This window comes from Bidens hawaiensis, unplaced genomic scaffold (genome assembly GCF_021521415.1).
Source record: "Bidens hawaiensis isolate Kalapana, Puna unplaced genomic scaffold, B.hawaiensis_p1.1 tig00019559_1, whole genome shotgun sequence".
Lineage (NCBI taxonomy): Eukaryota > Viridiplantae > Streptophyta > Magnoliopsida > Asterales > Asteraceae > Bidens > Bidens hawaiensis.
The window spans coordinates 42,466-177,530 of record NW_027492972.1 but is presented as its reverse complement, the minus strand read 5'-3'; the positions used below and the strand labels follow the sequence as shown (position 1 = coordinate 177,530).

Below are 135,065 nucleotides of genomic sequence, written 5' to 3'. Positions count from 1 at the left end.
CTCTCTTTCTCGCCACCGACTCTCAAAACGGCCCTCGTTTCTTACCTGCTCTGATACCAAATGTTGGTTCAGGTCCCTCACTACACACTCAACACACACTCACAATTATGTATGTAATGTAAATGGACAGAAGGTTTGCAAGAATTGCTTCGAATGAGAAAAGGTTGTTAATATTATTCAATATACAATGGCTTTATATATAGCCTTACATGCACAACGTGGGAATTAAAAAGGAATAAAATTTATATTCTATCCTAAACAACCGGACACATCGTGACCCACTCTTCTACTCCATTTGCTTCCATAATAATAGGTCAAACACAACAACTATATATAACTAATTAACCTATAATAAAACGTGCATAATATGGATGTCTTCTGCAGCAATTTGTAGCCCCTTTGACCCATAAACGAACCCATGAACAAACCCGAGTAAACCCAACACAATGTACCACGATCTTTCCTTAAACAAACACGAAACCTACTGGTTTTGTTCGAGGAAGAATATGGAAACCCGTTAAACATTTCACTAGATGTCGTTTCAATCGACAAAGTTTGTGGACGCGTGACAGATTCACATCCTCCTAGGCTAAGTTTGTGGGCACACCTAAGACGCTTTTAGCTGATGCGCTATGTGAATACGAACAGACAGTCTAACTCATTTATACATAAAGAGGAAGTTATAAATGCAAAAAAAGCTATACAATTTACAAGACATACTCAAATTTATTTAATCTGATACATGTTCATTTTATTGTACATTGATAACAAGTACAGAAACAAAGTATCAAAGAGGTTGATATATTTCATCGCTTACGTATAAAAATGAATTTGCGCTTAAATATCATTCTATAAAACCGTTTAATTCGTGACTTTTTCTTGTATATGATCGTATAGCCCTCGTAATCAATTAAATCAATAGTGGTGGGTTATCCTTTTATTACCACCCCATCCTCCCCATATCTGTTTTCATGTCTTGTCGTAAGAAAGAGAATAACTACAACAACCTTATATTTCAGTTTATCTCTTATCGTATACCACTTGTTTGAAAGTCAAGGCTGAACACTAAAAGCCTTCGGGAATGCTTCAGCAACCCGAACTTCCCGTATGGAAGTGGGAGTTAATCACTATGGATTTCATTACTAAACTCCCGAAGACGACTCGACAACATAATGCTATATGAGTGATTGTGGATCGATTAACAAAATCCGCACACTTCATTCCTATAAATGAGTCGTACTCAATGAATAGATTAGCGCGTATTTATGTGAACAACATTGTTGCATTGCATGGAGTACCGTTGTCTATAATCTCTGATCGAGACAAGCTCTCGGTACAAAACTAAACCTTAGCACCGCCTATCATTCACAAACCGATGGGCAAAGCGAAAGGACAATTCAAACGTTGGAAGATATGCTCCGAGCTTGTGTGATAGACTTAGGTGGAAGTTGGGACGACCACTTACCCCTAATGGAATTTTCGTACAAAAATAGTTATCACTCAAGCATTCAAGCCGCACCATTTGAGGCGTTATATGGTCGAAAATGTAGGACGCTTGTGTGCTGGTTTGAAACTGGAGATAATCAATTATCTGGACCCGAGATATTCCAAGAAACCACCGACAAAGTTCGTCAAATCCGCGAACGACTTAAGACGGCACGTGACCGCCAAAAGAGTTACGCCGATGTCCGTCGTAAGCCGTTAGAATTTAATGTCGGTGACAAAGTTCTATTGAAAGTCTCGCCATGGCAGGGCGTAGTCCGCTTCGGCAAGAAAGGCAAACTAAGTCCTCGATTCGTTGGACCCTTCGAGATACTCGAACGAATTGGTACCGTCGCATAACGTTTGCGATTACCCGAGGAAATGCAAGGGATACACGATGTATTTTATGTTTCGAATCTACGTAAGTGCTTAACCGATGAATCTTTTTTAATGCCACTAAAAGATGTAGAAATTAACGAGAACTTAAAGTTCATTGAAAGACCAATACAAATAGAGGATTCGAAAACTGTCACACCCTCAAAATCCACTAACGGAGTTTTACCGTCAGAGGGTGTGAACTAACAGGATCGGAATCATTAGTTATAATCAAACCATAAATAAAGTTTTCAAAACACGAAAACATTTAAGTGTAAATAAGTGCGAAAGCGTAAAGCCATAAACCAAGTGTTGCGTCACGCAGGACGACTTAAAAACCCAATTAGTAATAACAGTTTAAAAAAAAACAAGTTTGCATAAAAGAAAGCGTTCAAAGTAATGTATGATCCTATACCGCGCGCCCGCCTCAGCTACCTGAGAATAACATACTAAAAGTGTCAACACGAGGTTGGTGAGTTCACAAGTTTATATAAAATAAAGCGTTTAGCGTTTAGCGTTTTGCGTTACCAGATAGTGTTAAATCAATTATATATCTATAGGTAGCTAGCCTATAAAGCAAGTATTACTAAGTGTTCGACACCGAAGCTGACTGTTTATCATGTGCCTTGCCACCAAGTCTATCCCGACCATGGTAATGTGTTAGCCAAAATTACACCCACTCGACCTCCAGTCGAGCTTAGCGTTGGGTGGGGTTTGTCAAACCTAGTAGTACTACTCAACAGTGACTCGCTATTATCCAATACTAAACGGTTCGATGTTATGAAGGACTTTTGTTGTTTCGTTTGCCACTTAGCCTTTACAAGTGATATATAACTAAATAACAAAATCTAAAGCGTTTTGGAGTATGTATTCTCCCCTAAGTAAAAGCGTTTAAAAGAGTAAAAGGGGAACGTGAAACTCACTGTTTGCGAAGAATTCCAAAAACAAGTGCCCCAAGTGATGCGCGTCACAGAAAACCCTCACTAGCGTTCTAAAACAACAAGGAGATTTTCTAAGTGCTGGAACTATTATCGAGTCTCTAGACTCGACACATAATTCCTATGCATAAAATACGTTTCGTGTTTCGTTTGTGAATTGTGTGTGTCTCAACAAGCACATTGATGATACGTTACATGTGTGAACTGTAACACCCCGACCGATGGCGGATTATACATCGGGGCGCCACGTATTGTTTCATTACTCGTGACACTATTTGGGTGTCAATATTTAATAAATACATTATCATTGCGCACGCGCAGAAACACAAATCGTAAAGTAACATAAATCATATCATAACTCAAAATATTCAAATAACATAATTTATCTTGTTACATTTTAATCTAGGTCCAAAGAAAAAGAAAACATCCTACGTGTCCTTGAGATTCCCAAAAGCAGCTACAGCAAACCTGAACATGTGTTAAAATAAAACGTCAACACTTGCGTGTCGGTGAGAAATCAAGTTTAATATATATAAATAGATAATAACAAACACTGCGCGCAACATGTGCTTAACTGGGGTTTAACATAGGGTGTAATCAGATTGTGATCAAGCCTAAATAGATCATAGCTCATAGTTCAATCCGTGCTCCCAATCGAGCACAAAAACAAATAATCATACGTGCATGTGTAAACAAAACAAGAAAACCGTAAACGATAGGTCTCCCGTGTTCATCTAATGGATCCATGAAAACTTCGGAATAGGCCGAACAAAGAGGTTAATGATTCACACATACAAATAAACAGCCAAGTAAACGTCCATAACACATGGGGTTTTGCGCACATAAATTTCATAAACAAGTTTAAGACTCAAGTTGTACGAACACATGAACATCCCAAAACGTTAAAAATAAAAGGGGATTAAGTACGAGATTACTCACATGTAAACGGTGCGTTGAAAGATAATGCAAGAATCCAATTTTTAAACAAGCACAAGTTAACCTATAAATAAGAGGTTATTGGTTTAACGATTGGTTTTTATGTCTTGAATATATGCAGTAAGTATCGATTTTTGTTAGTTAAACAAATTAAAACAAAATATATATATTTATATTTACCGAGAATCTGGGCAGAACAGAAGAGAAGACGGAGGCAAGGAGAGGAGTGGCGATGCTGAGGAGCTACGTCAGAGAGCAAAGGGAGAGAGATTTGGGGAGTGTTTAAGTGTAGTGTGTGTAGTGTTAAGAAATTAGCTTAATTTATAGGAAAACCCAAGGGAACACAATCCCTTGAAAAGGGGAAAAGATTTTATCAAATCAAGCAAAAGATATTAAAAAGCACAAGAAAACAAAAGCAAAAGATATTAAAAGATATGCCGGCAGCTGCAGGGGATGGGGAAAAGCTGACAGGTTACAGATCAAAGCATGGGAGGTGTCAGATAAAGCACTGTTCAAGACATGCAAAAGAAGATTTCAAAAGATTATGTCAGTCACTTTTTCTGTCAACCAATAGGATTGGTGCGCATGCTGCGCCGAAAGTGGCTTTTCGGACAGATGTTGGAACTGACCTACAGTGCTTATACAAAAGATAAGATATTTCAAAAGCATACAGGCTGACCTAAACTGAAGAAAACACTTAAGGTCTAGCGCGAGAAGACTCGAGCGCGCGCGAGGGCGAAGGCAGACAGAGAACGATCCTTAGCGCGCCGCGGGAAGAACTACAATCCTTAGCGCGTCGCGGGAAGAACTACAATTCTTAGCGCGCCGCGGGAAGAACTATAATCCTTAGCGCGCCGCGGGAAGAACTACAATCCTTAGCGCGTCGCGGGAAGAACTACAATTCTTAGCGCGCCGCGGGAAGAACTATAATCCTTCGCGCGCCGCGGGAAGAACTACCATTCTTAGCGCGCTGCGGGAACAGTTCGCCTCGCATATCGCAGGAACAGTTGGTCTTCGCGCAGGCTTCCTTGTAAGGAGTCTGGCGCGTGGAGCTGCGCAGACATCCTTAGGTGGGAAGAACCAAAGGACAAGCAAATAGTTAAGAGAAAGGGTTTCAATGCTTAAGGGTTAAGCAAAGGGGCGGGACGGAGACAAGAGAGAAAAAGGGGCGGGACGGCGACAAGAGAGGAAAAGGGGCGGGACGGCGACAAGAGAGGAAAAGGGGCGGGACGGCGACAAGAGAGGAAAAGGGAGGCGGAACGGCGGAGAGAAGGAAGAAAGGGACGGGTCGGCGGAAAAGAAATTATTATTATTAGTAAGTAATATAAAAATATACATATATATATATATGATTTATTTAATGTTGAATTTACAAAGATTAATAATCAAATTTTAAATTACAAAAAGAATCGGATTCGAAAACGGGTACCTGGGTCGGGTCGGATTGGGCAGTTGTCACATGAACAACTATTTACATATCATGTATTAATATTGTACATTACTAGTAATTATCCCCACAAGGGCAATTTGGTCATAAATGTAGCAATTATTTAACAACAAGCATGTTTCATGTATTTTCAAATAGTTCAGCAGCTAGTTTTATCAAGACAGAATCCTACTTGAAAGATTACTATATTCAATAGATCATAACATATCAAATAATTCACCAAAAATCGTCACAAAAACATACATGAGTTAGGTTTCCAAAACATATTTTATTGTATTTTTATTCCACATAGATTTCTCACAATGACCAAAACATTACAGCAAACTCACAGCAGTTAAAATCATGTGCAACAGAATGTTATTTGTTATTCCCGTTAAATGAAAAATCCAATTAATGCAAGACCAATTGGGTTAGGTTCTTAACTCAACAAGTTAACTTCCAGAAGTGGAACCAACCCATTTGGTCTTGTAGTTCATGAGATATGATAATTACAAAACAACCTAACAGCAGGTCTCACGCTTCAGATTTGCACTTCAGTTTTGTAAAATAATAAAAGTTAACTTTTACTCGTCCAAAAATTACAATTTTGGACTTCATAGAAACTAGACTCAACATAGTACCCTGTAGTGTTAACAACCTCGACCAATTTCCACATTAACATTTAGTTACAGTTATCTAAACATAACTTACAATCTGTCCAGTACCAGTTTAGACCTTTAATCACATTTAAATCGTTTGAACAACCAAAACACCTCCAAATTAGGCGTGGTTGTGTTTTCTAGAAACTAGACTCAGAGTACTACCTTTTAGACTCATAACTAGCTCAGTTTGCTTTTATATTTAACAAGTTACATGTCGTTCAAGTTTAACAATCTCTGCTGTCAAAACTCAGCAAGCACAAACAATCGTCTAACATGCATCCTAAGCATACGACATAACTCCAACATGCAATAAACATAATTAATCACAAAACTCAGTATTAACCCTCTAGGGTTTACAAACAATCAATGATTCAACAATCTTTCACCGTTCAAAATCACATATGATCATCAATATCAATAACCAACACATAATCAATCATCCTAAAATCAAAATCAAGCATATAAACACTTAATACATAATTTACAAAGTTAGGGTTTCATGTTTATACCTTAAAAACGCAGAAACAACCAAGAGAAACGTGAGAGATGCTTAGAAAAACGAGTGTGGGATGCTCCGATTATGAAGAACAAGATCAAAACGAAGGTGATATGGGTGTGGCGTGGCTGCCGATCACAAGGAGAGAGGGGAGGGGGGGGGGGGCTGCCGTCGAGTTTAGAGAGAGAGGGAGAGAGGGTTAGGGTTTATTAATATTATTTAATAATAATATGTTACACATAGGTCCCTCAACTTTTAAGTATTACTTTTCTAGCCTAAAATAACTTATTTGCATCTTGAGTTAGTGTTTTAAATGATATTATCACATAACACATAAGTCTAACACATAATTATCACATAATTATTGTTTGGTTGTTTTTCGTTTATTCACCAATGGTTTGCGTCAACTCGTTTGCGTTTCGGTGCAATCCCGAAATACTACACATGTAGTAATTGTCAAGCGTCATTTAAACCCTAGTTTAAATGTAATGAGATGTGCGTTATAGATCAAGTGATCTTAAGTTTGAATTGACAGAGTTTGAGTTAACGGAGTTAACCTGAAATTGACGAGTGTCGCATCATTCCCATGTTAAAAGAAAATTTTCGTCCCGAAAATTTGATTCAAGTTGTGGTGGGTGTCTGAAAAAGTAAGAAAAATTTTCAGTTTGTCATAAAAACTAAGAAACTTAAAAGGCGAACCTTGAAGATCGTAAAAGTGAAATGGGATTCCCGAAGAGGACCCGAGTACACATGGGAACTCGAGTCCGAAATGAAAAATAAATAACCCCACTTGTTCTCGTAAGCAATCTCGAGGACGAGATTTATTTCAAGGTGGGGAGGATGTAACATCACGTAATTCTTGGGCCAAAATGTAAATTTCTAAAGTCAAGGGACCAATTCTGCCAATTCCAAACTCCAGGGACTTAAATGTAAATTATGATTTTCCTGACTTATCGCGATACGCGATCGGTTCAGAGGAGACACCCATCGCGTACCGCGATGGGGTTGTTTGACACATGGGACACGTGTGCCACGTGGCACACGGTGGCAACATCTGCCGCCACGTGGCAACACGTCTGCCACGTGTCGCCACGTGGCAGGTCTACGCAGTGACTCAGCTAACCTATATCGCGATACGCGATAGGTTAGCCAAGGAGCCCATCGCGTAGCGCGATGAGATCCAAAATCGAGTCTATAAATAGCGGCCATGGGGTTGTTCATTTGGCACAGCAAAACCACAGCTCTCATCTCTATCTCTACAATACTCTCTCTCTCTAAAATTCCTCGTAAAACGTGCCACGATAAATATCGATCCCCGTACCCATTATCCCGATATACGTACCACTTTCCGACGACGTTCCAAGCAAAGAGAAGGTGCTGCCTCGACGTTCCGACGATCATCGAAGTGCGTGCCGAAAAGTGTTGGTGTTTCGAGAAACGTGTCGAAGTGAGAGTGTTGATCAAAGTGAGCATTGAAAAGCAAGCGACATCTAAGTGCTGCCAAGTGTCTAGGGTATTTCTAAGCCAAACAAGGTAGGCGTAATGCCCGAATAAAATAATAATAAAATATTATAAAGGCTTAATACCCCAAGTCGATATTATTCTCGATAAACAAAGAAAGATATAACAAAGAAAATAAAGAAAAGAAAGATAATATATATATGTATATATGAATATATATAAGTATATAAGATTATTCTTTGTTATGAAATATATTATTTAAGTGTAATGAGTATAATTAAATAATAACAACGAAAGAAAAAGTACGTTTCTTAATGAAGAAGAAACGTTGGGTTTTATAAATAAACTAAAGGTTTATTAATATTACTTTTTAACTAAAGGTTTTAAAGTAAAAAGAAATAATGAACTAAAGGTTCATCGAGATAAATAAGACTAAAGGTCTTAAGCCGGATCGTGTATCCGACTAACAAAAGGTTATACTCGTACTATAGGTGCGAGATAGCAAGAAAGACTCAATGGACGATTTTGGAAGCCGATCCCATTTGAAAGGTGAATACGCCCCACTTTTATAAACTTGTTTTCAAACAAACAAACGTGTTATGTGTAAGTGTTACCCAAGTGTAAGTGCTGCCCGAATAAAATAATAATAAAATATTATAAAGGCTTAATACCCCAAGTCGATATTATTCTCGATAAACAAAGAAAGATATAACAAAGAAAATAAAGAAAAGAAAGATAATATATATATATATATATATATATGAATATATATATATATAAGTATATAAGATTATTCTTTGTTATGAAATATATTATTTAAGTGTGATGAGTATACTTAAATAATAATAACGAAAGAAAAAGTATGTTTCTTAATGAAGAAGAAACGTCTAAAAACATTGTAAATAAGAGTATAAACCTAGCCCTCAGGCTGTGGTATACGTTTGTCTGGATCCTTACATATGTGGTATGCGGTGGGCACATCGCACAACGCCTGGTCACGACCTCCAGCCACGATGGGTCGGACCAAAGTATGTCCGAGTGAGAATGACCTTGTATATATTTATGGTACCTAAGTACATCGAAATGCTGCGGTGTTATGCTGAGGTGATCTAGCGTAGAGACTCGAGTTTATGATGATTGTTTAACTTGATTATTCCTAAGCCAAGATGGGCCGAGACTTACGTGGTCTCGAGGGGTAATTAAGTAAAGAAAATATTTTTAGCGTCAGCATATTCACCAGCATTCGTTGCTGACGCATTTTTATAACATTTTGCAGGTAATCAAGATTAGAGCTTGTGAAGACGAAGAAGCTCAAGAATCCGATGGCTCGGATATTTTTGTTTAAATATTAAAATATAATCTTTTTGTAAAACATATAAACAAGTAAATACTAAACGAGACTTTCGTCTCGTTCTTTTGTAATGTAAATATTTATAATATCGATCCTTATGTTTTATAAAGTCTTCCGCTAATAACTGCAACTCTGATTTATTTACCAATATGGTACCAACTATTGATCATACTCCTAGGCCTATAATGGGGGTGTGATAGGTATTATATTTCTCTTTTCTTTTGTATCTCAAAAACCATATTTTCATAGTGTTTTCTCCTTAATTTTACCATAATTGTTCGACGGACCACAATGTCCCATCACAAAATCAAATTACAACCTATTGCTATTCTTTTGCTTCACAGTAGCCTACACACGTATTTTCTAGTTGTCCTAGCTTATCACGCTATAAACGTTATATTTCACATATTCGCATACCATTTTTTTATCTTAAGCTAAAACCGACGACATATATTAAAATAAAATTGTCTATCATAGTTACCGATCTCCATTTAATAGCATTTCTTGGTGTAATTTTTCTATGTAAGTTTCACTTTTTAGCTTGTGTTGTTTGTTGACGCTAATGTCTTGCTAGTTTGTTGAATGAAAGCTGTCGTTCTAAAAAAAATAAAAAGAAGGAAAAACATGATAAATAAATCAAGTATTGATATGATAAAACAATATATATTTTGTAATATTAAAATTTGTTTCAAATTTGGGTAATGTAAAATGTAAAAGGCAAGTGCTAAATTTGTTTTTGCCAATATGCATCTCTTATTCCAAATTTTGCCACTAAAGTTTTGTGCATTTTGCATTCTATGACTCTTCTCATTATAGTTAATTTGTTTAAAATTTTGACACCAAAAATTTTACAATATGACAAACTCAAGCCTTCTTTAGTTATTTTCTTTAAATTTTTCCATATGTTAAGTTCATATCTAACTTCCAATATTTTATAACTATACAAAAACATTAGTATTGATATTGACACCATCAAATCGTTTACTGATATTTATTTTCATTTCTTCCGATCAATGTAGAACACATCGTGACTATACTTTTTTCGTCTTCTCTTCCCTCTCCCGTTGCTATACCGAGAGTCATTACCGTATCGATAAGGAACGAATTCCCCGTGGGGTAATATTAGTTGCTATGTTTAATTTGTTTAATAAGCAGCAATGAATTAACGAGTTAAAGTTGTGTTAAAATATCAGTAAAAATCGTTAGTGAATAATACAATCAATCCATCCAAACTCTGTGGTGCGTCTAGTCGCCATGGCTGCTCTCACCTTTGCTCACCATATCCTTCTCTCCAAACCTTCGTTCTTTCTTCACACATCCAAAACCCTAACCACTACAAATGGCTTCAACGCCTTCATTTCCGTCTCATCGCCTTTCATTCGCAGACACAAATCCACACAGACAGTAGCTTCTTCACTTCTAGAACTCGGTGGAGTTCAAATTTCCAAACAAGGTATTATTGTATTGCCATTTCTTCATCCCATCGCATTTTATTATTTGGGTATCTCTTATTTTCTGATTTGCTGCTGGATTTGATTGTGTAATTCACCACTTATTATTTTCCATTTTGTTTTGATTACTTATATACTTGTTGATTAAAGATTAGGGTTTCCCAAGGCAGTTAATTGATATGGTTATGAAAAGCATCCAGCTTTAACAAACACTTATAAAACCCTGAAATTGCACACCAAGTTTGAGTCTTTTCATCTGTTTTTTTTAATTGGTTAAAGATGACAAATATCGAGTTTTGAAAATGAATGATATCTAGTTTTTGTTTATTCTTTGGTGGTTCATTGGGGTGTGAACAAGCCGAGCTACTCGAGCTCGGATTGTTAAAAAGCTTGAAATGATCCCAGCCCACGCCTTAAATAAAGCCCCGTTTAGTTATTGAGCCTGAGCTCGCTTTTTGTATGGAAAGCTACTTTAAGCTTGTCAAGTCTTGTGTATTTTTAAGTTTTACCTCTTTTGGACTTTTATGTATTATATATTATTTTAACACTTCACAGCTGAAATCGAGCCGAGCTTTGGCTCATTTAAGGTGGTACTACACGGATCGAGCCAAGCTTAGGCTCATTTAAGGTTTTTCTCATAATTATATAAAAATAAATAAAAATGTATAAAGATTAATTAATAAATAATAAACAAACCAAGCTCGAGCTCTCGTAAGTCAAAACGAGCTGAGCTCAAGCTCTCGTAAGCACTGCTTCACATATGATGTAATGTGAACCGTGATGAAATGGCCTTACATCAATTCAAAGTTCAAAATTAGGTTTTTTGACTTTGAGTAGTCAAACAGGTTGTGATTGATCGTAATGCTAACTTTTGATAACATCTTGTTTATCAAGTCCACTGCGAGCTAGTATTTTGATTTGTAGTCCTGATATTTTCTATATTGGTAAATTTGTGGTACAGATGTTGTTAAGGATGAACCAACAAATAATGTACCGGATCTAATATTCACTAAACTTGGATTACAACTTCATAGGAGAGATAATCATCCCCTTGGGATTCTCAAGAATGCTATATATGAGTATTTTGACTCCAACTATAACAATCAGTTTCTTAAGTTTGATGATTTGTCCCCGATTGTTACTACTAAACAGGTATGCCCTTAAAGTTGCAACAAAGAAAATACGGAGTACCTTTTTAACATTATTGGACTGTGATCACTTAATTAGATGCTAATATTGGCCTTTTTAGTTGGCACTATGTGGGTGTCATTCGTGTCGGGTTGGTGGGTTGAAATGTTTAATTTGAACATGACCCAGTTCATGTAAGAAACATCAACCCTAATACGCGAACACTTAAAATTGTGTTATCCAAACATGACCCATTTGGCCCATTTATCTAAATGTTTTAAACGGATTGGCGGGTTGAAACGATTAACCCGGACACAGCCCATATTTTTATTTTTGTCTAAAACTCCAAAGTCCAACCCTAACACTAACACACTTAAAATCGTGTAACCCAAGCACAACCTGCTTAACCCATTTATATAAATGTGTCAAACGGGCTAATGGGTAATAATCAAGTTGATTGGAGTGTCAAAAGTGGGTTAAACAGGTTGGTTGGTCGATCTGTTTAATTAAACGGGTAAACTGGTCAACCTGAACAGGGCCCGCTTATTAAACAAGTTAAATATGACAACCCAAAACCTGATTATTTTGGTGTCCTGTTGGAAATTGCCACCCCTAGTTGATAGTCTACTGACGATTGAAAAGAAAATACTTTTGCATCCTTTGTCATGCGTTAGTAGTAATATCTATGTAAAAAAATTTAAATGACTTGTCATAACTATGATATAGATTTGTTTTATTGTTTATTTAAATTTTTTTATATCTTTTGATAACAGATTTAAATCCTTTGTTATTATTATTTATTTGAACATTTTTTTATCTTTTGATAAACAATTTTAGATCCTTTACGCATGCAGAACTTTGATGATGTCTTGGTACCTGCTGATCATGTGAGCAGGAGTTACAATGATACATACTACATTGATGCCGACACCGTGCTGAGGTGTCACACTAGTGCACATCAGGCTGAGTTACTAAGGGAAGGATATACAAATTTCCTTGTTACTGGTGATGTTTATCGAAGAGACTCCATTGATTCAACTCATTATCCTGTATTCCATCAGGTATCTGATTTTCTTTTTCTGAATCAACTATAATTCTATAATATTACAGTTAACTAAGGGATCTATGAGTAATAACGATCATGATTTTGATTAATCAAAATCGTGATTATCAACTTCATAGCACATGTCCAAACGCCCCTAAAGTTATGCAGGTTACAATACTTGTATGTGTGTGCAGATGGAAGGGGTTAGGGTGTTCAGTCCAAATGATTGGAATGGTTCTGGCATTGATGGAACTTCATATGCTGCAAATGATCTAAAAGCTTGTCTCGAAGGTTTGGCACGTCACCTTTTTGGTAAGAAATTGATTCATAACTTAATATAATATATGTTAAGCTGAGATGGAAGTAGCTAACCGAGTGAACTTTCACTTCATTGTGATGTTCAGGTGCTGTCGAAATGCGATGGGTTGACACTTACTTTCCATTTACAAATCCATCTTTTGAACTCGAGATATATTTCCAGGTAAAGATTTTTTTTTAATTAAATTTTAGTTCAAAACTCTTCTCACTGATGAGTATGTTAGATATTTAACTAATGAACTAGTGTGACGTATTATTTTAGTAAAAGTTACGTAATTATAATTGATGGTTCAGGAAAAGTGGTTGGAGGTTCTTGGTTGTGGTGTGATGGAACAAGAAATATTAAAACGGGGTGGGAAAACCGATAACGTGGCTTGGGCATTTGGACTTGGATTGGAACGTTTGGCAATGGTCCTGTTTGACATCCCAGATATTAGACTTTTTTGGTCAACAGATAAGCGGTTCACATCTCAGGTACTTTACTAATCCCAGTTGACCAATTAGTTTACGGGCCAAGACAGGTTGACGTAAAAGTCTAAAACATTCTTGTGATGCAGTTTACTAAAGGTCAACTTGGGATTAAATTCAAGCCATTTTCAAAGGTATGACTGTATAGTCTGTATGAGTTGGCATCATTGCACATACTATTGTTCTATAATATTCTGATGAATAATATTATATTCAGTATCCACCTTGTTATAAAGACATGAGTTTCTGGATCAATGATTCATTCACTGAAAACAATCTCTGTGAAATCGTCAGAGGCGTTGCTGGTGATCTTGCCGAGGAGGTGCTTAATTGTTTATATAAAAATATCTGCCTTTTCTCTTTAGTATGAAATAAAATAACACCCGTGTATATATTTAGGTACAACTGATTGACAATTTTACCAACAAGAAAGGAAAGACTAGTCATTGTTATAGGATCACATATCGCTCCATGGAGCGTTCTCTTACAGACGAGGAAATAAACGAGCTACAGGTACATTAACATCTTTTCATCAAACACGCTTCATTGTAATCCTCGTTTCTTAATGATAATAAACATTATGATTTGGTGGATGGATATTAATGCAGTGGAATGTTCGAGATCAGGTGCAAAGCCAGATGAATGTTGAACTAAGATGATTTTGTGTAGCATATTTTTGTTTTTTTTTTAATTCAACACGGCATTCATAAGTTGCATTGTTACTTCCAATTTCCAACATTTGTAACATTAGTCCTTTGTTTTTATACTTGTAATAATTATGATATGACTGCAAATTTTCTTTTGGTAAAGCTACTGCTCGGTAAAAACTTGCTTGTAATTCACTTGAGCGGATTTCGCTCGAGCTGCTTGGTTAGTATAATCATTAGAGCTGAGTTCGAGTCTAATACATTTTCTTTCATCCTTAGCTGTTACGTCGAAAATGGGTCGGTCGTATTTATTTGCGTGTTATTCATGCACTAAGTAGTACACTCTTATGAAATTTCACATGTAAGGAACAATGACAATCAAATCCAAATTAACCCCATGGGGTAACTGACATTGTCTTCTTTCAAGAGTTATAGTAGCTTTTTTATTATGTTAGTACCATGTTTACATCATCCAACATGGTACAAAACTGACACGCCAAACATGTTTGAAATAAGGCTATGTGTAGTGGAGGGGCTACAAATGGGGGCGAATTGTGACACGTGACGCCCAGTTAGCAAATGGGGCGAATTTGTTTTTGAAGTGTAATGGTGTACGGGTTTCAAGTTGGGCCAACAGTATCTTTTTTTATTATTTTCTTTTTATAATTAAACTAATCAAATAAAAACCAATTTTTTCAAATAATTAAATAAAAATGCATTAAAATTAAAAAGAAATACAAAAAAAATACATAACTAAAAAAATACATAACTAAAAATATAAAAAAACATATAGCTCGGTTGGCGTACATGTTTAGGTTCGGGTCGGGAAATTGAAACGGATAGCTCGGTTGGTTTAGGTTCATCGAGTTCCATTGTAAGTTCACATTCGGTTGGTTTTGCGAACCATGGTATTGACCGAAAGGAGAGAATGGGTGGTTCGATTGGTTCGGGTTGTTTCTATGATTCATTTTGCATATACATATACACACACACACACAACATATATACATATACATATAAATATATATATAGGTTTAAGTTCAAGAAAGAAATCAAATTATTGCAAGAAATGAGATAAATGAATATGAGCCACTAGTTTTATTTTAGGTTTTAAAATTTAAAAAATAAATAAAAAATATACAAATGCAACAATCAATGCACTCTCTCTCTCCAATTAATACAACTAATATAACCATAATAAATATCTCTAATTAATATATCTAACTAATTTAACTATAATAATTAAAAAGATAAAAACATTACTTTAGGTTTATTTTTTATTTACACATTCTTCATTTTATTCAGTATAAATACAATTTATTCATATAATACTATTTCTTTATATTAAAAAAATAATTTACACTCAATATATTAACATATATCAACATATTTAAGTTCAATAAATATACAACATACACAAAGTTATATAATCTACACTTGTTTTGAGCAATAAAAACGTACAACATATAAAAAACATATAACTTACATATGTAATTCGACATCAACAATTATATAAACTACACAAAGATACACATACTCTACACATGCGTAAGTCATATGTTTTTCGTATGTAAGCTATATGTTTTCTTATTCTTATAACAAGTGTAGGTTATATGTTTTTGTATAGGTTGTATATTTTTTATTGACATTTAATGCAACCATGTGTAAGATAGTTTTTTGTATTATTCATCACAATGTAACTACGTGTTGATGGATATTGATATGTTGAATTTGAAGAAATTGGTTTTGAAAAGAAATTAATGTATGAATAAATTGGATTTGTGTAAGATAAAATTTTCGTGTGTAGGTTATATGTTTTTTGTGTGTAAGTTATATGTTTTCGTGTGCGTGTGTATTTTATTGATGATGAATTTTGTGTGTAGGTTAAATATTTTTCGTGTGTAGGTTATATGCTGTCTTATTCTTAGAACAAGTGTAGATTATACATTTTTGTGTAGTTTGTATGTTTTTTGTTAATATCTAATCACACATGTAAAATTGTTTTTTGGTTATTCATCATAATGTAAGTATGTGTTGATGGATATTAATATATTGAGTTTGAAGAAATTAGTTTGGATATAAAGAAATTTTAATGTATGAATAAATTATACTTGTGTAGGATAAAAATTCAAGAAACAAAAAGTAAGTTATAAAAATAAATTAGTTCTTAATATTTTCTAATTCTAATAATTTAATTAGTTATATTAATTAAATAAATAATTATTATGGTTTATTAGTTATATTAATTGAAGAAAGAGAATAATTAATAGTTTCTTTATTTAACTTTAAGCATTTAAAACTTAAAACAAAACTAGTGGTCCATATTCATTTCTTACGTTTCTTGCAATAATATCATTTCTCTTTTTAATCATCCCCTATGTATAGGATTAGGTTCATTTCAGAAGTGTTTCTTATTGCGAGAAGTGCGAAAAATGAGTCTGATCAATCATATTTTTTCTTTTATTTTGTCATTTATTTAATAACAAGGGTGCTATAGTAAAATGTGCATCTTTTCATATTTGGTATGTCATAATGTATGGAGAAGTTACAATTAATTATTCTTTTTATTTTTTAAATATAGCCAAATCAACTTATATTAAATTCTTTTTTTTATTTCATCAAATTCAATTTTGTTGATTTATCAATATTATTTTTTTCCCTCGTAATTTGAATTTCATACATTTATCCAAATAATAGTTCTTATATTCAATAGCGTTGATAAATATAAATTACACAGTAGATAAATGAACATACGCATGAATTAAATTACACATACACAATTCGAAATATCACCTACATACTACATATACGAGCCTATACGTACATAGATGAACCTATACACAATAAAAATTATACATACATCATTGGAATACCACCTGTATAGTAATATATGAACCCACACAGTTTATAAATGAACCTACACACGATAAAATTTATACATACATCATTGAAAAATACCACATACACAGTAATATATGAACCTACACAGTTCATAAATGAACCTACACAAGATAAAATTTATACATACACCTTTGGAAATACCACATAAACAGTAATATATGAACCTACACATTTCATACATGAACCTACACACGATAAAAAAAATACACATACATAATTCAAATACTAGATACACAATACACATATGAATCTACAAAATAAATTATTTTTTTTATTTTTCATATTATACTACATATAATAAATAGCAAATCATGTTAATAGCCTATAATTGTAAAATTTTCACATACGCATTAGTGATTTTATCTTCACGATATACATGTGTTTATAATACATAAATTTGTGTAGGCAATATATAATATTTAACGCATTTGAAGAAATATGATTGAAGATATTATAGTATTTTATTAAAATTATATTTGTTTAACATTACTTTGATTAATAACATCAATTAAAAAATAACAATTAAAAAAATTTAAAGGTAACTTTTAATTAGATATTTTAATTAGATAGTAATAATAACAAATTAACGTTATTAATGACTAAAGTTTCGCTTTGAAAAGTCAAAAAAACAAATACTAAACTACCATTTTTAATTAAAATATTAGTATATTAATATCTTCATAATTAAAAGTTTGTCATAACTTTTCTAATCCATTGATTAAACATAATCAATGGTCCAGATTGATTTCTCGCACTTCTCGCTGTAACTTGACTTCTCGCAAGATCCATCCCCTATATATATATATATCACACACAACATATATACATATACATATATATACACACACAACACATATACATACATATATATATACACACACACACACACACACATATATATATATATATATATATATATATATATCACACACACAACACATATACATATATATACAATAGTAATATAATAATAATATATAATATAATAATAATAAACTTCTTCTTATTCCAGGCGACAAATAAAACCTGCCCCCACCCCAAATCGCCCAATTATCGCCTGGGGGGCGGTGTTTGCGCCCTTCCTCGCCCCATTTCGTCCCCAACCCACGCCCACTACACATGGCTTAAGGAAGGTGAGGGTGGGCTCGGGTAAATAGCCGTGGGTAGTCAGGTACCCCAGGTATTCGGGTGAAGAAACACTAAGTGACCCGGTGCAGATTATAGATAATCTGGGGGTTAAGTAATGTTTCCCACGAGAATGAGGTCCAACAGAGACAGTTGTTCTTCAGGGGACCTGCAAAACAAACACCGTAAGCTCGTCACTGAGAATGGGGGGGGGTTCCTCCTTGTGACCACCCTCCGGCGTGAGAATCAGACTAGATTGCTCTGAATATAAGTGTATATTAAGAGATTGCTAGATAACAGGATAGCAGATGATCTTACCATTCCAAGATGTTGGAGTATTTATAGTCGAATGTAGGTTTCCTAGAAGGTACAGCCGGCTGAATAGTATTCCTGTTCTACCAACAGTGGACTATGCACAGGCCATACTGGTTGGTGGGTAGGTTACGGCCAACAGTAACAAAGTCGGCTGCACTATTCCACCAACTGTAGATTATGCACGTCCCACCTACTGTGGATTGTACGCAGGCCATGCTGGTTGGTGAATAGGTTACGGCCAACAGTAACACTATTCCACCAACTGTAGGCTGCGCATGCCCCACAGTAAGGGTTGGTGAGTAGGCAGCGGCTAATAGTGACAAACAGTACTAGAGGGTGCTCCTCCTCGTACTGTTGTCGATGAGCTGTCACCCTGTGATTGGCTCATGGGCTGTTCTGGTCAGATTGTCTGTCCTATCCATACCTTGGTAGGTATAGTACAGAAGATCTTTCAGAATCATACGGACTGGCTCATTTTGGCGGGATTGTTCCCGCCTTGCTCATTCCTTCATGTGACTACTGAAGTATCTATTGTCTTGTGCGTGTAGCCCTGCTGTCTGCGGGTAGCCTTCCCTGATGGCTTGTATCCGCAACTGCGGGAACAGGCGGGGTACTTCACCATTGGGGGGCTTTCCCTGCGTGTACAGCTTGCGTACTGCGCATAAGGTTCTCTGAGCATGGTGGGTCCTGCGGGAGCAGATGGCCTTTGCGCAGACGTCCCTGTTCAAGGTGAGTCTTGTGGGACCAACTGGGCTCTGCTGGGACCTACCTCTTCAAGTCCCCCCAGTCCAATGTTCTTCTCATGAATGTTTAATAAGGTGAGGTGAACTTTTGGACTTTAAGCAAGGGGTTTTGAAAAGGGGTTTTTAGGTTTAAGGTTCTCCGTGGGGATTCTTCCCGCGGGTTTCCTAATGTCACTTGTAAAAATTCCCGATTTTTTTGCTTGATCTTTGGGTATGATGCGGGTAGGTATGTAACCTTCTCGCAAGTCAGGAGCGTTGAGCCTCACTTGTATATATTCTCCATGGGGTTCTGATGGTTTTCAACATAGTGATCAATTATGTTAAGACCACCAATTCCATCACGGAGTTTCAAACAATATAATTCTCGACGTTCCCGTTATGCGGGGATGTTATTCCTCTATCCGCAAGCATTGCTCAGAAGATCCTTCTTGGTTTCAATTCTCTGCGGGGCGCAAGGTATGTGAAGGGTTTTGCCTTAACACTACCCGCGCTCGTCTTACGGTTAATTTACTTCCAAGGTACTGGGGTCCATTCCCTGCGGGTGCTAGGTATGTGAAGGCTTTTGCCTTAACACTGTACCCGCACCTGTCTTATAGTTACTTTGTTGCCCAGGTATTCTTGACTTCAATTCCCTGCGGGTGCTAGGTATGTGAAGGGTTTTGCCTTAACACTGTACCCGCACCCGGCTTATGGTTACTTGTTTGCCAAGGTAAGGGGTATTTTCCCGCTTACTTTTTTGAATCTTTTTGAATTTTTTGAAATTCGAAGGGTTGGTGGAAAGATAAGAACAGTCCAAACTTCTGAAACGTCGTGCGACGGTTTCTTCTGACTGTGTCAGGACGTGCAGGAAGTTATGGTGACGTGACAGTACATGGTCATTCCAGACGCTTTTTCAGGCGCGTGGGCGCGATTTTTCGGGCGCGTGGCCGCAAAATTACTGGCACGCGTCCTTTTGACAGCTGTTGCCAGCTTGCTTTTTGCCACGCGTCATAGTTTCATTGCACCTTCGATTTCTCTCTCCTCCGCATTAAATTCACCGCATTAATTGCGATTAGTATATAAAGGGGGTGGAGGATCCTTTCCAATTCACACTTTCACATTTTCTCTTCATCTTTACAGCGATTTCCGGTGAATACTCTATTCAGTCGAGCATTCCCTTGAAATCGTTTTCTTCTTCCTTCTGCAAGATGTCTTCACATGATTTCGAGTCTACGACCGATGATAGGAGTACTGCTGGCGAGTGCCAGTGTGCTCTGCCCGGCGATCAGTACCGGTATGTTGTTAGGAAGTTCATGCTCGATCCTCTTGAGCCTGAGTTTCCTGAACCCCATCAGACAGTGTACGATGCCCCCAGAGGCAAGATCGGGGTTTATGCAGCATTCTTTGTCTATGGGAATCTTAGGTTCCCATTGACAAAGTTTGTTTACCGTGTCCTTGAGAGGCACGGTGTTCATTTGACCGAGCTGCACCCTATGGCGGTCGCCAAGATTCGCCACTTCGAGTGGGTGTGCCGGATTTTGGGCATCGAGCCCCATGTGGACCGCCTGATGACCTTCTATACTTGGAGGTGCATCCAGGGGTGGTACACCCTGACAACCCGTATTAAGGGTTTAAAGATTTGCGCGACCGAGCGCAGTCTCCGATCGTGGAAGCGGGAGTTCTTCTACATATCCGCCCGCGCCGTCCCCCTTGCCATGAAGTTTATAAATGGCCAAGCAATTCCGAGCCTTCACGCCCCCAACTACCAGGAGGCGGAATGGTTCTCGAAGATATCCCTGGTCCAATCTCCGGTTTACCGGTTTGCGGAGTCCGGGATGGTGATGTTGGGGATGAGCCGGGTGTGGAAGGAGGCGTCTCAGGTTCCCATCCTTCTCGAATACGGTTTGAACTCTATTCCTTATGGTATGTCTTGTCTTTTTTACTGATACGAGTTTGTCTTCTAACTGTTTCTTTTCTTTCAGAGGGGAACGATTTGGAGTCGCTCCTGTACCCGCGGGAAGCTGACGGTCCCGCGCGGATGGGTACTCGTGCTCTAGACGAGGGCGAGTTGCCATCCTGGAACAAACGGCGGATCGGTTTGTGGAGGTCTATCCGCTGGGCCACGAGATCCTGAGCCACCGGCGGCCAGGTAAGGCGATATTCTACCCTCAATCCCTCAATGCTGTACCTGCTGCCGGAATTCATGACATCCCTTCTTCTGAGGAATCCGCAGATGGTCCTTCGCTGGTGCGGAAGAGGAAAGCTGCCGGCGGAAAGGGAAAGGAGAAGGTGGCCTCCACAGCCGATCCAGTGCTCCTATCTGACACTGAGTCAGATAGTGAAGAGGTGGCGGGGAACCCCGGTGGTGAGAAGACCACTGCTCCGGAGGCTACGACTGTTGCCTCCGGAGAACCAACGACGACGACGGTGACCGGCATCAAGAGACCGGCTCCATCGGGCTCGTCCCCGCCTGTCCGTACGTTCAGGCTCAAGAAAACCCGTAAGTACAAACGTCCTTTGTAGATTTATCACTATAAATTTATTGAAACTCATCTTCTTGTGCAGGCGTGGATGTTGACGCATTCCAGGGTGGAGCGCAGGGGAGTACCTCTCCGCCAATGACGGTAGGCTCGGTCAGCCTACCTGAGGTGTCGACCCAGGCGCCTGCGCCTGCATCCGCTGGTCCAGTTGCTCACTCCTTTGAGCCGACTGTTCCAGCCGAGATGACGTCATCGCCGGCCGTGAGTGCGATTTTTACAGCATCCTTTACGGAGCCGGCGGTTACTGTTGCTGCTGCCTCCACGGCGGCGACCGCGGCGGATACCATGCCTCCGCCATCTACTGCGGCGGAAACCGTGGCGCCTCCGCCTTCGGCCTCGACGGCCGAACCTTCAGGTACGCGCGAGGCTTCTCGCCAATCTTTGTTACCTTCCCAACTGCCTGACCTTTTGGATGGATTTCCCTTAGGTTCAGGTGATGGGTTCGGTGGCTATCGGCCTGTGATCGACCCTACAGGTGCGTAGGGTTCTTTTGGCCTTTATACATTTTTTTTTTTATCATCTTTTCCTAACTGCTTTGTTTCTTTTGCAGTGTCGGATTCCAATGAAGTGTATGTTCCAAGATGGAACATTCGCCGAGGAACAACCCTTCGCACACCTGTGGAGTGCGTGGACTGGGCTCGCCACGCTGCTCCCCATGGTGCGTTGGGGGAAGCCATAGTTAGCTACCAGGAGGGTAGGCTAACCAACGAGTTTCGGGTTCTCCTGGCCCGGATGCAGCCACGCGTCGAGCTGCTTTGTCGTGAAAACAACAAGTTGAAAGCAGCTCGCGTTAAAGAAGTATCTCAGGCGCGTGCTCTCCGGGAGGAGAACCAAAAACTAACCGCAGTGGCTGCGGAGAAGGATAAGGCCTTCAAGGCCCTCGAGGTTGAGGTTCAAGCGCGACTCGAGGCCCGCTCTAAGGCTGCCCAAGCTGTTAATGAACAGCTTCGGCTAGCTAAGGAGACTGCGAGGAACGCGACCGAGAGGGCCACCAAGGCTGAAGCTGTTGCTGAGCCTCTCCGCCTGGAGAATGAAGAACTTAAAGCCAAATTAGAGGCTCTTCAACAGGCTCATGATGCCTTGGCTATGGAGGATGCAAAGAAGCTTCAAGAGATCCTGGACCAAAGGGCGTGCTTGCGCACACCGAGCGGAAGCTTAAGGGCGTTGAAGAGGCCGCTGCAAAGGATGTGCTTCTTGCCAATCTTAATAAGAGTGAAGCCGAACGCGCCTGCACCCAAGCTCAAGCCGCCCTTCAAGAAGCTCTGGTTGCCAAGGAATGGCTTCTTCGAGAAGCGTTGCCTCAGGTATTTTAGCTTTGTCTTCACGCTTTCCTTTGCGACAGAAGTTTCTTACACTTGTACATTTTCTTTGTAGGTTGTGCATCGGGTCTTTTCAGAGACATCTTACGACGATGCTATGAGCGCAGCCCTCAACGCTTCTCATGAGGATGGAGAGCGGACCGGCTTCCTGCTTGGTCTAGGGTTTGCTGAGAAAGGCGTCCCGCCTTCCAACTTCCCTTTGTATAATGCGGATACTGAAACTATTTACGACCAAGCAGTGAACCAGTATGCTGCCTTCCCGCATCCGGTGGTGGAGAAGGTGAATGAAATTGCTGCTGCTGATGATGGGCTTGCTGTCCTTAGAGCTTTCCTTGAACCGTCACACTCTGCTGATGGTGCGGGTCCAAGTGGAAGTGGTCCTGAAGCATGATCCATAAGATCCCTTTCCACCACTAGCGTAGATATTTGCTTTTGTATTTCTTTTGTATGCGGGTATACACCCAGCAATGTTTGTAATATTCGAGTTTTGATGAAATAAAGAATGTGTTTGTCCTTTTCTTTGTATTTTTTTTTTGCATGTTTACACTTAGCAATTTCTTAGATAAGTTTAACTTTTTGACGTGGTAAATTATAAGTTTATTTTGCTTCCTCTTTCATGATTGTGCGGGTAGGACCGTCACTTGCACTTAGTAGGATGGCTAAACTTACATTTAACCTGCGTGGAAGTTTTCCTCATCTTTTCCTTTGAAATTTTCTAAGTGTTCAGAATAAGTTAACCTTTGAACGTGGTAGATGATAGGTTGAAGTTTTGCTTCCTTGTTCGTGATTGTGCGGGTAAGACCGTCACTTGCACTTACAAGGATGGCTAAACTTTACTTACATCTGACCTGCGTGTAGGTTTTCCTTAACTTTTTAACATTTTTAGCGTTGTGTTTATGCGGGTTTTGCCGCCTTCCACACGCAACTACTTACTTCTTCACACATTGATGCGGTGAATACCGGCACATGGGAAGTTCATAAGTTAAAGGTAAGGCTATCAACACATTGTGAAAGGAGAATCATTTCCATTAGAAGTGGCTCTTAGGCCTTTTCTTTACAAGTTTGGAATTGATCTACATATAATATTTGCGTAATTGAGCTCCATTCCATGTTCTTTGGATGGGAGTGCCATCGAGCCTTTCGAGCCGGTATGCGCCCTTTCCCAGAACTTGTTTGATAACGTATGGCCCTTCCCAGACCGGGGCCAGCTTTCCTGGGCGTTCTTGGTTCGAAGCCTCGTTGTTACGCAGTATGTAGTCTCCCTCCTTGAAGTTGCAGAGTTTTACCCGCGTGTTGTAGTACTTTTGCATTTGTCGTTTGTAATTCTCTTCACGCACTGCGGCTAAGTCTCTGCGTTCCTCGGTTAGCATAAGGTCTAACCGTCTTTCCGCATCATTGTCTTCTGGCTGGATCAAGACCCTTGGTGAGGGTAAACCAATTTCGACCGGGACCATGGCTTCAGTGCCATAAGTGAGACTGAACGGGGTTTCTCCCGTACTGGTCTTCTTCAGCGTTCTGATTGCCCAAAGGACGTGCGGAAGCTCGTCCACCCAGCCGGATCTGTGTTTCAAGAGTCTTTTCTTTATGCCTTCGACGATGCTTTTATTTGCTCTTTCCACCTCACCATTACCTTGCGGGTGTGCCACTGAGGTAAAGGTGTGGGTGATTTGAAGTTCTTTCAGCCACTGCTGTAGCTTCTTGTCAGCAAAGTTGGTGCCATTATCGCTCACCAAATTCTGTGGAAGTCCAAAACGACAAATAATAAATTCCCAAATAAATTTTTTGATATGTTTTGCGGTTGTTTGGGCTAAAGGTTTTGCTTCTATCCACTTGGTGAAGTAGTCGATGGCTACCACTAGGAACTGAACATTTCCTGCTGCTGTGGGAAATGGGCCTGTCACATCGATGGCCCACTTCTGAAATGGCCACGAAGAAGTGACTGGAACAAGTTCATTTTTCGGGCGATGCGTGTTGGGTGCGTAAAGCTGGCAAGACCTGCATTTTCTGATGTATGCCAGTGCATCCATATGCATCCCCGGCCAAAAGTATCCCGCATTGTTCAGCTTAGCCACAACAGCGCGGGGACCTGCGTGAACTCCACAGATGCCTTCATGTACTTCCCTTAGGAGGTAGTCAGCATCTTGGTTGTCCACGCATCTTAAGAGTGGGCCAAGAAAGTTTCGTCTGTAAAGGGTGTCATCGATGAGTTGATAATTCAGTGCTTTACAGCGTAGTTTTCTTGCCTGTGTTTTTGACTCTGGTAGTGTTCCTGCTGCAAGGTAATTTATTATCGGTGTCATCCACGTTTCTGTACCAGTTTGGATGACACAAATTTCCTTGTGCGGGACTGATGGTGCTTCGAGGAGTTCAATGCGGATGTCCTTTCCCAAGTGGGTGAAGGCTAGTGATGCAAGCTTGCTTAACGCATCCGCAGATTTGTTTTCGCTGCGCTTGACGTGTATGACTTTACAATCATTAAAATCACGCATAAGGGTTTTTGCCTGGGCGAGGTACAGGGCCATTGTGTCGTTCACAGCCGTGTACGTCCCATTTATTTGGTTGGCCACCTGCATGGAATCCACGTGGGCTTCCAAATTTTTCACTCCCATCTTACGTTCAATTCTCAATCCGGCCAAGAATGCTTCATATTCGGCTTCGTTATTCGTACTTGGAAAATCCAACCGAATAGCGTAAGTATATTCTTGGCCTGCTGGGTTGGATAATTTTAACCCTGCGCCTGAACCCTCGCTACTGGCTGCCCCATCAGTGTAGAGTCGCTAGACATCATTGATGTCCTGTGCTGGGGAGGGTTGAGCCTCCTCCTGGCACTCTTTCTCCCGCGAAGCGGGGACTTCTGCAATAAAATCGGCCAGGACCTGGCCTTTTATGGCTGGTCTTGGCTAGTACTTAATTGCATATTCTCCCAATTCAATTGCCCATTTGGCTAGACGTCCCGATAATTCGGGTTTGCCTAGAACGTTTGAGAGTTTGAAGTTGGTGAGAATGGTGATTGGGTGGCCCTGGAAATATCGTCTTAACCTGCGTGAAGCGTGTATAAGTGCTAAGACTAATTTTTCGAGGGTAGAGTACCGGGTTTCTACGTCTGTTAGTACACGGCTAACATAATAGATTGGCATCTGGATGCCTTTTCGTTCTACTAGCAGGACTGCCCCGGTTGCTCTATCTGTTGCGGAAAGGTATAGGATTAACTCCTCTCCCGCTTGTGGTGCTGTAAGTGTTGGGAGTTCGATCAGGCGTGACCGAATCTCCTGAAAAGCTGCTTCCGCTTCTGGTGTCCAGCGGAAGTGCATTTTCTTTAAGCAGTTTCTCAATGTTGACACGAAAGGAAACGACTTATCCGCATGGTTTGCCAAAAAGCGATTAAGTGCGACTAGTCGTCCATTCAGTGTCTGAGCCTGTTTAATGGTGGTAGGTGATTCCATTTTAACAATGGCTTCGACCTTTTCAGGGTTCGCTCTGAAGCCATCTTTAGTAACAATGACTCCCAAGAACTTCCCTTCTTCCATCCCAAATGAACACTTGCTCGGGTTGAGCTTCATGTTTATCTTTCTGAGCGTGTTGAAAGTTTCTTCAATGTCTTTCAACATCGCTTCTGGCTCGGGGCTTTTGATGACCAAATCATCCATATAGACTTCCAAGTTTCTCCCGATTTGGGCATGAAACTCTTTGTCCATCAGTCGTTGGTACGTGGACCCTGCATTCTTAAGTCCGAATGGCATCATTTTATAACAAAATGTACCATCGGGCGTCCGAAATGCGGTTTTGTCCTGGTCATCTACGGCCATGTGGATTTGATGGTACCCCTTATACGCATCCAAGAAGCATTTAAGGCGAAATGGTGCCAACGAATCCACCTTAAGATCAATTTCTGGTAACGGATAACAATCTTTGGGGCATGCTTTGTTCAAATCTTTGAAATCTATGAACATGCGCCATTGTTTGTCATTCTTCGGTACCATTACGGGATTTGCAACCCATGTTTGATATCTACTAACGCGTACGATGCCTGCGTCAAGGAGTTCCTTGACTTGGGTTCTACACGCGTTAGTTTGTTCAGGCCCCATTACTCTGCGCTTTTGTACGACTGGCGTAACAGCCGGATCGCACTTGAGCTTATGCTCCGCCTTACTTCGGGGTACACCAGTCATGTCAGCTGGTGCCCACGCAAAGATGTCAGCGTTTTTCTACAGTAAGCGTTTGAGTAAGGTGCGGGTGGGATCAACGATTGTTGGTCCAATGGTAACGGCCTGGTCGGGGTATTTGCCATTGAAGGCCCATTTTTCCGGTTCGGTGATGGTTGGTTTAGCCATTTTCGGTTTGGGTTTAGATGAGACATATGCGATGCATACCTGGGGAATGCCAGTGATCATCGCTACACCCTCAGCTGTTGGCCATCCCATCATGCCGTGGACTGAAGATACCACGGCGTTGAATCTTGCCATCCCGTCTCTTCCGAATAGGATGTCGTACGTGTGGTGTGGCTTTCTCATCACGACAAAATCCACGTCTTCTGTGCATGAGTGATTCCCATCGGTAAGAGTAACGGGGAAAGATAGGATACCCAGGGGGGTTTCTGTACTGCCATCAAACCCTTCCATTGAAGCGTAGACCGTTTCCAAGCGTTCTTTGTCTTCATCATCCAGCTTGTCAAAGAACTGCCTGTACATCACTGTCGACGAAGCGCCGTTGTCAGCAAGAGTGCGGGAAGTGATGTAATGCCCCAGCTGGCTTTTGATGACGATGGGGCCTTCTTTGCTGGGGCCTCCTGGCACTCGCGGGAAGCGCACCTCAGCTTCCTTCCACGCGCATGGTTCTGTCACTCGTCTTTTTCTTCCTCTGACCTTGCCATGAACCATGTTGATGCTGATGTCGACGGGCTTTCGTCCGTTACCTCTGTACCGGTTGTCATTCCTTCCTCCCTTCTTGATTGATGCCACGAGATGTGCAAGTCTTCCATCCTTGACAAATGTCTCAACAATATCCTTCAGGGTTGTGCACTCTTCAGTACCATGACCCTTTGTCCCGTGGAAATCACAGGATTTGCTTTGATCCGCATTAGGTTTCTGCCGGATCAATGGGGCTTTTGGCCATGGCAATTTTTCCGTGGCAAATATCTCCGTGACGCTCTTGGTGAGTGGCGTCCACCGGTGTTTTCGGTTTGAAGGGTGTGTGTTGTCCCTTCCGCCAACAAGAGGGCGGGAGCTGGATGAGGTGTCAAAGTTTACCCTTGACTGCCAAATACCTAGCCGCCTCTTTTTGTTCTGCCGGGCGATCCTTACGTTGTTCTCCCTTGTCCTCTGCGTGTAGAGGTGTGTACTCTGGGGAAGATCTCTTCCCAGCTGCTTCTCCGTCTCGGCAAAGCGCTTGGCTGCCGTCATGATGGCATCCCATGTGGATGGCATGCCGTCCTTACCCGTCAATGTGCGGATAAGCTCTGGGTACTCGGCGCCCTGGATGAAAGCGGCGCGAACAAGATCTTCACTTATGTTACCCAGACTCAGCTTCTTGGAGTTGAAGCGGGTGATGAAGTCTAGTAAAGATTCATCCTCCTCTCTAACGCAGTTTAGGATCGTCCACTGCTCTTCAGTATACTTCCTCTGCTGGCTGAAGTGCTGGCTGAACTTGCTCTGAAAGTCCGCCCAATCATATATGTGGTGGACCGGTAAACGATCGAACCATGCCCTGGCTGCTCCGACCAGAGTCATCTGGAACATGTAACACCACGTGGGTTCCGTCCAGTTGCTGACGGTAGCCCCCGCAATGAACCTGTTCAAATGGTCGTCTGGGTCTGATAGACCATCATAAGTGCCAATGTTGGACATTTGTTTGGCACTTCTCGGGGCGATTGCTTCCGCAATATCCCTTGCAAATTTTGACTTTCCTGCATTCGTAGCAGTTGGTCTAAAGGTTTTGGAGAAGTCACGCGGGTTTCTCTCCGCATTTGTTGGCTTAAAGGCTTCCCCAAAATTCCTTTTTGGCTGGGAGTCCGTTTCCTTACGCTTCCCTTTCGCCTTATGGCGAGGGTTTGCGTCGGTATCGGACTCCTCCCTCTCGTCGTCTGAGTACTCGCCCTCGCTGTTCATAATGAGGTGTTGGCGAGTACTGCCGAATTCGTCAGCCTGTTGAACTGAGCGCAAGCGTTCGTCCAATTCAGCTTGGAACTCTTTTTGACGTGCTTCGGCCCACGCCTTCACTTGATCTAGTGTTTGGCGAGGGACCCTCGTTCGTTTTTTCAGCTGGGTATCGGTGAACCCCAGTGGAATATTTACTGCACTTGCCCCGGCCTGGGTAGTCGGGGTAGTGTTCGTAAGGATTGTATAACCGCCGGTGTTCCCCCCAGTTGCTGGGGTTGTTACCGGGGTTTCTTGGTCGGTTACTGGCCTTTGGACCGGAGTAACGTTAACCATTTCTTTAGAAAATTTGAAAAAACTAAATTAGTTCTAGCTTTTATGCACGGATGGCGCCAATGAAGAAACACTAAGTGACCCGGTGCAGATTATAGATAATCTGGGGGTTAAGTAATGTTTCCCACGAGAATGAGGTCCAACAGAGACAGTTGTTCTTCAGGGGACCTGCAAAACAAACACCGTAAGCTCGTCACTGAGAAGGGGGGGGGTTCCTCCTTGTGACCACCCTCCGGCGTGAGAATCAGACTAGATTGCTCTGAATATAAGTGTATATTAAGAGATTGCTAGATAACAGGATAGCAGATGATCTTACCATTCCAAGATGTTGGAGTATTTATAGCCGAAGGTAGGTTTCCTAGAAGGTACAGCCGGCTGAATAGTATTCCTGTTCTACCAACAGTGGACTATGCATAGGCCATACTGGTTGGTGGGTAGGTTACGGCCAACAGTAACAAAGTCGGCTGCACTATTCCACCAACTGTAGATTATGCACGTCCCACCTACTGTGGATTGTACGCAGGCCATGCTGGTTGGTGAATAGGTTACGGCCAACAGTAACACTATTCCACCAACTGTAGGCTGCACATGCCCCACAGTAAGGGTTGGTGAGTAGGCAGCGGCTAATAGTGACAAACAGTACTAGAGGGTGCTCCTCCTCGTACTGTTGTCGATGAGCTGTCACCCTGTGATTGGCTCATGGGCTGTTCTGGTCAGATTGTCTGTCCTATCCATACCTTGGTAGGTATAGTACAGAAGATCTTTCAGAATCATACGGACTGGCTCATTTTGGCGGGATTGTTCCCGCCTTGCTCATTCCTTCATGTGACTACTGAAGTATCTATTGTCTTGTGCGTGTAGCCCTGCTGTCTGCGGGTAGCCTTCCCTGATGGCTTGTATCCGCAACTGCGGGAACAGGCGGGGTACTTCACCATTGGGGGGCTTTCCCTGCGTGTACAGCTTGCGTACTGCGCGTAAGGTTCTCTGAGCATGGTGGGTCCTGCGGGAGCAGATGGCCTTTGCGCAGATGTCCCTGTTCAAGGTGAGTCTTGCGGGACCAACTGGGCTCTGCTGGGACCTACCTCTTCATCGGGGAAACCCCCCCCCCCCCCACCCCAACTCATTTTCCTTTTTCGGATACAAGAAATGGGTTATAGAACAGATAAATTGAAGATCAATAATAGTTTGCTCAACAGCTATATGCCATTTTTCGATTTTTCCATTTACAGAATTAGATGTGTTTTTTATTTTTATTGTTGTTGTTGGCGGCGGCATAATGCGAGGAGGAGGTACATGAAAAGAATTAGGTAGGATATTTTTTTATGTAATTATACATATTTGGATCGCATAATTATATATTTATTTAATTTAATGTTTGTTTTAACATATAATAACTTTTTTCTTTAAACATAAAAGAAGAAAAATGTATAATTAACTAAACGTATAATTAAATTCTCAAAGTATCCCAATTTTTAGAGAGATTCAAAATATGAACCTTTAAAATTCAAATTCTTCATGTATTTCTTTACTAACTCGTCTTCGTCTCTATGTCAGAAAATCAAGACGACAATTTTTAGGGGTTGCTAGGCTCGCACATCCTTGCTGAAGGAAAACTCGTACACAAGTCTTGAATAGGAGTTCACCATCAGGAAGAAACACACCATATATGAGAAAACTCTCTAGTCCAACCTAAAACTCTTATATTTTTTTATCACGGGTGATACTTGAACTTAAAACCTATCATTTCTTAACTAGAGTTTCATAGACGGCCCTTGTGTAGTTGTGTATGTTCATAATATCCATTTTAAAATGAACCCAAAACTGTTTAATTTATACATTATATGTACGCATATTCTGATATTCTCAATAATATCATCAACTACATAAATTTTGGCAAATTATAATTTTATAAGTAAACTTCTATGTAAATTGTAAATCATTAGTTGATAGTGATTAAAATGTTACCCCTTTCCGTCACATAATTATAATTTCTGTCTTTATGTCACATGTTGGCCACTAGTATTATGTGATGGCCACGAATATATTTATTCCAGCTTGTAAAGAAAAAATCTAAGCTATTGCACATCAAGTACTGTTCCATTCCCAACTAGCAAAATAACATCATTTTAACGTTACACTACTTTTACACATTGACCCAAATGGCCAAATGGCATGTGGGTGGCGTCTACTAGGCTCACCGGCATATGGTACATGCACCAATATGTAGGTGGTTGGTGTTCTTTGCTACGCTAGCCCCCGCACTGCAAAGGCAAATACCATACCTAGTGAGCATATGATACGCAAGGGCGTGTTTTTTGAGCGGTTATTTCACATGTGAAACTTGGTTGGATTGATCTAATTGTTGGAAGTAATTTCGGACTCCAAGTCACAAGTTGGTGAACTTGAATGACCAATATTGACAAGTAGGTCATAGTTGTCATGTTTCATAATTATAGCATGTTTCCTAATTGCATTGTAATTATAATAGGTAATGCCTTACATAACAAGTTAGGTTAGGGGCTGTTTGGTTCATTCAGATCTGAATGAGTCAGATCTGAATGAACCTCTGTCCCATTCAGTAACAGCAGTAAGTCTGAATGACTCAAACCTAATTTTAACCATTCAGATGTTTTTCTGTTTGAAATCAAACAGTTTGAAGTCTTAATGAATCAGATGTTTACATCTGAATGGTTCCATGATGTAAACAAACAGCCCCTTAGTCTATATAAACCAAGTCATGGTTAGACTTTATAGAAAGTGGTGTGAGTTGCAACCGAGTTAGGGTTCATCAAGAGTCGAACCGAGTTAGGGTTTGAGAGATTGTAATAAGTTTTTAGAGTGAGATTTTCTGATTAATATAAACTAGAGATTCGTTTAATTCGTGTTTGATTATCGATCCGGGACTTGACTAATAGTATGTGTTCACAAAGCTAATGCTAATATGTATGTTTTATATGCTTTCAGGTATAAGGATGATAACCGAAGGCCATACGTACGTGATCAAGAAAAAAAAATTGTAGATCGAACACTCTTTAGTAAATGATGAATCTTTTGCATAGGTTAGAAAAGGTTTATACTACCCGTTATAAACTATATGTTGGGGGTTTGAATGGGATGCATGGTTGTTAGTTGTAAACAAGTAATGTTTTCTGTTAGAAAAAAAAACACCATTATGCCAGTGAGTTTGCTTTTGTGGTGGCACGACTGTCAAGTAGTAGTCGACGGTATGATTTCCCGGGAGAACGCTTAACTCAAACTATGAAGCCAATGCGGGCTAGGTTAAGATTACACAGTCTAGCTAGAGTGATGCAACAGAGCTTTTTAAAATTTAAGTAGTTTGGTGGCCTAAAAAAACTAAATTTCGTATTTTATCTTTATAATTGAAGTGTACAAGTTTTGGGTGTGATAATGTTTAATGGCTCCATAAACTTTTTCAATTTTATCAATATATAAATCAAGAAAATAAGAAAAAATATTAGCAAAGACAATGTAATAGTGGTGATAGTAATGATTGATGCACTATTAATTAATTTAATAAACCACTATTATCACAACAATCTTCCCTCATCATTCATACTAAATCACTACTAATTAATTTACTATATATACCAAAATTGTTACAAGTTGGGCACTTTTTAAATGAATCTCATATATTTATAACAAATTTAATAAAATGTAACTTGATTTTATAATATTTTACATATCCAAGAGATTAATTACAGCTCTTTCTTTAGAACTTTAAAAATTCATCAATAATTGTAGCACTCCATAAGCTATTAAACGTGAACTCAAGTGTGGTTCGTTAATTATTGAATTATAAAATTAAAAATTAAAAATTAAAAAAAAAAGATAAAAATGTGAATATTTCTCAAGTCTCACCTCTCTTGTATATATTTTTTTTCTATCCTTCTTTCTTTCTTCTCTTCCCTAAAAGTTCTAAATGACATTTTCATCTAAACTGTTAAATGTGTAACGTCGACTTATCTAAAGTAACCCAAGCATACAAACATAGTATCTATACATGTGCATATGTTGATGTAAAAGTATGCTAATTTACGAACACTTTTTTTAGAAAATATATATCAATCAATCAATCAATCAATCATACCCAGTAAAATCCCACCGACAGCAGAGCTATAGGTAGGGTCTGGGGAGGGTGGGATGTAGGCACACCGTACCTCTATCCAAAGGAATAAAGAGGTGGCTTCCAGAGAGACCCTCGGCTCTAAGAACATGTGTATGAAGCAAAAAAAAGGAAATCAAAGTTTAACAGTTATATAAAAAACTACTACTGATTATAATAATATTAATAAAAAGGTCACAGTTTAACCGCAATATAAAAGCTAATAATAATAATAATAAAGTATGTAAGGGAAATACCATTATGGTATGTGACCTAAATAAGTTAAGTCTAAGCCCTAAGGTATTCAATTCTCTCTAAAAATCCTTAACTTTAATTCTACTTCTCCACGAATTCCTATCCTCAACCATGTCCTCAGAGAGGTTTAGGTCTATCAAATCATGCCTAATCCTCTCATCCCAAGTTACTATTTTTTTAGAAAATAGTAACTATTAAATACGGTATATATGAATTAGTATGCGAACTAATGCAAATGCGAATGAAACAATTTGAACTTATAATCAAGTAAAATTGTAGCTCAAAAGAATACATCATATTCAGTTATTCACGATGCAATGGCGGGCTCGTCTTGAACCATAGGGTTTCACCACCCTAGTGTTTTGTTACGCAGTGATATATAAAGTCAAATCGATGCACGACAACGAAATGGATAGAGAATGACTATGACATGGTGGCGGTCCGTCTTGAAACCCTAGGGCCCACCACTCAATCGTCCCTAAGGTCCATTGTATAATCTACAATTGGCAGATGTCTTGTAGAGAATATCAATGTGCAACAAAGGTAGGTAAATAGGTAATTGCTCGGTAGTTTAAGATGGCTATGTTTTACTCTTTATATTTCGTATTGCAAACATTGGTCGAGTGTAGAGGAAAAAAAAATAAAGAGATGGCAATAATTTGGAGAGACTTAGGGCGGGTAGAATGGAAAAGAGAGTGGGTTTTAGTGAAATACAAACCATTCTTACACTTCTTTTCATAAGAAATAGGGAAAAAACAATATATATACGTGTTTATACGGTTTGAAATGATATTTATATCTTGATTTACAATTCTTTCGTTTAAAGTCGTGTTTAGTTAAGTGAATAGTGAAAAACAACTCCATCATACCTTCATTCAGTCATACAATCTCATACATAACTTAAGTAGTTTACGCTTAATTTTAGAAATTCCTACCAAACAATGAATTATTTGTGTAAGTAACAAAAGCACATATAAGTTTTATTTATTTTCTCAAATATATACATCTTGTTGACTACATTTATTTACAACCTAACTCAACTCAATCTTTAATACAAAAAAAAACTAATTTCTCTCTATTCAAGTTACACAACTCAATCTAACCTAACTTTTCACTCTCATTCACAAACCAACTTAAACCAATTTTTATTACAAATATATGATTTAGGTTTGAATATAATCTATAAAATTTATTCTAAACAATAAAAAACTTTATTTATTTAAACAATTTAATTTAAATATTAAAAAGTTTCTAAAAATATTTACGTTTGTGAAACATACTTAATATTAGATGGTTTATTACAAGTCTTTATTTAAAAATAAATTTACGAAGCCATATTAAAATTACATATTTTTAAAAGCACTCCGTTTTTAATAAAATGCATATCGAGATATTCATAAAAAAACTAAACAAGATGCTAAAATTATATATGAAATGAATTGCTAAAAAAGAAAAAGAAAAACAAATATTTACCAATAGAAAGATGACACATTCACAAGTTTTGGATTGTGACCTAGTAGCCATCGACCGGGTCGTGACTTTATATTGCTTTTTCCTTTTCTTTTTTATTTCAATGGGTCACAACCTCTGTTGCTGATAAACATAGTCAAGTGATTTAAGTTTCGATTCGTGTCAAGAGGTGAATATTAGTCAAACTGGGGTAATTCATATCTTGAACCATTGATTTTTTTTTATTATTTGTTTATTTATACTTGTTGCCGTTGGCTAATAAAGTCAAGGGACCCAACTACTAACCCCATGAAGTGACAACACCCTTTGATGCTTTACGCAAATATAATATAGGATTTTCAACATGTGTTTATTCCATAATAGGTTTTGAACGGGTCTTGGGTTTCTCTCAATCGGGAAATCATTTTTTCAAACTCTTATTATTATACATTGCCCATTGGATCCTTTTTAGTTTTAGCTTCGGATTTTTGAGGTAATAATAACTACGAAAATGGTAATACACCATTTTTTATTAGCTAAACTAGTTTTTATCCTTCTTTATTACGGGGTTGTTTTATATTATTCGTTTTTAATATTTATATATTTTTTTAGTTTTTAATTTTATTTATTGTAAGGAAATTAATAATATACTTAAGATTTGATGATGAAAGGGTTCACAAATAAATGAGATGTTATAACTCGGTTTAAAAGCTATCTGGGTTGGTAAAACTCATGGTCCGCTTATTTTTTTTACTATAAAATTGTTTCTTAATTATAAATAATATTTTCTTTAAAAAAACCAGATATTAAATTTTAATATATTCTTATTTTATAGGATTTTCATATAAAGTATTTGGTGAGATTAATTTTTAATTTATTTAGATGTTATAACCCGTTTAAGGGCTATATGGGTTTGGTGAGACCCATACCCGTGAATTCAGGTCAAATACATGAGAAACCTCAATTTACAGATAAAACAATCTGATGGCTTGAGAGAATGTAGAGAGCAACCAGAGACTTTTAAAGGATTCATTTATATATATTTAAGATTTAATGATTAAAAAAATTGTTTTGTAAATGAGAGCATATTAGAGTTTTTTATTTACAATCTTCAACAATATACATAATATAATATGTTGATGATAATATTTAAAATTATATTTCTTTCTGTCTTTAACAAACACGGTTTGTTATTGATTTTTGGATTTCACCAAGTAGTGAAATATATTCTACCAACGTATATTAGTATAATATATAAATATTTATTTTTATAAAAATGTATAGATATAATATAAATAGAGTTTAAAGGAAAATGAATAATTTAATCATGTTATTGAGATAATATAAATGAAGTGTAAAAGAAAAGTAAATAATTATTGATTTATTACATATTTACATATATTAGTTTTGTAGGGAAAACAATTGTGCGACATGTGTCATCAATTATTTTACTTTATTAAAATATGTAGATATAAAATTCTAAATTTACTAAAACCATTGATTTCATATTATACATTTTAATTCTTAACCACCTTATCACCCAACCAAAGTCTAAACCATTTAGAAAAATATTTAATTGAATGCGATATTCTTTTTTTGTTTTTGAAATGCAACATGTGTAGATAGATCGTTTCTTAAATAGTCTAAAAGTCTTGTTATTCATGGTAGATATACTACTACAAAACCATACACACAACGAACAAAAATTAATATAAAACTTACATTTTAATATGATCGAATTGCTCGAACAATTGTCTTTAGCGAGAATATCAACAATATCTTCGATAGCAAAATGAGCAAAATAGTCATTGATAGTTGTGGATGGGAATTCATATTCAACACGACTCCCTTAAAATAAATACCGAGTCTCCCATTGAAGAACCCGTATGACTCCTATGATACAACAGTCTAAGTACCATCTACTGTCAGAGATGCCTCAAGCACTCGGGATTACACCAAGTTAGTGATTTTCTTCAAAACCCCATACAATACATTCTATCTCCTCGAGTGTATTGTCTTATCTATTATAACTTATCTATATTGATCTCTCAACATTCATTTAAAGTGTTAACCAATGTACTATTTCGTAGTTACAGCAAAGCAACCATCGTATCTCGATTTATCAGGATAAGTTAACTTTTTAATTAAAAAGGGTCCTGATAATTCGCCCGTTTATTCCCTCAAAATAATTGAGCCGACCCTATCAACTACAACAAGCAATTTAGTTCTTGTTTGCAACCACTATTATTGTCATTCTAGTTTTGCCAAAATAAATTTAACAATTAGGTGTTATGTAACCCATTTAAAAGGGTTAAATGCTCTGTTTAGTCACTCAATTAAAAAAAGTACACAATTATTTTTATTCACCTCTTACTACATACAACCATATATCAACCATTAATAGCTTAATGGAAAAACTAAAGATCTAAACCATGATCGGGTCAGACCAAAACATAACATCTACTATACTAACACTAGATCAGCATTCATTGATCAAAAACCGCGCGCTCATTAAGATATCTTTCCGCAATTGCAGCATGAGTTGCCGCCCCGATAGGAAGCACGTCTTCATCGATCATAAAATAAGGGGAATGACCCGTGTGAGTCGAGCCCAATGTCTCGTTCATTATCCCGATATAAAAGAACGCTGCAGGGATCGCCTCTGAGTAAAACGAGAAGTCCTCGGCACCCATCATTGGTGGCACCACTGTGAACCCCGTTGGACCAACAAGCTCAGTCGCGACCTTCCTCACGTGTTCATACATTTTCTCATTGTTAACCGTTGGTGGATATATAGTCGATTGTTTCTCGAAAAAATCCACCGTTGCTGAGCATTTGAAAACACTTGCTTGTTGTACGATCACCTGTCACGTTGTCGCCCCGTTCATATAGTTAGTTTCAACTCGTAAAATATTTTTTGACCCATTACATGACCCGTTTTAGGGGTCTCAGTCATCTCGGGTTGAATGGTGGGACCCGACCACAAGAAAGAATTCAACCTACCCGGATATACATGACAAAGAATTAAACAAGTCAACCAAACACGACCTATTTAACCCAAATCTCAATTTTTCATCCGATTTTTAGATTTTTTTTTTTTCATAACTAGTTCATCTTCTTTATTTAGATGTGTCAAAAATTGGGTTCCAATATGTAGAAACATAGATATTACATCAATATAGCAGGTAGGCGGGCAACAAGCTGCGCCGCCACCCCTTTCTGAATTGCAAACCCTAACCTGCTAAAGACATACCCCTGCCCTTTTGGAGTCGACACATTGCTATGCACAACCTGTTGGACCCTGGTTAGAAAACGGATAGCTTCCGGGTTTAATGATAATTTCTAGATTAATGATAATTTCATTTTTATCAAAGGAAACAAATTAAAACTACAAGGGTGCTACTGCTAGCTTATTTAATATTATTAAGAATAAAGTTTCTCCATTTAAATGAATTGAAAAGCTTTATTTTTTACTTGATTTGATTTATTACTAAAGGTTTCTTTTATTTTAGCCAAAATTGACTACAAAAACTCTAGAGAGGAAATAATAAAAGTTTTGGAAGTAAATAATTTTTGAAGTTAACCCAAACACAACTCGTTTATTAAACAGATCAACCTAAACATGGCCCACTTTTTAAATAGGCTATACTAGCCAACCCAAGGCCTGAATATTTTCATGCCGTGTTCGGGTTGTGTTAGAAATTGCCGTTTGTTATACAAATAAATGATTAAAAGATCGATGATAAAATACCTGGTAAAAATTGGTGTTTGAAAACGCTCTCAGGGTTCCTTTCAGGACAACCGAATCGGGCATCAGATTGAGATCATCACCGCCAGTAAACGTGGTAACGGAAACCACCTGCGAGTCAAGCGGATTTGATTCTTTGGACACGATCCCTTGCAAGCTTATGACAGCAGCAGAGGCAGCCAGAACTGGATCTCCAGTTCCTCCCTGGATAACAGCTTTAAAGAACCCGCAGCCCGCGAGAAGCGGGCCGGGTCTCGACCCGATCACACCTGTGGGAAGCTGGTGTGATACATGGGCCGCAAAAATCGCCTCTACGTCCTCAAGAGCCCCGTCTCCCATCATCCTTTTGGCACCATTTCCAGCTTCCTCTGCTGGTTGAAAGATCAGTATAACCGTCCCCTGTAATAAAACAGGATTTATCGGTCCGTTAAAATTCAAACACGATACAAAAATAATCAGGTTTTACGCCTGTAAAAATTATAAAAACCTATAAAACTGTAAAAGGATTGACATGTCTTAACTAGGGTTATCATTTTTACCCGAAACCCAACCCGAGAAAACCTGTATCCGAACCCGAAAAACCCGAATAAACTTTAAATTTCAACTTTGCGTTGTATTTGAGTTTATTGGTATCTTCACTCAATTTATAGGTGAGTTGTCCATTGATTGTGTGATTTTGGCCTATAACTTTTGTTTTTTGTTTACCTGATTGATTTATGGATTCCGTTGCTTATGTATTAAGAGTGTACGATATGAACATATAAACGATTATATATAACATTTGCATCACATATTCTATTTTTCTAATCATCAAAATAAGGTGTAAATTTCACAAAATGTAATTAAACATGTATAATCGTAAAATTTGTTAATTTGGAGTTGATTCATAGAGAAAGTGACTGTTTTCTTAAGCTCAAATCTATTTGGTGTCAAATGGGTAATTTGATAATGAAAAATATAATGTGCGTGTTCAATATCTTCAAACGGGTTATGTAGTTAAATTAAAAAAACCGAAAAGCAAACTACCTAAACTCTTACATGATAAGAAGTCAAGGCAATTTTTCACAAGTTAATTACGACTTATAACATATTCGAAAAAAATAAGCATGGGAAGAAATGAGATATGAGAGAAAATGTGAGATGCAGTGTAGAAAAAATGAAGCTCAAAAGGGTACAACAAACTTGAATCTTGTAGAAAATTGGGGAAGATGCTATAAGATATGACATCTTTTTGGTACATTTTTTTAAAGGCCAATTTCTTTTACTTCTTATAGCTTGAATTTAGAATATTTAGGTGTTTAAGAGACTTTTTCTCTACCACAAGACTACCAACCCTAAGCCAAAATTTTATATTTTAATAGAGCAATACATACTTTAAATATCATGCTTAATAAAGCAAGGCATGTTGATTTTAACTTTTGAGTGAGAGAATGATTTTTAATTCACAGTACTTTCTTGACTAGCTAAACCTGCTTTTAAACAAAATTAATTTCAATTCTTATTCTAGTAAATTAAAAAAAACAAAGGGGGCTAAGATCCTTTGACATTTGACCAAGTAATAAAAAGCAAAATTTCTCCGGTATGGTTTATAATCCCCTTTTAAGGTTATTCATATTCATTGGTGGACATTATAAAGGCATACTAGGTAACTCTATGAGCTAATTCATATGTATCCTTTTTCTTTTAACGACTCAATTTTTATGTTTTATAAAGATTGAATTTTTGACCTCCAATTTTACATTCTAATTATCTTACCACCCTATCAAATTAAGAATGACTAATTGATACGTATCTAAATGAAAAATCTTCATGGTGGAATATTGAAATTATTATTTTTTAATGACTCATAAACTGCACCACCTATTAAATCAACCGAATACCCTATTATGGAGATTGAACCTCTATCCCTTAGGATAGAGGGAACATTAATACTGCTAAGCCAAAGCACTTTGGTATTGAATTATTATCCAAAGTATTCATATTGATTATAAGCACTTACCAAAACTTTAATTAAGTTTATTATTAGCCTATCATCTATGGTGGGGGGCATCAAAACCCCTCTACAGTACCACATCAACGTCACGTAAGCACCGAGGGGCATCGAAGCCTCAACCAATAATGTCCCGCGGTGATTTAAAGCCTATTGACGCCCCTATTATATATATATATATAGTTATATATATGTATGTATGTGTGTGTGTGTGAGAGAGAGAGAGAGATGGAGCCCATTGGCACCCATCGTTGTGAAGCCCCCGTTCTCCGTGCCCCCTCCCGGGAGTGTTTCGCACCAATGGGTTCCAATTGGCTCCATCTCTCACACACACACACACACATACATACACACACCTTCCGCTCCCCCTCTCGGGAGTGTTTCGCGCCCTCGACGCCCCAAGGCAGCCCTCAAGGGCGCCCATAGGCGCGTCTTAGGTGTTATATTCTAACAAGCCGACAATCTAGTAAGAGTTCTTCAAATTGATTACATCAAATCCATAAAACAAAATTTTTAAAACGAATTTTATTAACTTAATATGTATTATCAAATTCTTCAAAATATTCCACTTTTTACATTATAAAAGACAAAATAATAGATGCCTTTAAAGCAATTATAAAAGAGAAATTATATATGATATTATTGCATATAAAGCCAAATCGAGTTCGCACGAATACGATGCACCAATCACCCACCATGCGTAGGGGGGGAGGGGTGGTGAGTGTGGTGTGATCACTCATCACACACCCCACCCAATTATATTGTGTCACATCATCAACCCAAATTTCATCACATGTGATGGTCTTTTACTAGGGGTGGTGGTGTGGTGTGATGGTGTGTGATAGAATTTTTTATTATTTTTTTTGTAACTTTAAAAATTAAAAACAATATTTAATAGAACTTTAAAAATAAAAATAATTGTTTAATAGAACATAATTCAACTTAAAATTTAGAAATAAAAAATAAAAGTTACAACGAACGTCTACTCCTCGTCTGAATCCGGAAATTCCAAACCTAAAGAACCTATATGCGCAACAAGATCCCATCTCAACCAACGATGAATATCTTCATCCCGCAAGTCTAATTGGACATCATCGGGAACGGGAACATAAGTCGGAGGATCCGGTACCCAATCTGGAGAAATTGCATTTCCATATTCTTTTATTAACATATTGTGTAATATGATGCATGCATACACGTAGCTATAGATCGTGGGTTTTTTCATTGCACGAACTGGTCGACTGAGTATGCACCATCTACCCTTTAAAACACCGAAAGCTCTCTCGACATCTTTTCTTGCCGATTCTTGCAACTTCTTGAACGCCTTTTCATTGGTCTCGACAGGAAACGAAAAGGCTTTCACAAAACAGACCATTGCGGGTAGATACTGTCGACAAGATAGTAGCCACGTCTGTAATATCTCTCGTTGACAAAGTACGGAAAGAAAGGTGTGGTGTCATCTGTTACGCTCTGAAACAACGGTGGTGTGTACAGAACAGTGATGTCGTTGTTTGAGCCGGGAACACCAAAATAAGAATGCCAAATCCATAAATCATTTGACGCAACCGCTTCTAGTGAGATGGTCGGTCGTTTGATATCACCCCTAACATACGCCCCTCGCAACTCCCGTGGACAATTTCTCCATTCGATATGTGTACAATCGATGCTACCGAGCATCACTGGAAAATGCCATCTAGCCTCGTGTGCGGCGTAAAGACGTGTAATGTTGTGTCTTGTTGGTTTTCGTAGAAACTCTTTGGCATACAATTTTATAATCGCGTTACAAAAGAATTGTAGACATTCACGTGAAGTTCTCTCAGACATTTGTAAGTATTCATCGAATTGGTCGGGTGGGTTACATGTCGCTAGTTGACGAATAACGGATGTGCATTTTTGATGCGGCGTAAAACTTCGTTTGCATCTCGCGTCGTAAGATTCTTGAAACCATTCTTCGTTTACTTCGACGTCGGCTACAATCTTTAAGAATAAAGATTTCGGCAAACGAAAGCGTTCCCTAAACGTCTCGTCGTTGTACTTCGGCTCCTCCACAAAATAGTCATTCATTAGCACGTCGTGGGCATGTATACGATCACGCTCCACCACCTTTTTCTTTGGACGGCTCGGGCCTTCAAGTTCTTTGTATAGCAACGGGAACCATTCGAGAATGTCATTGTCCGAAGACGAAGAGCTGTTGGTGTCTAAGGTAGAGGTGTTCAAAAAAACCGGTTACGGAACCGGTTTGGGCGGTTAACCGGAAAACCGGTTTTTTAAAAACCGGTTTTTTTAAAAACCGGTTTGACCGGTTTACGTAACCGGTTTACGTATCGGTTATACTTTTTGGAGCCAAAACCGGTTTTATAACCGGTTATAAAAAAAACCGGTTTTTTTTAATAACCGGTTATTAAAAAACCGGTTAACCGGTTTTTAAAATAACCGGTTTATAGCCGTTATAAAAAAAACCGGTTAACCGGTTTTTTAATAACCGGTTAACCGGTTAAACCGGTTTTCGAACGTTACCAAACGGCTTTATAGCCGTTTTTTTTTTTTTTGCCCGTTTTTTTAGCCGTTTTTTTGGTTTTTTTACCCCCACAAACATCTATATATAGTTTAGGTTGGGTATTGGTTAGATCACACTTGATTATACAACTCCAAAAGCTCTAAACGTTTATTTCATACGCGATTATAACTCCAAACGCTCTTCTTTCGTAGTCGTTTATTTCATACTCGAGTATACCACTCTTAATTCGTAGTCGATTATCATGGCCTCCCAAAGTGCTGCTTCATCGGTCAACATGGGTGCCTCGAACACGGGAGAAACCGTCGTTCGGGTCATCCCCACGAAACGAAACCAAGATATTTGGCAACATTTCGACCTATGCGAAATGTCTAACGGAACCCAAAAAGCTAGATGCAAACATTGTTTGAAGTTTTATAACAAAGAAGCAAACTCCAGTTTAAGAGCTCATGTAGAAAGGCCCTCTTGCAAGGTCTTGAAGGACGAATCCGGAAGTAGTTCGCAGCCGGAGATGACGAATCAAGGAACGGTGTTTACGTACGACCTTGAAGCGGTACGTCAACAGTTTGGCAACTTTGTGATTCAACAATCACTTCCTTTCAACCACTTCGACAACCCTCAATTCACGGAGATGATGCAAAAGTATGTTCAACCACGCTACCAACACGTAAGTCGTTCGACCCTTAGAAGAGATATGCTTAAAGCATGGAAAAACGCTAAATCCGAACTAATTTCATACTTTTCAAACTTACAAACTGGTGTGAACTTAACAACGGATGTGTGGTCGGTACCTAATGGTTCGCCCGACTCATACATTTGTGTGACGGCTCATTGGGTTGACCCCCGGTCGTGGCAAATGATGAAACGAACCGTTGCGTTTCAATTGTTTGATTACCCGCACACGGGTAGAAATATTTTTAAACTCTTGGATAAAGTCATTCGACAATACAAGATTGAAGATAAAATCTTTTCAATATCGTTTGATAACGCGTCCAACAATACGGCCGCGGTTGGCCATTTAAAATTAAAGTATAAACCTATTTGTGATGGAGCGTTTTTTCATAGCCGATGCATTGCACATATTATCAACTTGGCCGTGCAAGATGGGTTAAACGTGATCGAAACGCAAAGAAACAATTTTAAAAGAATGTTACGAGATGTTTTTAGCAACAATAAAACATTTTCAAGATACAAAAAATTTTGTGATGAAGCTAATTGTCAATGGTTGGGGCCCAATTGGGATTGTCCAACAAGATGGAACTCGACTTGTGATATGTTTGAGAAAGCCATCCAACAAAAAGAATCACTAGTTGCGTTTCATCAAATAATGTCAAGTAGGGGTAAATGTGCACCGTACGATCCTAGAAACTGGTTATTGATTGAGATCGTTACGGAGGTTCTTCAAATTTTTAAATCTTGCACAACTAGTTTATCCGGGGTTTACTATCCAACAAGCCCCATTGCTTTACCAAAAATTGCTGTCATGTGCACAAAGTTGACTGAAATTCATTGTAGGGGTGCACCTTATTTTGATATGGGTGCAAAAATGAAAGAAAAATTTATAAAATATTTTCAACAACTACCCGCTGTTTTGACCTGTGCGGCTGCGTTAAACCCTTGCATCAATGTTGGTGGTGTTGAAGCTTTAATAGAAAAAATTTGTGATGAGCTAGGGTTAAACGACGATCAAAACCCCTATTATAGCCAAACTTTAAAGAATGATTTCAACACCACATTGGCAAACATGTATGATGTTTACCTTACAAAACACGGGTCGTCTTCCCAAATTCATGACTCGTTAAGAGCTGTTGCCCAATCCCAATCCCAAACCGACCTTGAAATGGGGATGTACTACATGATTTGGGAAGACGCCGGTAAACGTCAAAGGGTAAACACCCCAAGCAGTGAACTTGGAAGGTATGGTGGTACCAACTTTGTGAAACACATGACTCCGGATGAATTTAGAAGTCTTGATTTGCTGGCTTGGTGGAGAGGTAAGGAGGATGAGTTTCCGATCCTCGCCGCCATGGCCAAAGATTTACTAACGGTCCAAGCTTCCACGGTAGCTTCGGAGTCTGCTTTTTCTGTTTCTGGCAGGGTTATATCGATTAGGAGGACTCGACTCACTCCAGCAGCTGTAGAGATGTCGATTTGCTACAAGGATTACTTGGACTCTTTAGACAGGGCACAACATCAACGCTCACTCGAGGGGGAAATGGACTATGAGGCGGCCTTGTATGAAGACGAGGTCAATCAAGGACACATTCAACCAATGACCGATGAAGAAGCCGCGTACGACGATTACCTAAGGAATAGCTCGGGATCGGGTAGCGAAGAAAATGAGTAACAAACATCAACTTGTTAATGTAATCGTGTCTAAGCATTCTTTAATGTTTGTATTTTTGAGTTACGAATATGCGATAACGATTTAATGTTTGTATTTTTAATGTAAAAGCTATAAATGAAAGTTATGTGTTTTTAATCTTCCAAGCAAAGAATGCTAACAACGAAACCCTAAACCCTAAACCCTAAAGAAAAAAAAAAAAAAAAAAAAAAAAAAAAAAAAAAAAAAAAAACCGGTTAACCGGTTAGACCGGTTATTAAAAACCGGTTATAAAAAACCGGTTTAATAACCGGTTCTAACCGGTTTTTAAACCGGTCCAAACCGGTTTGGCCGGTTTGAGTTTTCAGCAATAAAAACCGGTTAATAACCGGTCCGGTTATTAACCGAACCGGTTTTTTTCTGGATAAAAAAAACCGGTCCGGTTAATAACCGAACCGGTTTTTTCAAAAAAACCGATTTGTGCACCTCTAGTCTAAGGGCATCGAGTGTTTCGGAAATTCCATATTTTTTTGTTGTGAATGAAGGGGAAGTTTGAGAGTGTTTTTGAGTTGGATTTGGTTTTGATTTGGATTTGGTTATGTTTTTGTTTTGGTTTTATATTGTTTTTTTTTATTTTTTATTTAACCCCCCCCCCCCCCAACGGCTACATTCCTTCTTGGAAATCACCCCCACCAAGCGTGATGGCCATCACGCAAAATACCCATTTTCGCGTAACCATAGGACCGGTGGCGGTGTGGCTTTTCTCATCACGCGTGACGGGGAGGCCACCACGCACCGCCCCGTCCGCCCTTATTTATGAAGCATGACTATGCCTTCTTCCGTAAGCTTGTTTTGAATGACGAGTGAAAAAGTACCAAGTTAAAAAGTACATATCAATGTGGTAGTTAAAAGTACTCATTGGTTAAAACTTAAAAGTTAAAAACATATTATCAATAATAACATAAAACAAGCATTTCAATTCTTATTTTGAACTCCTAATAAATTATACCCTATGATAAAATTTCAACATTCATTCTTATTTAAAAAAAAGGTTAGGGTTTATACATTTAGTCTCACTCGAACATTATACTTTTAGTCGCTAATACAGATGGACTTTAAAAAGTATTTAAATTATTATAAAGTTACAAATTTTCCCTATAAAATCTATAGGGAAGTGTAATTATTATGGATTATGTTGGCCGGTTTGTGGTATTGTGGAAATTCAAAGTAGCAATATGAGTATGTGTATAAGTTGGATGTGGCTCAATGGTAGAGCATTCACTTTATTAGTGAGAGGTAGGGGGTTCAAACCTCACTATCACCAACTTATATGGGAGATATGAGGGATGATTCTGGCTTGCCAGGGTTCGAGTCCTGATCTCACCCGGTTTTACCGGCTCCTCGCTGTCGTGCCATTAGGCGGGTGTGGGGGTCGGGTTTTATCCGGTGAATCCCTCAATATGGTGGATCGCTAGGGGCTTCGTCCGTCCGAAATAGTGGCCGGCTCGGGCTACCTTTGGCCAATGGGGGCCGCGTACGAAGTACCCGGCGTTACTTAGTTGGTCGTTCAAAAAGAAAAAATATGAGTATGTGTCATAGTTGACCCGAATGTGGTTTTGTGGTAATCTATGATCAATAAATGCTTATGTATTATATTTACCGTTTGTAGTAAGTTAAGGGAGCCTTATGAAGATATGATATGGTCTGACCCGTTTGTGGCAAGCTAAAGTGCTCTAAGATATGTATAGTTGATATATTTTATAGAATTATAGTAGATTAAGTATTTTGGTAGGTAAGTCATGTTTTTGAACCATTGATGATATTTAATAATGCAAATCTAAGCGACATGAGTTAATATTAAATCACAAGATTGAACTTGTATTCGAGTTGTATAATTGAAAATATACTAGTATTTAAGGAAATGTAAATTCTAAGTTGCAAAATTGAATAATAAATTTTAACTAAGTTATACTAATTGAAGAGGTATTAGTTAGATTATGTGTTTATCTTCATTTCTTGTGATATGTTGAGTAAAACAAAGTACGTGATGTCTGAAATTGAATAGGTGAACAATTTCAACAAAATCTTTCGATATCTTATGATCTTAATATCTTTTAGCTATTCCAGCACTGACCCTAACATGCCCTACGCCTGGCATGAATTCCTTACTCTAAAGGCAATTTATACTATGCTGACCCTTTCATTGCGGTGTACGCTGGTTTGGTTAAATTTTGGGATTTTTTATGTTTGGGAGTGGAAACTTGTATGCAACATGTATCTATGATCTTAGGCACTAATGATACTCATAGATTGTGGTGTATTGCTTTAGGTAAAGCCCAAATATGAGCTATTGATTGTGATGAAGCGTTCAGGACAGAGCATAAATAAATATCACAAAGTCGGATTTTGTACGTGTGTGTGCGTGCGCATGTAAAAGGGAGTAATATGGTTATTCAGTGATTTTCATATTTGAAGTCCAAACCAAGTTGCGGTGTTGATAAATAAAAAGAATTTTATAAAATAAAGAAAAGTTTGCTTTCGCATTTAAAACGTGGTATCAGGTGTATCAACTTTAGAGTGTTACAATATTATTGCGACTTTGGTAACAAGGAACCCTATAAAATTTAGTTATGTGTTAGCAACAGTAATGGATTTTGCATATGGAACAGTTATGCTTGTTGGTGGTGGTAATATGGAGTCCGTAGTGTTGCAACATGGAGCTTGAGAACAAGTTGCAAAGAGGACACATCGAACGTAGAAGAAAAGGGAGTGGGTGTACACACCTAAGGTCTATGATCATGCAAAAACATGGTGTTGTTAACCTGTCGAGAAGATCAAAAAGTCGCGGTCATCAGAAATCTTGTGGGTTTGATCGGAGTCACTTGTGCTAGATTTGAAGTCACGCTTGTTAATGGGTGTTCTTAATTTTTTGTTGAAAAACGTGGTTTGTTAGAAAAAGGCAATGCTTTCATAACCGGATTGGACGGTGAACCGGAAGGGTAACTGGCCGAACAACTTTAGTCTAAAAACGACGGTTACGGCTAAAAGTATTTTCTTTCAGAAAAAAAGTATTTTTAATAGTAAACGGTTCAACCGGCCCGGTTTCCCGGTTGGAGCGGCTGGATTTCTGAAAACTGACCGAACTGATAGAACCGAACTGGTCAAAGGACCGAAACTCGGTCGGACTGGTTCGACCAGCCGGTCCGGTCCGGTCTCAACAACATTGGTAAAACGTCATCTTGTGATGGTTTACATTACTTGGTAATATATATGTGTATGTGTGTAAAATTATTTATAAAATAGTTTATTATAAAAATAATTCGATGCTAAATATAATATGAAAAAGAGGTACTGGTACTTAAATAAATGGACTTTCAAAAAAAGAACGTAATATAGAAATAGTGTTTTAAAATAATATGATAAGCGAAAATCTTATTTGTCATAAGAAGTGCAATATATATGAACATGTGAAACACTAAACATTTATATAATAAGATGACTATGACCACCGAGATTGAAAAAATCGTCACATGTTTTGTAATACTTATAAAAATCCATCATTTCAATATATAAAAAATAATGATGATAAACGTATTTCTTTTTAACGGATGTTTGGAAGACGGGTCACTGACATATCCGATCATCTCCCTCTCTGTTCGACGCTAAGTTTGTTTGTTTAATAAACGAACGAACATGAACAAAAGGTTTGTGTTCGTTTTATTTAACGAACGAACATAAACACAACATGTTCTATTCGTTCATTTATGTTCATTAATTTATATTCGTTCTTTTTCTTTTTGTATACATTTAATGGTAAATATTTAAATATTTTATGGATGAGTCATCTATCTCAGTGTTTTATATTTGTTCATTTGTGTTCGTTTATGTTTGTTTGTGTTCATTTACGGTATTTACCATTGTTCATATATGTTAATTGATGTTCGTTTATCTTTGTTCATATATGTTAATTGATGTTCGTATATCTTTGTTCAATTATGTTCGTGAACTTTTCATTTATATTTTAAATGAACAAACATAAACGAACACGAACATATTCATTTTTTAAACGAATGAACATAAACGAACACGGACATGTTCATTTTTTAAAGAACATGTTCGTTTAAAATGTTCGCATAGACACAAATATTTGTCTGATTAAGTGTTCGTTTAAAGTTAAATGAAGAACACGAACATACTCTTGTTTATGTTCATCTAATCATGTCCCTTGTGGGGCCAGTCCAGTTATATGAGACACTTGTTTAAACCCTTGTAGGATTAACATTTGTGGTTCAGATTGACACTACCATTGTTCCAGCAGCTGCCACAAGCCGCAAGTGAAGGCCACGTTGATCACATGGAGATATCTGCTAGTTCTTGGATCCGTACCCATGCCGAATGACTGACCCTGACCCACCTCTTGAGCCTGCTTCTTAGCCCACTTGTCTTGTGGGCTCAACTAATTAAAACCACATGCACAACATGTGTGTTCTAAAATTCAAAGCAACCGGCCAACATCTTTTTTTTTTTTTTCTTTTTTTAACTTTTGAGTGTTAAACTTTATTAATTATTAAAATTAAGTTATATCCCTCAATAATTAAATTTATAAATTTTTAATTCAATGATAATGGCAAGTTTTACAATTCTATAAGAGATTGTAAGATTTGTTTAGATTTCTGTAATGCTATAATAACACTCTTATCAAGTCAAATGTAAATTTATATTTGATATGATGAAACTACAATACAAGAGTTATATGACAAAATAAAGTTTACACGTAAATAAATATGTATTATATGTAACAGTGGAATGGTATGAAAATAAATTAACAATACACGTTCTAAGCCTATTTCTAAATTTACACATCATTCACATGAGGCTAAAACTCAACCATTTCAAGATAAACACCTATCATATGTCTTGGTATCGTTGGATTGCAAGCCCTTTAATAAGGAAAAATATGACCGGAATACTAATTGATTTAATGATTTTTCAAACTATTAAATAACGTGCTGCTGATACAACATCTATAATTCTATATGCAGCATAAATGTAGAATTTTTACACGTATCTTCTCCTTTAGATATACGTGTACTTTCTTGGCTTATTATCTGACTTTTCTATTCATCACGCTTCCATCACTTTCTCTTCATCACCTTCCTCCATTGAAGTTCTCAACATCTCAGTAATCTATATCCAAGATATTGTTTCTAGTTCACCGATGTAAGGCAAAAGTTACCCACTTACCAAGGTGAGGGTGGGGACTACAAACTTTGGTCCAAATTGCTAGGAAAAATCAAACTCGTGCATGTGGACATGCTAACTTGAATGCCAAGTCGAGGCTATCTTTGTTGTTGCAACGTGGATTAGTCAGCTTAAGCGTTACTGATAAGATACCCTGTGTTGTGCAAACAACTTAAGCATTGTTGCCGTCAGTTGTTGCACTATGTTTTTAGCGATATTTTCTCCATTCATAACCTCGCAATATTGTTAAACCACACCAAGTATGTACGAACACATAAAACTATTTAATGCAATGAATTTATATTTATATTATAATTAAAATGCAAATGTCGGTATACTCACAAATGTTACTGTAGCTCAAAATTACAACTGTTAGTGCTGCCGGTACAACATCTATATGCAGCAGAATTTTTACACATATCTTCCCCTTTAGATGTACGTGTACTTTCCTGGCTTATTATCTGACTTTTCTATTCATCACGCTTCCATCACTTTCTCTTTATCACATTCCTCCATTGAAGCTCTCAACATCTCAGTAATCTATATCCAAGATATTGTTTATAATTCACCGATTTACCTGGTCTAATAGTTGCCCGGTCTTCCCGCTGTTATTCTCAAAACAAGGGGTGTTCATTGGATCGGATAACGGATTATTCGGGTTATTCGGTTCGAGTTATTCGGATTTGAAAATTTTTGGACCCTATCCGAAGTCCAATCCGATCCGAATTAGGAATATTCCTATCCGATCCGAATCTATCCGAATTCAATTCGGATCGGATTCGGATATATCCGAATAATCCAAAATTATCCGAATAATCCGAAATAAACCTAAAAATTTTTCCTATTTTTTGGTTCCTAACATTTAATAGTTTAGAATCACAATAAACATATAAACCGAAAAATACGAATTACTCTTAACACAAATTTTAAGTTTAAACTTCAAATAATAGTCTAATAAATATACCAAACCGGAAAATAGCACTAAAATCATGTTTTTTATTCGAATTAAATGGATATCCGAATAACCCGAACAATCCGAATTTTTTAAATTTCCATATCCGAATCCGAATTAGTTATTCGGATTGATCCGATCCGAATATCCAAATAAGAATTCGGATCGGTTTATTTGGGTTTCGATTTCGGTTTTTCTCGGATTTCGGATTTCTTGAACACCCCTACTCAAAACCCACATATCAGAGAGAAACAAACATGGACGTGTCAAGCATCTATCTCCTTCTCTTCAACACCGCAATTAAATGGTGTCAAGCATCTATCTCCTCTCATCTCTTTTACGTAACCATTTACAAGTTCTGTTCGCATCGTTTACCTTCTCCTTAATCGTTGAGCCCTAAGTTGATCCACGCATATCAAATTGATTCGGTAAAGTATTTTGCTCCAAGGTAAATCGTTCAATTTTTGGGTTCTTTGATATTTGATTTTTATATATATGATTTCGTGTTTTATTAGGTTAAATTCGTAACCTCTAATTGATGAATGCGCCTGCAGATGGTGGTTTGGATTATCTGACATGACCAGGGGCGGACTCACATAGTGGTCGTCGGGGTCTACTTTTTAAAATTTATTTAGAAATGATAGGAAATTTTTGAAGGACCCCGTATAAATTAACACTTAGACCACGTATAAAATTACATAACTACTCTGATGAAAAAGAACCCGGTTTTGTTCTGAAGTGTCCCAGGATCGAAGCTCCTTAACAACATTTTCTAGTCAAATAGTCAATATAGTAAATAGGGTTTTATAAGCAGACCAAAAACAAAACACCAACTCCTCCGCCGGACCGCCACCAGCCCACCCCCTGCCGTCGTCGCGCTTCTCCGCCACCAGCCACCCTCTCCGTCGTCATTGCTTACTGATTTTGCCACAACTCTCAGGTAATTTTAGGGTTAAAAATACTAACTCCATAAAATAAAAATGTCTAATTGATTGATTTTATGCAATTATATACTTAGATTGGTAATTGTATGTTGTATATTATTGTTTGATTGTGACTTTGTTATGCTAAAAACTTGAATTTTAGGATGAATTATTCAAGAATCATTGAAAAGAATGGGGAAAGGGTTTGAAGATGGGGTATTGTTTATATATATATATATTATAGATTTAGAGAAGAGTCATGCTATGGAACTAGGGTTTGAGGAGAGTAGCACGGTTTAGATCGTGCAAAAACGGGTTCATTTTAAGAATTTTTCAATTTGGCTCGGGTCAAAACGTTTCTTTTTTTCTTTTGATAGGGTTGAAATTGGCTTTGACTACTAGACTCTTGTTGAATTGAGTAATTTTATGAAAGAAAATATATGTTAATTAAGCATAACTTAGATGGTCTAGCTATTTACATTTTGAGATATCCTTAACGAGTATGAAGAAATTTGTGAGAATCCTCAAACAGAAGTGGTTTCTGGCCGGTCATATCTGATCTGACGATTCATTTCTTTTTAATTACATGTCCTATGCCCATGCCTGGATTCGGTGTATTTGCTTAAGGTCACAGTTGATGATTTTGAGCTTCGTATTTCTGGTATGAATCCTCTCTGTTAATGTAGTTTTGCTGTTTTAATTGCTAAATCTCTGTTGTTTGGTTATGATATTATAAAAGTTGTATATTGTTTGGTGGGTTGGCTGTGATTATCAGCTCTAAAGAAAATAAAATAATATGTTAAGTGTTGTTGTCTTGCAATTTAGCAAGTTTGAGAATGCAATCCGAGATCACCATCAGCCTAAAACAGTATGCTGGTAAGGAACAACGATCTAAACTAATCTATTTAATTCTAAGTTTTATGGAAAATATGAGTTTAATGAAGTTGTAATGGATGAAATAGGTTACAATTATGAGACTTTAGAAAAATATAAGTTAATATATTCTATTGATCATTTTATGTTCGCCCTTTTGTTGCAGAAACCTAAATTTAGGACATTTTGAAAAGTGATGTGCCATTGCAACAAAGCTTAAAAGAATAAATCGTCTAATTATCAATTTCCAGAATCAAGGTAATTACTTTCATATTTTATTTTGATTTAGAATATTGTTTCTGCAAATATTTCTTGGAATAAAAAAAGTGATTTGTATAGATGAAAATAGGTTGCAGGGAGAAATGATGTTTCTAACAAATCCAAATTGAGGTTACAATGATGTATAATGTTAGAGATAAGCGTATCCCGAATCGACCCGTTAAGAGATGAAACATAATTTGTTAAGATTTAAAAGAACTCATTCGGATTGGATTCTGGTAATACATGTACTAAATAAAAGATCGTTATACCAGTCATGAGCGAGAGTGAAGCCCAAAGAGGCGTTGGGCAGGATCCAAGAGCTTAGAAAGGGTCAGGAAAGTTGCAGAGAAGGTCACTATTATAGAGAATCAGATCTTGTTACAGTTAGGAAATTAAGTGCCATCAGATTGGAGAGTTGAAGCAACAACTAGCACGCTAAGCTAACATAAGCAAGATCTCAAATTTGAATATTTTGTGTGATTAGAATACAATAGTTTAGGTATATAAATTTTAAGTCAGATTGCTTTTAATCTTAGTAAAAGTTTGGCATTTTTTGTTTGAGCAGTCTCAAATTGATGTTTGTTAGTTGCTTGATTTTAAAACTTCTATACATGTTGCACTACAACCACATATAAGCGTGTTGATGCGCCTCAACACTAAGCACGTATAAGCGTCTTGATGTGCCACAACACGCACGGGTCAAATTACTAATTATTATTTTATTTTCAACTTTAATTGGGGGGCCACCTGCATCCGCTAGGGTTCCTAATATTGCAGATTCTCTCAAGAAGAAGTTTTTGTTGTTGTTATTGAAGGTATCTATTTATTATCAAAACCTGAATTCAATTGTTGATACATCTAATTTGTTTGCAGACTAGACTACTTACTAATGGGGGGTTTGCCCAAATTTACACGCCCAAAGGGGGGTCAGGAATTAAGCTGCAACCTTTATGTAGCTAACTGTGGGCCGGCTGTTGGACTTACGTTAGATCGTATTGCCTCTGCATTCAGCTCATTTGGCACACTAAAAGGAGTCTATCCTGCTGATGAAACCGGTTGTCGAGTTATTGTTTCCTACCATGATCACACTTCTGCACACTCAGCACTCAAGGCATTGAACCAGAACCCATCTCGTGATCTTGGAGGCCGGTCCTTGCACATTCGTTATTCGATTGAACGCCCATCGTGGCCGGTATTATACTTTATGTTTGATCCAATTCGTTAATGGTAGGAGAGCGTATGTTAAATTTCTGTGTATATAAATTCTGCATGATATTAAAATTACCGATATCCACCATGATAACCGATATCTCAAATATCGGCATTTTTCCGCATTAACTGTATAGCTATTTTGAGAAACATTTAACTTGTTAGATATACTTTGAAAACTATAGTATATTTAACAAAGCCATTTGTGAGTTTAGTACTTTTCAGATCAATTTGACCCACCCATTCATAGGTAAGTAGGTTAAAACTGCACATTATTTTCTTGTTCGGATACTTTTGTAGAATGCCAACTCTTTTCTGCTGATTATAATGTTGTGAAAATTCAGGCATCTCTATTTTTGTATTCTAAACATGGTCTCTTTCAATGATAGGCTAAAGCTAGTGATTCAGTTCAGGTGTATCTAGAAGCATCAGAGTTGAATATTCCAGGAATCTATCTGATCCATGACTTTGTTTCACCTCAACAAGAGGAGGTAAGGGTTCTCTTTGCTTTCTATTTCTATATTTAAGCGATGTGCGGTTCAGCAACTGTGACTACCAAACAGCAATCGATGGACGCTTTGAATTTTTTGGATGCCTTTATTAAACCAACATTCATAAAGAAAGATTTGACATCCTCGACTTTTATATTCTTATCAAACTAAAAGATTTGTGTTCTCCACAGAAACATGTTCTTGTGGGGTCATGCTTTGAACATGGTGGTGGTCCTGATGGATAAGTACAATATTTTCCTTTTCTATGCGAATATGTTTGGGACGTCATTAACAGTACCACACAAAACCTGGTCAATGCAGCGGCCAATGCTACCACTGCTGTCACCACCACCGATTCCACGGTGGCATTGGCGCTGGCATCAACCGGGTTTGGTGTAGTACTGTTGATGACGTCTCTGAACATATTCATGTGGAACAGGGAAATATTGTGCTTATCCACTAGGATGTCCGCCATGCTCAAAGCACGACCCCACAGGGACATGTTGTTTCTGTTAAACTGGGAGAACACAAATCTTTTGGTTTGATAAGAATTTGAAAATCTAGGATGTCAAATTTTTCTTTCTGAAATATAGGTTGTTATAGAGGCATTCGAAAATATTGTTGTTTGGTAATCGCATATCGCTTAAATGTAGATTTTAAAAATGGTTATAACTTATACGGTACCTTTGTCTCTAATCGGTCAAATGGGTAGATTTAAAAAATTTAGTTAAAAGCCACCCGATGTTTATTGAAAATGTGCTAAACCTCCTGAAGACATATTATCATTGTAATACTTTGGTATTTTTAATCATATATTAACCATTTAAATAATTCGAGCAAAGAAAAGATACAAGTGTTTGCTGGTTCTCAAACTACCCAACAACTTTTGATCCACACTAAAATGTTAACCATTTTGACTCGTTACCCAACCCACCATCTAGCCACATCTACCCTATGTTGTCAACTCTTTTGGCTTATTGTGTTTACAAAATAAAGATCATATTGTTTTTTTCCCCTTATTTATGACTTTTGTTTTTGACAATTTAGCAACTGCTTGCTGCGGTTGATGCAAGGCCTTGGCATAGTCTTGCAAAGAGAAGGGTTCAACATTACGGCTATGAATTCCGATATGATGTAAGTTCTTAATAGTTTCAAGCCTGAGATATTCTGATACGTACCCACAGATCTGGTCAACTTTGGTCAACCCATCTGACTTAATTAGAGCAGTTACGTATGCCTTAGTCAGTTACCGGACTGGAGGGGCTGATCATGGGACGAATTTACGTTCTTTGTTTTTAAGTATCATAGAGGTTATGGTTAGGGATGAGCAAACGTGTACTAGTATCGTCGGTACCAACTTTTTGAGTTTTCGGTACCTGTAGTACCCGAATTTTGCTCTAGGTACTGGTACCGAACCAAACATTTCGGTACCGGTACCAACATTTTGGGAAAATCGGTACTGGAATTTCAGTACCGGTTGGTATCGTGCACTTCCCTAGATTGTCGGTATTTATTTGTCAAATTAGGTCTTGTTACCTTTGTAAACGGAGATTACGCTGTTTCGAATCAGGCCTACTATCTTAATTTAACTATCTCAGATTCTCTGTTAGTATATCCGTCTATTGATGTATGTTTGAAATTGTTGCATTGTATCAGAATTTGATGTTGTAATGAGCATTAATCAAATCACGTCTTTCATATTTGCTGGTGCAGATAAGAAATGTTAACACACACCAACCATTGGGTGAAATTCCATCATTTGTTGCGTGCGTAACTGAAAGGATCCCTTTGTTTAGGAACCTTAATGAGGCGGTAGACATATCATTAGACCAACTCACGGTAACTTCAATTAAGTCGCCTTTTTTTTAAAGCGTTTGTCTTTAAGATATACTGATTCTATTATTTTGGTGCAGGTTAATGAATACCCTGCAGGTGTAGGTTTATCCCCACATATAGATACCCATTCAGCATTTGAGGGCTCAATTTACAGCCTCTCGTTATCCGGGTCTTGCATTATGGAGTTTAGAGCATATGCTGGTGATACAAATAGTTCGAATCTTTTAAGAAAGGCTATTTATCTCCCCCCTCGATCGATGCTCTTGCTTTCTGGGGAAGGAAGATACGCTTGGCAACATTATATACCCCACCATAAGGTAGTTATAAATTTATGCTAGCTTTTTTATTTTTATTATTTGCGTATATATTTCCATGATTAAGGGGTGGGTACTTATTAAATTTGTTTGGTAGGTTGATATGGTTAAGGATACTATGATAAGAAGGGGTCCAAGACGAGTATCATTCACGTTTCGTAAGGTATGTGAACTGTAATGTTATGTCGCATCGCTTTACTTGTTATGTTAATGCATTAGTGTTTAAGCTTTTTATTATTAAGAAGGATGTTAAATAACAAAATGGTAAGGCTTTTACAAATCTAGAGTACTATTGTAATAATAAAGTCACGAAATTAATTATTTATAAATATATAAGAAATGATTAAAAAAAGAAAGTGTTTTATGGGTCAATTGAACAATACACAACCTTTTAATCATTGATGATGTTATCATGGTAGATTGTTCAAACAAAAAACGGTGATTATTTTCCTCATGTTTGTGTAGGTCAGAAAAGGACCATGCCAGTGTGATTACCCTCAATTTTGTGATTCTCAAAAGGTAAAACATGACGACTGATTCATTGCGCACGGCGATCTTTGTTTCTATACTTGCGTGATTATCCTTCTTGAGCTGTGCATGGCTAACAGTGTATCAATTAACAAGCATTTTTCCTTTTTAAACGTTACATTTCTAAGTCATTTTTCCTTTTTAAACGTTACATTTGTTGGGTTCTAACAAGATTATCAAAGTCGTATAAACCCATTTATATGAAAAACGCAGCGGATAGATTAGTTTTAAATCTTGTTATTTAGATTAATATAAAACCCATTTTATATGTAAAACCCAAGCCTCGGATCCATATACGAATTACATGTTTACCAAAATAAACAACCATGGGGGGTTTATGTAATACAACATTTCAAGATGCATGAAGATGAAGGAGATGACGGTTTGAACGGCTAGCCTTCAATGGAGAAGAGCCTCAAGCTTGTATACTCTTGTATTGCTAGGATTTGTTCTTAGAAAATCTTCTTTTTGCTCTTGTTCTTTCTTATCGAAAATGGGAAGAGAAAAGAGAGAGTTTTGCTTCTTGTGTGTGTGAGAGAGAAAATGCTATTCAAAATAACTCTTGGACCAACTAGATCCTTTGCATGTCCTTGAAAATAACAAGTTAATAAAGAGATGAGAGAGAGAAGAGGGAAAGGGGGGGCAGCCTCCTTTGGGTTCCCACTCAAAAAATTCAAATCTCATATTTTATTTATTTGTTACTTATTGTTATGTATGTTAAATACAATATAACATGGCAATTTAACATGTATTATATAAAATGTCTTTCATACTTGTTATTTAACCAACTTAAACAACATGAAATGTTTTATCTCAAGATATAAATTATCCATATAATTTATATATTACACAAGTGCAAATATCTGGAAATCCATTTTTAAATATTCTAAGTGTTGATATTTATTTATTAAATCACTAGGTTATAACCCGTGTACTACACAGGGCTGAGAATTAAAAAATAATCAATGTGAGAACTTCATTATCATATTATCTTTTTCATTTTAAATTTATAAAGTTATTATACATTATATCATTAAGTCATAAACTATCATTTTCAACTTTTTAAAATTAAGGCAAAATTATGCATTCAGTAAACAATTTGTTCAAAACCATCACACCACAACCAACTAAACTGAGCCATAAAACCGTCAAAACCAGCCCAATTGATGATCAAGAAATATGGTGAAAATAATCACACATAAGTAGTTCACACACACACACACACACAAAGGTGTTGTCTTCTAACCATGTAGTCTTAAAAATATATAAATAACCACATAGTCTTACAAACAAAAATAGTGTAGACAATAAGAGAAATTCAAAGCTAAACAACTAATAAACATTTGGCATGCCATATCAACTTCTTTCAAAGAGAGCCTAATAATATCCCATTCTCCATTACGCTAAATGTAGAGAACTAAACATCACTAAAACATTCTAGCTTGTCACTGTTGTAGCTTAGATAGAAAAGAATCACCAACAAAAGTCAAACTTCAGTAATATTAATCAAACTGAAAAAATACACACCCAGTTCATCATTAACCAAGAAACCCAACACATGCAAAGCTAACAAAAATCATTATAAATCAAACACATTATTATTTTAGGTTACCCGTGGCAACAAAAATGTCAAAGCATATATTAAAAATGGAAAGACCACCCATCAAAATCAAGTTTTATTCAGGAGTAACAATAATAAACGAAGCCATAGATTTGTAGAGAAACTTGTTAATTCGGTTCCAAGCTCTTGGCCGATCTTATATTTACACCACAAAACACATTATCATAGGTTTAAAGTAATGAAATGAGAACTTTGTGAGTTTAGAAGAATATGCTAAGTAATTTCAAATTACATAAATATAAATGGGCCGTTTCAGTTTATGATTTATTTTTAAATGTCAAAAGGGTTATGTAATAATATTTAACTAAATTAAAAAAAAGTCCAATGGCTTGAAAGTCACCGAGCATGCAGTCTATCTTTTCCATTCCTGGCGAAAAAGGTGAGTCACGTCAAATAGGTATCCCAGGTCATACAGTGTTCGGCTCAGATTGGGTTCGGGTCAAAACGGGCCAATTTGAAAACGATTCAATTTGGTTAGGGTCAAAAAGGGTTATGTCCAAATATGCTCAAGTCATAATTGGTCATGGCTAAATTCATTTTATGGTCATGACCAAAATTTTCAGGTCAAAACAGGCAGTTTTAGAAAAGAAAAAAGAAACAATATTTATATTAATATGCATATAAGCAAACACCAAGTACCAAAGCAGATCCAACAAAATATAATTCAAAAAGATTTCTATGACCCAAGACATGAAAACATCAAATCTCTTTGTAAGCTAAAATTATGATAACCCAGTAATATCTTTCGAACATCTACACTGGAAAATGATAAATTTGGCACGTTAATTGAAAATGATGTGTGATCTGTTTACTAAAAACAACATTTTGACCCGCTTTCTAAAATTATATATTTTGACCCGTTGACTAAAAATGATAAGTTTGACCCGTTTAATAAAAATGAGAAGTTTGACCCTATCTTACTTTAAGATCTACCTGAATGGAAACATTGGCCCGTTTTGACACAACTCCATTTTGGTCAGAACCAAACCTGATCCATAACCAAAAAGTGACATAGTTGCTACAACATTGTTTCCATTTGTTCCTCAAATTAAAGCGCATTTAACTTTCTTAAAATGTTTACATGATATGAATGTTGCAACCATGCTCACTAAGACTGGTCCACACAAAGATCAAGGGATTTTTAATGTGAAAAACTTACCAACAATCTGTGACAAATGATCTTCTGCATGACGAAACGCATCCAGGTTCCTTATTTAGCTTGTTTCACACCCATGATTTAAATGTATTGATTCTTTTACAATACTTTACGCACGCCTGCGATTTTAAGAAGAATTAAACAAATAAATTAAATTAAATTAAATTGAAAACAACCATCATGCAACTACATAAATGCGTTTTGTAAATAAAATTATGTACAATTAAGTACATAATGAGTTTAATGATATTTTGGTAATAGAATCATTTGATTGAGCATAAATCAATCAATTTAAAATATTACATAATTAAAATAAATTCCATAACTAAACAAATTTGCCAAAAAAATTATGGAGTTAACAAAAATAAGTTGAACCAGGAAGTGATGATACCTGATATAAAACGGGGGAGATTAGTATCAGCATTATATAATATGTAACACTTGAAGATAAAATTAAAATCATCATCGAAGATCGATAGCGATCTGGTGGATTCCTTAATCATCATTATATGATCTGCAACACTTCAAACAATCACTTTATCATCATCTTGACTGTTATTTTAAGAAGAAAACAAATTAGTTATTGTATCATCAATCAAGTTATAATTAACAATCCTTTTAAATAACTTTTTTGTTCTTTAGGCATGCATGAGATGCTCACCAATTACAACATGAAGACATTCGTTTAAGTAAGACCACATAGAATGTTCACCAATAAAAAAACAACACGGGTCATTACTTAGCACAATTATCGACAATATGCAAGTTGAATCAAACATGATTAAAAGATTGAAAAATATTATCAACTTTTTTATATCAATCAAGAACATAGAAATGAGAAAAATAACAAAAATTTGTAAGTAGCCTGTGATAAATGAAAATGCTTTTATCTACAAATCAATAATTCACATCAACTTTAGAGTTCATATGTATCATATTGGAACTACCGATATAATTTAACAAAAACATATAATAATCAACAATATGAAACAAACTCTAATAAACAATATGGAACAAACTCTAGATTACAAGCTAATGTCACAATACTAATAGCCCCCAATTGAAAAATAGAAAACCAACCCCAATACTAATAGCCCCCAATTTGCTAAAGCGTTAAATGAACAGAGGCTTCAATTTGAAAATACAAACACAACTTAAATTAAAAAAAAATTAATTTTCAAATCGTAGAATCAAGTATGCCTAAATAAATGAGTAAAGCAACCTAATCGACTTAAACAAATGATTATGAACTGAATCCAAATTAAAAAAAATAACGGCTAAACCTATATATTTAAATTAAACTGTGATAGTAATCGAAGAAAGGCATACCGACCGACATAAAAGTTCCGATTGAATAGTAATGATGGCGAGGAGAGGAAACTGGAAGGTGATTTTGAATATGGCTGGATCTGTGGTGGGAGGCGGTAACGATGAGACGTGGATGATGATGAAGATGATGATAAGATGGCAGAATTTGTGGTGGGCTGCAGATACACGATGAAGATATGTTGATGATGAAGATAGATTTAGGGTTTGGAAAAGATAAAATGGATGTTTTTTGAGATAAAATGGGTCGGATACCCGGTTTGGAAAAGATGTTTTTTGAGAGGCGGGAATTGGTGAGGAATAATGTGGTAAGGAGATGACACGTGGCATGAGGGAAGTTTTATTTATTTATTAGTATAGATATCTTAAATAAATATCATGGTATTTGTCTAGGTTGTTATTGGGTATGACCCGACTTGGATCATAACGTACTAGCCACATCAACTATAATATGTGTTTTGAGCAGATCGATTCCAACAACATTTCCTTATTAATTAATTACTTATCTTTAGTTTATATATCATATAAGTCCGTATCTACGGTTTACGTACGTATACGTTGTTTATCTTTCGTTTATTTAGAAATACATTCTAGTTTTTCTTGAATAGAGAATTAGAAAGATTAAGTAGAAATTCAAGTCTTTTATTTAAATATATAAACAGTCATTAAAATAATTCATAATACAGGTTGTTTAGTGTTGTTCATCGTAACAGTATTCAATATGCTAGATTCATCAAGGCTTGACATGCTTACTCGGTCTAATTCTCACCATTGTCATGCCTAAAATCATTTTAACTAACCAACGAAGTAGTATACATCATTTCAAACAAGTATGAGTTATATTTTTGAAGTCAAACCAATACATTGTAAGGGCATTCTCAGCAGCTTCTTTATAATTATATGAGAAGAATCTCTAAATTTTTTTAGAGTGTTGTAAGTGGTTCTGAGTGGAGAAGAGCGGAAATTTTAAAGAGATAGTAAATTTGAAGGACACTGTTCATTCTATATTTATTTTTTAATATATTTGAAAGTGGTTATGACCGGAGAGAGAGAAAAGATAATGATAAAGTTGTAAAGAATATTATTTAATTGTATATAAGAGAGAAAATGAACTGTTTTTTAGTATAATTATAGAGATAAAGATAGAGAAATTGTTGAAAGTGCTCTAATTAAGCAGTTTATTCTAATGTCATGCATACCATTTTAAATAGTGTAATTTCTTTATACTTTCATCTTATCTTATTTTTCTTTTATTTATTTTCTTTATTACTTTGTATTATTCGTTCTCTTTCATATGTCAAGTTTCAACGACGAAGGTAGCCCTCGGGTCAGGTCGGGCGACAGAACCTTACATGGTTAAACCATGCATACACCGTATATCGTTTTTGAGGGAAATACTATTACATTCAACTAAGTGAAAGAGCACATAAGAAGTCGTCATCATTCATAAACAACCACTAGAAGGTACTTAACATGTATGGTTGAGATTGTGTTTTTAAATTAAGTACTTTTAAGGGTAGGATACCGTATAATAATTGACTACTATAGAAACAAACATGAAATATATCTCATGGTACCAAAAAGCCTATGACGAGGGTGTTCGGTGGGTTGTTGATGAACGTTTTCCTACCAAAACTTAGTCCTCCCCTCTTTGGGCCACCTTCTAAATTTGACCTAATTTTATGGTTTTGCTTAAATTAAAACTTATTTAATTATATAAATTTTTGTTTTTTATGTAATTTTTAAATTTCGAAATTGTGGCTTCATAAACTTTTACTAGATGTTGAATCAATGCCTGTTTTTCTTAAAAGCAACGATTCTAAAAACTGAAATATAAGAATTTTGAAACAAATGCATTAGTGTTCTATATAGGATATAAGCTAAATCACAAACTCAATATCTAATGTGCCCTTGTTATTGAAGAAAGTCGCTATTAGATTTATACAATGTCGACTTTTGCAGATGAAGTATAGGTTTTAGTTTATAGCATCTCTTCTAATAAATAAGGGGTGTCATTTGTGGACTTGTGAAGTCTATATATTTGTTTCCCGCTCTCTCCCTTGTTGAATAATAATTATTTTAATTTTAAACAATTAAATTAAATAATTAACTATCTAACATTTGTTTAATATCATATTAAAACTCACTACATCATAACAACATTTCAAATACATCTTATTATATATATAATTTTATAATTTTAAATCCTTATTACTTGTGATTTTAATTCTTAAATCTTAATAATTTCTTACTTTATAAATAACTAGTAACATCAAACATACAAATTTTTATAAAAACGATTTGTTTACCACATGTTAAATTTATTCAACATGTTTAATATAGAGGTTTGTACCCTAGTATTAGTAATAAATATAATCATGCAAAAGATTTAATTAAAGATGTAATTTTTTTTCACTATACAACTACAAATCATCAACAGCCTTTCACTGCAGTACCTGTAAAACTGTCTATCCCCCCCCCCCCCCCCCCCCCCCCAAATTCATCAAATTGAAAATATGAAGCTTTTTCCTATGTCAAAGTTCGTGTTTCATGCATTTTTGTGAAAAAATTGCATCTTATAGTTGTTGATAGACACAATCTACTTACATATTAGTCGTTCTTCATTTTATAAAAGTAACTTCGTTTGGATATTAGAAAGAGCGGTCAAGGAAGTAATAATGAAAATAACGTTTCGGGCAAAGAAAATGATGGTGTCACTCAAGAATGTACACCAATTTATTTTGCATTCTAAACATTTGAGGCTAAATCTGTTATTACGACTCAATACTTAAAAGAGAAAGCAACATTTGAATTTTAATGGAATTAAGAAAATAAGAGATTATATTAATCCACAAACGTGAACTTTTAAAATTCAAATTCTAATTTTAAATATAACGGATTAGGGGACAAAGATATTATATTGGGCAAGAAATTCAGGGCATTAATGGTTAACTTTGAAATTGTAATACCAAATAATGAAGTTTTATTTAAAATAACAATATACTTTTCGGACTAGAACCTAAGACTTTCGAGTGTTTAAGAGATTTAATCTTTATCAATTAGCCATCACCCTATAAAAAAAAATCATACTTAAATATTCATATAACATTACAAAAAAACAACAATATAATGTAACCTTTTTTAATAAATCGATGAGAAAAACATCGTGTTCTCGTTGTTATGTATAACCAAACAAATAAATAAAAAAATAATAATCAAGTTGCGAAAGAAAAAAAATCACCTCCATTCGAGGAAATCATTGGAATCTATTTTAATTAAACTCCCATTTAAACACGTTTGTATCATGAAATTCTTCTTTTATTAACAATCATTATGTCTAAAATATGTTGGTGATATTTGAGAAACATATCATTTATAAATACGACATTTCCTATGTCCATGATTGAGTGAGATTTTGGTTTATTGTTACGATACCTGAGACCAGTTTGGTCCAATGAGGCATGAACATGCACAAAAGGGTCATAACTTACTACTAATCAAGACAATTCTATATAAGATATATACTAAATACTAAAATTTTGAAAAATTTTATGTTACTAATACGTCAAATTGAAAAACAAAATTTCTAATCCTTAAATTTCAATCTAACTGTCTACATGTGTTCTAATGAAGTACATTTCATTAATAAACGCATGCTGTAACTATAATAGTGTATCAAATATTTAGTTTTCATAAAGAGTATAAAAAGGCGTACAAATATTTTAACAGACAGAGCGAGCGAGCAAGTAGTAATTCTTTTTATTATACTTATTTTTTGTAATTTCATAAGATTTTAGTTGGTATAAATAGAATAGCGAAATTTTAAAACTCTAATAAATGTAATTAAAATAGAATACAAGAGCTATTTATTTAACTTTTTTTTAAAAAAACGTAATAACTAAAAGCCAGTAAAAGATAAAATAAACTAATTAGTCCACATGTGACTATCTAAACTATTACTTTATTAACATACAAAATAAGGTTGCGTTTACAGAATGAATAACATACAAAACTTAAAAGAAACGTAAAAAAACAAACAAGTATTAAAATATTTAATCCAAACATAAAAGAATGACATCCTTAAATATATAATTGACTTTAAACCGAGTCAGGTAAGAGTGTTTTATTATGCAAGAGAATTACAACTCCACGAATATAGCCTTGGAGTCTATGTGGTATGAAGAGCCAAATATGCCGGTTGTTTCAAAGATAAAAACCCTCGTCTAGCATCTACTGACCCATAATACATATCCTAAATCAATAATAAAAAAAAATAACAAAACACAAGAGCGTTTATATTTCTCTTCCTAAAATAAAAATTGGATAAGTTTCGTATCAAAGGTTATCTAAAGAGTGATTTAACGAACCTAACCTATTCCGACCCAAACCAAAACAATCCTTTTTTTAATTGACCAGTTCTGACCCAAATTCATTATGACCTAAACTCGTTTTGGCCCATGACTCATTTCAACCCACGACTCGTTTGACCCGACCCAACCCATTTGCCACCTCTAGCAACTAGAGTCATTAGCGTTTTCAACTAGAGTAATTATGTTGTAAAAAAATAGTGTAATAATAATTAATTTAATTCAAAAATTACATAGTAATAATAATAATTATTCTAAAGCTAACATTAAAACTATTGTAAATTCCTAACTACAAAAGTAATTTGTATTACTACCTGTTTGGCGAAGCCAAGTTAACCCAAAATAGAAGAAGAGTAAAGTGAAAAACAGAGGGACCCTCCATTGTTGATCGTGTTCGTACAACACCTACATCTCTCTTTCTTGCAACCAGGTAACTTCTGATGCTTTTATTATTAATATTATTATTATTATTATTTGGTGCCGACGTTTTCCCTGTAAAAATCCCCACATTACATTATTTGCTTTGCTTACCACTTCACTTCACTTCCTACAGTCAGTCATTTCCTTATTATTATTATTATTATTATTAGTTATTGCTCTGCTTATTATTATTATTATTATTCACTCTCATTCCCAATTTCCTCTAATTAGTTCACCAACATCTCATTAGGATCACGATTTAGGGTTTCATACTATCCGATTTCCGCCACTACTTCATCACATGTTACTTGAGGTAATTACATTTACATTCTCTTCTTCTCATCCTCAATTACATTCTACTTGCTTCATTCTAAGTGATAATAATTTGAGGACATTGTGTCGAGATCTATGAATATGTAATATTTATAACACTTACCTTTGCTATCCAAAAGCGGTTAGCGGCGCGGCTTGTTGCTTGCTTGGCTTCTGTTTCGATGTAAACACTACTCGAGTTAACGAAATGCTATAAGATTTTGAACTTGAAGATGGACAATAATAATAATAATAATAATAAATAATAATAATAATAATTACTAGTATACATTTTGTTTTTATGCAAACCAGAAGTAGGTAGCTTTATTTGATACCGGACACTTGTTAACAGATTTTGCCCTAGAAGATATTGAGGTCTATGTGGAGCCACACAGGCAGAACTTTACTTGAACTGTTGAGCAGCCTTCGAGTTTCGTCTGAATAAGTGCAGGTGGTGAGTTTCCGAGTTTAGATTATCTGGATCTCTTTTTTCATTCAAAGGTTTAGGTGTTGATTGTTTGGATTATGGCTACTTGATTGATAAGTTTGGATGTTGATTGAGATGTGAGAAAGTTAACTTTTTGTTACTTGCAGCAGGAGGCTGCAATAGGAGTATATTTAAGTTAAGTATTGGCTAAAATGTCAAAACATCCTTCCTTTGACACATCAGAGAATATGGCTTCTGGAAATAGGTTGGTGCTAAATGAACTTTGATCTGCAATTGTATGTAGAATGCTGATATATGGTTTCATTGCAATGACTTTACAGGACCAAGATGGATGTTGCTGAAGAAACAATGTCAACAGTTGCTCAATTTCTTGAGCAGCTTCATGGGCACGTGTCTTCACCACAAGAAAAAGAACTTATTACTGCACGGTTACTTGATATTGCTAAAGCACAAAAGGAAGCACGCTCGATTATAGGTTCACATTCTCAAGCAATGCCATTATTCATATCTATTCTTAGACATGGTACTCCCTTGGCAAAAGTTAATGTTGCTGCAACATTGGCTGCTTTGTGTAAACATGATGACTTGAGGTTGAAGGTTCTTTTAGGTGGATGCATCCCACCATTACTCTCACTTTTGAAATCAGAGTCAGTTGAGGCCAAAAAGGCTGCAGCTGAAGCTATTTATGAAGTTTCTTCAGGGGGGCTTTCCGATGATCATGTGGGTATGAAGATATTTGTTACAGAAGGTGTAGTTCCAACCTTATGGGAACAGCTTAATTCGAATAAAAGTCAGGACAAAGTGGTTGTAGGGTTTGTCACTGGGGCGTTAAGAAACCTTTGTGGTGATAAAGATGGATACTGGAGAGTTACTCTCGAGGCTGGTGGAGTGGATATTATTGTTGGGTTGCTTTCTTCTGATAATGCTGCTGTTCAGTCGAACGCTGCTTCACTTTTGGCTCGTCTAATGCTGGCTTTTAATAACAGCATGCAAAAGATTTTGGATTCTGGAGCAATTGAGGCTTTACTTGGACTCCTAAGTGGAAAAAATGATATTCCTGTGAGATGCAGTGCTGCTGATGCTCTTGAAGCTGTTTCTTCAAGGTCATCCAATGCAAAAGAAGCCATTGTTGATGCAAATGGCATTTCAATTCTCATTGGTGCTGTGGTTGCACCTTCAAAGGAGTCAATGCAGGGAGAAGGTGGTCAGATTCTTCAGGGACATGCCACAAGTGCATTGGCAAACATATGGGGTGGAATGTCTGCTCTTATTCTACATCTAGGAGAGCTTGCCAACTCACCACAATCGTCTGCTGCTCCTGTTGATGATGTAATCGGTGCACTTGCGTACACACTCATGATTTTTGAACATAATTCAAATCTTGAAGATGAACAATTCGATGCAACAAAAATAGAGAACATTTTAGTAGCACTTTTGAAATCTCGAGAGAATAATTTGGTTCAGGAACGTATTCTTGAAGCAATGGCTAGTCTGTATGGCAATGATTGGTTATCAAGACATCTTAACCAATCAGAAGCCAAGAAGGTGCTGACTGGTCTTATAACTATGGCATCATCAAATGTGCAAGACGAACTGATATTTTCTCTAATAAGCTTATGTTGTGATGGAGTTGACTTATGGGAAGCCATTAAAAAGAGAGAAGGCATCCAATTGCTTATCTCTTTTCTAGGTCTATCCAGTGAAGAACATCAGGAGTATGCTGTTTGGTTGCTTGCACTCTTGACTGACCAAATAGACGACAGCAAGTGGGCAATGACTGCCGCTGGTGGCATTCCACCACTTGTTCAGCTGTTAGAAATAGGCTCTGATAAAGCGCGTGGGGATGCAGCTTATGTTCTGTGGAACTTATGCTGTCATAGTGAAGATATATGTGCATGTGTGGAGAGTGCAGAAGCTATTCCTGCTTTCTTGTGGCTTCTAAGGAATGGTGGATCAAAGGGACAAGAAGCTTCTTCTAATGCCCTAAAAAAGCTAATTCATAAAGCTGATGGTGCCATTATTAATCAACTACTAGCTTTACTTTGGGGAGACTCTCCAAAGTCAAAGGCCCACACAATTGAAGTATTGGGTCATGTGCTTACAATGTCGTCCCATAGTGATCTTGTGACAAAAGGATCAGATGCTTATAAAGGGCTGAGATCACTTGTTCAGGTTCTTAATTCTTCAAATGAAGAAACACAGGAACATGCAGCTTCTGTTCTTGCTGATTTATTCAGCAATCGTCAAGATATATGTGAAAGCCTTGCAACTGATGAGGTTGTGCATCCCTGTATGAAGCTTTTGACAAGCAACACACAAATCATTGCTACACAGTCGGCACGGGCCTTGGGTGCTTTATCTCGCTCAACTAATACTAATTTTAAAAACAAAGTGCCTTATATTACAGAAGGGGATGTAAAGCCTTTAATCAAGTTGGCTAAAACATCTTCCATTGATGCTGCAGAAACTGCTTTGTCTGCTTTAGCCAATCTCCTGTCCGATTCACATATTGCTGCAGAGGCATTAGCAGAAGATATTGTATATGCTTTGACACGCGTGTTGGGAGAAGGTAGCTTGAAAGGAAAGAAGGGGGCATCCCATGCACTTTTCCAATTACTTCAACATTTTCCACTAAGCGATGTTCTCACTAGCAGTGGTCAGTTTCAGTTTGTTGTTCTTGCCATTGTTGATTCTTTAAATGGAGCTGATGTAAATGGGAATGATGCATGTGAAGCTTTAGAAGTAATTTCTTTGTTGGCTAAAATGAAACAAAATCTGAACTCAACTTACTCCCCATGGTCTACTCTCGCTGAGGTTATCTCAAACTTTGAGCCACTTGTGCGTTTTTTATCTGATGGATCTCATTCAGTGCAAGATAAGGTAATTGAAATTCTTTCTGGATTTTGTGGAGACCAACCCGTTGTGTTAGGTGACTTGTTGGCTGCAAATTTAAAAACAATTGGTGCATTGGGTAAAAAGATACTGGAATCCACAAGTCTAGAAGTGAGAATTGGTGCAATTTCATTGCTCATTTGTGCTTCAAAGGAGCACAAAAAGGAGACTGTTGAATCACTTGATGAGTCAGAGTACTTAAAACCTGTTATATATGCACTTGTAGATATTGTAAAACAAAATTCTGGTTGTTCCACTTTTGAAGCTGACGCTAGAAGTTATGCCAACAGAACAGTTTTTCATGATGGATGTGAGTTTGATGTACCTGATCCAGGTTATCTATTGGGAGGTACAGCTGGCATGTGGTTATTATCTCTTCTTTCTTCGTTCAGTGAGAAGAATAAGCGTTTTGTAGTGGAAGCTGGAGGGCTTGAGGTTCTCTCAGTCAAGCTTGCTAACTATACTTCAAATTCACAGGTCAGTCCCATACTTTTTTAGAATCTTTTTTAAAACAATTTGTCTGAATATTTGTATGCTCTTGTTTAACAGGCAGAGTTTGAGGATACTGAAGGGATATGGATAACTGCTTTACTATTGGCCATCCTGTTTCAAGATGCAAATGTGGTTTCTTCAACATTAACCATGCAAATCGTTCCAGTTTTAGCAAATCTGCTGAAATCTGATGAAATTGTTGACAAATTTTTCACTGCTCAGGCTATGGCTAGTCTTGTACATAATGGAAATAATGAATTAAGTCTTGCAGTTGCAAATTCTGGTGCGGTTGCTGGTTTAACAACGTTGATTGGTTATGTAGAAGAAGATATGAGGGACCTTATTGCTATTTCTGATGAATTCTCATTGGTGCGTAATCCCGATCAAGTTGTATTGGATCAGCTTTTTGCAATTGATGAAGTTAGAAATGGATTAACAGCTTGCAAAACTATTCCTTTATTGGTAGATCTTTTGAGACCAATGGCAGATAGACCAGGTGCTCCGCCTTTTGCTGTTAGCCTTTTGACTTCAATTGCAGATGGAAATGATGCAAACAAACTGCTTATGACTGAATCTGGAGCCCTTGATGCTTTAACAAAGTATTTATCTTTGGGCCCACAAGACCTTACCGAAGCCACTATTTGTGAACTGATGAGAATACTATACACCAATCCTGATCTTTTGAGATACAAATCAGCAGTTAGTTCATTAAATCAACTTATAGCTGTTCTTCGCTTGGGGTCAAGGATTTCTAGGTTAAGTGCTGCTAGAGCTCTTCATCAGTTGTTTGTCGGTGAGGATATAAGAGAATCTGAATCTGCTTTGCATGCATTTCAACCGTTGATTGATATGCTAAATGCAGCATCTGAAAGTGAACAAGAAGCTGCTCTTCTCACCTTGATTAAACTAATTTCAACTGACACTGGAAAAACAACTATGGTTCTTGATGTGAAAGGAAATCCTCTTGAAAGTTTATATAAAATATTATCTTCCAGTTCTTCTATTGGATTAAAAAGCCACGCAGCGCAGTTATGCTTTGTTCTTTTTGGAAATTCAAGAATCCGTGCAATGCCGATTGCTTCTAGATGCATTGATCCTCTAGTGGTTTTAATGCAGTCTGATGATCATTCGGCAGTGGAGTTTGGTGTTTTAGCTTTTGAAAAACTGTTGGATGATGAACAGGCAGCAAGTGTTGCAGCAGATTTTGATGTTATTAATCTTCTTGTTGGTTTAATTTCTGGATCAAATCATGTGCTTATTGAAGCCAGCATTTCTGCACTTATTAAGCTTGGAAAAGACCGAACTCCCCGCAAGTTGGATATTGTTAATGTTGGTGTCATTGATAACTGTCTTGCATTACTCCCAACTGCCCCCAGTGCTTTATGCTCCACAATTTGTGAACTTTTTAGAATCTTAACAAACAGCAGTGCAATTTCTAAAAGCCCGCCTGCTGCCAAGATTGTACAGCCACTTTTTGATGTTTTGCTTCGGTCTGATTTTTGTCTGTGGGGACAGCACAGTGCCCTTCAGGCACTTGTAAATATATTGGAGAAACCACAAAGTCTCGAAACTCAAAAACTTACTCCGAGTCAAGTAATCGAGCCGTTAATATCATTCTTACAATCACCATCTCAAGCTATCCAACAACTCGGTACTGAGTTGCTGACTCATTTGCTTGCACAGGAGCACTTTCAGCAAGATATCACAACACAACATGCGGTTATACCTCTTGTGCAGCTTGCCGGGATTGGAATATTGAATTTACAACAAACGGCAATTAAGGCGTTAGAAAGTATCTCGCTTAGCTGGCCAAGTGCAGTTGCTGATGCTGGTGGGATATTTGAGCTGGCAAAAGTTATCATTCAAGACGACCCACAGCCATCTCATGCATTGTGGGAATCAGCTGCATTGGTTCTTTCAAATGTGTTACGGTTTGATGTTGACTACTTTTTCAGAGTGCCAATTGTTGTTCTTGTGAAGATGTTGAACTCAGATGTGGAGCCCACCATTCTTGTAGCTCTTGATGCACTAATCGTTCAAGAGAAATTTGATTTATCATGTGCAAAACAGATGGCTGAAGCTGGTGTTATAGATGCTTTGCTTGACCTACTAAAATCTCATCAATGTGAGGAACCTTCTGGAAGACTTCTAGAAGCTTTGTTTAACAGTGTACGGGTACGAGAGATGAAGTATTGTAAATATGCAATAGCACCTTTAGCACAGTACCTTCTAGATCCACAAAGTAGATCTACGCCCGCTAAGCTTTTTGTTGCTCTTGCACTTGGTGACCTGTCACAAAATGAAGGATTAGCTAGAGCTAAAGATTCTGTAACCGCATGCCGTGCATTAGTAAGCTTGCTTGAAGATCAATCCACTGATGAAATGAAGATGGTAACAATATGCGCATTACAGAACTTTGTTATGCATAGTAGAACAAACAGACGAGCTGTTGCAGAAGCTGGTGGGATTTTAGTAATTCAAGAGCTATTGTTGTCTCCTAATTCAGATGTTGCAGGGCAAGCATCACTATTGATTAAACTTTTATTCTCAAACCACACTCTTCAAGAATATGTATCAAACGAGCTTATCCGATCCTTAACAGGTAATAGCAGATTAATTTCATTTTTGTTAATAATAATTTTACAATATATTCATGCTCTTATTGTTATTGTGTTGCAGCGGCTTTAGAGAGAGAATTATGGGCAACATCAACTATCAATGAGGAGGTTTTGAAGACGATACAAGTCATATTTTCCAACTTTCCAAAATTGCATGTTTCTGAAGCTGCTACACTCTGTATTCCTCATTTACTAACCGCTCTTAAATCTGGTAACGAGGCTGCTCAAGACACTGTTTTAAATACGCTATGTCTGTTGAAACGTTCATGGACAGTCATGCCAATAGATGTTTTGAAGTCCCAGTTGTTGATTGCATCAGAAGCTATCCCCATCCTCCAAGTACTAATGAAAACTTGTCCTCCAAGCTTCCATGAAAGAGCAGACAGCCTGTTGCATTGTTTACCAGGTTGTTTGACTGTAACCATTAAACGTGCTAATAATTTAAAGCAGGTTATGGGAGGCACTAATGCTTTCTGTAAACTCAAAATAGGCCAGGGTCCTTCTCATCAAACCAAGGTAATGTAATGAAGAATATGCCATTTAAATATCTTAGTTTTCGAATCTGGCGTAACGTTATTGACTTATGTTGACCAAGGTTGTGAGCCGCAATACATCTCCAGAATGGAAAGAAGGGTTTACATGGGCTTTTGATGTGCCTCCGAAGGGACAGAAGCTACATATCGAATGCAAAAGCAAAAATGCTTTTGGGAAGGTAAATTAGTCACATTTAGCTTGTGAAACTGCTTCATGAACGATAACTAGACGGGCATCATGTGTTTATTATTTGATTTTTTCAGACGACACTTGGGGAAGTGATCATCCAGATTGATAAAGTTGTGAGTGAAGGAGTATGTAGTGGCGTATTTAGCCTTAGGAATGGGCAGGGAACGAAAAAGGAGGGGTCTTCTAGAACACTTGAAATAGAGATTACATGGTCCAACAAGACATCGGATGAGAACACGACTGACCGGTTATCGAGTATGATGCATGATGTCAGCGTTTGATCTGTCCAGTATTGCTAACCTGGTAAAGTTATGTTGGCTGCTGATGTACAGTGTATATGCAAAATAACTTTGTATAAATCAATCATACTGGCTTCAGTTATGTACAAATGATTCAAATTTTGGCAAGAAAGTTCATATCCAAGTTTTTTGTGTATCAAATGGTTTTTTCTTATATCTTTGTCATGAGATTTTCAGACATTTGATTAATAATCAGTTAATTTTTTAAGTTATGCGATAGAAAATGCGAAACCGAAGTACACAACATGTATAAAGGAACATAATTATATGAAACAAAGAACCATTTATATGGTTCTGGATAACCTTCTACTATTTATATTATTAAAGGTCTAAATAAACAGAGAATTTGTTGCTCAAAATTTGGTGGTTTGTGTCGACTGAGTTAATGAGATACCTCTTTTTTAAGATAAATATAAGATTTATTGGCTAAAATTATAGATCTTGGTGAAAATTAAATTAAGCCAACTCATCATCCTGTATATACTGAAGGTCTAAACTCTAAAGGTGAACATATGAAATCATGATGTGAATAAACTGTTAAATAAACAAAATTATTATAGAGTTTACGATTTTAAACTAAGAGTAAATAAAAGATTGAAAACACACAAAAAGTAATATATGTTAAAATTATAGAAGTTAGTATAAAGGTATAAAAGTAACTTTAAAAGAGAGTATAAATATAAGTGTAAGATGGGTGTGAATGCTTAAATTTATATAACCAATGATATAAGTGTATAAATGTTGCATTGTGGACTAGTGTTATGTAGTATAGGGGTTGCAACTTTGTGCTTGCAATAACTTTTACATTAACGATCACCTTTTGAGGATAGTCTTTGTTAAGGCAACGCCCGAAGTCTCAAGAAAACAACTCAAGTCGCAATATATAAGGGATTTAGATCCACTCATTTTCTCAAAAACTTAAAAGTTTTAAAACAGAAGAATATTATAGGAATGTAATGTTTATTGTCTCTTACTCTTACTCATTTCTCTTGATATTAAAAGGAAATATGAATTTTATGCATGTCTTACACATGAGTACATGACATGTATAGGTGTGTAGGTAACAAGTAACAAATTAGTTTGTTGGATTTTTATGTAACATAACTTAATGCATTTGTATACAAGTACAAAAAATATGAATCCTTCATCCAAAAAACTAAAAATTAAATGGTACAAAGTTTTTAGAAATATGAATCATTCATCTCAAAAACTAAATTGTTTCTGCATGTACTTGAAAAAAATAGCGTTCTCAATTTCTCATCTATATATGTGTATGTGTATATATGAGTGCGCTCAACATAGAGCCGATTTTACATAGAAAACTGCAATAGTCGCAGCAGATGAGACACATTCAGTGAATCAAGATTATTGGATGATACAGAAAAATAAAGACGCAGGGAAAATGATAGTTATGTTTTATAATTGTAAGTACTCATGTACATTTATAAATTCATATATGCATCATGGGGAGATTAAAACATACAACTCAGTTTCCATCATGTCAGGGTGATAATATTGCTGATTTGGACATTCACTCACTGAAGCATTCATGTAAAAAGATGTATGAATCTATTCAAATTTCCACAAATGTAAAATGCCACCACTAAAAGTTACAACTTATTACTAACAACTGAACATATGGATTTACTAAAAATATACAATAACTGTTTATTGCCTTAATTTTCAATATCTAAGTCTTGAAGCACTTTATTTATCAACCTTTTCTCAAGTTACTAAGCAGCACAATAGGCTTGTAAAATGTCAATGTTGGAACCATAGGGCTTGCAAAGCCCTCCAGGATCTGGATCTTCATTAATGCTGTTAACAAACAAGAAAAAGTTCTTGTTGTAACAAAAGTCTTTACATATAATATATACACACACAAACACATATATATTTTCAAAAATTAAGGAGTTACAAGGGAGAGATTCAGGACTTTGGGAGTTTCTTGCAGTTTGCTGGAGCCCAACCGATCTGCTGCTTCTCGTTGTCATAGATGATGATTTTGTCATGGAATGATATGTCTGCAAATACCAAGTGAAAAAAAACAGCTTTATAAAAGCGCACTATTTAGTCAAACTGATAATTTTACTTAATTTGTGTCTTAAGCTTTTTACCTCCAATTAGATTAATGTTTTCCAGACCGACTTCTGATCCATTCAAGATCCCAAGGCAGGCATTTCCACGTTCCTGCACCAACAAACGCAAATGTGAACCAACATTGTGAAAAAAAATTTAACTTTTTTTTTTAAATTGACTTCCTACACTGATGATGAGATATGCTTCTGGGTCCATCTGAAACCGAGCATACTTTGATTTTGCAAAGCTCAACGTTATCGGCTTAAACACGTTTTTGACATCTTGGATGGACTTGAAAGGTTTTGATCCTTTCCAACATAGCGGGAGACTTTTATCATCGTTTGCAGTGTAAATCTTCTTTCCTTTAATGTCATTCGTAAGCTGCAAACATAGGTTTGCACAATACAGTTATAAGAAACTAAAATTGGCAGATATGATTAGTCGATTACCAGAAAAGTCAACTCTTTGACTAACCATGGATACTAGAGCTTTATAAGCGTCTGCACTAAAGTATGTATAAGTACTTCCACTATCAAACACAATCGGTAGACCTTTTATTCCACTTGTTTTTCCACCAACATATAATTCAGCAGTTCCCAAAGAGTAATGTTTTCTGAAATATTTCATGATAAAGCAAAAATATATAATTTACAGAAAAAAAAAAATGAATAAGAACTAAAAAACTCACTCGATTTCGGTTGTTGACATGGGTGCCCAAATGACCCCTGAAGAAGGAACGAGTTCATTTCCGAAAAACAGAAATCCGTCTCCTTGTGCACCAAGACAATGGCCCACCACATTCCTTGTTAGACCGAGTTCATTTAACTGGTTTAAAATACTTGTTTTGCCTAACCCTAGACCGAGAATTCCATCAGTGTAAGGTGGGTCCATAGACGCATGAACTTCTTGATTGTAACCGCATCTGAACGTTGAAACCAAGATGCTATTATAACCATGTCTTACAAAAGTATAATGCAAAAGAAAAGAACAAAAAAGAGGCTGACCCGAATGCAAGACGAGGTTTTGCTACACTTCCATTGATGTACTGTAAAGGAAACCAGTCTTTCACTAACAAACCAAGAGACGAACCATGATCAGCATACTGAACTTCATAGTCACATTGATCCTTTGGAGACTTGCAGTCAAGCGAGTCTGGCCAGTGAACCGATGCACATAACGGGTCGTTACACGTCACAAGGTCTTTGTTAGGCTTATAAGGCTTGTGAGGCGCCTACAACATTAACATAAACGCTTAACTGTCTTTTTCAAAACATTAAACATACACACTAAACACATCATCTAAATATTTTACATAACAATATTACCGGGAGGCATTTGACACAGGGTACATCACACTGAAGCCAAGTGAGATCACTACCAGTATCGATGTCCAGCCAATACGGTCTCGGTGGATTCCCTATGTTAACTGTCACATGATAGTACCTATACACAGCAGTAAAATTCATCATCCCTTCAAAACAAATAAAAAAATTCTACAACTTTCTTCTGTACCAACAACAATGTAAACATTCCAAACAATTTAAAAAACTGTGACACATAATTCAAAAAGTTGTACCAAAAACAAAACCATTGTTCCAACTTCCAAAATGAGATTTCAATATTATGAATAAAGGCAAAACCTTTACAAAATAATATTATATTTAGTAACAAGTAATTGAGCTATAAAAAGAGGAATCCCCAAACAAACTCAAATGACCAACAAAATACCTAAAATTGGATAACTAACATATATAATATACTATAAAAGGCTAATAATAATATTACATACACACAATGTAACATATGGTTAGTAGTGGGCCTACTTGATCTACAAAAGCAAAGTCAAAAAGGGGAAAATTGGCAAGGGCAAAAAGGTCAAAAAGTAAAATTAACAAGATCACACACAAATTGACAATAATATCTGAAGCAAAAATAGTAAGTGAATTGATGAATGAATGAATATGTTGATACATATATACATACCCTTTAGGGTAAACATTTCCGGTGACTTGAAACACGACGGAGGATCGATCGCCGGGAGTTGATTGCTTGGCGGCGGAATAAGATCCTTGGATTAATGCGGCTATTAACAACAAGTAGACGATGAGATTGATTCTGGAATGCATGTTGATTAATTACTAATGAGAATACTTTTGTGTGTGTTGTTGACGAAGGAATGAAGGAGACTTGGACCTCTGACTGTCTTGACTTTTCAACATACGCGCTATTTATTTTTATTTTTATTTTGTTTTCTTCCCACTTTCCTAGTAGTTGCTTTGCTACAATTAATTTTAGGAGGTGTTTGGGGTTGCTTATTTTTACTAACTTATAACTTATTATTAATTGTCTGGAAAATAATAAGGTGTTTGAAATTTTTTTGATGTGAGATAGAATTATTAACTTGTTGTAAAGTTATAAGAAAATTTCATACGAAATCTCAAACACCCCCCTAAATATATTGGTACCGGTTTTCTTTTTCCTGGAACCATATACCACTTCAACATACTTTAAAACTCTTGGGTATGGTGGACACGATAAGAATTTGGTGTGTATCAGTTCGGAACATTACAATATCAATTTCTGTTTTATTCAAAGTATGCAATGTTGTTTGTGTAATTTAATGGAACATGAGGATTATCGTATTAAAAAGTTGTGAGGTTAATTGTGTAACAAAAAAGTGTTGTAGGTCACCATACGTCCATATGCAATAAATAGATGTGTAGGTTAATTGTGTTTTTAATGGAGCTTGAGCCATATAAAACATTCGTGTACCAATTGTGTAAATATAATTAATTTTAACGGATTGAATATGTAAATAGCTATACACAGAGTTGAAACCAATGGTCTTTTTTAACAACCAACAAATAAAACTTTGGCTTAAAAACTAAAAATAAGTCTGTGATGTGTAGCAGATTCAATCTAGCACAATACTAGTTATATCAATATTAATAATAAATCATAATATTTGTTGAGATTATTATTACTATTATTACCTTGACATATAAAATTAAGATAAATTATATGTAAAATGAATGATATATTATTATACTATATATTTTTAAAATGATTTACAATTTTACCGACAAATTATCAAGTGAAATTCCGTTGGTAAACTATTCGTTGCTAATTCACTAATGAAAAAAAAATAAGTGGACGAAGCTACAAAAGTTGTCGGTAATCTATCTCTAATTAGCCCGTTAGTGATCATTCGGTAATCACCATTAGTAATTGGTAGTAAACCATCTCAAATTATATATCCACGATCATATTTCCAATGCTCGTATGAAGAGGCAGGCCATCGGTGTTACTCTTTGGTGCTAATATATAACACTTCAAAACAGTTTTAGACATGCATAATGAGGTATGCATGTAATTCGAGTAATTTGTGAAAATAGTCGATTTTTAACTTATACTTTTCTCGGAACAACCTTTCTATTCATATGAATATAGGTAAAGTTTGCTTACATCTCATATTTCTTACTCTTGAAACCCTACCACTCCCAGCAATATTGCTATATCCTATATGTGTAATTTACTAGTCCGTTGTTGTTAAACAACATATAATTCAAAAACTATGTTCTTTACTTGCCTTCTCACTTTCCACAAAATTGTAGTAAAGGCTATAGGCTCATCATCATCGTACTTAGTATATCCCACCAATAGCAAAGCTATGGTAGGGTCTGAGGAGGGTAAGATGTAGACAGTCTTACCTCTACCCCATAGGAATAGAGAGGCTGCTACCGATGAGACCCCCGGCTCGATAGTAGTTTCGCATCAAGCCTTGGACATAAGGCACATAACACTCAACCATCGGGACACCGGCAGATTAGTGCATGTACCCTTGTCTTTCGGCTATCAACGCCACCACATGATGTGATATACATCAGGTTTGGTTCAAGAAATGGGTTAATTAGATCATATGTTTACCCGCACCCGAATCTGAACCGGAACCCGAAGACCCGCTATGATCCGACCCAATGTTATTTTCTATTTTATTTTCAAGTTATGCAATTTAAAGTTTCAAGTTTATTTTCTTTTAGTTTACATTGTCGGTTGTTTTTTTTAGTATGTCTTTATTTATTTAATAACCCATCTTTGTAGGTTGAATGTTAGTGGGTGGGTTATTGGTAGTTATTTTAATTTCTATGTAAATGCTTCGGATGAAAGGAAAGAAGGCAGAAGTTTATGAATGGAAGTTTTTCTTGGTTAATTTTATCTCAATGTGATAGCAAAATCACCGGTAACGGGTAGGAATTTAAATCGAATATGGAAATGGATAGTACGACGATCGATTTCGGATACAGATACACCACCGAAATATACCGTCAGGCTGCGATTTTTAACCGAAGATACAGACACACCACTCCGGATAAGAAATCGTGTCTAAGATCACCACTCGAGATGCCAAAATCGAGCTAGCATAGACGAATCAATTTTATCCAAAATCCATTGAGATAAAGTTAACCAAGAAAAACTTTCATTCATAAACTTCTGCCTTCTTTCCTTTCATCTGAAGCATTTACATAGAAATTAAAATAACTACCACTAACCCACCCACTAACATTCAACCTACAAAGGTGGGTTATTAAATAAAATAAAACATACTAAAAAAACAACCGACAATGTAAACTAAAAGAAAATAAACTTGAAACTTTAAATTGCATAACTTGTAAATAAAATAGAAATAACATTGGGTCGGATCATAGCGGGTCTTCGGGTTCCGGTTCGGATTCGGGTGCAGGTAAACATATGATCTAATTAACCCATTTCATGAACCAAACTTGATGTATATCATTATGTCTGATTAAACTTCCGCCACTTTTAACGATATTTTCACGAGATTAGTAAAATAACGTCAAAATTAGTGCAATTTCACTTTTGCTCACCCGAGAGTTCACACATATATGCATTATGTAACATCCCGAAATTTCCAAAATGATATTAATTATATTACTTAATAATAGAGGGAAAGTTGACACGGGTTCGGGAAATAAATAATAGAGTAGGAGTTGGTATGAGTCGGGCTAGTGTTAGATTATTTGAGATGGGTTAAATGAGAATGGGCCTTAGGTCCATGGGCTTTAAGGGATATAAATATCCCCTAAACCACCATAAAACCCTAAACCTCATCTCTTTCCATTCTAATCTCTACACATTCAAAAACACACACACCATAAACGAGCAGGATCCGAGAGAGAGTAAACGTTAGTTGGTGCTAGATCGTCGTGACGAACCAAAGCAACAAGACCAGCTCGTGTTCGTAAGTTCGACTCGTTCAAGGTACGTTTATGGTTAGAAATCGTTCGTATAGGTTCGGTTTGATTTGAGAAATGGTAGATCTGAGTTTGTATGGTAAAAACGAATCCAACAAAGCTAAACTTACTGAAAATGGTTATGATTTGATGGGTTAATCGATTGATAAAAAGGACCCATAACCTATATGCCTAAATCGCACCCTCTAAACATCGATGTTAGGTCGATTTGATAGTTGGGGTTTGTAGGCGCTGGTCAGACGATTCCATGGGTACCTAAATCGAGTTATTTGGTTAAGGAACGAAGGATTTAAGAGCGAACAGAACCTGCAGACGACAACTTCGCCTGCAAGCTAAGTTCGCCTGATGAACTTCGTCTGCAAGCTAAGTTCGCCTGATGAACTTCGCCTAAAGCTAAGTTCGCCTAAGGTTTAACTTCGCCTAAAGCTAAGTTCGCCTAAGGTTTAACTTCGCCTAAAGCTAAGTTCGCCTATGGTTTAACTTCGCCTAAAGCTAAGTTCGCCTAAGGTTTAACTTCGCCTAAAGCTAAGTTCGCTTAAGGTTTAACTTCGCCTAAAGTTAAGTTCGCTTAGAAAATAAATTAAAAACCTAATGGAAAATGTGTTAAGACAGTTAATGTAAATAAAATTTTTCCAAGCTGACCTGGCAGCTCGACCCCAGCCAGGGGCTCTGCCCCTTGGACCCTGCTAGGGGCTGCCGCCCCTAGACCCCGCTGCCAGGGGCGCTGCCCCCGGACCCCCGTTCGTTGTGGGTAGTAATTAAGACTGGAAAGATGATATGAGTAGTGATAGTTGTTTGATACGTGTACTTGTTATACAGTCAGCCGTGCACAGCTGAAGAAAGGGATTACGATTAACGGTGAACGTAACCGTGTTCAGGTGAGTTTCTAGCCCCATTCCTTGTTATGTTTTCGGGGCTGTGTGCATACTCGATGTGTTGTTAATACATTTATCCTAAGTGATAAGTGTATGTCATATGTGATATGTGTGATAGATATGAATGATTGTTTGTCGGTACGCGAACGATCTTCGGATATTGCGCGTACTGTCAGGTTAAAAATAAAGGTACGAATATTATATATCGAAGATGTATGAATATTTCAAATGAATATTTGTCGGGGTGTGAACGATCTTCGGATATTGCACGTAACGACAAGGGGTATGGTTGTTAAATGAATGAGGTAAGGAATGCCTAGAGTGTTCTTATGTTATAATGTTGTGTATATAGGTACACGAATGGCATGTGAGTTCTACGTTCGACATAGTAAGTTAGGATGGCAAATCCCTCTAGCTTCTGTCGGACATAGACTCGGCTGGTGATGGCGTAGTTAAGGACTGCGAGCCTTATACGTGAAGTAGATGATAAATGGTGAACGTAGATAAGGACTGCGAACCTTATACGTAATGTAAATAGGCGTCAGCATAGGAAAGGACTGTGAACCTTATACGTGCTGTATTTGTAGCATAGGGGAGGACTGCGAACCTCGTACGTGCTATGAATTAGGTTGCAACATAGGGAAGGACTGCGAACCTTGTACGTGTTGTGGATGTATTTCATCATAGGAAAGGACTGTGAACCTTATACGTGCTGATTTTGTAGCATAGGGGAGGACTGCGAACCTCGTACGTGCTATGAATTAGGTTGCAACATAGGGAAGGACTGTGAACCTTGTACGTGTTGTGGATGTACTATGGTATAGGGAAGGACCGCGATCCTTGTACGTACCATAAATGGTGAACATAGGTAAGGACTGCGAACCTTGTACGTGTTCACGACCTTGAGTACAGGTATAGACGGTGAACTATGAACGTACTCTCGGTAGACTGAGGTTAGTGATTGTAGATATGTATGTATGTATGGTAGCGAGTATGTATGTAGAACAGAAGGGTAACTAGTGAAGTATGGATATGTATCTACAGATATGTATGTATGTGTATGTATTGTATGGCGTTCGATTAACTAGAACTCACTCAGCGTAGCTGACTTTTAGTATGCACGCAGGTGAGCTGATTATAGAGTTAGCATGAGGATGACACACGGCATGGATTGAACGGCTGGCATCTGAAGAAAGAAGTAAAGATGTTTTAAATATAAAGTTTTGTGTTATGGTATCAAAGAAAAGATTTAATGTTTTGTAACAAATGATTGATGTTTTATATTCCGCGAAAAGTTTTAATAAACTCTGATTTGAAGGACTGTGTTTATGAGTAAATCCGACGCCAAAGTAGGGCTACCGGGTTCGGTGCCTTACACATTATATGTGCGCACCGCAAGTAGGGCGTAAAGGCTATAGGCTATAGCCACTATATATGAATGAATTTCTTGTCTTTAAATCTCCGTGCATACATCAATCACTTCATAGCTTGGTCCACTTATAAGTACAACGCTTTAGTATTTTACCATGGTTCGAGTATATCAGTTTATGGGTTGGACTCTAATTATGGGTGTGCGATGGATCGTTTACGTACTTCACTTCCAGATTTTGATCTTAACGGGTTCTCTAATAAGGACACCGCCCCCCCTAAAGCCCAACATGTTGTGGCGAGTGCCTTATTTAGTGGAATCGTCAAGGGTTTAGAAGTGAAGTTTGGTCTATCCCCTCGCCAAAAGGCGGTGTTTGAATGCCTTCGGGCTCCTCGGGCTCAGGATTTTCTAACGGCCATCCCCATTGAAGGATTAGGCCAACGTATGTCGGGTTTGGAGTATCGGGCTATCCTTAAGTACCGGTTAATGATCCCTATGTTCCCGACTGATGAACCTTGCCCAATTTGTCGCAAGGTCTGTTTGGATTCTTTTGGTGACCATGCGGTGCATTGCAAAGAAATGTCTGGCTTTAAATACAGACATGATTTGGTTAGAGATGTTCTGTGTGATGTTCTTAAACGGGCAGGGATTTCTGCTAAAAGGGAGGCCCCTGTTAACTTTCTCACGGATCTTCTTGAAGGGAGGTCCACTTTACGACCAGCTGATATTCTTGTGTTCGGGCGGACAGGGGGGAAACACGCCTGTGTGGATCTTACAGGAGTGTCTCCTCTTGTTGGGCTCAGGGACCGTAGGTTTGTTGTGGGTCAGGTTGCGTTGAAGGCTGAATCGGGCAAAGTTGTTAAACACGAGAAAGCTTGTTTAGATAATCAACATGTCTTTCTACCATTTGCCTTTGATACATTTGGTTTCCTGGCCCCAGAGGCTGTGAAATTTTTGAGTAGGGTTCAGCGCGTCGTACACGGAACCTCTTCAGCTTCTAGGTCCCAAAACTTCGTTTTTAGCAGGATTGGCTTTGCTATTCAAAAGGGGGTTGCGGCGCAGCTTGTTGCCCGTTTGCCTGCCACTCTATTGTAATCGTTTTATAGTAAATTATAATGAAATGGATTATGACATTACAATGTTAAGAGGATTTTGCACCAATGTCACATATAAAACATCAAAACAAAGCTTGTACTTATAAATTAGCGTGCTATGCATGTAGTAAACTATATTAATCCGTCTATTATTGTAAGAGAAGATCATTTCATCGAGTTCAAAATTGAATATAGAGGGCAATCTGAATAACGAAACGTAGCAGACACGAAACAAATATGATATATGTCTTATGACTGATTGATCACTGTTAAGGAATTACATAGAAAGACTCGACTTTTATTTTGGGATGTTGTTGCAGTTTGCAGGAGCCCATCCTATCCGTTTCCTCACATTGTCATAGACGATGAGTTTGTCCTGGAATGATATGTCTGCAAATACCAGGTATTTGTAACAGAGATGATCGATAATATTGTCGGACTAGTTATAATTCATTTCTTAAAACCTTTTACCTCCAATCACAATAAGACCCTCCAGGCCGGCTTCCGTACCATCTAAGATCCCTAGGCAAGCATTTCCTTTTTCCTGAGACAAGATTTTAGATTAATATTTGTTTCTTTATTACTTACAATAATATGTATTAATACTTACAGTGATGATGAGATATCCTTCAGGATCCATCTGAAAACCAACATTAGAGTTTTCGAAGGTCAACACTATGGGTTTAAAGAAGTTTCTAACTTCTTGAATAGATATGAAAGGTTCTGAGCCTTTCCAACACATTGGCAGGGTGTTATCATCATCCGCTTTGTTTAGTTTCTTTCCTTGTATGTCGCTCATAAGCTGCAAACATAGTGAGGACTTAGGATATTAGTTATCTCGATCAGCATGACAAAATTATATAAATGAGCTAACATGTAAAAAAATCTCCTCACCATGGAAGCTATGACTCTATAAGCGTTTCCAGAAAAATAAGTGTAGGTACTTCCGCTGTCAAACACTACAGGGAGACCTGTTATTCCGCTAGATATTTCACCAACAAAGACCTCGGCAGTACCCAAGGAGTAGCGTCCACTGTAAAGTGTTAATGATAAATTTTTTCGTAAACATCATCAAACGACTGTTCACAAAATCTAGCTAAAAAGTCAAACTTTGAAATTATTGGTCAGAACAACCATTCGAACAATATCCAGATAACCGTTTAGACCACAAATGAGTCAAACTTTGAAAATTATTGGTCTGGACGGCCGTCTGGCCAGAGATAGTCAACTTTGAAAATATTTGGTCAGGCGGTCGTTTTAAAACGATGTTGGATAATTAGATGCGAGATGGCAAGTGTGCCCCTTAGGCTATCTAGTGGAGGGGCTACAAAATGGGGCGATTTGCAACATGTGGCGCCCAGTCAGCAAATGGTATGTTTTTATTTTTAGGGTATAATGGTGTTGTAGGCTCATATATATATATATATATATATATATATATATATATATATATATATATATATATATATCCACACACACATATATAATATAATATATACACATGCACACAACACACACAAAGCCAGCGACAAATACCCGGGCGCCCCCCTCTTATCCCCTCACATTTCGCCAGGGGGACGGTGTTGTAGCCCCTCTTTGCCGGAAATCGCCCAATAATGCCGCCCACTACATACAGCCTTAAAATCACTAGTTGAGAAACATTAAGCCATTAATTAATTAGTTAATAATATTCTTACTTGATGTCATTGGCAATGTAGGGTATCCAGGTGGCCAAGACAAGTTGATCTCCAAAAAACAAATAACCATCTCCTTGTGAGCTAAAACAGTGAGCCACTACGTTTTTTGTGACACCAAGTTCTTGAAGTTGGTTCAAGATGCCTACTTCCCCAAACCCAAGGCCAAGAATTCCATCAAGATAAGGTGAAGTCTCACCGTTAGCGGTTTGATCGTAACCGCATCTGAATATTGAACGAAATCATATATTTGTAAGTTGAAAATGTTACCATAAATTAGAATAAAAAAAGAGGCTAGAGCTTATAACCCGAATGCAAGACGAGGCGCAGTTACAGTCCCGTTAGAGTAAAGCAAAGGAAACCAGTCTTTAACCAACACACCAGTGGTTACTCCATTATCGGCATACGTGATATCATAGTCACACTGATCTGGAGAGTACGCACAATCAGGTGTGACGGGCGAGTGAAAAGCTTCACATAGTGAATCATCGCATTTCACTAGGTCTTTGCTAGGCTTGTAAGGCGGGTGAGGAGCCTACACGTCATAAAAAAATATATTAAGTAATTTCTTTCTTTAGAACGACAACTATATTATTAAAAAATGAAAACTATCTAGTCATCAACTGCATAGGACCATACATCAAAACAAATTGACCCATCATAAAAAAACTACAGTAAAAGAAAGAACTATCAGGATTTAGTTAGTTATGTACCGGGAGGCAATTGACGCAAGGTGCATCACACTGAACCCAAGTGAGATCACTGCCGGTGTCAATGTCTAGGAAGTAAGTATTTGGTGGATTTCCTATTGTCATGTTCACATAGTAGTGACTAATCACAAATGATCGAATCGATATATTAGAACTTTAATTTTATCAAAAATATTATACAAAAGTGCATACATATATATACATACCCATGAGGGTAAACATTTCCAGTGACTTGAAAAAAGACAGTGGCCGAGGATCCAGCAGCAGTGGAACCGGATGCCCCGAAAGGTGATAACATGGCGTCTGAAGCACATCCTAGGAACTGAAATGCCGCGTAGCAGAGAGCAAACAAGTGTAAGATATTAATGTTGATTCTTGGATGCATGTTAAATTGTGGTTCCTAGAATTTGATGAATTTAGGATTTTGTGTTGAGGAGATATAAGTGACTGCTACTTCAATTACTCGGCTTCCTCTCTATTTATAAACCAGAAATAGATACATGCATGCATGTGCACATCTATACGTATATACATATGCGCAAGCATACGTACGTACATACATACATACAGTGTACGTTGTGGTTAACAAATGTGTTTCAAAATCTAAATAGTTTTAAGTTGGTGGTGAGAGTATCTAATTAACGGGATATTAATCATTCCAAAGAAATATATTGTCCAAAACTTAAAATAAGATAGAGTTAACATTAATTGGGCCAAACTTGTGACATACGGAACAGAAAAAAAACGATATATCTGTCATAGATACTCAAAACTCAAAATTAATACATAATCTTTGTTCAAATTATTTTGTTTTGATCCATTACTATTGCAATGATAATTTTGGAGGGCAAATCGTATATTTGATTTTGATATAACTTGGGTTATGAAACGTTAAAAAGAAATTGCAATAGTGATCGTTTTTGCCGATAATGGACTATGAAATTTAGCAAACTAATTACTTATACGTCATGTAAAACTTAATAGAAGTTATTATATGTGTAGAATCGTTCCTAATTCGGGTTGGTTAATAAATATATTATTTAATAGGAGTCATCAAATATATAAGATCGTTACTAATTCGGGTTAGTTAATAAATATATTATTTAATAGGAGTCATTAAACACATAGGATCGTTCCTAATTCGGGCAAGTTCATGGGCAGAGGCAAAATATTAATTTGTGCAAACATCAAATTGATGGGACCAACTACCATTGAACATTAGGTACTCTCCGAAAGTTAATACATGCAATAATTGTGAAGCGTATTTTATATAATAACATTAGTACATTACAAGTTAATATCGAAAATTTATTATGTTCGTTTTGTAATGTTAGGAGGTTATGAGACTATGGTGTGGGAGGTCGCATGTAAAAAAATTGTATTGTGTGGGGTTCTGAGAGTGCTAGTTTCGGCTGGTCTCATGAGTTTTTTTAATAAAATGTCTTTTGTTGATCGTTTAAAAAAAAGTATGTGACTCACACTTCACATCAGGCCTTTAATTTTTTAAACTAATCTGCTAATAAAAGTAATATGCTACGAGAGTGTTTATATATGTAGCGTAAATGAAAGAAAATGATTAAATGTCCTCGCATTCTAAACAAAATGCTAGATAGATAATAAACAAAATAATAATAATAATAATAAATAAATAAAGAAAAAACCTAAAAAATCTAGAAAAAAAAGGAAAAAGAAAAATACAAATTGAAAGACAAAACAAAGAAATCAAAGGGTCGGCTCAAACCTTGATGACCCGGTAAGACCCCTATTATGGGCATTTTTGGGGACCCGGGGGTGTTGGGGGGGGGGATTTGGAGAAGAATGTGAGCCATGTTCATCCTTTCAACTGTCATATCCCAAACCTTATTCTAAACCCGAATCCCCCGTGGGATCCCGCTCAGATTCGGTTACCTTCTCTTTATTACCACTACCACATGTGAGATAATGTCTTTGCTTGAAGTTATTGGAGGTTTTCTTTTTTCCTCTAAACGGATATGTGGGAGAATCAATGTGAGAAGTACATTGATTGGTTGATATATATAAAGCGATAGGAGGGCAAATCAACATTTGAAAAATTCTAATATGAAAGCACATAACGAAATTACAAAAGGAACTTGTATCGATATATCATGGGTGATTGTGCATCGATTAATTAATATGTTTAATTTCTTGTCAAGAATTCTAATAAAAGTTGTGAGAGGCTGAAATGGTCTTAGCTTCTTAACTTGTGTATTTTGAGTTTAATGTTACGATATAATCACAAGTGTATCACGCGCTATTCATATATCATTTAAAAAAAATAAACTTATATATAATGTGACTATATTAAATATCTGATATTGAAAACTTAGATAAAGTTATATCTTAATAAAAAATAAGAACAAGATGAAAAATTAAAAATTCTATATTATGTTGGCATTCATAATTTTCTAATATATACTTTAATATTGTGTGATAACATGTTCCCAACTTAATTAAAAGGGAAATTTTATATGGTTAGTGTTATGTTATACATGACATATTGTTGGGTCATTAAGACAAACATACGCACAAGACGGAAGTAGCAGAGATGAAGATGTTGAGGTGGGTATGTGGGCATACAAGGATGTACTGGATAAGAAACGAGCCCTTTATGAAAAGACTTACTAGTATAACAGATAATATAACAAGGGAAGATTGAGATGATTTAAGCATGTGAAAAGTAGCTAGGTAACGACACCGATTAAAGCAGTGGAAATAGTTAATGTAGAGGTGAGAAGTAGAGACATGCCGAAATTACTAAAGTTGCACTTACATGAAAACATGGTACGTAAAATTATTAAAGTTCATCTTAGGTGAACTTTTGGTAGCAACGAAATACTCGAATGAATGAAAGAAAAAAACGTGGTTGCCTGTCTGTCTTTGTTACATTGAATATGGCCAAAACAAACGAAGCTTCCTTGGTGAAGAGGTAGGTACCAGCAGAGCCCAGTTGGACCCGTAAGACTCACCTTGAAAAGGGACGTCTGCGCAGAGACCAACTGGATCCGCAGGACCCACCATGCTCAGAGACGTGACGTCCTTACGCGCAGTACGCAAGCTGTTCCCGCAGGAAAAGCCTCCCAATGGTGAAGTACTCTGCCTGTTCCCGCAGCTGCGGATACAAGCCATCAGGGAAGGCTACCTGCGCAGCAAAGCTACACGCACAAGGCACTTAGCTCTCATAATAATTCAGTAATGTCACCTGAAGAAGGAATGAGCAAAGCCGGGAACTCTCCCGCACAAAGCCGGGAGAACTCCCGCCCAAATGAGCCAGTCCGTACGATACTGGAAGATCTTTTGTACTGTACCTGACGAGGTATGGACAAAAGATCTGACCAAAGATACGACAGCTCACTGACAACAGTATGACGAGCAGCACGCTCTTGTACTGTATGTCACTATTAGCCGCTGCCTACTCACCAACCTGTCGGAGGACGTGCATAGCCTGCAGTTGGTGGAACAGGAATAGTACACAGCCGGCCTGGTCACTATCAGCCGCTACCTACCCACCAACTACCAGCATGGCATGTGCGTAGCCCACAGTTGGCAGAACAGGAACACTATTCAGCCGGCTGTACCTTCTTGGAAACCTACCTTCGGCTATAAATACTCCAACACCTTGGAATGGTATATCATCTGATCATCTCATCTTATATCTTATATCTTATACCTGATATCTGCTCTAGCAATCTCTTAATATACACTTATAGTCAAGAGCAATCTAGTCTGATTCTCACGCCGGAGGGTGGTCACAAGGAGGTACCCCCCCCCCTTCTCAGTGACGAGCTCACGGTGTCTGTTTTGCAGGTTATCAGAAGAACCATCTTTGCCGGGTCTAACCCCTCGTGGGAAACATCTATTTAACCCCCAGATTATCCGTAATCTGCCCGGGGTCGATTAGTGTTTCTTCATTGGCGCCATCCGTGCATAAAAGCTAGAACTTAATTTCTTTTTTCAGTTTTTTCAAACTTCTGGAAAGATGGTTAAAGAAACTCCGGTAACCACAATCCCAGCTACTGGGGGGAATACCGGCGACTACACAGTTTTTACGAACACTACCCCGGTTACCCAAGCCGGGGTAAGTGCAGTAAATTTTACGAACACTATCCCAGTTACCCAAGCTGGGGCAAGTGCAGTAAATAATCTCTCACTAGGATTCACCGATACCCAGTTAGAGAGACAAAGAACGAGGCTCCCCCGCCAAACACTCGATGAAGTTAAAGCGTGGGCGGAAGCACGTCAAAAAGAATTCCAAGCTGAGTTGGATGAACGCTTACGTTCACTCCAACAGCCTGAGGAATTCGGAGAGTACTTGGACGATGATTCGGAGGAATCCGATAGTGACGCAAACCCTTGTCATAGGGCGAAAGGGAAGCGTAAGGAAACGGACTCCCAACCGAGAAGGCGTTTTGGAGAAACCTTCAAACCAAAAAACGCGGGTGGAAACCCACGTGACTTCTCCAAAACATTTACACCAACTGCTGCAAAGGCGGGAACGTCCAAATTTGCAAGGGACATTGCGGAAGCAATCGTCCCGAAAAGTGCCAAACAGATGTCCAACATCGGCACTTACGATGGTATATCTGATCCAGACGATCATTTGAACAGGTTCATAGCGGGGGCAACCGTCAGTGGTTGGACGGAACCTACGTGGTGTTACATGTTCCAAATGACGCTTGTTGGGGCAGCTAGAGCGTGGTTCGATCGTCTACCGGTCCACCACATCTACGATTGGGAAGACTTCCAGCAGAAGTTTAGCCAACACTTCAGCCAACAAAGAAAGTATACCGAAGAGCAATGGACAATCCTCAATTGCATTCGAGAGGAAGATGAATCTTTGTCAGACTTCATCACTCGCTTCAACTCAAAGAAGCTAAGTCTGGGTAATATTAGCGAAGATCTTGTTCGCGCTGCCTTCATCCAGGGCGCGAACGACCCAGAGCTCATCCGCACCTTAACGGGTAGAGATGGCATGCCATCCACATGGGATGCCATCATGACAGCAGCTAAACGCTTTGCGGAAACGGAAAAGCAACTGGGTAGAGATCTCCCCCAGAGCACAAACCTCTACACCCAGAAAACAAGAGAAGACAACATCCTTACCGCCCGACTAAACAAAAAGCGGAAGCTAGGCATTTGGCAGTCAAGGGTAAACTTTGACACCTCATCCGGCTTGCAACATCGGTTAGGCGGAAGGGATAACGTACAGTCGAACCAGAACTCCAGATGGACGCCACTCACCAAAAGCGTCACCGAGATATTCGCCACTGAGGAGCTCCCATGGCCAAAGGCTCCAATAATCCGACATCGTCACAATGCTGATCGGAGCAAATACTGTGACTATCACAAGACAAAAGGCCACAACACTGAAGAATGCACAGACGTGAAGGACATCGTCGAAGCATTTATTAGAGATGGGACGCTCGCGCACCTCGTGGCGTAACGAACGCTGAGCAGGCCGATGCGTGTAGAACCCCAGCTGGGGAAAACACGAATAAAATTGCAGCTTCAATGTTGGAGACTACATACTGCGTAAACAACGAGATCCCGAACCAGGTGCATATCGGCTCGATGGCACTCCCATCCCAACAACATGGAAGGGAGCTCAATCACACAGTTTGCATGTAGATCAATTCAAAACTTGTAAAAGGCCCAGAGCCACTTCTATTGGAAATGATTCTCCTTAGAACATTGATGCTGATGATCTTACATTTATACTTTATGAACTTTCCACACTGATATGCCGGTCTTCACCGCATACATAAGTGGGGAAGTCGTTGCTTGTGGAAGGCGGCAAAACCCGCATAAACACAAAAAACGGCAAACCTTCACGCATGTCAGTCATAGGTAAAATTTGGTGATCCCACTAAATGAAAGTGCCGCTCCTAACCGCACAAATCATGATAGAGGAAACCGAACTAACCTATTGACAACTGCGCGTCGAACGGTTAATTTATTCAAAACACTGATGCCGGTTTTCACCGCATAAATAAGTGCAAAGAAATCGTTGCTTGTGGAAGGCGGCAAAACCCGCATAAACACAAAAAACGGCAAACCTTCATGCAGGTCAGTCATAGGTAAAATTTGGTGATCCCACTAAATGAAAGTGCCGGTCCTAACCGCACAAATCATGATAGAAGAAACCGAACTAACCTATTGACAACCACGCGTCGAACGGTTAAACTATTCAAAATACTTAGAAAATTCCTAACGGAAGGATGAGGAAAACCTCCACGCAGGTCAGATATAGGTGAAGTTTAGCCATCCTACCAAGTGCAAGTGACGGTTTTACCCGCACAATCACGAAGGAGGAAGCAAAACTTCAACCTATTATCTACCACGTTCAAAGGTTAACTTATTCTAAACCCTTAGAAAATTTCTAACGAAAAGATGAGGAAAACCTTCACGCAGGTCAGATATAGGTGAAGTTTAGCCATCCTACCAAGTGCAAGTGACGGTTTTACCCGCACAATCACGAAGGAGGAAGCAAAACTTCAACCTATTATCTACCACGTTCAAATGTTAACTTATTCTAAACCCTTAGAAAATTTCTAACGAAAAGATGAGGAAAACCTCCACGCAGGTCAGATATAGGTAAAGTTTAGCCATCCTACCAAGTGCAAGTGACGGTTTTACCCGCACAATCACGAAGGAGGAAGCAAAACTTCAACCTATTATCTACCACGTTCAAAGGTTAACTTATTCTAAACCCTTAGAAAATTTCTAACGAAAAGATGAGGAAAACCTCCACGCAGGTCAGATATAGGTAAAGTTTAGCCATCCTACTAAGTGCAAGTGACGGTCTTACCCGCACAATCACGGAGGATGCAAAACTTCAACCTATTATCTACCACGTTCAAGGGTTAACTTATTCTACACACTTGGAAAGTTGCTAATTTAAACTAAAGTATGCATGAGCAAGTCATATAACGTTTATAAAGCAAGTAATCCAGTGAAAAAAGATTTATAATTCATAATAATTCAAGTATTACAAGAATGGCCGGGTAACTACCCGCCTACAAGAATATAAATCTATACAATGTAAACCTATCCTAACAGTGGGAAGGGATCTTAAGGTTCAAGCTTCAGGACCACTCCCCCCAAACCCACTTGTACCCGCACCATCAGTTGGCTGTGGCGGTTCAAGGAAGGTCTTTAGAATGGCTAGCCCATTATCAGCAGCAGCAACTTCGTTCACCTTCTCCACCACCGGATGCGGGAAGGCGGCATACTGATTCACTGCTTGGTCATATACAGCTTCAGTATCAACATCATATAAAGGGAAGTTGGAAGGCGGGATGCCTTTCTCAACGAACCCTAGACCAAGCAGGAAGCCGGCCTTTTCCCCATCCTCGTGAGAAGCGTTGAGGGCTGCGCTCATGGCATCGTCGTATGATGTGTCCGTGAAGACTCGATGCACAACCTACAAGAAAAAATACAAGTATCAAAACCTTTTGTATTTACAAAGAAAAGCGTGAAGACATTATGAAGCTAAGCTTACCTGCGACAACGCTTTTCGAAGAAGCCATTCCTTGGTAACCAGAGCTTCCTGGAGGGCAGCTTGAGCTTGGTTACGGGCGCGTTCGGCTTCACTTTTGTTGAGGTTGGCAAGCAACACTTCTTTAGCCGCAGCCTCTTCAACGCCCTTTAGCTTCCGCTCAGTGTGGTCAAGCACCCCCCTCTGGTCCAAGATCTCTTGGAGCTTCTTGGCGTCTTCCATCGCCAAGGCATCATGAGCCAGTTGGAGCGCCTCTAGTTTGGCTTTAAGTTCCTCATTCTCGAGGCGTAGAGGCTCAGCAACAGCTTCAGCCTTGGTGGCCCTCTCAGTTGCGTTCCGTGCAGTTTCCTTAGCCCGCCGAAGCTGTTTGTTAACAGCTTGGGCAGCCTTGGAACGGGCCTCGAGCCGGGCCTGAACTTCAACCTCGAGGGCCTTGAAGGCCTTCTCCTTTTCCGCAGCCACTGCGGTAAGCCTCTTGTTCTCCTCCCGGACAGCCCGCGCCTGAGCTACTTCTTGAATACGAGCTGCTTTTAACTTGTCGTTTTCACGACAGAGCAGCTCGACGCGCGGCTGCATCCGGGCCAGGAGAATCCGAAGCTCGTTGGTTAGCCTACCCTCCTGGTAGCTAGCCATTGCTTCCCCCAACGCACCACTGGAAGCTGCGTGACGAGCCCACTCCACACACTCCACAGGCGTGCGAAGGGTTGTTCCTCGGCGGATGTTCCATCGTGGAACATACACTTCATTGGAATCCGACACTGCAAAAAACAAAAAGCAGTTAGGAAAAGATGATATAAAAAAAAAAAGGCCAAAAGAACCCTACGCACCTGTAGGGTCGACAACAGGCCGATAGCCGCCAAACCCATCACCTGAACCCAAGGGAAATCCATCCAAGAGGTCAGGCAGATGGGAAGGAGGCAGAGGTTGGCGAGAAGCCCCAAGCATACCTGAAGGATCGCCCGTAGCTGCCGACGTCGGAGGAGGCATAGAGGCCGCCGCGGTAGAAACCAACGGAGGTGAACTCACCGGAGGTGAACTCACAACCGTGGTCGCCGCTGCGGAAGTACCCGCAGAAATTGTCACCGCCGGCTCAGTGAAATATTCAGTAAATATGGCACTGACAGCCGGCGGAGATGTCATCACAGTTGGAACAGTTGGCCCACCTGGGTGAGCAACTGAACCAATTGAAGCAGGCGCAGCCGCCTGGGTCATCGCCTCAGGTAGGTTGACCAAGCCTACCGTCATGGGTCCGGAGGTGCTCCTCCCCGCTCCACCCTGGAATGCGGTAGCATCCACGCCTGCACAAAGAAGATATAAGTATAATGGCGGAAAGATATGAAGTTAAAAAGTAAAGGAAGTTTGTACTTACGGGTTTTCTTGAGCCTAAAAGTGCGAACAGGCGGGGACGAACCCGATGGAGCCGGCCTCTTCACGCCGCTCACCGTCGTCGTCCTGGGCTGCTCGGAGGTGACAGTCGTCTCTGCCTCCGGAGCAGTGGTCTTTTCACTACCTGGGTTCCTCGCCGCCTCCTCGCTCTCGGTCTCTGAGTCAGACCGATGCACCGGATCGGCAGTGGAGGCAACCTTCGCCTTCCCCTTCCCGCCGGCAGCCTTCTTCTTCCGCACCAACGGAGGACCATCTGCGGATTCCTCATCAGAAGATGACAAGATTAGAGGAATTCCAGCAGAGGTTTCAGCATTGAGAGGTCGAGGGTTGAATAACGCCTTACCTGGCCGCGTGGCGCTCAGAAAAGGGTGGCCTGGCGGGTAGACCTCCACAAACCGATCCCTCGTTTGCTCCAAGATGGGCAACTCGTTCTCATCGAGAGCACGAGTACCCATCCGAGCGGGACCATCACTCTCCCGCGGCTGCAGGAGAGACTGCAAGTCGTTCCCCTCTGAAATAAAAGAAACAAACAGTTAGAAGACAAACCTATATAAACAAAGAAGACAGAGCATACCGTAAGGGACAGAGTTCAAACCGTATTCGAGGACGATGGGAACCTGTGACGCCTCCTTCCACACCCGGCTCATCCCAAGCATCACCATCCCAGACTCCGCAAAGCGGTATACCGGAGTCTGGACCCGGGAGATCTTGGCGAACCACTCCGCCTCCTTGTGGTTGAGGGCGTGAAGGGCGGGGAGTGCTCTCCCATTCTTAAAGGTCATCGCAAGGGGAACGACGCGAGCGGAGATATAAAAAACTCACGCTTCCACGACCGAATACTGCGCTCGGTAGCGCAGATCTTCAACCCCTTGATTTGATTGACCAAGGTGTACCACCCCTGGATGCACCTCCAGGAGTAGAAGGTCATCAACCGATCTACGTGGGGCTCCACGCCCAGAATGAGGCACACCCACTCAAAGTGGCGGATCTTGGCGATCGCCATCGGGTGTACCTCCGTCAGATGCACGCCGTGCCTCTCCAAGACACGGTATACAAACTTCGTCAATGGGAACCTGAGATTCCCATAAACGAAGAATGCAGCGTACACCCCTATCTTGCCCTTGGGGGCATCGTACACCGTCTGGTGTGGCTCCGGAAACTCAGGCTCGAACGGCTCGAGCATGAGCTTCCGGACGATGTACTGAAAAAGCCCGGCAGGAAGAGCGCACTGGCACTCGCCAGCAGTGCTCTTGTCGTCCTTATCGGAAGTGGACGACGGATTCTCGACGAACACGTCAGACTCCTCGGCAAAAGAAGACATGTTTGGATGTACAGAAAAACGATTTCAGAAGAATGCTCGACGGAATAGTGAGTATTCGCCGGAAATCGATTAGAAGATGAAAAGAGAAGTGAAAGTGTGGATTACAAAGGACCCTCTCCCCCTTTATATACTCATCGCAATTAATGCGATGAATTTAATGCGGAAGAGAGAGAAATCGCAGGTGCAATGAAACTATGACACGTGGCAAAGAGCAAGCTGGCAACAGCTGTTGAAAGGACGCGTGCCATTAATTTCGCGGCCACGCGCCCGAAAAATCGCGCCAACGCACCTGAAAAAGCGCCTGGAATGACCATATACCGTCACGTCGCCATAACTTCCTGCACGTCCTGACACTGTCAGAAGAAACCGTCGGACGACGTTTCAACAGTTTGGACTGTTCTTATCCTTTCACCAATTCTTCGAATTTCAAAAAGATTCAAAATTAAGCGGGAAAATACCCCTTACCTTGGCAACCAAGAAACTATAAGACAGGTGCGAGTACAGTGTTAAGGCAAAACCCTTCACATACTTAGCACCTGCAGGGAATTGAAGCCAAGAACACCTCGGCAACCAAGTAACCATAAGACGGGTGCGAGTACAGTGTCAAGGCAAAACCCTTCACATACTTAGCACCCGCAGGGAATTGAAGCCAGGAATACCTTGGAAGTAAAGTAACTATAAGACGATTGCGGGTACAGTGTCAAGGCAAAACCCTTCACATACCTAGCACTCCGCAGGGAATTGAAACCAAGAAGGATCTTCTGGGCAGTGCTTGCGGAAACGGGAATAACATCCCCGCATAGCGGGAACGTCGAGAACTAGATTGTTTGAACCTCCAAGATGGAATTGGTTGTTTAAACATAATTGATCACTATGTTCAAAACTACCAAAACCTCATGGAGAATCTACACAAGTGGAACTCAAGGCTCCTGACTTGCGAGGAGGTTACAGACCTACCCGCATCACACCCAAAGATCAAGCAGAAAAGTCGGGAATTTCTGCACGTGACATTAGGACTTCCGCGGGAAGAATCCCCATGGAAAACCTTAAAACTAAAACCTTTTCAAAACCCCTTGTTTAAGTCCAAAAGTTCACCTCACTCATTAACAATTCATGAGAAGAACATTGGACTGGGGGGACTTGAAGAGGTAGGTACCAGCAGAGCCCAGTTGGACTCGCAAGACTCACCTTGAAAAGGGACGTCTGCGCAGAGACCAACTGGATCCGCAGGACCCACCATGCTCAGAGACGTGACGTCCTTACGCGCAGTACGGAAGCTGTTCCCGCAGGAAAAGCCTTCCAATGGTGAAGTACTCTGCCTGTTCCCGCAGCTGCGGATACAAGCCATCAGGGAAGGCTACCTGCGCAGCAAAGCTACACGCACAAGGCACTTAGCTCTCATAATAATTCAGTAATGTCACCTAAAGAAGGAATGAGCAAAGCCGAGAACTCTCCCGCACAAAGCCGGGAGAACTCCCGCCCAAATGAGCCAGTCCGTACGATACTGGAAGATCTTTTGTACTGTACCTGACGAGGTATGGACAAAAGATCTGACCAAAGATACGACAGCTCACTGACAACAGTATGACGAGCAGCACGCTCTTGTACTGTATGTCACTATTAGCCGCTGCCTACTCACCAACCTGTCGGAGGGCGTGCATAGCCTGCAGTTGGTGGAACAGGAATAGTACACAGCCGGCCTGGTCACTATCAGCCGCTACCTACCCACCAACTACCAGCATGACATGTGCGTAGCCCACAGTTGGCAGAACAGGAACACTATTCAGCCGGCTGTACCTTCTTGGAAACCTACCTTCGGCTATAAATACTCCAACACCTTGGAATGGTATATCATCTGATCATCTCATCTTATATCTTATACCTGATATCTGCTCTAGCAATCTCTTAATATACACTTATATTCAAGAGCAATCTAGTCTGATTCTCACGCCGGAGGGTGGTCACAAGGAGGTACCCCCTTCTCAGTGACGAGCTCACGGTGTCTGTTTTGCAGGTTATCAGAAGAACCATCTTTGTCGGGTCTAACCCCTCGTGGGAAACATATATTTAACCCCCAGATTATCCGTAATCTGCCCGGGGTCGATTAGTGTTTATATATGTAGCGTAAATGAAAGAAAATGATTAAATGTCCTCGCATTCTAAACAAAATGCTAGATAGATAATAAACAAAAAAATAATAATAAATAAATAAATAAAGAAAAAACCTAAAAAATCTAGAAAAAAAAGGAAAAAGAAAAATACAAATTGAAAGACAAAACAAAGAAATCAAAGGGTCGGCTCAAACCTTGATGACCCGGTAAGACCCCTATTATGGGCATTTTTGGGGACCCGGGGGGTGTGTGTGGGTGGGGGGGGGGGGGATTTGGAGAAGAAGGTGAGCCATGTTCATCCTTTCAACTGTCATATCCCAAACCTTATTCTAAACCGGAATCCCCCGTGGGATCCCGCTCAGATTCGGTTACCTTCTCTTTATTACCACTACCACATGTGAGATAATGTCTTTGCTTGAAGTTATTGGAGGTTTCTTTTTTCCTCTAAACGGATATGTGGGAGAATCAATGTGAGAAGTACATTGATTGGTTGATATATATAAAGCGATAGGAGGGCAAATCAACATTTGAAAAATTCTAATATGAAAGCACATAACGAAATTACAAAAGGAACTTGTATCGATATATCATGGGTGATTGTGCATCGATTAATTAATATGTTTAATTTCTTGTCAAGAATTCTAATAAAAGTTGTGAGAGGCTGAAATGGTCTTAGCTTCTTAACTTGTGTATTTTGAGTTTAATGTTACGATATAATCACAAGTGTATCACGCGCTATTCATATATCATTTAAAAAAAATAAACTTATATATAATGTGACTATATTAAATATCTGATATTGAAAACTTAGATAAAGTTATATCTTAATAAAAAATAAGAACAAGATGAAAAATTAAAAATTCTATATTATGTTGGCATTCATAATTTTCTAATATATACTTTAATATTGTGTGATAACATGTTCCCAACTTAATTAAAAGGGAAATTTTATATGGTTAGCGTTATGTTATACATGACATATTGTTGGGTCATTAAGACAAACATACGCACAAGACGGAAGTAGCATAGATGAAGATGTTGAGGTGGGTATGTGGGCATACAAGGATGTACTGGATAAGAAACGAGCCCTTTATGAAAAGACTTACTAGTATAACAGATAATATAACAAGGGAAGATTGAGATGATTTAAGCATGTGAAAAGTAGCTAGGTAACGACACCGATTAAAGCAGTGGAAATAGTTAATGTAGAGGTGAGAAGTAGAGACATGCCGAAATTACTAAAGTTGCACTTACATGAAAACATGGTACGTAAAATTATTAAAGTTCATCTTAGGTAGGTGAACTTTTGGTAGCAACGAAATACTCGAATGAATGAAAGAAAAAAACGTGGTTGCCTGTCTGTCTTTGTTACATTGAATACGGCCAAAACAAACGAAGCTTCCTTGGTTATCTATTGAGCCTGTCGTCTTCGCCCGTCACAACAATCAAACCCATCTCTCTCTGATCTAATTCTAACGACCATTGGATCTACCTACGCTCAATTACCCATTAACGAACCAACAACAAACAATTGAGTGAGTCTACTACTACCATTTCCTTTTTATTATTATTATTATTATTATTCATCATCATGTGCATATTGATTTCTATGCATCTGTAATAACACCCAGATCCATCTGGATTACGTTTATTGATTTTCAATTAAATAATTTCGATTTCTTATAACCAACCATCATTGGATCAATTGGTGTTAGAGTGTGCTGATTTATGATTGAATAAATTGTTGCCTTTGGTATTTATTAATCAATTAATTTACGCACACTTGTTGTAATCAATTACTTAATCTTATTATTAAGATTCTCTTTAGTGTTAGCCCGGTTGTTGGGGTTTCCGCCTAGGGGCGTGGGGCCTGAAGCGTCAAATTACTGGGGACGGTTGAAATCCCGTCACAAGTAGACTCAGAAAAAGAAAAAAGATATCTTTAAAATAGTATATCTTTTGATGTGTGTAGAGTTTGTTAATTGAATATGGGAGTTGCACAGAACAATAGTGGCAATGACGAGGGGTCACTTGAGATCGGAATGGGTAAGCTTCAAATATGAAACTGATAATATTTTTATGCTTTAGATCAGTGCAAACCTAATCAACATTTGGGCTTTAATGTTTGAACAGAATATAGAACCGTCTCTGGAGTTGCTGGGCCGCTTGTTATTCTTGATAAAGTCAAGGTTAGATTATCACTATGTTTATAAGCTATGATTATTTAAATATGTTTGTTTGAATGCTCAAGTTTCTTTTCTATACGAGCCAAAATGATCAAGTAAAATGCATTTCTATTTTGATCTTGATAGGGACCGAAGTACCAAGAAATTGTGAATATCCGGTTAGGAGATGGAACCACTAGACGTGGTCAAGTCTTGGAAGTTGATGGAGAGAAAGCTGTTGTTCAGGTGACCGCCACCTCGCATTATATGCGTACATTCTTGGTTTTCAAAAATTGATCTGCATTCTGTTTTTGAACTTTAATCGATAAACGTGTTTTATTCGCCAGCGTACAATTTCAGTCAAAATGCAGTCAGTTAAACAAGCTCTTAATTTCAGAAACAAAAGATTAAATATAAGCTGATTGTTAGTACTTAAAAGCCACTTCATACAAATATCATCGTTTTTTTTTATTTACCAGGTTTTCGAAGGAACATCAGGAATTGACAATAAGTTCACCACTGTTCAGTTCACAGGGGAGGTGTGTAACCTTTTCTTTTACATCTTTTATTTCCTTCATATTTTACTTAAACGTACATTATATAGTTTAGTAACTTCATTGTGATTTGTGACACTTTCAGGTTTTAAAAACTCCCGTTTCTATGGATATGCTTGGACGCATATTTAACGGATCCGGGAAGCCAATTGATAACGGTCCTCCTATTTTGCCAGAGGCTTACCTGGATATTTCTGGTAATTTTGTATATTTTAAAGTATGATATATATTGATGGTATATTTAACTAATGCATTATTGTTTCAGGAAGCTCTATCAACCCTAGTGAGAGAACATATCCAGAAGAGATGATTCAAACCGGTATCTCAACAATTGATGTTATGAATTCAATCGCTAGAGGCCAAAAGATTCCTTTGTTTTCTGCTGCTGGTCTTCCCCACAATGAAATTGCTGCACAGATATGTCGTCAAGCTGGTTTGGTTAAACGGTTGGAGAAAACTGCGGATTTACTTGAGGTAGTAAACACTTTATGATATTATATATATACTTCACACTTTACGCATATAATAATTTTGAACATTCTTAATTACAGGGTGGGGGAGAAGAGGACAATTTTGCCATTGTGTTTGCAGCTATGGGGGTAAATATGGAAACTGCTCAGTTTTTTAAACGAGACTTTGAGGAAAATGGATCTATGGAGAGAGTGACCCTTTTTCTGAATCTTGTAAGTTTTTTGTAGTTATTTTCATTTTGTTAATTGGTGTTTTTATCATTATTGGTTGGGTTAAGTTTTAAATGATTTTATGACTTGTTTAATAGGCTAATGACCCTACAATTGAGCGTATCATTACTCCTCGTATTGCTCTCACCACAGCTGAATATTTGGCATATGAATGCGGGAAACATGTTCTTGTGATCTTAACCGATATGAGTTCCTATGCCGATGCCCTTCGAGAGGTAAAATTATTTGTTTGACCCGTTATTTGAATTTTGAGTTCCTATGCCGTTACTGGACTTATCTGTCACAATTTCAGGTCTCTGCTGCTAGAGAAGAAGTGCCAGGTAGACGTGGATATCCCGGGTACATGTATACTGATCTGGCAACAATATACGAGCGGGCTGGAAGAATTGAAGGCCGAAAGGGCTCCATAACGCAAATCCCAATTCTGACTATGCCCAATGATGGTCTACTTTTATTTTTTATTTTCTATTTTTAGACTCGTTTTTCTTGTCACCGTTATTGGTTTCTCTAAAACTTATTATTATCAGATATCACGCATCCCACTCCGGATCTTACGGGTTACATCACTGAGGGACAGATTTATATCGACAGACAGCTTCATAACAGACAGGTGAGATTATCATAATCCAATGCTAACCCCATATATTTCAATTCATAAAGTTTACAGTTAAAGTTGTAATGGTTCATATGATGGTAATTTACAGATTTACCCACCAATCAATGTGCTTCCATCACTATCCCGATTGATGAAGGTATTAAATTTTTCTTACAGTAATACGTCGTTAATCATTAATGTAAGCGGCTTCCATTAAATGAAATTTGTATTCTTGTAGAGTGCTATTGGCGAGGGGATGACTCGCAGAGATCATTCTGATGTGTCCAACCAGGTAATAAATATTTATAAGTTTCTTTGTTAGTTAGTAGTAGGGGTGCAAACGAGCCGAGCCCTAGCTCGGCTCGTTTAACTTACACAGAGCTCGAGCTCGGCTCGTTTCGAGCTCTATTTCTAAAGCTCGAGCTCGGCTCGTGAGTAGTTTTTCAAGCTCGAGCCCGGCTCGGGCTCGGCTCGTTTACCATTTATTAGTTATTTTTTAATTAATATAATTATTTTTATATATTTTTTTCTATTATAATTTTCTGTATAAATAATAAATATTATTTAGTTATTTTTATTTATTTTTTATAACATTATATATATATATATATTAATAATTATTAAATATATATTTTTAAAAAAAATATATAAATGGCAGGCTCGTTTAGGCTCGCGAGCCGGCTCGTGCTCGATAAGTGAAGCTTGGGCTCGGGTTCGTTTATTAAACTAGCTTACTTTAAGGCTTGAGCTCGGGCTCGGGCTCGATTAAGCTCGGCTCGTTCGAGCTTTTTAACGAGCCGATCTCGAGTAGCTCGTGAGCAGCTCGGCTCGTTTGCACCCCTAGTTAGTAGTTAGTTATCTTACTTTCTAAGATAAAATTACCAAATTGCCCCCACTTGTCAGCTATATGCGAATTACGCCATTGGAAAAGATGTCCAGGCCATGAAAGCTGTGGTTGGAGAAGAAGCTCTCTCTTCTGAGGATCTGGTCACTCTCTCTCTTTGATTAAATAATAAAAAGTATATATAGTTATAATTATTGTTATTGATACGATGATATTTCTTAATATAATAACAGCTATATCTAGAGTTTCTGGACAAATTCGAGAGGAAATTCGTCGCACAAGGAGCATACGACACGCGAAACATCTTCCAGTCACTTGATTTAGCATGGACACTTCTGCGCATCTTCCCACGTGAGCTTCTTCACCGTATACCAGCCAAAACCCTCGATGCCTTCTACAGCCGTGAAGCATAAAACAGCCAATGCTTGCTTTTGTATTATAATCTCGTTTACGGTTGCTGTTCTGTTTAATAAGTGTTATGTTTTTGTTTCCATTTGTTAAATGCCCATCACATGTTTGGTTACCATAAGAGGCAATTAGAATATTTATTTGAATCACTGAGAATTGTATTTTGCAAACAAATTGAATTTTGTTTTGTTCTCCTTGTCTTTGTTGTTTTATTTGTTTTGTGTGACTTAGGTTCATGCTAGCCTGATACATACATGGACTATTTTGTAACTGTCTAGTTCTATAGGGACTGTTGTGTAATGTTTTTGAAGTAAATCATTTGAAAGTTAGTTAGTAAACTGTTACTAGGCCGAGATCCGAACAGTTTGGTTTTAACGGTTTGGCATAACAATTTGGTCCGTGTTGAAACGTGGAACTGATTTTGTGAACGAACCGTCGGTATAAACCTTTATTACATGTATATTTCTTTTAGTTTTTGAATATGTAGTTAAGTGTCATCGTCGTACTCAGTATATTCCATCAATAGCAAAGCTATGGTAGGGTCTGAGGACGGTAAGATGTAGACAGTCTTACCTCTATTTCGTAGGGATAGAGAGGTTGCCTCCGATGAGACCCTCGGCTCGATATTAGTTTTGCATCAAGCCTTGGACATAAGGCACATAACACTCAATCATCGGGACATCGGCCGATTGGTGCATGTACCATTGTCTTTCGACTATCAACGCCACCACATGATGTCTGATTAACCTTCCGCAACTTTTAACGTTATTGTCACGAGATTAGTAAAATAACATCAAAATTAGTGCAATTTCACTTTGCCCACCCCTAGGGTTCACACATAGAGGTGCATAAATCGGGTTTTTTCTAATACCCGGGTTCGGGTATGGACCGGTTTCGGGTATGATCGGGTATTGGAAAATCGGGTATTGAGAAAAACCGAGTAGGGTTCGGGTAGGGTATTGAGGAGAAAAACTCAACCCTATGTACCCGGGTAGGGTATGATCGGGTTCGGGTATTGGAACCGGGTATGTGTCCGGGTACGATCGGGTATTAATACCTGGTTTTGAATTTGTAATTTTTTTATACATTTTTAATTTGTTTAAAATTTAAATTTGCATATTAATGTATAAAAATAATTAAACTATATTACTAAAACCATAAATCCACTTAATACAAATTATTTACTTAGTAATATGCATTTTACAAAAACGTAAACATAAAAGTTGTGAAGTAAATATAAAAATATACTATAAAAACACATGTATTATTTCAGGTATTAGAAAATTGGTGTCGGGTATCGGGTATAACCGGGTATCGGGTATAGGGAATGACCGGGTCCGGGTATTTACGGGTATAAATCGGGTACGGTTCCGGGTTCGGGTATTGACCTCAAAATGCATACCCTATCCATATCCTACGGGTAGGGTCGGTTCCGGTTTCGGGTATAGAATACCCGTGTATAAAAAAAACCGGTTCCGGGTATTTTTTTCGGGTCTGGTTCCAACTACGGGTTTTTTGTGGCGGGACGTATGTAGCTAAATGTATGTGTTATAAATTTATAATAATGACTCGTCTTTACTGTTTTAGAACTTATAATTATAACACAAACTAATGCTTAGACATCCGATTTGCCTTGTTTGGTCTTTTTTCTCTTCTCGATACCAAAGTTAGGGATTGCCTTATCATATTTTAAGCACTGCCATTATCCTGTTGGTTTGTTTATCAAAGTCGGTTTATAACAAAATATTAAGTGATTGAACTCTTTCTTCATAAATAATAACCAAAATAAAGTCAAACAAGTACGATGACGACTCAAAATACACAAGAAATCGTGGGCTAATATTCTACCTACCACTGCAAACTTTTATTACTTTAGGATTATCCAATACTCTTAACTAATTTATGATTAGAGTGTATAGTTAGGGGCTATTGTCTGTTTGGTTCATTCAGACCTGAATGATTCAGGTCTAAATGCGCCTCTGTCCCATTCAGAGACAACAACAAGTCTAAATGATTCAGACCTAATTCTAACCATTCAGATGTTTTTCTATTTAAAACAAAACAATCTAAAGTCTGAATGAATAAGATGTTTACATCTGAATAGTTCTATTCAGATGTAAACAAACAGCCCCTTAGTAAAGAAAAGAAAACACACAAAATCAAATAAAAAAATGTCCTCAAACAAAAGTTAAAAATTACAAAGAAATTATTTTGGTCTTAGCTAAAATATATTAAAAGAAGTGAATATTTTATTGTTTCTTGGGGATACAAAATGAACCTTTTTTTAAAAGACGAAGTATACTCACCTTTCATTAGAAGACTTTTATAACAAAAAGACCGTGCTTTCATAATCCACGCGGTTAATATAAATATGTTTGAAATTTTGGAGAAACAAATCCACATCTTATTCCTATTAATTTTTTTATTATTATTTAAACTTATAAAACTAAAAAACAAATTATCTCCTATATAATAATAAATTATTATTATCATTTGAATTGCCAATAAAAGCAATATTTAATAATAATAATAATAATAATAATAATAATAATAATAATAAATTACAATGAACCATCACAAGACTAACTAAAAAAAATAATAAAATAATTGAAGTAAGTAACATGACTGGCTTGCAACATTTTAGGTAAAGTATAGTTACAAAAGTTGGAAGAATTTTTGTGTATAAAAAGAGCAACAACTTTTTATGGAAAGGATAGTAAAAGTTAAAGCTGTCCCTTGTTAAAAGAATAAGAAGAAGAAGAAGCCATGCGTACCTCAACAAACCATCATTACACCCCTGCTGCAAGCATTATATATACATATACATACATATATACTAAAATTAATTATTATATTTCTATATCTATGACATCCTCCGTTTTCTCTGCCGGATTCCACCTTCTTCTTATTATTATTATTATTATTATTATCAATTTCGAAACACATGCATCGTCATCTTCTTCAAATCTCTGTACGCCATTATTACACCATCTCGATTTCATTATTTTACTATTATTATCATTATTTTCCACTGCTCTGTATCTACTTCAATTAATTAATTAATTACTTACCCATCTCAGATTTCAATGCATGTTAGCTACAGCTTATTACACAATGTATGAATTCACAACCCTAGATCTGAATTTGATATGGGTTTAGTTTCAATTTCAATAATAATATTAGGGTTTGTTGCTGGTAGTTAATAACTTAATACTGATGGTAATTGGGTTACTTCAATGGGCTGCAGACCTTCAAAACCTGATGATCTGCCATTAGTCATTCGTTGCAGAGAACGAAAGAGGTTGATCAGGTCTGCTGCGGATTACCGGTACGACTTATCGGCTTCGCATTTGGCTTACTTTCATTCTCTTAAAGATATAGGTTATGCACTCTCTAGATTTGTTGATGAACAGCTTGTTATACCTTCACCACCTCCATCATCTTCCCCTGTACTCACATTGCCTTCAGATCAGGGTAAAAGTAAGAATCTTGGCTCGGTTTCTTCGGGCTCGGTTTCGCATATTCATAGTATTCATGATGGTGATCATGATTCTGAATCTGGGTCTGACTCAGAATCTGATTTAACCTCATCTTTGCATCATATTCATGTACATGATCATGGTAATGATAATATTAATATTAATGGTAATGATAATGTTTATGGTAATGGTTATGGACTGCATGATTTTGAAGGTGTAAACCAGACTAATTGGGGTGATCCATTGCCTTATGTTGTGAATTCATCTTGGGGATCGAATCAGGGTTGGGCCGAGGGTGTTACAAACCCGTCTGCATCACAGTTTCAGCCTCCTTGGGGGGTGTATCAAGAGGGTTTTAATTCTTACAATGGGTATGGTGGGAACGAGTATACGAATACGAATCAGTATGCTTATTATATGAAAAAGTCTGCACCGGTTAGCCATACCGTGATTCAGCCAGAGGAAGCGAGGGCCTTTCAAGAAACGAGTGAATGGGCTGACCCGATGCATTATGATCCATACGGGTACGGGTTTTCTTATGGTGGTGTAAGTGCAACGCCTCGAGAACCAAAGAAGCCTAACAGTCCTCCTCCGCCTCCACCGCCTGCAGCCACGGCGTCTGATTACTTTAGCTTTTTTGATACTTATGATGATGAATACCGCGGGTATGGATATGGATATGGGTATGGGTATGGGTATGGGTATGGATACGGGTATGAATCAATGGGTAGTAGTCCGGATTCTAATGAAGTGAGGGAGAGGGAGGGGATTCCTGATTTGGAAGAAGAAACCGAAACCGAGTCTCACGTTGAAGAGGCTGTAAAATTGAAGAAATTTAGTACAAAGAGAGATCTTGATGAAGGGAAAGAAGAATCTGATGTCAGTTCTTGGACGGAACCTTCTAGTAGTACCGAAGACAGTTTTAGACGAAAACCACCACCAAAAACTGAAGGCACTGCAAAGCCAGCACATGTTGAATCCGCTTCAAATTCAGTACCATTTGATGATAAAGGGGCACATTCGGTTCACAACACTGAAGTAGATAAAACTAGCTCTGAGACAATCGAGACAATCATGTCAATAAGCACGGAGGAAGGTTATCAGGGTAAAAAGGGGGTCCATTTGGATTTGGATGAGTCTACACAAGAGTTAGAATCCTCGATTTTTAGTAGTTTGACAACATTGTCTCCTCACGGTTCACGGGATCTGCATGAAGTAGTTAATGAGATTAAAGATGAATTTGAAGTTGCATTTAGCTATGGTAAAGAAGTGGCATTGATGCTTGAAGCAGGGAAGTTGCCTTATCAATCAAAGTTTGCGCTTCTTAAGGGTAAAGAAATCTAATATAAGTTCTAATCTTTTATCACAGACTGCTTATATATGCCACTTTTGCAGTGATTTTATCCAAGATTCTCTATCCAATAGCACCTTCATTGGCATCTTCAGACCATCCAGTGCAATCCGTAAAACTGTCTTCTCGAGTAACAAAATTAGCAGGATCCTATAATCTGGATGCAGTTGAGGATATTCGGCCTATTAATCTTTCTTCTACTTTGGAGAAGCTGTATGTATGGGAGAAGAAATTATATAAAGAAGTAAAGGTAATTAATAGTGTCATTATCATCTTACTAGTTCTACCTAGGCTGAACGTAGTGGGCGATTTTGGGCGCCAATCCCCCCCCCCCCGGCCGATTTGTGGGGCGATAAAGAGGGGGGGGGTATTTCTCGCCTGCGTGTATCTTTCTTTTATTATTATTATATATCTATGTGTGTGTGATATATATATATATATATATATATGTATGTATATATATATATATATAGGGCTACAACACCATTACACCCCAAAAACAAAAAACCACCCTTTCCTGACTGGGCGCCACATGGCTCAAAACGCCCCATTTTGTAGCCCCTCTAGTACACATAGCCTTAAAAGCCTATGTTGTGACTTGTGTACATAAAAGTGACTTAGATTGTGTGTGTAGTTTTTTGACTGTTTAGTTTTGGTTTGATTTAAGTAATGTGAAGTTGATACATCAGGTGGTTGGTCTGGTTTTAGGGTGAAGAGAGGCTAAGGGTGATTTACGAGAAAATGTGCAAGAGATTGAATGAATTTGATGCAAAAGGAGCAGAAGCTAGTAAGATTGATGCATTGCAGGCTTCTATAAGAAGATTAAAGACTAAACTTAATGTATCTATCAAAGCAATCGATGCCATATCATGTGAGATACATAAAGTGAGAGACAAAGAACTGCAGCCACAAGTCAGTGAGTTGATTTACGGGTATGAATTTATTTTTGTTTTAATGCAAATAGTTTATGCTGTTAATATCACATAACAATTATTATCGTGTTCTCTACAGGTTAATAAGAATGTGGCAAGCGATTGTAAAATGCCACCGAAAGCAATTTGAAACGATCATGGAGAGCAGAAGTCGGACTTTAAGGGCGAGCACGAGTCTTGAAAGAGATTCAAACCTGAGAACCACTCTCGAGCTTGAAGCGGGACTTGTAACGTGGGCCAAACGTTTTAATAACTGGATTAATGCTCAGAAATCATATGTTGATTCCTTAAACGGGTGGCTAAAACAATGCATTGATCACAAACCAGAAGTAACCATTGATGGTGAGATTCCTTATTCCCCGGGTCGTTTAGGAGCTCCACCGATTTTCATAATATGCAACGATTGGGATCGGGAGATTAAAGACGTGTCTCAAGAACGAGTCTCGAGAGCAATGTTTAATTTCGCTTTGAATTTGAGACAGCTGCTGGAGAGACAACATGATATGCAAAGACTAATGTTAAAAAAAGAGTTTACTGCAAAGGATTTCGCGAGAAGAAGACAAGATCACGGGCCGGGTAAAACAAAGGGGTCGATGGTTCCTTCGGAAGACCGGGTGAGTCTTGATTATAAAGAAGCTATGAAGTTAGTTGGGAAAGGTGGGTCAAGTAGTTTACAAGGTGGTGTAATTCCTATTTTTAAGGCTTTAGAGAGTTTTACTTGTGATGCTTTAAAAGCTCATGAGCAGGTTAGGTTGGTTTAACTGGGTCGATTCTTGTGCCCGATGGTGTGTATTTTCCAGGGGTAAGTTAGGAAATTCATTAAGCCGGTCGTAACATTTAGTAGGAAGAGTATTACTAGTTGAGCAGACGGTTTTGGCCCCATGGTACCGGTTAATTCGGCCATCGGTTTTAAGTGACTAGTGATGATATTGTAGAGTTGATCCAAGCCATTGGTATTTTGTACAGACAACTTGGCCATTTTTTTTAAATATTGTTGGGTCTTTGTTAATTTTTGGTTAAAACCAAATTTGTTACAATTTTTGTATGACCACCACATTAAATGGTTAAAACCAGTAATATGCTAGATTGTTACATTTAGTTATTAGAAATGACATTAAATTGTGTCAAATTACCTACATTAGAAAAAGAAACAACACTATGTTACATGTCATGCTTCTTATGTGCATGTTTTGATCTCTTGTGACTCAACCCCTTCTTCGCATAGCTCGACATCCTAATAACCCGCACATCATCATGTTTAATATGTTTTCTCTTCGTGGAAGGAACCGAGTCATCAACACCTACATGCACGCGGTGTGTCCTAGCCCATAACGACCTTCTTTTGTGTTCTCCTGACCACGATCGTCGTCTCTTCCTGTAATGTTCCCTGTGATAAGAAACACTCGCCTCCATATCCGAATCTTCCTCATCTTCCTCACATATTTTACTATTCATGTTTGCCAGTTCAATGTCTCTCTTGCGTTGTTTGTGCCTCTCGTGGATGGCAGCCACCTTTGCGTTGAAGCCATTCACTAGACCGAACAGACAACGACATCCACCTTGCCAACATGAGAAAACCGTCCTTATAAAAGCCCAGAGCATCTTGAAACTTGATATAAAAACAAGGTGAAGTATCTTCGCTTTGTATAACAAAAAAACCACTAGCAGAACTGTAATATATCATGTTGGACATTAGTTAGCTAACAAAAGATATGTTTGTATGCATCCATAAATAATATTGTAATTTTGGGGCAAACTTACCAATGGTAAGCAATAATGTGACAGCAACAAATTTCAGTACATGTGCGACGCAGAAATGTTCTATGTAAAATATCCCATGTTGCACCACACAATTTGCTGATCAAAGAGCAGAAATAATGAATCATTTCAAGTATTCAACTAAATTTAAAATGAAAGATGGTATGTAACAAGCTATTAAATGTTTTATCAAGAGAAAATGACCAAAATGCCCGTTTGAACGCTCAAAGCCAAGAAAATATCATTTGACCATCTTATTCCCAAATTGTCCATCCCTATATCTCGTCGAATCGACGGCTTTTAATCATTACTCAGACAAGATTTTCAACCAACTAGATTCTGCCACTTGTCCGTCAAACGCCAAAAAAATCCAGTTGGGTTTTTTTGGACGCGTGGCAGAATCTTGTTAGTTAAAAATCTTGTTGGCTAATGATTTAAAAGTGTATATGTCGAGATGATATATGAGAAAAAGCTGGTCAAATGGGCATTTTGGTGATTATTATTATTATTATTATCAAACACATGGTATTTGTATGGTAGGCAAAGGCATACTCACTCGCAATCCTTGCCGGTAATTAAATGGAACACCAATGAAATGTAATATCGATTGTAATGGATTGCCCATCGTCTTTTTAACTTGCAAAATTTAGTAGAAAAAACGACCAACCTGTACAAAACAAAACACAACAACTAGATTCATGATTTAATTAGAACCAACAAATCATATGTATCATAACTGTCTGCAACAATAGTTTCAAATCTAATGTAAGTGAAAGTGAAAGTGAAAGTGAAAGTGAATGAACCGTTATTTCGTATTTAGCTTTTGGCGGTTATTAGAACACATATAATAATAATCAAAACCATAATTGGTTATTTATTTACAATAGATTTTACTTCTTATTATATATATAAATATATATATTATATATACTAGCATTGTTATCCGCGCGTTGCGACGGGATATTATATATGGTTAGAAATATCAAATCTATCATTTTTATTTAGCTATTACATTTAAATATTGATTACATGACATTGTACAATTACACATTTGACATAGAAAAGTTACATTTGAAATTCGGACGACAATTGTTCCATTATTTATATACATGTTACATGTATGTTTATGTATATTTCTAAAGTAGTCAGTTTGTTGGTTGGATAAGAGGAGACATATGTACAATAGAAGAAGACGTGTCACCCCTATCCCTATTTTCTTTTTTTACGCGCATGATAAGCAATCAGTATTTGTTCTCTTTCAACATCCAAAGGGTTGTTGATCTTTCATACTTCACTAAAATATTCATCCAAAAATTAATAAACCTAAAACATATAATTAACAATAAGTCTACACAATATTATATATATATATATATCGATAATAACTTCCACAAATTGTTTTTAAGACATTAGGTATATATAGATGGCATCGTAATGTTCAAATTTTGTGTTTTTGGAATTAAAAACACAGTGGCCAAAGTTTATGTCTATAATATTAAAACACAATTTGCACTGTAATGGTTATATTTGGGGTTTCATGAATCGAAAAAATTTGCAAAACTAACCATACAAATTATGAAATTTCCATGACCATGATATGATTTTCAATAAATTTTAGGATAATTTGAACATTGTCATAAAATAATCTCAAATTCCATACCTATATAAAACCCTACCCTACCAGAGATCAATTGAAAAACGTTGAATATTTTCATAAAGCATACGATGATACTAAATCCTTTATGAATGTATCTATTTCTATTTTACATAACATCATAGAATATTGGTAATTTGAAAATAGAATTGTCGTACCTGTTTGAACGTGAGAGGCATAGAGTATGAAGAATATAACCGCCAAAGATTGTAAAGAAATAAATTATAAAAACTGTCGGTTTTATATCTCAATTATATTATGCGGTTTATTAATAAATTGAGTAGATAAAATTAAAGGATAAATAATGGGACATATGATATATGAGTATATGACGCTGATGGTAGTATATACAAATTACAATTATTTTTTAGTCAAAATGATATAAAATATGACGGTGGCAGGGGTAAAAGAAATAATACGTTTTTTTAATATCAAGGGGGTAGATAAAATTAAATCATAAATAATGGGGCATATGATATACAAACAATTTTGCTTTTCATAATCAAAAGGTTATGATATATGACGGTGGAAGTGGTAAAATTTAATAAAGGGTGGGAATATAGGAAGACAACCAATTCTAAATGTGATATAGATAACGAGTATTTTTACCCGCGCGTTACGGCGGTGCCTTTTATGCGTGGTTACAAATATCTGTTAATGTCAAATTTGATAGCCTACTGTCAAACTCAATTTCCCCTTTCCTATACCTAAAACTTTTTTTTGATACCAATACAAATCCTTTCAACAAACTTTGTAAAATATACAAAATATCATAACATTATTAACAAAGCAAGTATATTTGCGAAATACTTTACGATTAGTCAATTACTACCCACAAACAAACTCAAATAAAATGATTGTTACATAGTCAAACCAATTGACCCTTTTGAATCCAACACAGGTTTCTCGATAAATATACAAATAGAGAATAACACTATTAACAAAGCAAGTGCATTCTAGTACTTGCAATTAGAGCAATGGAAATACCTTTCACGGGGGCACCGTGAGAGTGCTTTTGGCGCCGTGAGCCCATGAAACACCACCCCCTTCCTCCATGAAGGGGGCGCGATCTACCCACTGCCACTTCTTTAACGTTGGTGAAGAGATGCATGTGGGCCCCATTTGTCAATTAAAAAGGTAATATTTTTAAAAAATAGCCGTTGGCTATTAAATTAAAAAAAAGAAAAAAAATTTCAATTCCTTTTTTATCTATAAATACCTTCTCATTTTATAGAAACAAACACACAAAACTACTCTTTTCCTCTCTATAATCTATAAAAATTCCCTATTATTTTTTTTTAAAATGTCATCACCATCTTATTCCTCTTCGTCTTCGAGCGAAGAAAAAAAAGCTTCTATGTTTCGTGCTTTCGCAACGGGGTGTAATGAGTGGTGGCAACAACAAGAAGAGTCGGGTTCGTCAATACGACACGAAACCCGACGTGAACGTTTAAACTGTGACCGAGCGGCTGCGCATGAAGCACTACGAAACGACTATTTTAACACCCCGTGTGTTTACACGGCCTCAGAGTTTAAAACCCGTTTTCGAATGAGTCGTGAGTTGTTTTTAAGAATACTACACGACATTGAACGAGAAGTTCCTTGGTTTACCCAACGGGTTGATGCTAGAGGTCGAGTCGGTTTCTCCACCTTGCAAAAGTGTACCGCCGCGATTCGTTATATGGTGTATGGAACCGCTAGTGATATGTTCGACGAATATTTGAAGATGGCGGGTCGACACATCAGGTCATGTGTCTACAAATTCTCTAAAGCTATTGTTTTGTTGTATCGTAGTAGATATTTACGTAAGCCTACGACTAGTGAGGTTGAACAGTTACAGGCGAAGCATGCTGAAAAACACGGTTTTGTCGGCATGCTTGGTAGCATCGATTGCACGCATTGGGATTGGAAAAATTGTCCTACTGCGTGGCATGGTCAGTTTGCACGAGGTGATCATCCATATCCTAGTATTATTCTAGAAGCGGTGGCGTCCCAAGACTTATGGTTTTGGCATGCATTTTTCGGTGTTGCCGGCTCAAACAACGACATAAATGTACTTGATCAATCTCCCGTATTTGACGATTGGATCAACGAGACGGGCCCGGACTCTTTTGAGCTTAGAGGGACGCTTTACAAGAGTGGGTATTACCTTGCCGATGGAATATATCCGGATTACTCGACAATTGTCAAGTCGCTTTCGCAACCCATCGGCGTTAAACGACAAACGTACAAAAAAGCTCATGACGCGGCAAGAAAGGATATTGAACGAGCATTCGGGGTGTTGAATTCTAAGTGGCACATTGTGGATCGTCCATCCAAGTGTTTTTCTCAAGTGAAAATGAGGAACAGTATGTACGCTTGTGTTATTCTTCATAATATGATTTTAGAGGACAACGGGTTAGCGATTTGTCAACATAACCCAAATGAGGATGCGCCTATGTACGAAGAAATCAACGAAGACAAAAACGAAGAAACCGTCAAGAAATTCGAAGCTGAGAGATTCATGACGCATTAACGGCGGACTTGATCGAATATATTCACGTTCGTTCAAGCAATCGGTAGTTTATTTATGTAACTTTTATTGATGCTTTTATTTTAAAATTATTGTAACTTTTCTCGTAATGTTTTATTTATGTTTACTAGTCTTTAAATGTATTGTAATTTTTATTAATCAATTAAATTTTTATTAGTTAATATAAAAAACAAAAGATTAAAAAAATAATAATAAAATAATTGAGGTTTCATATACCCTTTTTCAGGGTATTTTCAGTAAAAAATGTGGATGTAAAATGGATATGTGAAAGCTGATGTGACGCAAACGTGAGAGAGAGAATGTTTCACTAGCTTATTTTATCCCACCCATTTCCATTGCTCTTGACACAAACAAATTCAAGTAAACTTATTGTAACTAATAAAGTGTGTTTCTAATATAACACTTTTGTTGGCATTTTGAGTTTTAACATGGTTATGGTAAAATTTTAAAACACAAAAACTTATAGGATTAGCACATTCTGTTAATAAATTTTAGTATAGGATTTGTATCATCATGAACTTACCAAAAATTTATTTTGCCAAGAAAATAGAAATGGTTCATTAGGTTTATTATTCGGTGCACTTTAATTCAGTAACCGTCATTATTCCGCGGCGGAGACCGGTTTAAAAGTCTCCTTAGGCAGCGGAGACTCGTAAAGTCCGGTGCATTTTATTGAAGTATCCGTCATCATCAGGCGACGAAGACCCGTTAATGTCCGGTGTCTTCTAACGCTTCAACGCTGGTTCATAACGACATCGCCCGATGAGGTCGGTGCTCCCGCTATCCCAAAGCCGGCCACCACCCATTGTTGTGGAAGGCGGTGCCGAGGATGATGACATCGCGATCAACACTCCATCGTAACGACTCAGCGTAAGTGACGGGGGTGAGGAGAATGGATGGCTATGGTGAGGTATATATAGGCATGGGAGGGTGACGGTTATGCGATTATTGTTGTTGAAGGTGGTTTATTTGGAAAGGGTGAAACGACACAACTTTTTTTTGAAAATCAGTATTTTATTTTTTAAGGTATGCTTGAGAAGTAAATTAAATATCACTTAAAAAGTTGGTTATGTTTCAATATGTGTAAAAACTAAAAAGAATGACAATTCAATTATCTATATTATATTATTAAGCATAAGTGATAGACGAAAGAGTAATTTCACAATTAAAGGATGAGGATGAAAACGATATTTCACAATTGGACATAAAAAGTAATTTGTCATTAGATAGTTTGATTCTTCAAGCGTGTTGTACAAGTACATGAAGCCTCATGTTTGATGTAGTTACTGTTCTATCCTTTATGATTTGTTATGGTACCACCAATTTAAGAAGTTTAAATTCTGGTTATTGTAAGTAATAATTAAGGAGTTTTTAAAGTCTCATTATTATAATATGGTAATATGTTTATTACGATTAATAAAATGAAAAAGGAAATTATTACGGTTAATAAAATGAAAAGGATATTTCCTGCTATATCATCATTATTATTACGTTCAATTAATCCATTCAATTGCTATTATAATTATAATTGTTTAATCTTCCTCATCTCGACTTCTCCTCACGGATGCAAAAGGTTTATTGTATTGAAAGAATCCATTGATTGCGTATTGAATGGACCGATTACGAAACTGATATGGCGACGACACTCAGTTACCCCTAATTCAATGAAATCATTGTTTAAAGGGTGCTTAATTCACACCTGTGATTGTCAATCTGGACCGCATCTCAGGTGTCAGTTCTTTTCCTTTACTTCTTTAATAACTTTTATGCTTTAATGAATTGATGTAATTATCTTTTTTGTTGCTGTTGGTTGTTGCAATGAATAAAATTGATGTGATTATCTTTGTTTGGTGCAGACTTGAAGCATTTTAGCTTGATCTTACATTACATTTGATCAATATGTTTTGTAGGATTTTAAATGACCTAGATGATGAGTTGTCAGTCAGGATTACCCTCCAACCGCAGAAGAGGGTTGTGATTTCTGGAAATTTTAAGAATGCAATGTGTTGGTCAAATAGTTCATGCTTGCTATGGCATTATGTGTCTCTTTAAAAATTCAAATTCAGATTTCTCTTGTTGGTGCAACGTCTGCATCTAAAGAGCTTCCTCAAAAGATGGCAGTCACATTATTGAGGTAACTTTGGATGCCCTTTATTTATATATAATATATAATTACGTTTATATACTCTTTGTTACAGGCTAGCAGTTTGTTAACGGGAATGGACGAGGTGTCGCGGAAAAGCAACTTATCATCTCTACTTACGCCTCTTTATCAGCAGGTTTGCATTACACTTATTTGTGATGCCTATAGGCCTACTTTTATTATGCGATACGATTCTGAACCGGAATTTTCTTATTTAAGTTGCATAATGCTAAAATGTGATATGTTGAGATGAATTAGGCTGAAATCTTGACCGAAATTCCGCCGCTAATTTCACCGGTAAATCAAATTAGACAAACATTTACTCATTCAGTCACAAAATTTAAGGAAATTAATTTTTGGGAAAAAAATCCACAATGTAAATATTTTTAATAACGATTGAACGGGATATTATGTCACAAGTTTTCATTATTTTCGCCGGTTTACTTGACTCATAAAACACTTTTTTAATTTTTTTTACTTGATTTGGCCCATTTGACCAGTTTTCTTGACTTGTAAAACACCCTTTTTTACATATTTGATGTATCACATTTGACAAGTTACTTGACTAATAAAAGTATAAAACACTTTTATTTTGTTTCAACTATACATATCACTTAATTTAACGCACAAAAACGAATCACGTGCCCGACTCATTGTCATCTTGATTATAAGTTGATACATATAGTGCACTCGATACCATCCCGAAGAAAAATGAGCAAAACCGTAACTACATTTCCAATTTAGCCAACCATAATTCTTAACTGACAGGTTTATTGACTTCAAATTGCAAAACAATAAGCATTAGCATTTTTTTTGGCAAAAAGTGCCAAATAATTTGTTTTCCAAATTTCTTAATGTTATAATGTTGGGGTAATCGGTTCGTTTACGGGTCACGGGTCAGCATGTTATCGGATCACATAGGTCAAACGGGTCAAGTTCATTTCGGGTCAGCCATGGGTAAATAGGCTATCATATATTTAACAAATCAAGTGTGTGGAAGATGTCTAAATTAACCAAATTATGAGGAAGGCATGACCGAGTATAATGGGAGCTAACGAACCTTAGTTTGCTGCTAAGCCATAGATGGGTTAAAAATTGAAGATAGCTTTTATGTATGCATTAAGAAAATACATTTATATGAGGTATGCAAACTAATTTCAATAATTGAATTAGATTATTTGTATTCGAATAATTTCAGCGCATTATAAACCTTGCCGGAAACAAGACACGTTTGCTTTCAGTTGCAGAATCTAACATGTATTCGCAAGATTGATGGGTATATTGCAACAAAAAATGAAGTACAACTATTTGTGAATCTGATTAGTTTGAATTCTTAATCAATGCTCTATTTGGCATGTAAGGAGTGCTCAATGGAGAAGTCTAGGCTTCATAAAATTAATCCTATTTTTGGTGAGCGAAGCTGATTTAGTGTTTTACCTTTTTCCTAATTAGTGATTTTGATCGAATTGTATGTGTAATCACACTTGTTTTAATTGTATATTTAGTTTTGTGAGTTATTGTTGCAATTTAGTTACATTTATTGACCTTGTCCAGTAATAGACTAATAGTTTATAACTTAGCAATTGTTAATTGCAATGATACAACTAAATAATACAATTACTCGGCATAATTATTGTTTAAACTAAAAAACCAATCAATAATCGAAAATTGGAACAAAAAGTGTTGTAAGCAAATTTAAAACTTAAGTGTGTACATATATGTTTCTTTAGCCAAAGCCACTGGTTAGATCATCTGTTTTGGATATATGTATGAAACAGTTAACACCATCACGCATAAAATGACTTAGAAGACAAGTTTGGTTCCGTTAATCAATTATTATAAAATGACCCATAAATTTTGGTTTTTGATATATAAATCTCAGGATCGTCTGAAAATTTCTATACCTCGGTCGAGCCAATGAGTGATAAAATATAAAAGTTATTTCTTAAACCACGTTAACGTTATAACAATAAAAACATCAAATTCAATAATAGCTAATGGCTAACCGACGATTCGTGAAGCCCTCCTAGCATTCTTAACAAGTTGCTTGATCACCTCTTCGCGGTTTATATTATCTAAGATTTCTCTCTCGATAGCTATCATTGTCAATTCATTAAATATTTCTTGGGACGTTGTTGATCGTAAGTAAGATTTTAATAACTTCAACTTTGAATATTTTTTTCCTACACATGCCACCGTGACTAGAATAGTTAACAATATTCTATGTGCAATCATTGCATTTGAGAAAATATCTTGGGTCTCGTTCAACTTCATGATATATAATGTGTCTAATGAGCTCAACACTATATAAAGTTCCATGCCATCATTATCCAATCTTCCTTGAAACTAGAGTGTATTTTTCAAGAAAATTACAAGACAATTTAAGATCATCTTCAATTCCCCTAAAGTTATGTGGAACGACGAAGCCCCGAAGACGGAGGCCATATTTTGATCGGTGTTCTCTCTCTCTTAAATGTTTTTTTTTATTATTTTAGTTATTGATTTTGGTATGGGCCAATAGCTTAAGCTTTACCAAATGGATTATGAATAAAAAAATGGGCCCGATAATTTTAAGAGGATCAAAATTCAATTATATTATATAAGATTTAATTTTGAATACATATGATTTAATTCAAAATCCATATATATATATATATATATATATATATATATGCCCCTTAAAAATCGTGATCCGTTGAGGGTTGAAGGTGCGGCTCACCGCTCACATACCTCGAAGGCCACCCTAAAACTTACACATGTTGGAACATACATGCTATTTGACTTTTATAGTTTGACTTACATAACATGAATTTATATTGTTTTCTTTACAGTTCGACTTTTAGAGGGTAATTAAAGCAATAAGACATGCAATCCCACTTATGGTTGAACGGGTCAAAGTGCAATATATCAATCAATCAATCAATCAATCATACCCAGTAAAATCCCACCGACAGCAAAGCTATAGGTAGGGTCTGGGGAGGGTGGGATGTAGGCACACCGTACCTCTATCCAAAGGAATAAAGAGGTGGCTTCCAGAGAGACCCTCGGCTCTAAGTACATGTGTATGAAGCAAAATAAAGGAAATCAAAGTTTAACAGTTATATAAAAACCACTACTAATTATAATAATATTAATAATAAGGTCACAGTTTAACAGCTATATAAAAGCTAATAATAATTATAATAATAATAATATTATATGTAAGGGAAATACCATTATGGTATGTGACCTAAATAAGTCAAGTCTAAGCCCTAAGATATTCAATTCTCTCTAAAAATCCTTAACTTTAATTCTACTTCTCCACGAATTCCTATCCTCAACCATGTCCTCGGAGAGGTTTAGGTCTATCAAATCATGCCTAATCCTCTCATCCCAAGTCAATTTCGGTCGTCCTCTACCCCTCCTCCCCTCTATAGTAATGTTTTCTACGGATCTAACAGGATTCGTCGTCTGTCTTCTCTTTACATGTCCAAACCATCTCAATCATATATGACATTGGACCCATCTGACTGTGAACCAGACCCCAAATCGGATTAGTCTGCTACTTAAAAGAGAGTTGGAAAAGAGATAAGAAGATCCAAATCCTATCTTCCTTTAGACGAATGTGAACTCTTTGTCACATATACCATGTTGCAGGTGACATAATTTTTCTTCATTTTTCTCATCATTTAGTTGATTTGATAAAATATGCAATATAACTCAAACTTGAGTATAGCAGTTGTTACCGGTTTCTCTCGTTAAGTTTGTTCAAAGCCTTCAAATCTTTATTAGTTGACTTTAATTTGTACATTGTTTGTGGTATAACTATGCACTATTAGTAGTCATAGTGCTGCATGGGTTTGAGTTTGCTTTTACATTGTGCATGCATCTTTTATTATGGTGTCTACTTGACATCATAGGGTACCAGTAGCTCGTAAAATAATAGTTAAAATAATGAGAAGTGGACTGCATCTATAGTGTATGATATGCTTATGTGTTTAATGTTGATTTAAACGTGCCATGTCTCTATAATTTGAATACGCTTATCGTACCCACATTAAACATAAGGTTTTATGTTTGCTTGTGGATTGTGCATAGTTCTTTAAATAAAGGTCAAAATAATTAGAAGTTGTCTGCTATTATGCTGTTTAATATGCTTATGTGTTTAAGCTTGATTTAAACATGCTATGTGTTTATAATTTAAATATGCTTATGGCACCCACATTAAAGATAAGGTTTTTATATTGCTTGTGCATTGTGGATGCACCTTTTACTATCTATGACTAACATCATTTTAGACTGTGTTGTTCGTTAATAAAAGTGATAATAATGACAAATGGTCACTATGGTGTTTAATATACTTATATGTTTAAGGTTGATTTAAACATGCTATGTGTTTATAATAATTTTAATATGCTTATGGTGTTGGGTTTTATACAAGATTATCAAAGTTCAAGTTAACCATATTTAACTAGAAAAACGCAACGGAAGCTTATATTTTAAAACTTGTTAATGAACATACCATTATGTTAAAACTAAAACCCGAAGCCAAGGATCAAAATTACAAGAACAAGATGCTCACAAAATGTAAATTGTACCTTCTTCTACCTTTAGAAGAACAAGTGGGTTGTTGAAGATGATGGTGGATGAATGACAAGCCTCCAAAGAAGAAGACCTCAAGAGTGTGATACCCCAAGCTATTTGTGACAACACCAAGTTGTTTTGCTAGGATTTATGAACACCAAACTAGCTCACAAAGCTCACTATTTTCTGCCCAAAGTGAGCCGTGAGTTTAGAGAGAAAAGAGAGAGGATTTTTTTTTGAATTTTTCAACACTTGAAAGATACCAAAAAAGACTTGAATGCATGTATTGTTATTGGAGATTCATAAAGAGGTTATCACATGGAGCAAAAGATTTTGATTGGACCAAAACCTTCCACCCACATGGGGTGGACGGCTTCTTTCTTTTTTTTTTTTTTTTTTTTTTTGTTATTTTGTTTTAACCATTTTAAAACCATCTCCATTCATTTTATAAAACTTAATTTTATAAAATGTACATGCATTTACATAATTATTTAACCAATTAAATAATTAATTTATATAAACAAATTATCCAGATAATTTATTTAAATCCTCAAGTGTGTTTGTTTAGAAAACCAATTTTCTAAACACGTAGTGTTCGGTATTCGTTTAAGTGATCAAATCATTAAAGAATACATTTGGTGTTGTCTAGCTTGTTATTGGGTATGACCCGACTTGGATCAAACACAGTTAGCCACATTAGTATAAGTATGTGTCTCGGGCATACGTAATTCCAACAATCTCCCACTTGCACGAGATACATAGAAAATTAATGCAAGTGGTGAATACTGCCTAACAACAGTTCACCACCCCTAATGTGTTTGACGAAGTGCCATTCAATAACATCATCCCTTCAAGTCCCTTACTTGATATGATTTAGGTGAATCTATCATTATATCCCTTTGTTACTAGATATCATGTTGGATCTAAGAGACATAGGTGATCATTCTCTTTACAATTCAACTTTATCAGGCCTTAGACATCTAAACTCTCAACACATAAGAGGAACAAATTCCATCTTGACTGTATACGCCTCTCACTATCACTTTTATACTCCACCTGAGCTCATCCTTATGTACCATCTTTTACGAATAGCGAAGGGGAGAGTCAAAGTGTAATACTTGGTGAAAATCAAGACCCAATATACATCTCAGGTCTAAGGATAATATGAAATTCTCCTTTACTCAAAATTACTAATGATCAGGTCAATCGACTCCATGTAGTAATATTGAGAGCGGGTCAGTCCAATATTTGTATCCCACAAATATCTATGAACCTTGGCAGCATACCTATGTTCTATATTCATTCCTTATGAATATCCACCAATCCTAGTTCATAATAGTCTTGCTTCATATTTGTTCCCACAAATGTGATCGACTACGGACTTTTAGAATAAGATAACTTATTCATGGATTAAACATGCAAAATTAGAATTTAACTCAAGATTCCATAATCATATAAAAGAGTTAAATTACAAAAGTCTTTTAAACTTTAATACAAAATAGATCAAATCCAATTACTAGAATATCGAAGTCCTAAGCCACTCGCATGACGCTCATGTTTCGGTCTTTCTAGGAGCTTCGTGAATGGATCCGCAAGATTTTGATCAGTTCCAACTTTGCGAATACATATCTTTCCCTTTTCAACTTCATCCCTTATGTAGTTGAATCTCCGCTCTATGTGCCTTGTCTTTTGGTGCGAACGAGGTTCCTTGATTTGTGCAATCGCACCCTCGTTGTCACAAAAGATTTCTAGAGGGTCTTGAATGGAAGAGACCACCCCTAGATCAGTAATGAATTTCTTCAACCATGCAGCTTCCTGAGCTGCCAATGAAGCGGCGATGTATTCTGATTCTGTAGTGGACAATGCTACCACTTCCTGTTTTGAGCTCTTCCAAGAGACAGCTCCTCCATTAAGAGTGAACACATACCCAGATTGTGATCGAGAATCATCTCGATCAGTTTGGAAGCTCGCATCCGTGTAACCTTTTATGGCGAGTTCCTCCTCACCAGATCCATATATCAGAAACATATCCTTAGTTCTCCTAAGGTATTTCAATATGTTCTTAACAGCCATCCAATGACTGTTTCCTGGATTCTGTTGATATCTGCTTGTCATGCTCAAAGCGCATGACACATCCGGTCTAGTACATATCATCGCATACATGATGGATCCTATAGCAGAAGCATATGGGATTTGTTTCATTGTCTCTTGCTCACCCTTTGAGCTTGGGCATTGAGCTGAACTCAATATGGTCCCTCTTTGAATAGGTACAAAACCTTTCTTGGAGTTTTCCATCTTGAACCTTTTCAAGATCTTATCAATGTATGTACTTTGGTTCAAACCTATCAAGCGCCTTGACCTATCCCTATAGATCTTTATTCCCAAAATATAGGCAGCTTCACCAAGATCCTTGATGGAAAATCTACTTCCAAGCCAAGCCTTAACGCTTTCCATGGTTGGAATGTCATTTCCAAATAGTAGAATGTCATCGACATACAATACTAAGAAGGTAATTATACTCCCACTAGCTTTCTTATACACACAAGCCTCATCAGCATTCTTGATGAATCCAAAATTTTTGATTTCTTCATCAAAACGATGATTCCAAGTTCTAGATGCTTGTTTCAATCCATAGATTGATTTCTTTAACTTGCATACTTTATTAGGATGTTTCGGATCGACAAAACCTTCAGGCTGAACCATATAGACATCTTCCTCAAGATATCCATTTAGGAAAGCGGTCTTGACATCCATTTGCCAAATTTCATAATCATAATATGCAGCTATGGCAAATAATATCCTAATAGACTTTAGCATTGCCACAGGCGAAAAAGTTTCATCATAATCAACCCCTTGAGTTTGAGTGAAACCTTTAGCTACAAGTCTTGCTTTATAAGTATCCAAGTTTCCATGCATATCAGTTTTTCTTTTGAAAACCCACTTACTTCCAACAGCTTTGGAATTGAGTGGTAGTTCAACCAATTCCCAAACTTGGTTGTCATACATGGATTGCATCTCAACGTTCATGGCTTCAAGCCATTTGTCACAATCATTCTTGGACATTGCATCACGGTATGTGGTTGGTTCATCCGAATCTACCACGTAGCAACCTTCTACAAAAAATCCATATCTTTCAGGTGGATTGCTAACTCTACCAGATCTGCGAACGTTTTGTGTGTTTTGATCAACCACTTGATCACTTTCAACAACCTCTTGTTGAGTGCTAGTATCAACCAATTGTGTATCATCTTGTGATTCTTGATCCTCATCAAATTTCACTGTTCTACTATTAGTTCCTTCCTCAAGGAACTTAGTTTCCAAGAACTTACCCTTTCGAGCAATAATAACATTTTGCTCACTAGGGTCGTAAAAGTAATATCCTATATCATCTTTAGGATAACCTATAAAGATACACTTAGTGGATCGGACTTCTAATTTGTTTGGGGTGTATTGCTTTACATAAGCTTCACAACCCCAAACTTTTAAGAATGATAGCGATGGAGCCTTTCCATGCCATATTTCAAAAGGTGTCTTCTCCACTTTCTTGGTTGGAGCCATATTCAATATGCGAACAGCGGAAAGTAAAGCATAGCCCCAAAATGATAGAGGTAAAGTGCTTCTAGCCATCATCGATCGAACCATATCTAATAGGGTACGATTTCTCCTTTCAGACACACCATTATGTTGTGGTGTTCCAGGTGGAGTAAGTTGTGAAATAATTCCACAACTCTTAAGATGATCTTGAAAAACACCACTTAGGTATTCACCTCCTCTATCACTACGAAGTACTTTGATTGTTGTCTTGAGTTGTCTTTCTACTTCAGTTTTGAAGTCTTTGAACATTTCAAAAGCTTCATCTTTGTGTTTCATTAAGTACACATAACCATATCGACTATAATCGTCAATAAAGGTAATGAAGTATCTTTCACCATTCCTAGTCATTGGTCTAAAAGGACCACATACATCTGAATGTATGATACCCAATAACTCTTTTGACCTTTCAAAAGTTTTATTAAAGGGTTGCTTTGTCATTTTGCCTTGTAAACAAGATTCACATACATCAAATGAATCATACTCATTTGTTTCTAGAATACCACTCTTTCGAAGAGTTTGCATGCGATTCTTGCTTATATGTCCAAGGCGACAATGCCAAAGATAGGAATCTCCCAAGTCCTTCTTGAGTTTCTTGGTGTTGACATTGTACATTGAACTACTATGTGACATACCACTTTGATCTATTTCATATATACCATTCATGGGTATAGCTTTAAAATAAAACATGCCATTCATCAAAACATGAATATCATAATCTATAAATTTAAGATCAAAGCCACATTGTTTTAAAAGGGACACGGAAATAATGTTTCTCCTTAACTTAGGAGCATACAAAACATTCTTCAAAATTACTTCCAAACCACTTGGAAGCTTTAACAAGTAGTCTCCTTGGGCTTGGACTTCAACTCTTGCTCCATTGCCCATAAAGAGACTAATGTCCCCTTTGTTGAGTTGTTTACTTCTTTTGAACCCCTGCAACAAATTGCAAATGTGAGTTCCACATCCGGTATCAAGTACCCATGTATTTGAAGAAATAACATTTAGTTCAATATGTATAGTAAAGATAATACCTGAGGTATGCCCCGCATCCCTCTTATCTTTTAACGCATTGAGATAGGTCGGACAATTCCTTTTCCAATGACCTATCTCTCCACACTCAAAGCATGGATCTTGCGCCGCAACCTTTTGCTTCTTTTCCTTCGGTTTGGTGGGCGTGATGGCTTTCCTCTTTCCCTTTCCTTGGACGTGGCCCTTGCCCTTAGCAACACTTGCTTTGGGGTTGGAGTTATGTCCCCTTTTTCCTTCATTGATTGTTAGAACGGGTAAAACCCTTTTACCCATTCCCGCTTCGGCCGTTCTTAGCATTGCGTGAAGCTCACCAATGCTTTTGTCCCATCCATTCATGTTATAATTCATGACAAAGGTTTCAAACCTTTTGGTCAAAGAGTTGAGGATCAAATCCGTAGCCAACTCATTAGACACGGGACAATTCAACCTACGAAGCTTTTCGATGTAGCTTTTCATCTTTAGGACATAAGATGAGACGCTTTGGGTTTCCTCCATACGACATGCATGAAACGCTCGAACCGTTTCGAAACGTTCGGCTCTAGCTTGTTGAAGGAACATTTCCTTCAATTGAGTTATCATGTCGTATGCCCCATGATGCTCGAAATCCTTTTGGATTTCGGGAATCATAGTCGCTAACATGAGGCAAGAGGCTTGCACCGAATCTTTGGTGTAGTTGACCCAATCGTTATAAGCCTCCTCATCTTCCACGTTAGGCTCGTCGGGAATGGGATCGTCTAAGACATATGATATCTCTTCTTGTTTGAGAACTATTCTCAAGTTGCGATACCAATCCATAAAGTTATTATGGTTTAGACGATCCTTTTCAAGGATGGTTCTTAAGGATAGGTTACGGGTGTTATGGGTAGAGGTGTTAGCATTGTTAGCGGCCATCTACAAAATTTAACAAAGTTCTATTTAGTATTATAATCAATTTAATTATTAATACCCTTTTATTCCAGATTTTAAAATAATAATTAAATTCTAGAATCCAACGATAAATCAAATTTCGGTTAGGTGACCTTTATCCCGTTATTTGATTTAACAAGGTAGTCAATCTTGACAATTGCAACCCTTTGCAACTTCTAGAGGTATGGGACCATTCGAAATCCTTATTTCGTGTTGGCATGTTTATCCCATCAACACCATTGGATCCCATGCTTAGGTGACCTTTATCACATGGTTTCCAATTCAAGTCGTCCTTCTTGTATAAACATGTAAGATTAACATACAAGTGGTTAGGTGACCTTTATCCCACAAATATGTTAATATTACCCTAAGTATATTAGTTTGCTCAAAATGGTTAGGTGACCTTTATCCCATTTAAAGTTCCCTAATACGTTAAGTGTCATACAAAAGGATGGTGTTAGACTTGTTTCCTTGGTAATTATGAAAAAGGGATTTTTAAATTTTCCAATATTCTAGTTTGAAAAACATTATGCCATATCCTAACATGCATTTAGTAATATGGCGATTTTGAAAACCAATTTTCAAGGTTCAAGTTATAATAAAACCAATTTTATTATATGTGAGTAATCGCTTAGTTTTAATAAACCCATTTAATTAAACTAATTGACGCGATATTACCAAATATATATTAGAACCCGTTTCATGCTTGTTGTCGTTCCTATGTGACGGTTTGGATATCCTAATATCTATCAACCACACATTACATAAAGTAAAACAAACAACCAAGCATACATATGCAAAATATAGTCATAACCGAGAACCGCTAAGTTTGACCATACTTGTTAGCCGAAACAAGTATAGGTCATAAGTCACACCTAAGGGACAAAACATGACACAAGGATGGAATGTTGACTCCCACTTGACCTTGCATCCAAATGCTTCAAGTATCCTTTCCAAGTTGTTGTGTTCTTGTTGGGCTTGTTAATGGGCTCCAAACTTCCAAAAGTCTTCTTGGGCCCAAGAGTGAAATTTATGGGCCTAATGGGCTTGAATCCCATGATGGGCCGGTGAGGCCCAACAAGCCCAAAATTTCGGTCCAAGGCCCAAATCCACCAATTCTTGCATCTTCAATTTTTACAAAATGTATCCTAATACATATTTTTCTAAAAAAAAGAAAATGCAACTAATCTATTTATTACAAACCAACTTATGAATAAATAAATTACACAAGCCTAAGATTATGAATTATTACAACCATATTGAATAATAAACATAATCAACATACACAAACAACAATCAACACATCCAAGGTCTAGGTTTCGGTTATGACACATCCAAACATACCAAATGTTCTAAGCATGCAACCTAAGCAACCAATGCCCAAAATCACCAAATAAAATCGGCCCCCCCCCCCCAAGAGGCTACGGCCCAAAAATTTTTTTTATTATTTTTTTTATTTTCAACATCCAAATGTTAATAATGGTTTCCTAAGATCTTTCCATGCATGTCAAGATCTTACAAATCCATGAGGGGTAAAATCCACCAAAATTTCGGACCCCTTTTTCACCCATGAAAAACCCGAAATCTATGAACATGTAAGAAGCATAAGTCCTTGTAACCGGCTCTTGATGCCATTGTTGGGTTTTATACAAGATTATCAAAGTTCAAGTTAACCATATTTAACTAGAAAAACGCAACGGAAGCTTATATTTTAAAACTTGTTAATGAACATACCATTATGTTAAAACTAAAACCCGAAGCCAAGGATCAAAATTACAAGAACAAGATGCTCACAAAATGTAAATTGTACCTTCTTCTACCTTTAGAAGAACAAGTGGGTTGTTGAAGATGATGGTGGATGAATGACAAGCCTCCAAAGAAGAAGACCTCAAGAGTGTGATACCCCAAGCTATTTGTGACAACACCAAGTTGTTTTGCTAGGATTTATGAACACCAAACTAGCTCACAAAGCTCACTATTTTCTGCCCAAAGTGAGCCGTGAGTTTAGAGAGAAAAGAGAGAGGATTTTTTTTTGAATTTTTCAACACTTGAAAGATACCAAAAAAGACTTGAATGCATGTATTGTTATTGGAGATTCATAAAGAGGTTATCACATGGAGCAAAAGATTTTGATTGGACCAAAACCTTCCACCCACATGGGGTGGACGGCTTCTTTCTTTTTTTTTTTTTTTTTTTTTTTTTTTTGTTATTTTGTTTTAACCATTTTAAAACCATCTCCATTCATTTTATAAAACTTAATTTTATAAAATGTACATGCATTTACATAATTATTTAACCAATTAAATAATTAATTTATATAAACAAATTATCCAGATAATTTATTTAAATCCTCAAGTGTGTTTGTTTAGAAAACCAATTTTCTAAACACGTAGTGTTCGGTATTCGTTTAAGTGATCAAATCATTAAAGAATACATTTGGTGTTGTCTAGCTTGTTATTGGGTATGACCCGACTTGGATCAAACACAGTTAGCCACATTAGTATAAGTATGTGTCTCGGGCATACGTAATTCCAACATATGGTGCCCACACCAAACATCCAACGTAAAAACACTTAATGAAAACCTTTTTTTTTCTTTTGTTTCTAACTATTAAATTATCTTATAATGTATTGATTTTAAAACAATTAGCATAACATTAATGATGATAGTTTTATGAGGACTACTTAATCACATAAAATGTTGAACTGTCAATTACATGGAACGATATCAACGTTCAAGGCTGTATGGAAGTACTTGTATTTTGCATCCTAACAAGGCTACCGGCAAAGGCCGTCACAACATGAAAGGCAGCCTGCAAAGAATGGCGTTGCATGCTATCCACAAACGAATTTGGAGAGTAACACTCATTGACTTCTTTAGTTGAAAAAGCGACCAAAAATTGTTACTGGTTGGTAGGATGAGACAATATTTATCCCATTGATAATGAAACGACTGTTTGTGGGCCTCCTACGAGGATTGCCTTCCCCATCCACCGTTTAACATGCCCGTTGTAAACCTGGCACAGTTGAATGGCCTGCTGTGCGTGTCGCTGCTAGAAACCAAGAATTGGTAATTTGGAACTTGACAATCATGGCATATAAATGACTGCTCGCAAATGATTCTCATGACCCTTATATCCCAATCAAACACAATCTTCAATTATGCAATACCCATTCAAATGACTACAAAGTTTTTCATATTAGACGTAACGCGGGTTCCATTACCAGTCACATCTACTCAAGAAAAATGGTCACTTGGAGACAAATACCCTTCACCACCAAATCCAAATACGCAAGAACGACTACAATTTGGTCGAATGGAACTCAATTTCAACGTAGTTTGTACTTCACCATTTCAGAAACTTGGTTTATAAATACGCATGTAGTTATTAAATTCGACACTCGAAAGGAACAAGTTACCGAGCTAACCTTCCCACCAGTTCCATCAAAGTCCAATTTAGGACGGACTTAGGAAACATTCACAACTCCCTACATATGTTGCTAACTCTTGGACGGAAGAACATATCACACAACTTATGGTCCCTATAGGGAGATCAGTGGGTCCCCATGTTCTTGATGTATGCAATGCCACCAACATCGCTTGGACCATGGATACCAATTACCCCCAATGCATTACAAATGGCTCATTGTTTGCTATTAGTGGCACAACAAAGCTATATGAAATAGCCAAGGTCAGCAAACCCTTAGATCGCACACACCAAATGAATTAGTTTAGCTTCAGCCAAGGTATCGTGATCAGCTAGACGGTTGTCTCACCCGCCCTATAACTCATTTTACATATAATGATTGTCCTATGTTTTTCCTTTACATTTTATGATTGCTATAATAATAACGTTGTCCTTTTGAATTTTTGTTTATGTATGTGTTTCCTTGTGTTTATCTATTGTACTACAATTACTCCCTTTATAGAGGGCCTGCATATATGCAAATGTTTTGCCATGCTACGGTCGGCCATGTTTTATTATTTATGCGTGTATGTGAGCTTCTTTGTCCTTATAATTTATAAAAATTTATCAACAATAGCCACGACAAAACAGACACACCCTTGGTAATACCATACATAATACATCACAACTAACATAGACACAACACAAAGACTAAACAACAACTATATAATTTTACATGATTTTTTTAACAAAATAATGGAATAAATTGTTGGTTGCATATGTGGTTTATGGGCAGAGTAGGCAGAGTGTATCGGTTTACAATTCTACAACAACACCAATGTCTAGCCTCCCTTATGTCACCCCATTTTTTCATCTTCTGATTAACTTTCTCTATCAATCCACAATTAACACACATTTAATCATTTATGTTGATTAAAAATCACAAAACCCATAAACCTACTTTATTAACAAATATTTCACAAAACACAATATATCCAATATATATGCATACGTCCACAACATTTTAGTTCGCACCCCCACACAAAAAACATCCAACAAGCCATATGCATATGAGGCAACACGCTCACACTGATAACCCATTACACACCACACCATACAATACAAACCAATACGAGATGATACTTTGGGCAAACCCGCGGCAACGCGCGGGCACTTCTGCTAGTATGATATGAAAAGACAAATAGAGGGGAAAATTAAAATATGCGTATGTGGTAGAGTAAATTAATTGAAATTAAAGTTTTATAATAAAGGTATGTTTTGGAAAAGGTTAAGAAATATGTTTGAAACCAATTCTAAATGTAGTAGATAGAATTAGTATTACATTTAGAATTGGATGCAACTTGATAGCTTTCATTTTATTATTCCTGTTTTTGTAAAGTTTATATTATATATTTGGAAAAAAAAATTAGAAACGATGTTTGTATAACTGTTCCGTCTCTCACCCAAACTAGATTACCGGCCGATATATATAGCCGTTCTTGGCGGTTATAAAACTGCCCAAGTAAATAACCGCTACATCACGTCTAAATATCGTTACCAGAGGGTATAAAACGCCTATTCACCGGCCCGTCACCGGAGATTATAAAACGCCCTCTCCGGTCGTTTATTTTTTTACTCCTTCGCAAATGGTTTCCTAAAAAATAAAATTGCAAACCCCAATTTCACCTAATCGATAGCATCTGACGAAGGTTCTCACAATTACTAGAGCGGAACGTTGATTCCTCTAGTAATATCAATCAGCGGAACTAAGATGAGTTTCTTCAAA

General features: G+C 37.3%; 8 protein-coding genes and 1 pseudogene across 11 annotated transcripts; 6 read left to right on the top strand and 3 right to left on the bottom strand.

Moving 5' to 3' along the window:
- The first annotated feature begins 10,352 nt into the window (after positions 1 to 10,352).
- Positions 10,353 to 14,372, top strand: LOC143558620 (phenylalanine--tRNA ligase, chloroplastic/mitochondrial-like). Its single transcript, XM_077047431.1, has 10 exons — positions 10,353 to 10,580; positions 11,540 to 11,730; positions 12,561 to 12,767; positions 12,946 to 13,063; positions 13,156 to 13,232; positions 13,364 to 13,543; positions 13,627 to 13,671; positions 13,755 to 13,859; positions 13,937 to 14,050; positions 14,146 to 14,372. The coding sequence occupies exons 1-10, from the start codon at positions 10,382 to 10,384 to the stop codon at positions 14,194 to 14,196; spliced, it is 1,287 nt and encodes a 428-aa protein (XP_076903546.1). The 5' UTR covers positions 10,353 to 10,381; the 3' UTR covers positions 14,197 to 14,372.
- Positions 14,373 to 37,659: 23,287 nt separating this feature from the next.
- On the bottom strand, positions 37,660 to 39,565 carry LOC143558598 (IAA-amino acid hydrolase ILR1-like 6 pseudogene; annotated as a pseudogene).
- Positions 39,566 to 52,968: 13,403 nt separating this feature from the next.
- Positions 52,969 to 58,662, top strand: LOC143558619 (alkylated DNA repair protein ALKBH8 homolog). 4 transcript variants are annotated; one of them, XM_077047429.1, is made up of 8 exons: positions 52,969 to 53,067; positions 55,058 to 55,376; positions 55,783 to 55,884; positions 56,932 to 57,018; positions 57,598 to 57,723; positions 57,798 to 58,037; positions 58,132 to 58,197; positions 58,500 to 58,662. In XM_077047429.1, exons 2-8 carry the CDS (start codon positions 55,074 to 55,076, stop codon positions 58,569 to 58,571), a joined length of 996 nt encoding a protein of 331 aa, XP_076903544.1. In that variant the 5' UTR covers positions 52,969 to 53,067; positions 55,058 to 55,073; the 3' UTR covers positions 58,572 to 58,662. The 4 variants fall into 4 exon arrangements, with proteins under 4 accessions (XP_076903544.1, XP_076903543.1, XP_076903545.1 ...); XM_077047428.1 differs by lacking the exon at positions 52,969 to 53,067 and adding an exon at positions 53,431 to 53,711; XM_077047430.1 differs by lacking the exon at positions 52,969 to 53,067 and adding an exon at positions 54,044 to 54,181.
- An 8,972-nt stretch (positions 58,663 to 67,634) lies between these two features.
- LOC143558618 (protein CELLULOSE SYNTHASE INTERACTIVE 3-like) lies at positions 67,635 to 75,408 on the top strand. Its single transcript, XM_077047425.1, has 8 exons — positions 67,635 to 67,765; positions 68,117 to 68,218; positions 68,359 to 68,456; positions 68,533 to 71,581; positions 71,654 to 74,198; positions 74,276 to 74,730; positions 74,810 to 74,926; positions 75,012 to 75,408. The coding sequence occupies exons 3-8, from the start codon at positions 68,404 to 68,406 to the stop codon at positions 75,216 to 75,218; spliced, it is 6,426 nt and encodes a 2,141-aa protein (XP_076903540.1). The 5' UTR covers positions 67,635 to 67,765; positions 68,117 to 68,218; positions 68,359 to 68,403; the 3' UTR covers positions 75,219 to 75,408.
- A 1,380-nt stretch (positions 75,409 to 76,788) lies between these two features.
- LOC143558617 (aspartic proteinase Asp1-like) lies at positions 76,789 to 79,447 on the bottom strand. Its single transcript, XM_077047424.1, has 9 exons — positions 79,299 to 79,447; positions 78,641 to 78,758; positions 78,320 to 78,546; positions 78,004 to 78,237; positions 77,790 to 77,928; positions 77,502 to 77,696; positions 77,354 to 77,426; positions 77,173 to 77,260; positions 76,789 to 77,054 (listed from the first exon to the last, which is right to left on the bottom strand). Exons 1-9 carry the CDS (start codon positions 79,439 to 79,441, stop codon positions 76,970 to 76,972), a joined length of 1,302 nt encoding a protein of 433 aa, XP_076903539.1. The 5' UTR covers positions 79,442 to 79,447; the 3' UTR covers positions 76,789 to 76,969.
- Positions 79,448 to 86,077: 6,630 nt separating this feature from the next.
- Positions 86,078 to 88,686, bottom strand: LOC143558597 (aspartic proteinase Asp1-like). Its single transcript, XM_077047409.1, has 8 exons — positions 88,537 to 88,686; positions 88,334 to 88,451; positions 87,929 to 88,155; positions 87,624 to 87,845; positions 86,821 to 86,959; positions 86,537 to 86,728; positions 86,398 to 86,470; positions 86,078 to 86,316 (listed from the first exon to the last, which is right to left on the bottom strand). Exons 1-8 carry the CDS (start codon positions 88,626 to 88,628, stop codon positions 86,225 to 86,227), a joined length of 1,155 nt encoding a protein of 384 aa, XP_076903524.1. The 5' UTR covers positions 88,629 to 88,686; the 3' UTR covers positions 86,078 to 86,224.
- Positions 88,687 to 102,150: 13,464 nt separating this feature from the next.
- LOC143558615 (V-type proton ATPase subunit B 1-like) lies at positions 102,151 to 106,108 on the top strand. The gene is made up of 15 exons (XM_077047423.1): positions 102,151 to 102,199; positions 102,637 to 102,710; positions 102,798 to 102,853; positions 102,977 to 103,075; positions 103,309 to 103,368; positions 103,469 to 103,580; positions 103,649 to 103,857; positions 103,935 to 104,066; positions 104,162 to 104,299; positions 104,377 to 104,527; positions 104,612 to 104,694; positions 104,789 to 104,836; positions 104,918 to 104,971; positions 105,583 to 105,666; positions 105,757 to 106,108. The coding sequence occupies exons 2-15, from the start codon at positions 102,653 to 102,655 to the stop codon at positions 105,934 to 105,936; spliced, it is 1,464 nt and encodes a 487-aa protein (XP_076903538.1). The 5' UTR covers positions 102,151 to 102,199; positions 102,637 to 102,652; the 3' UTR covers positions 105,937 to 106,108.
- A 3,055-nt stretch (positions 106,109 to 109,163) lies between these two features.
- Positions 109,164 to 112,454, top strand: LOC143558606 (uncharacterized). Its single transcript, XM_077047415.1, has 4 exons — positions 109,164 to 110,740; positions 110,806 to 111,011; positions 111,470 to 111,693; positions 111,773 to 112,454. The coding sequence occupies exons 1-4, from the start codon at positions 109,168 to 109,170 to the stop codon at positions 112,452 to 112,454; spliced, it is 2,685 nt and encodes an 894-aa protein (XP_076903530.1). The 5' UTR covers positions 109,164 to 109,167.
- A 4,200-nt stretch (positions 112,455 to 116,654) lies between these two features.
- LOC143558605 (uncharacterized) lies at positions 116,655 to 117,620 on the top strand. Its single transcript, XM_077047414.1, has one exon. The coding sequence runs from the start codon at positions 116,655 to 116,657 to the stop codon at positions 117,618 to 117,620; it is 966 nt and encodes a 321-aa protein (XP_076903529.1).
- Positions 117,621 to 135,065: the final 17,445 nt, after the last annotated feature.

Excerpts from the sequence above, each read along its gene's own strand:
- LOC143558620 (XM_077047431.1), top strand. The coding sequence starts at position 10,382 with ATGGCTGCTCTCACCTTTGCTCACCATATCCTTCTCTCCAAACCTTCG. Across the intron at positions 13,544-13,626 it reads ATAAGCGGTTCACATCTCAG|TTTACTAAAGGTCAACTTGG; the intron begins GTACTTTACTAA and ends CTTGTGATGCAG. Across the intron at positions 13,672-13,754 it reads AATTCAAGCCATTTTCAAAG|TATCCACCTTGTTATAAAGA; the intron begins GTATGACTGTAT and ends TATTATATTCAG.
- LOC143558619 (XM_077047429.1), top strand. The coding sequence starts at position 55,074 with ATGGGGGGTTTGCCCAAATTTACACGCCCAAAGGGGGGTCAGGAATTA. Across the intron at positions 57,019-57,597 it reads GCTATGAATTCCGATATGAT|ATAAGAAATGTTAACACACA; the intron begins GTAAGTTCTTAA and ends TTGCTGGTGCAG. Across the intron at positions 58,198-58,499 it reads TATCATTCACGTTTCGTAAG|GTCAGAAAAGGACCATGCCA; the intron begins GTATGTGAACTG and ends ATGTTTGTGTAG.
- LOC143558618 (XM_077047425.1), top strand. The coding sequence starts at position 68,404 with ATGTCAAAACATCCTTCCTTTGACACATCAGAGAATATGGCTTCTGGA. Across the intron at positions 68,457-68,532 it reads AATATGGCTTCTGGAAATAG|GACCAAGATGGATGTTGCTG; the intron begins GTTGGTGCTAAA and ends ATGACTTTACAG. Across the intron at positions 74,731-74,809 it reads GTCCTTCTCATCAAACCAAG|GTTGTGAGCCGCAATACATC; the intron begins GTAATGTAATGA and ends ATGTTGACCAAG.
- LOC143558617 (XM_077047424.1), bottom strand. The coding sequence starts at position 79,441 with ATGCATTCCAGAATCAATCTCATCGTCTACTTGTTGTTAATAGCCGCA. Across the intron at positions 77,261-77,353 it reads AAACATTAATCTAATTGGAG|ACATATCATTCCATGACAAA; the intron begins GTAAAAAGCTTA and ends TGGTATTTGCAG. Across the intron at positions 77,055-77,172 it reads AACTGCAAGAAACTCCCAAA|CATTAATGAAGATCCAGATC; the intron begins GTCCTGAATCTC and ends GTTTGTTAACAG.
- LOC143558597 (XM_077047409.1), bottom strand. The coding sequence starts at position 88,628 with ATGTTATCACCTTTCGGGGCATCCGGTTCCACTGCTGCTGGATCCTCG. Across the intron at positions 88,156-88,333 it reads CTTGCGTCAATTGCCTCCCG|GCTCCTCACCCGCCTTACAA; the intron begins GTACATAACTAA and ends TATGACGTGTAG. Across the intron at positions 86,729-86,820 it reads ATAGAGTCATAGCTTCCATG|CTTATGAGCGACATACAAGG; the intron begins GTGAGGAGATTT and ends CTATGTTTGCAG.
- LOC143558615 (XM_077047423.1), top strand. The coding sequence starts at position 102,653 with ATGGGAGTTGCACAGAACAATAGTGGCAATGACGAGGGGTCACTTGAG. Across the intron at positions 102,711-102,797 it reads GTCACTTGAGATCGGAATGG|AATATAGAACCGTCTCTGGA; the intron begins GTAAGCTTCAAA and ends ATGTTTGAACAG. Across the intron at positions 104,837-104,917 it reads CACTATCCCGATTGATGAAG|AGTGCTATTGGCGAGGGGAT; the intron begins GTATTAAATTTT and ends GTATTCTTGTAG.
- LOC143558606 (XM_077047415.1), top strand. The coding sequence starts at position 109,168 with ATGGGCTGCAGACCTTCAAAACCTGATGATCTGCCATTAGTCATTCGT. Across the intron at positions 111,012-111,469 it reads AATTATATAAAGAAGTAAAG|GGTGAAGAGAGGCTAAGGGT; the intron begins GTAATTAATAGT and ends GTCTGGTTTTAG. Across the intron at positions 111,694-111,772 it reads GTCAGTGAGTTGATTTACGG|GTTAATAAGAATGTGGCAAG; the intron begins GTATGAATTTAT and ends TGTTCTCTACAG.
- LOC143558605 (XM_077047414.1), top strand. The coding sequence starts at position 116,655 with ATGAGTCGTGAGTTGTTTTTAAGAATACTACACGACATTGAACGAGAA.